The sequence below is a fragment of the Mesocricetus auratus genome, unplaced genomic scaffold, assembly GCF_017639785.1.
Source record: "Mesocricetus auratus isolate SY011 unplaced genomic scaffold, BCM_Maur_2.0 Super-Scaffold_100691, whole genome shotgun sequence".
NCBI lineage: Eukaryota > Metazoa > Chordata > Mammalia > Rodentia > Cricetidae > Mesocricetus > Mesocricetus auratus.
Window position 1 is genome coordinate 5,337,908 of NW_024429267.1, and position 140,869 is coordinate 5,478,776.

The window sequence follows — 140,869 nt, forward strand, 5'->3', positions numbered from 1 at the left end:
TGGACTAGAGCTCAGAGAGATCACAAGACTTTCCTCCTGCTGGGACTAAAGGCATTCCCCATCACATCTAGTTACAGATCCCCCAGATTGAACACCATCTACAAGGGTTTCCATCTATACTACACTACTGTGAGCTGTAACCATGAAAGAGCTTTGAATGAAGCCAGTGTCTCATTCCCGAGTGCTGATGCCAATAGTGCAGACATTCTAAAATGCCAAGCACAGTTGTTTTTTAAATCTTTTGAGACAGGGTTTCTCTGGAACTTGCTCTGTAGACCAGGCTGTCCTTGGATTCATAGATGTCAATCTGCCTCTGGCTCTTGAGTGATAGGATTAAAGGAGTGCACCACCACGCCTGGCAGAGAGCACAGTTTTAGAGGACAAATTGAAACTACCATAATTAGCTTTGTCATGTGAGGAAAACTTCCCCAGAGCTACACAACCCTTGTTCACATTGATGAGAAAATTTAACCTGAGTTATGTACAGCTGACTGTGTTTTGTACTTTCTAGAGCAAAGTCTACACTGCTAATTGGGCAACCACTAGGAATCTCTTACTGGACACTACAATTAATTGTTATACAAGTTCATAAAATGTGTCCCCTAATATTCACCTTTTCACCAAATGCAGTTCTACCCCCTTCCTTCCTTCCTTCCTTCGTTCCTTCCTTCATTCCTTCCTTCCTTCCATCCTCCCTCTCTTCCTCCCTCCCTCCCTCCCTTGAGGCAGGGTATTGTTCCATAGCACTAGCAGGAACTCATGCTTTCCCTGACTCTGCCTGCAAGCGCCAGAATTACAATTGTGCATCCCATCAAACCTTTTGTTTCCAGACAGGGTCTTACTATGTAGTTCTGACTGTCCTAGAACTCATGTAGATCAGTCTTGCCTCTACTTCCTTACCTCTACCCGGGTGCTGAAATTTGTTTTGGGAACTGGGTCTCAGCTCAGGCTGACCTTGAACGCCTGATCCTCCTGTTTCCACCCAAGTACTGAGATTACAGGTGTGGGCTACCATGTCCAATCTGGCTCTTGGCCTTAAAATGATTATTTTATTTTTAATAGGTGTATATGTCTTTGTACATGCAAGTGCAGGTGCCTTTGGAAGCCAGAGGCATTGGACCATCCTGGAGCTAGTTATAGGTGGTTGGAAGCTTCCTGATGTGGGTGCTAGGACCAAGCTGGAATCCTCTGCCTGAGCAATGAGCACTCTTTGTTGTTGTTGGTTTTTTGTTTTGTTTCTCAAGACTGGGTTTCTCTGTGGCTTTGGATGCTGTCCTGGAACTTGCTCTTGTAGACCAGGCTGGTCTCAAACTCACAGAGATCCGCCTGTCCCTGCCTCCCAAGTGCTGGGATTAAAGGCGTGTGCCACCACTGTTCAGTGCAATGAACACTCTTAACTGCCCCTATTCATTGTGGGGGAGGGTAGATATAGTGTGTAGATGAGAGGACAACTTGTTGGAGTTGTTTCTTTCTTTCCACCACGTGGCTCTTAGGGATCAAACAGATCATTAAGCTTGGTGGCAAATGCTATTATCCACCGAGTCATCTTGAAAGCCTATAGTTCTTGTTTTTTTAATTATTAGTTAAAAAATAACTATGTTCTAATGAAAATGAAGTTTGACGTGCTGGTTTTGAAAGCATCAAGGGATTTATTGTGATTTTTGTTTGTTTGTTTGTTTTTTAGCAGAGTTCTGTTTACTTTGAGGCTTTTTGTTTCTTTTATCAGAAGTATTTGATGCTATGGTCTATTTCCTCTGCATTGGAGAAAAGCTTCTGCTAAACATTAGGGAAAATTTCCATCCATTACTTACAATTTCATGTGTGTGCGTGTCCATGAGGGCATAAATAGGTGAGCGACACATGTGATGGTTGTAAGTGCATTGGGAGGCCAGAGGACAGTTTCTGGCACTGTTCCCCTGGAGGCATCTAACTTGTTTTTAACACAGGGTCTCCCCATTGGCCTTGAGCATGTGAGACTGAGAACTATGGGTTTACAAGCACATGCCACCACACCCAGATGCTATACTGGCTTTTTAATGTGGATTCTGAGGAGGGAACTCAAGTCTTCAAGCCTGTGTAATATGATGTTTAATGTTAATTGTCACCTACAAACACTGAGTGATAGATTATGAAGAGCAAAATTTAACACTACCAATAAATCTCTCCCCACACAAGGAGTCTAGACAAATCCTGGTTTATTTTAAGTGGTTCTTCCAGTGAGTCATTCCTTTATAGAAAGTTGATACCTGTGTACTATACGGCTAGGATTCATGTGTTTTCTCATTTGGTTCATGAAAATGTAGTCTAGGGCTAGAGAAGTTGGCAGTTCAGGACCTGCTAGCAAAGAGGGTAAACAAAATTTTATAATAGAAATTACTGACCTGACTGATTAGTCTGGACCTCAACTCAGTCCTTATTTATGGGCTCATTCTTAGAAATTCTTTGGGTTACTGACTCAGCAGATGCCAAGGAAAATACCTTTAGTAATCACAGTGCTATCCAACTGTATATTGTTTTCTTAATTGTAAATGGTGATGAGTGGTGGTTAATATTTTATATTAAAAGGAGGAGGGGAGGTGGTGGTAGGAAGATAGCTTGGCAATTAAGAGCACTGGCTTGTTCTTCCAGAGGACCTGGAAGCCACATACATGGCTGCTCACAACCATCTGTAACTCCAGTTTCAAGGGATTTGACACCATCTTCTGGACTCCTTGGACATTATATGCACATGTTGCACAGACTTACATGCAGGCAAAATACCCATATACATAATTTCCTGGTTTTTTTGTTTTGTGTTGTTCTTTTAGACAGGGTTTCTGTGTCCTGGAACTCACTTTGTAGAACAGACTGGCCATGAACTCACTGAGATCTTCCTGCCTCTGCCTCCCAAATGCTGGGATTAAAGGTATGCTCCACCATTGCCCAGAAATTTTTGCCTTCTTTTTGCTTGTTTTTTGTTTCTTTGTTGGTTGGTCTGTGTAACCCTGGCTGTCCTAGAACTCTCTCTGTAGAGAAGACTGGCCTCAAACTCACAGAGATTCCCCTGCTTCTGCCGTCTAAGTGATGGGATTAAAACATGGTCCACCACCATAATGGGGGGTGGTATTGAGACAGGGTTTCTCTGGTGTGTAGCCCTGACTGTCCTTGAACTTCCTCTGTAGACCAGGCTGGCCTTTAATTCAGAGATTCGCCTGCCTCTCCCTCCAGTGTGTTGGGATTAAAGGCGCATATCACCACCATCTGGCCAGGGTTGGCTCATTTCTGAAAGGAGAGGTTTGTCCTAGAATCACAAATTCCAAATACTGGTTTAAAGCAGAACAACTATTTCCAAATAAAACCCCAATAAAAATGTAACTTCTCTTGTCGGTTTAAGGTGGTGGGGAATGAAGAGAAGGGGCACTTGGTTCATTCACTGCAACCATGGAGGGAGAGCTTCTGAGAGAATCTAAGAACACAGTCCAAAAACAGTGTTCAGTCTCTCTTCAAAACTGTATTAATGGATGCATCTGAGGAAGAAGTGGGTCCTAGTGAGGAAGACTTGAGTTCTCTTCTAGCTCTGCAACTTTAAAATGAGGAATTATCAGGAGTTAGCGCCCTAAGGAAGAACCCTGTGGTATGAGCCACTTGGAATTCCCCTTCTCAGAGCTTTACCTGGGGAACTGTAAATCACTTTTCTGGCTGAAGACTGGGTGAACTGGGTTGGTCCTGGCTTGATTCTGTCTCCTCTAAATTTCTATCTGAAGGTTCCAGCAGGGTGTGGTGAAACTCTGTAACCTGTCATCTAGAGGTGGAGGCATAAGCATCAGATGTTCAAAGTCATTTTAAACTATATTGCAAGGTCTGGACTACCTGGCAATTTGTTGTTTAAGAGTTGAACAGATTCACATACAAAAGAAGTATAATTACTCTGGCATCAGCCCAAAATAAAACCCAAACGAAAAACATACAGACACTTTAATTCCAGCACTGGAGAGGCATAGGCAGGTGGATCTCTGTGAGTTTGGAGCCAGCCTGGTCTACAGAGCAAAAATCCAGGACAGCCAACACTGTTACACAGAGAAATCCTGTCTTGAAAAACTGAAGCAAACAGCTCCCCCTCCCCCGCAAAACCCGAACCCCAGCACCCCGCCCCAAACAAAACCCTATCATCCCTAAGCTTGAAAGAACAAGGAAAAGCTGTCTCTATCCAACAGTTGTTGCTGGGGATGGGAGTGGGATTAGGCGACATTTCCATGCAGGAAATGATGAAATAGAAAACATAAAAGAAACCAGGCTATAAGAGTCCATGAGGGAAGAAACTTGTTGAAGTGTAAGCGTTTGTTGGTTACTGCCACTTTATTAATGTATTTATTATGTGGGATTAGAACTACATTCTTTTTTTGTTTGTTTTTTTTTTCTTTTTTTCCTTTTTGGTTTTTCGAGGCAGGGTTTCTCTGTGGCTTTGGAGGCTGTCCTGGAACTAGATTTTGTAGACCAGGCTGGTCTCGAACTCACAGAAATCCGCCTGCCTCTGCCTCCCCAGTGCTTGGATTAAAGGCGTGAGCCACCAACGCCTGGCTCTGAACTACATTCTTAGTCTTAGGATCACTTAAAAAAAAAGTCTTCACCTTCTTTCGCTTTTACTTTCCCTGCTTCTAAAAAGCATAAGGACAACTCTCTTTGGGTCTAAAACTTTTCAACATCACCGCAATGACGCTCCCTGAGACATTGCGCGACCGTAAAACTTTGGGCTCGCCACTTGCCGTAGCGCGCTCATTGGTGACCAGGTTACCGCCCCCATTCTCTAGCTTCACGTTAGTCTCTACGCATGCGCGTCGTGTGCTACGCCCCCTCCCGGGCCTAGGACGCAGGCGCGCGCACGCTCCCCGGCTGGGGTGGGCGGGGGATGGGGAGAGCAGGAGGGAGGGGAGGAGGGAAGGTGTCTACTCTGTTGAGTATACAGCCGTGGGACTCTCGGATCGTCCGGGCCTGGATGCCTAGTGACGAAAACGCTGCGCCAGCATAGTACCGGCAGAAGGGAGCGGAACCATTCGACACAGCCCTCGAGCGGCACAGTCGGGCCGCTGACCCCCCTAGATCCGCTGGGCGCGAAGCCCCGGCCTAGGCCCCGCGGAGATGTCCAGCTGTGGCGCTTGTACCTGCGGCGCTGCGGCCGTCCGGCTGCTCACCACCTCGCTCACCTCCGCGCAGAGAGGTAACGAAGTAGTCCCGCGCCGGAGCCCGCTCTGGGCTCTCGGGAAGTGGACCGGTGGGGATCCCGGGGAGGAGGGCATGAGGACTGCGAGACGTTGCGAACCTCTGAAGTTGCTTGCGGTCTGATTTTGAAGAAAACTCCCGTATGTGGTCGCCCGTCGGTGCGCTCTCAGGCCGCCCGAGTTTGTGGCTGGAATGGGGCCATCGCTTCAACTCTGGCAGAGGGGCCGAGTGCAGCACTCGGTCGTTAAAAAGTGACACGCTTAGCCCTTACACGGGCCTGTCACTTTTTGCGGAGCTCCGGGTACCGGGTTGTCCGGCTAAGCTGCCTGAACTCAGGCAGCGCAACGCTCGGGTGTCACTGTCATTGTGCGGTCGGCGACGCCAGGACAAAAACACAGTTCACGGGCATCCAGATATGTGGACAACTTCGGGGTCCTAGGAAAACAGCTGGGGAGATGGGAAACGACCACTGGGGATTCTTCAGATACTTAGACATAGCAGCAGTCTCTCGACCGCTTCCCCAGTTTGACAGCCGGGATCTGTCCCCAAGAATGGTTCTTGTTTACTTTGCCTCTGTATTCATGAGGACCTGTGACAGAGTGCATACTTGCCAAGAAATTACCGGAAAGAAACCCGTTTTTCTTTTCCTCAACTCTATGCTTATCATACTGACGCTTGGTCCTGTTAGACTTGTTAATTTTTCCTTGTTTGTTTTTTGGTTTTGTTTTGTTTTTCTTCGAGACAGGGTGTCTCTGTATTGCTTTGGAGCCTGTCCTGGAACTCGATCTGTAGACCAGGCTGGCCTCGAACTCACAAAGATCCGCCTGCTTCTGCCACCAGTGCCTGGTCTAGATATAACGACCCTTGGATCAATGAGCTGTTTTCCCAAGTTTTTGGATTAACTATAAAATCATTTCTTATAAAATGTATAACTGAAAGTTTATGATACACATGAAGTGAGGTAATGTGGGCAGAATTGTATTAGGCGATACGCAAGCATAAGATTTAGTCTTGCATTGCCACAGCTCAACAAGTAGATGTCCCAGTTCCTGAGACCTGATTTGTAAACACTTGAAAAAAAACTAATTTTAACCCATTTATTTAGCATAAATTTGTTGAGGGCTTAAGGTATTACTGTTTGGTGCTAGGGGCAGCAAGTTTTTTTTTTGTTGTTGTTTTTGTTTGCTTGTTTGTTTTCCCAAGACAGGGTTTCTTTCTATTGCTTTGGAGCCTGTCCTGGAACTCCTCTGTAGACCAGACTGGCTTCCATCTCACAGAGATCCCCCTGTCTCTGCCTCCCCAGTGCTGTGATTAAAGGCATGCGTCATCAACACCTGCCTAGGCAGTAATTCTACATGTTTGAATTGGTGAGGGTAATATGTTTTGGGTGTTTTGTACAGGAGGAAGTTCTTGTTATGCCAGAAGGGTATAGTGGTGACCACCTTTAATCCCAGCACTTGGGGTGCAGAGGCATGTGGATCTCTGGAATTCAGTAGACCATGTTGTCCTGTAATTCAGATCCCTGTTCTGCCTCCAAGTGCTAGGATAAAGGCGTGTGACACCACTCCCAGCTGATGTAATGTGGACTGTAAAGATAGCTCGGCAAATAAAGGCGTTTGTTGTGAGTTCAACCCTGGGACCAACAAGGTAGAAAGAGAACAGTTCTGCAAATGGTCATGAGCATACATATGTACATGATACAATTTGTTTTTTCCTTTTTGGCTTTTCGAGACAGGGTTTCTCTGTTTAACATATCTGGCTGTCCTGTAACTCCCTTCGTAGACCAGGCTGGCCTCAAAACTCAGATTCATCTGCCTCTGGAGTGCTGGGGTTAAAGTCGTAGACCACCATCTACACTCTGAAGTAGATACCTTTGCTTCAAGGATTAGATTGAAAGAAGTCAGAAATTGAAGTTAGATTAAATTCTATAATTTTTTAACCCAAAGTCAGGGTCAACACTATCACTAAGAAATTTAATTGGCATCAAGTACTTCTGAATGCAAAGTGATCGCATATATATGTCAAGCACATTTAATTCACATCATAAACCGGGTGGTGGTGTCCTACACCTTTAATTCCCAGCAGGCAGAGTTAGAGGCATGCCAGTCTCAGTTCCAGGTTAGCCTGAAGGGAGTTCCAGGACAGCAAGGACTGTTTCATAGTGAAACCCTGTCAAAATAAAAAGTCTGAATGAAGAGGTCAAACATGTTGACCAGAGTTTTCATGGTTATATAGTGTACCTACCTTAATTTTTAGTTCTACTTCCCTCTTTTTCTTTCTGGTAGTCAAATTATAATAGATTAAATAGTGCAAAGTTAATAATTGATGTAACATTTTTATTTTAGCAGTTTTGCTGGGTAGACCAGGCTGCCCTGAACTCATGATTTCTTCATATTGCCTCTGGAGTCAGGCCTTCACAGGCAAGTCTGGCTTCTCAAAACTTTTTTTTCTGTACTGAGGATTGACTACAGGGCCTTGAGTCTACCAGGCAAGTGCTTTTCTGTTAAACTATATCTCTGGCCTTCAAAGCATTTAAGATTTCTTTTTCTTGGCTATCAAATGTTACAGTAATGATGTTATTTTTCCATATTAAACAGTATTTAGCACTCACAAAACAATAGCTAGTGCATAAAATAAAAATCTATGCCTAAACTAATAAATACAGTAAGCACTTGTTAAATTGAAGATTTTTTGTTTTTGTTTTTGTTTTTTTCAGTTTGTATTAGGTTAAAGGCCAAACTTGTGAGAGGACTCAGCTTCATTTTCTAGTTCAACTCTGCCATTTCTTATTCATTCTTTCCTGCTATTTAAAATAGATAGGATTTCTTTTATCGTTTTTTTTTTTAAGTAGGATCATTTGTAAAGTTTGTAGACTCCTTACAGGAAGTCAAGGATGATCCAGTATTTGGGAGGTGGAGGGAGGATCTGGGATTCAAGGCCAACCTCAGCTGTGGATGAATACACTGTCTGGGTTACATGAAATTTGGTCTCAGAAAACAAAGTTGGGTGTGGTGTGGATTCATGCCTATAACCTCAGCACTTCGGAGAATTGCTGTGGCTTTTAAGCCATAGAGTAGAATAGAATAGCTGTAAAACGAAATTTTTTCCCCTAAAAAGAAAAAAAATTAAATGTCTGTTAAGTGTATATGTTAATTACAATATTTAAAAGCTGATTAGATTGAGGTGGGGGGAGTTCATTCCCACCTCACACCATTTATAACTCAAGTTTTAGGGATCCAAAACCCTCTCTGGCTTCCTCAGGTACCAAGCACACATGTTGCATAGATGTAGATAAAATGCCCATACACATTTTAAAAAAACTGAGTAAAGTACTTTCTTATGTCTTTGTTTTGAGACAAGGTTTTACTATGTAGCTGAGGCTTTCCTGGAACTCACTGTATCTGAGCTGTTGTCAAACTCCTGCATCAGCTGTGAATCATAGGGATGCAATACCTGGTTCCTCACATTTCTTTTTGTTTTGTTTGTTTTTGCCTTAGTGGGAAATGAACCAAGGACCTTACACATACTAGGCAAATGCTCTGCCACCAAGTTATGCTTGATTCTTTAAGAATATTTTGAGAGCTGGGCATTGGTGGCTCGAGCCTTTAATCCCAGCACTAGGGAGGCAGAGGTAGGCGGATCTCTGTGAGTTCGAGGCCAGTCTGGTCTACAGAGTGAGTGCCAGGATAGATTCCAAAGTTACAGAGAAACCATGTCTCTAAAAAACAAACAAACAAACAAACAAAAAAGAATGTTTTTGAGACAGGGCTTTACCCAAGTTCTCTAAGCTAGCCTTGAATACCCTTTAACCCTGGCAGGCCAACTTGCCATCCTCCTTCCTCAGCCCCCAAAGCAGTTGGGACTAATATCTGCACCACTAGGCCTAGCTTCCTCCTATTTCTTTTTCTTTTTCTTTTTTATTTTATGTTCATTGGTGTTTTGTCATAGGTGTTGGATACCCTGGAACTGAAGTTAGTTGTGAGCTGCATGTAGCTGCTGGGGGTTGAACCTGGGTCCTCCTGAAGAGCAGTCAGTGCTCTTAACCACTGGAGCCATCTCTCCAGCCTCCACCTACTTCTTCATAGGCTTAGAATGGACACTCCTATGCTATTTTAAAAGGCAGCTGCAAAAAATAAAATAAAATAAAAACAATAAAAGGCAGCTGCTCTGAAACTCCCAAGCTTTATCTCTATGACAGATGTTCATAGATGGTTTAACTTTTAACTGACTTAGCTTTGCTGCCAAACAGTGTTGCAAAATGTACAATCTGTTTTCCTGGGCTTCAGTGGTTTTTCACCTAAAGTTCATAGGGCCTTCAGAGGTCCATAGATAGGAATCCACTTTTCTAAACCTCATTTCCACTAATTTTTAACTGAAAAATGGCATTTTCTTTAATTGTCAAGGTAGGCAACAGATCATAGTTTTACAATTATCTATGAATTTATCACCAGTCAGAATCATACATTTTCATATTGCAATTTGGGCTGGCCTGGACGTAAAAATCTTGCCTTTGGCCTCTCTCAAAACCACATTTCTTGCAGGGCAGTGGTGTGGTGCATGCCTTTAGTTGCAGCACTCGGGAGGCAAAGACAGGCAAATCTGTGAGTTTGAGGCCAGCCTGGTCTACAGAGTGAGTTCCAGGACAGGTTCCAAAGCTACACAGAGAAACCTTGTTTGAAAAACCAAAAAATAAAAAATAAAAAAAACAAAAACCCCACACATTTCCTTAAAGAATAATTTTATTTATCTGTGTGTGTGTGTGCCTGTGTCTGTGCACATATGTTGTGACACCGTTGTGAAGGTCAGAGGACAATTGTGGGAATAGTTCTTCCCTTTCACCATATGGGTCCCAGGAATGGAACTTTGTTAGGTGTAGTCACAAATGTCTTTACTTGCTGAGCCATCTCACTGATCCCTGCTTTAGCCTCTTGGGGGCTGTAATAGGCCTGTGCCACTAAGCTTTTATTATCATCATTATTAATTTATTTTTGGTTTTTTGAGACAGGTTTTTCTCTGTGTTGTGTAAGTCTTGGTTATCCTGGAACTCTTTGTAGACCAGGCTGGCCTCAAACTCTGCAAGTGTTGGTATTAAGACATGCACCACAACAGCCTGCCCTTAATTTTTTTCTTTTTATCTTCTTTAGCATAGTATAGTGAATTTTCTTTGTTATGTATTTTATAGTACATATTCAGGAAATCTGAAATTTGTCCAAACATTTCACTAGAGTATGTAGGCTTTATGTAGGGGTTTCACAAAAAGAGTTGAGTCCCCTGATTAGTTTTCTCTACTCACTTATATTATCTGTGGTTATATGATTAGTGAAGGGCCACCTTGTTTAGTACAGTTGTTTTTGAAGTGCACTCCCAAGGCAGTAACATTGGTGGCAGCAGTGTCAACCTGGGACCTTGTTAGAAGGTCATTCTTGGGTCTGCCTCCAACCTTCTGCAGAACCAGGGAACAGTCCCTGCAGTGTGTTTTAAAAAACCCACCATGCAATACTGATGCACACTTCAGTTTGAGAACCATCTGTTTCATAACTTGGCATCTTGTTTTATGCTCATAGATTACAACATGTTAAAACAGCACTATAGTATCTTAAATTTAACTATTGATCTCTCCTCTACCACTTTTATTGTTACTTGGTACCTCCTAACAGCATTTTGGTAAATTGCTAGTGATTACCTGCAATGTGTTGGTTTATGCAAGGTTCTTAGTAGACCCTCAGTACTGTAATAGAATAAGATTTTCTTTAACCAAAGGCCATTCACTCTTTGTTTGATCTCAGTTTGTTCCCTGAAACCCAGGAAAAGGCAGGAGAACTGACTGCACAAAGTTGTCCTCTGACCTCCTTACCATGGCCTATGCACCCACACATGCACCTCATATATACACAGTAATAATAAATTAAGGAAAAGGAAGAAAAGTCAGTTGTGGTCATGCACACCTTTAATCCCAACAATCAGAAGGCATAGTCAGGGGAAATCACCATGAGTCAAGTCAAGGTCAGCCTGGTTTACATATTGAGTTACAGTTCAATTAGGGCTGCATATGTCTTTTTTGTTTGTTTGTTTGGTTTTGGTTTTGGTTTTTTTGAGACAGGGTATCTCTGTGGCTTTGGAGGCTGTCCTGGAACTCGTTCTTATAGACCAGGCTGGTCTTGAACTTACAGGGATTCGCTTGCCTCTGCCTCCCAAGTGCTGGTATTAAAGGTGTGTACCACCACCGCCCAGCTAGGAGGCCTTGTCTTAAAAAAAAAAAAAAAAAAGGAAAAGGTAAAAGAAGACAACTCAAGAACAATATAATGTCCATCAAGAGAGGACTACAAATAATACCTTAATCCCAGCACTCAGGAGGCAGAGACAGACAGGTCTCTGTGAATTTGAGGCCAGCCTGGTTTACTTGTGAGTTCCAGTTTAGTTAGGGCTACACAGAGAAAAAAAAAAGAAATAGAATCTTTAGTCCAGACTGGTTTAAAACTCGATATATAGCTGAGTATGACCTTGAATTAATACTCTTGCATTGTTAAGTATTAGGATTACAAGACTGCAGTACCATTCTAACCTTGTTTATATTTTTTTAAGACAGGATTTCATCATATAGCCCAGGCTAGCCTCCAGCTAGGAATTCTCCGTGCCCTGTTTTCCTGAGTGCTAGACTTATAAGCTACAGACATGTGCCACTTTGTGTGGCTTGGGGCATGTATGTATAGGGTATGTGTTGTGGTGTGTGCATGTGTTTCTTTCTTTGGGATAGGGAGTTAAAGCAGCTCAGGCTAACCCTGAATTACTGTGTGTCAGAGACTGGGATTAAAAGTGCACACTGACAGTCTTCACTTGCCTTCACCATTTAAAAATGTGTAATTTAGTAGTATTAAATATTTTTAATTATTGTTGTTTATGTGTACCTGTGATGTGTGCTTGTGGGTTTATATTCCATGGCACATCTGTGGTGGCCAGAGGACATCTTTGTAGAGTCAGTTTTCTTCTTTCATCTTTATGGGCATTCCAGGAATCAAACTCCATTCTTCAAGCTTGCACATCAAGTACCTTTGCCTGCTGAGCCATCTTTACAGTATTCAGCCATTACCACCATCCATGTTGATAACTCATTTTGTAAAACTGAAACTGTCCAACCAAAATTACCATTCCTCCAACCCTAACAACCACCATTCTGATCACTGTCTCAGATTTTCTACTGAGAACCTCATGGGAGTGGAAAAGAATGTAATTTTAGAAAGAATATTGGCCCCGGGTAACCAAATAGGCAAGAGTTGCTATGATACACTTATTCTCATGGGTAGAAATTGTACACAGAAAACACAAATGTAGCGTATAAAAAGGCCTTTTCCAAGCACCAACAAACAAGTAAAGCAAATATTAAATGCCTGTCATTTAAAAAGAGCCACTGGTTATTATGATCTACATAATACTTGCTCACTTTTTGTTTTTGTTTTTGGAGACCTGGTTTCTCTGTGTATCAGTCCTGGCTGTTTTGGCTGGCTTGGAACTCAACAGATCTGCCTGCCTCTGCTTCCCGAGTGTTGGGGTTAAAGGTGTGCACTAATACAACGATCTTGTCCACTTTTAAAGGATTGATCTGAAAACAGTGAATTTTTCTGGAATCATTCAGAGGTGTGGCTTGCTTCTGAAAGGCCTTTGCCTCTGATGGGATTATTCTTTTCTTTCTTCATGTGTAGCTTTGGTGTGACAGCTAGAATTTTTCAGCCCTGTTTTGTTCAGCTTTTATTTACCAGCACTTTAAGATTTACTTTTGGGGGCTGGAGAGATGGCTCAGTGGTTAAGAGCACTGACTGTTCTAGAAGACCTGGGTTCAACTCCCAGCACCCCACATGGCAGCTAACAACTGTCTGTAACTCCAAAGATCTGACACCCTCAAGCAGACATACATTCAGGCAATGCACCAATGCAAATCAAATAAATTACTAAAAAAGATTTATTTTTATTTGTGTGTGTTTTGCTTGCATGTATGTATGTGTCTGGTGTCTGCCTAGGCCAGAAGGTCAGTGGATCTCCTGGAACTGGAGTTACGGTGGCTGTAAGCCTCCATGTGGGTGCTAGGAATCAAACCCAGGTCCTCTGGAAGAGAAGCTAGCACTCTTAACCACCGAGTAGTCTCTTCAGTCCCTATTGGAAATTTAATGAGATATACCAGTATTTGGTATGAAAACTAATAGATTTTTTTTTCTCCCTCCAGGTATTTCTTGTGGGCGCATTCATGTACCAATTTTAGGACGACTGGGGACCTTGGACACTCAGATTCTGCGCAGAGCTCCTCTTAGAACCTTTTCAGAAACACCAGCATACTTTGCTTCAAAAGATGGGGCAAACAAAGATGGCTCTGGAGATGGAACTAAGGTTATTTTTGTCTTTATTGGCAACACATTTCCCACTCTTTTTTTTTGTTTTTGTTTTTTTTTTCAAGACAGGGTTTCTCAGTGGCTTTGGAGGCTGTCCTGTAACTAGCTTTTGTAGACCAGGCTGGTCTTGAACTCACAGAAATCTGCCTGTCTCTGCCTCCGGAGTGCTGGGATTAAAGGTGTGCACCACCATGCCCGGCTCCACATTTCCCATCTTTGAAGAGCTAAATATAATAGTGCTAGATGTTAGCTTAAATGTGTTCTGTAGGAAACATGAATTACATAAAAAGATATGAAATATGATTTAATATTATTTTGTATTTTATTTGTTGTGGTTTTTTGAGGCAGTGTCTATGTGACTTAGGCTGTCCTGTAATTTGCTGTGTAACCCAGGCAGGCCACTTCAGCTTCCTGGATACTCACCCATGCCCAGCTTATTTATTGCTTAATTTGTACTAAACAATAAATTATTATATAATCCTTTGTCCTTAGTAAGCAATAAGTAAAGTTTTAACATCTCAAAGCAGTAAAGTGTCATTAAATTACCACATAGGATTGAGTGAGGACTAGCCGTTTCCTGCTTTCATACACAACTCTAACTTAAGATGGTATAAACTTTACTTTATGGAGAGATGGCTCGGTGGATAAGTAGTTAAAAGGTGGCTGCTTTCCCAGAGGATTGAGCTTCAATTCCTAGCACCCACATGGAAAGCTCACAGCTGTCTAACCCAGGGGATCTGATGTCCTCTTCTGGCCTCCATAGGCACTGCACACATGTTGTGTGCAGACATATGCAGGCAAAATACCCTATATATAAAAATTTAAAATAAAGATAAAAAAAGTCCTCAGTTTGTCCTCTATCTAAAAATCTTCTGTATTTTATGGCCAGCTGTACTGTAACTAGCAAGTGGATGATTTACCGAGCTCGTGTTACTATTTTTCAGTATGTGAATTTAACTATGCCTGAATTATTTATTTGTTTACACACACACACACACAAAATCCTAGCCATTTTCATTTCCATGCACGATCCTGACAATCACTCTGTAGTAGGTAAAATTTTCTCATTTTAAATGAGATTTTCAAAAGTCATTTATAATAGAGCCAGGTGTTGGTGGCACACACCTTTAATACTACTAGCACTTGGGGGTAGAGGCAGGTGGATCTCAGTAGACCAGCTAAAGGCCTACCTGGTCTACTGAGTGAGTTCCAGGACGGCCTCCAAAGCTACAATGAAACCCTATCTCCGAAACCCTCACAAAAAAGTTATTTATAATAGTTAAGGTTTAATCATAGTGATGAATTGGGAGTAGGGAAAATGATGACTATTTTAAATGAGTTGGAAAAGTTATCAGAATGAGCCAGGCTGGTGGTTCATTCCTATAATCTCAGTGCTCAGTAATAATTCTTTATTAATTTCATTCAAGAGAATTACTTTATATAGAGTAACATTTCTTTCCGTGTACTTTCAGCTATTTAATATTTATGTTAATGTAGATTATATTTTTTTAAAATGGTTTTCGGATAACTACATGTGCTTAACTAGAACTGATTTGATTTTTATGTGGTAGATCTTTTGACACCAGTGGCAGTAGATACAAACTAATTATTTCAGTCTAGAAATTATAAGATTAATACAAATTATTGTTTATAGTTAAGCCACCTGTGAAGTAGCATCTGAAAACAATGATTGACTATCTTTCTCTTTTGTGAACATTAGAAATCAGTGAATGAAGGAAGCAGTAAGAAATCAGGCTCTGGGAATTCTGGGAAAGGAGGAAACCAGCTTCGCTGTCCTAAATGTGGTGACTTGTGTACACATGTAGAGACCTTTGTGTGTAAGTATTTGAGTTTTCTTTTCCTGTCCTTTTTATGTAATTCATTGAATGTATAGAAATTAGAAACCAGAATTATTTTTGCCTTGAACTTTAGTGATTCTCTGAATGTTCTAAAACATTAAAAATCCCTAGGATGGGTAGGACTTTAAACTGTAAGAGATAAAATATTTGCTTGTTTTTTTTTTGTTGTTGTTGTTATTGTTTTTTTTTTTGTTTTTGTTTTTTTGTTTTTTGTTTTGGTTTTTACAGACAGGGTTTCTCTGTATTGCTTTGGAGCCTATCCTGGAACTTGCTTGAAGACCAGGCTAGCCTCGAACTGACAGAGATCCGCCTGCCTCTGCCTCCCGAGTGCTGGGATTAAAGGTATGCAACACCAATGCCTGGCAAATATTTGCTTGTTTAATTTGCTTCAAAATGTTCATATTAAATATGCTTTTGTGAGTTTTCATGTGTGTATTTGTTAGGTTTTAGGGAAACCAAAATTTATACTATATTGCTACATTCTTCAAATGGTTAGTAAGTATCTCACCTGGGAAGATCAGTCTTTCATGTGTTAAGGTAATTTCTTCTCTGGAGACTGATGTACCAGAAGAGATAATCCCTCAATATTAGAAAAAGCTTGATTACTAATGATTCAGACACTAAAAGAAGAAATCAATGGTCTTACTTCTGATAGTGCCCTGGACTATAAGAGCAAAGGGCATTACATCAAAATGACTCATTGCCTAAATACTTTAGAGCTAATTACAATTGGGAAGATTACCCTGCACCGCGTTGGCCTTCCTATGTGTCATTGTCAGAGGCTTCTTTCCATGTTTTCTTCTCCCTTCTTCCTTCTTCCTTCATTCCTCTCTTCTTTCCTTCCCTTTCTTCCCGTCTCTTCTTCCCTTCTTTCCCCATGTTTTGAGACAGTTTTGCTGTGTAGACACTTGAACTCTATGGTCTCATCCTCCTAAGTATAGGATTACAGTTATGCCTTACTGTACATTTTAACTCTAATGTCAGCACTTTAGCTGCACTTTCATATTTACCATAGTATTAATTCAGTACCATATGGAAGAACACTACACATGGCATATTTTTATGGTTTTGGGAAGACCTTTTTTTTAAGACAGACTCTACATAGCTCTGATCTGGAACTCTCTTTATACCAGGCAGGCCTCAAATTCAGAGATCACCTGCCTCCGCCTCCTGAATGCTGGGATTAAAGGTGTGGGCCACCTTTTGAAGTAGCTCTATCGTACAATTTGAATATAAAAGATTCTTCATGGGTTTAATTAGTAATCAATCTGAATACAATGTAATTTGGATCACTGTATAAGGTGAAAGTGGTGGAACTGAATGATGAAGTTTTCTAGACAATTTTGACCTGATACAGTAAAATTGTAGCGTCTGGGAATTGCTGTTCCTGGCTTTGTAAGAGTACTGCCATTATGACTCATTGTGTGGATTTAATTTTACATTTTGTCGGTAACCTATAGTGTCTAGTATCTTTCTGTGTGCTTGGCCGTTTGTGGGTGTTCTTTGGCTAGATGAATGAAGGAATATTTGAAGACTGTTCATTTTTAAATGAGGTTGTCTCTATTATTGAAGAGCTCTGTATGTATTCTAGGTATTAGACCCTGTCCTGATGCTTACTTCATCATTTTGTTTAAACATAGTATAGCACCAGTCTGCAAACATTTACAGGAAAAGGCCAAATAGTAGATATTTTAGGGTTTATGGACCATGTGGCCTCTGTTGCAGCTACTGTATGTGCTCTGCATTCATCTCAGTACTTTTCTTGTTTCAGTGACATAGTACTGACAGAAAAACTTAAAAAGAGGAAGGGTTTCTTTTGGCTCATGGTTTCTGAACATATATGACCCACCAGAAACAGAAAAAGCAAATGCCAGCAGTCTACTGACTCCCCCCGCCCCTTAAAATGTCTTGTGTGTGTGTGTGTGTAATCACACACATAGAAGGAAAGTGTGAAGGAGTAAGTTCTTTCCTTCTACTTTTATGTGATTCTCAGGGACCAAACTCAGGTCATCAATCTTGGCAGCATGCACTTTTACCTACCCTCTGGGTCATCTCACTGGCCCGCTTTTCTCCATATTGCTCTGTCCAGGCCTTCAGCCCATGGGAATGTATGGCCCACTTTAAAGGTTTTCTAAGAGTTAAAAAAATTATACCTTATAATTAATGTCACCCTCTGGTATTTTAATAAGTAGAATTGAGTCATTAAACTTGAACATGCTTCACTGAAAACTTGTATTGAAAATCCAGTATTCAAATTAAAGTTTTGTTTTGTTCTGTTGAGTCAGGGTTTCTGTGTGGCCCTGAATGTCCTGTAGACCACCTTCTTCTGCCTCCCAAGTGCTGGTTTTAAAGTCATGCACCACCACTGCCTGGCCTTCAAGTTAAATTTAAACAGCCTTTCAATATCATGCACAGATGAGATGTTGGTGTTTAATCTCTTTCCCTTTGACCTAATTTCTGTAGAGAAATATTTTGGTCTTCTGTTTTCAAGCCAGAATTTCCTGTCACACAGCCTGAACTGGATGAGACACTTCTGCCCTTTAATCCTTGCCCTGTTTACCTTCAGTAACAGCTGTGAACTTGCCTCACTATAAAATAAAGATGTTCACTGTTTTCTCTTTAGTGGGAAATGGTGATTCTGTATTTGAACTTGTGTTAATTTGTGGATTTGATAGCTTGACATTTCTTTAAACATTTACAGGTGATCATTAAATACAAAGTGTGTATGAGTCAGTCCTTAAAAAAAATTAGTATGTACACAGTGTTTGGCCTGCATGTATCCCTGCAGGCCAGAAGAGGGCACCAGATCTCATTACAGATAGTTATGAGCCACATTGTGGTTGCTGGGAATTGAACTCAGAACCTAACCTCTGGAAGAGTAGCTAGTGCTCTTAACTGCTGAACCCAACTCTCCAGCCCCAAATAAAAAAATTGTATGTATATATGTGTCTGCATGAGCTTATATGTTAACACTTGTGTGCAGAAACCCAGGAAACCTGAAGAGATTGTTAGATCCCCTGGAATGGATTTATAGACTGCTGTGAATTGCCAGTTAGTTGCTGGGATTGGACTCAGGTCATTTGTAACAGCAGTAAGCATTCTTAACCACTGATCCACCTCCCTAGTCCCTAAATTACATTTAAAAAATAAGCTAGCCAGGCTTTGGTGGCGCACGCCTTTAATCCCAGCACTTGAGAGGCAGAGGCTGGCGGATCTCTGTGAGTTTGAGGCCAACCTGGTCTACAGAGTGAGTGCTGGGATAGGCTCCAAAGCTACACAGAGAAACCCTGTCTGGAAAAACAAACAAAAGCTCAAAAAGTAGTAGGTTTCTGTAAGGGTTTTTCATACATCTTTAGTTTGGGATAACTACCTCTTCTCCTTTCCCCCAGCATGTATTCTTAATTGGCTTTGTGTTTCAAAATGGAAACACAGGGCTGGAGAGACAACCCATTGTTGAGAAAGCTTGCTACTCTTCCAGGCAATCCAAGTTCAGGTTCCAGCATCTACACTGAATGGCTTACAGCCACCTGTAGCTCTAGCTTCAGAGGACACTCTATTCTGCCTGCACCCCCTCCCAGTCTCTCAGCATGACCTCTGTGTGCACATGTGTGCTCAAGCACAAAGGCGAACACGAGCCCACACAAAAATATAGACTTAAAAAAAAGCTGAATACTGGGATTGATTGATTATGGATTGATGGATCGATTGATATATATATCTTTTTGTAGACCAGGCTGGCCTCAAACTTAGAGATCCACTTGTGTCTGTAGGCCAGTCTGATGTACAGAGCGAGTGCCAGGACAGGCTCCAAAGCTGCACAGAGAAACCCTGTCTCAAAGGAAAAAACAAAAAGTTGTGTGTTTGAGAGCCAAGCTGTGGTGTACCCCTTTAATCCCAGGCAGAGGCTAGCCAGTCTACAAAGTGAGTTCTAGGACAGGCTCCAAAGCATACAGAGAAACCCTGTCTCCAAAAAAAAAATCATTTTATCTCAACTTAAGTATTGAAATTTTTCATGAGAAATATAGGAACTCTTACATTCTTGTCATAGTTCATTCAAATATTTGAGCAAATAGTCTATTCTCAAGCTAATTTTAAAAATTATCTCTAGATAATGGACCAGCTCTCTTAATAAATATTAGATCAGAAAAAGAATCTGTGTTTCCATGTTGAATAAATTAGCTTAATTTCATTTTTTTGTTGTTTGGTTTTTTGTTATTTTTTTGTTTTTTTGAGACAGGGTTTCTGTATTGTTTTGGAGATAGTCATGGGACTGGAGGGGATGTTCAAGACAAGGTTTCTCTGTAACAACCCTAGCTATCCTATAACTTGCTCTGTAGACCAGGCTGGCCTCGAACTCACAGAGATCTGCCTGCCTCTGCCTCCTGAGTGCTGGGATTAAAGGCGTGCGCCACCACCGCCCGGCCGATTTCATTGTTGTAACACATTTTTCTTGTATGTGCTCATGCGCAGATCAGGGCAGGTCCTTTGGCAGTTGGTTGTCTCCCACCATGTGGGCTCCCGGGGTTGGATTCAGGCTTAGAAACACAACACTGAATCTATTAGCTCTCTTGCTTGCCCAGTTTTGTGGTTGGATCCAGGCTTAGAAACACAACACCTGACTCTGTTAGCTCTTTTGCTTGCCCAGTTTTGTGGTTGGATTTTTATTTTGTGTTTGGGTATGGGGTCTTACTTTCTGGCTTAAGCTAGACTGTGACTGTGTGCTCAGTATGACCTTCTCAACCTCCCTTGCAGAGATTACAACCATTTGCTGCCACAGTCAATAGACAAAAAGTCACCTAGCCAAGGCACTGTTCCACCTAGACATATTCTGAGCCCTACAGCAAGTTTTTAAGGTGAACTCTTGAAATTATTCCTAAAAGTTTTCCTCTCTTTACCTCTTTTTCAGCCTCCACCCGTTTTGTCAAGTGTGAAAAATGTCATCACTTTTTCGTTGTGCTGTCAGAAGCTGACTCAAAGAAAAGCATAATTAAAGAACCAGAGTCAGCAGCAGAGGCTGTAAAGTTGGCATTTCAGCAGAAGCCACCTCCACCCCCCAAAAAGGTAGATGCCTATTCTCCCGCCTAGAGGCATTTTATCCTGAAGACATTACATTGCTTCATTCTTCCTGTTTATATTAAATCCTAATACCATCAAAATAAGCTTATAAGGTTTTTATCTTTTTTGGTTGTTTTTGCTTCGTTTTGAGATCCATCTCCTATGTAGCTCAGGTTAACCTTGAACTCCCTGTGTCATTGAAGATGAGCTGCTAATCCTGTATCTTTTACCTTAAAATGCTGGCATTAATTTGCATATGTGCTGCTGTGCCTAGCTCTATGAATTTTTAAATTTAATTTAATGTGTGTGCTCCCGTGGTGTGTGTGTGTGTGTGTGTGTGTGTGTGTGTGTGTGTGTGATCAGATGATAACTTGATAACTTCAGGGCTGTCCTATGTGTGTCACCATGCTTTTGATGGTGTGAATTCCAGTGTGATTTGGTCCTATGAAATATGACAGATTGTACCCTGGTTCCTTTGAATACACAGTGTGTACTTTGTGAGAACCCAGAAGCTTCTTGGCCCTGTGTTTCGCCATCTTTCCATGGTTTGCACAATTAACACTACTTTGCCTGATTGTGTTCTTCTGTGTTTATGGCATTCATGTATGTCTGCCTCTATATGTATTGTGGCAAACTTAATACTTCATACAATTTGTGAGGAATGAGTGAGTTAAAGTAATGGTCACAAAAAATAATGTAAGTTTTATGTATTTACTAGTTTGTAAATTTTGTACATCTGAGTCAAAGTTCTAGAAAATACATAATTTAACTTTTCAGAAGTTGTGTTTGCATATGTGTTCACATGCATCTGTTCATGTGTGTGGTTATTTATAGAGACAAGGTGTTACCATGTCACTCAGTCTGGCCTTGAACTCGATCCTTCTGCCTCTGCCTACCACACAATAGGATTACAGTCATGCAGTACCCTGTGCAGTTTGACAGTTCCTTCTCACTAAAGATTCAGGAAATTCATGTCTGATTCCAGACAGTTGGTAATACGAAGTGTGAACCAGAACTTTATTTTTTATTTAACAAAACTAAGTTGTGTGGCTCAGTGGTAAAACATACAAAGCCACATCCAAGTCTGGTTTGAGTTCCAGCACTGCCCTTCCATACAAAAAGGAAAGAACAAAGCTTTTAAGTTGTTATCCAGGGAAATGAACAACTTTTCAAAATACTTTTATAAAGTTTATGTATAAGTGCATGTGTGTGTGTGTGTGTGTCTGTCTGTCTGTCTGTCTATGCCTGTCTGTCTGTCTGTCTGTCTGTCTTGGGAACATGCATGCTGTGCGCCTGCTGCGGTCAGAAGAGGGGGCCAGGTGCCCTGGAGGTGGTTACAAGCAGTGCTGAGCTGTCAGATGTGGGTGCTGGGAGCTAAACTCCAGTCTTCTGCAAGAGCAGCAAGTACTCTTAACCACTGGGCCATCTCTTCAACCCCAGACACTTCTTTTTTTTTTTTTTTTTTTTTTGTTTTTGTTTTGTTTTGTTTTGTTTTGTTTCTTTGAAACAGGGTTTTTTTGTGACTTTGGAGGCTGTCCTGGAACTACCACCACCTGGCTCAGACACTTCAATTTTTTTTTTTACGAGACAGGGTTTCTCCGTATTGTTTTGGAGGCTGTCGGTCCAGCCCGGCCTCAAACTCACAGAGATCCGCCTGCCTCTGCCTTCCGAGTGCTGGGATTAAAGGCGTGCGCCACCACCGCCAGCTCAGACACTTCATTTTTAATGGGAATCTTTTTTCAAATTTGAACTCTAAGCAAATTTGTTTAGTGTGTTCTTTTGTAATATGTTTGTTTTTATAATGGCTCATAGTGAACTGTTCATACCTAATCATTTTTCAGATTTATAACTACCTCGACAAGTATGTTGTTGGCCAGTCGTTCGCTAAGAAAGTACTTTCAGTTGCTGTGTATAATCATTATAAGAGAATATATAATAATATTCCAGCTAATCTGAGACAGCAAGCAGAGGTTGAGAAGCAAACATCATTAACACCTAGAGGTCAGTGTTTTTGGTAATTGACCAAAATATATATTACTCTGTCTAATCTTTATTTGTAACTCTTTTGTCTAAAAGTCATTTTACTGTAGTGGAACATATTAAATTATCCCTTAGTAGATGATGAAATCATTTTGGATGGTTACCAGTACCATTATTTTTTTTAAGTAGGTAAGAATAAGAAATGCCAAAGTACATTAACTTCTAGTTAAGGTAAGTTTTGTTTCTTAACTTGGAGTTACAAAGTAAAACGTGTTTCTTGAGGTGTTTTTAGAAAGTGTGTGAGAAGCCCAGCTGTGGAGCACCTGCCTGGCACTCACAGGTCTCTGCCTTTGATCACTAGCCCCACAAAAACTGGAAGGCTGCTGGAGGAGAGGTTGAGTGACCTTGGACAGACCATTGCAGTGCTCTGGACAACTCTAGTTTTTCTCTCTTGGGTTCAGGATACAGAATTATATATATATATATATATGATTTAATGAGCTTATTGCAAAATAGTTATGTGGTAACATGAGTTGACCTTATTTTTAGAAAGCAGAAGTCATATCTATGGTGGACTTAGGACCTTCTTTTTCTTATTCTTATTCTTTCTTTTTCTTGTGGCTTTTCAAGACAGTGTTTCTCTGTGTAATAGCCCTAGCTATCCTGGAACTGACTCTCTGTAGACCAGGCTGGCCTCGAACTCTACAGAGATCCACCTGTCTCTGCCTCCCAAGTGCTGGGATTAAAGGCAAGCACCTGATGGACCTTCATTTTTATAAGGTCTAAAGAGCATGATCCAGTCATACAATAATTGTTTTATGGTTCTTTCTAGTCAATGAATTAATACCTAAATTGTACGAGGTGCTGGAAGAGCAAAAGGTTTCACATCCATAGTATGAAGAACTTCAACTCTTATGATACTTAAATTATTACTCTTAAATAAATGTTTTTTGGTTTTTGGTTTTTGGTTTTTGGTTTTTCGAGACAGGGTTTCTCTGTGTAGCTTTGGAACCTGTCCTGGAACTAGCTCTGTAGACCAGGCTGGCCTCGAACTCCACAGAGATCCACCTGCCTCTGCCTCCCAAGTGCTGGGATTAAAGGCGTTGCACCACCAACGCCCGGCTAATAAATGTTAATTTTTAATTCTGCTTATTATTAGTACTTGGGCAACCATCATTAAGCTTGGTTTTTGCTTAGCATAGAAAGGATGTTTCATAGGAATTGTTCATAATGTGAAAAGGTGAAAACAACGGATACATCCTTCAAATGAAATTGGAAGAAGGCAGGAGTAGACATTCATTCTTGACTACCCCAAAATAAGCAAATAATATTTCATGTTGCCCTTTTTATCTCCTTTCTTAGAGTTAGAAATAAGAAGACGGGAGGATGAGTACAGATTTACAAGTAAGTTACCTCCCTCAGGTCTTGCTGTACTCATTATGGGCTTTTTGTTTTTTGTTTTTGTTTTTGTTTTTGCTTTTGTTTTGTTTTGTTTGGTGTGTGTGTGTGTGTGTGTGTGTGTGTGTGTGTGTGTGTGTGTGTGTGTGTGTGTGTTTCAAGACAGGGTTTCTTTGTGTAACAGCCCAATCTGTTCCACAACTAGCTCTGTAGACCAGGCTGTCCTTGAACTCAGAGATCTGCCTGTCTTTGCCTCCCAAGTGCTGGGATTAAAGGTGTGACCTACCACCACCTGGCTACTAGCTATGGTTTCTGAGATTTTCATCTCAGTAGTAGTGATGATCTTTTCCCATTGTATATTACCAAGAAAAAATATTTAAATCTTTCTTGTGTATTATTTAAATGAATCTATTATATATGATATATAAGTTTGGAACAACTTTTCATAATTTGTATATTTTAGATATTTTTAAAGGTTTATTTTTACTTGCATATACACTTACTATATGTTTCTGTATGTAGGTAAGCACAGATGAGAGCAGGTTGTACCAGACTTTTTTTTTCTTCTTTTTTTTCTCAGACTTTTTCTTTTTGAAGACAGGGTGTAACAGCCTTAGCTGTCCTGGAACTTGTTCTGTAAACCTGCCTGGTCTTAAACTCACAGAGATCTACCTGCTTCTGCCTCTCCAGTATTGGGATTAAAGGCATGTGACACCACTGCCCAGGCTTAAATTTAAAAATTTTAAAGAGAAAATAATATAGTAATATAGTCTCTTGTGAATGAGTACATGAGTATATGCAAGTGTGTGCTTGATATGGGATGTAGTTGTGTAGTCTTGAGTTGTAGAGTGAAATTACAGATACTTGCCACGAATTATTTTATATTTTGTGAAAATACTGATATGTAATGAATGATATAATAAAAAAAAGGCATGCAGTTAGTGTGGTAGGAAAGATAGCACAGTGGCTAAGAGCAGTGCTGCTATCCAATGGCAGCTCACAACTATCTGTGACTCTATCTAGTTCCAGTGGATCCAAAGATCTTTTGTCCTCCATGGGTACTAAACAGGCAAGTGGTGCTGAGACATACATACAGGCAAAACACCCAAACACATAAAACTTGAAAAAAAATGTACAGTTAGTGTACTAGAATTAGATTATATTTAAGAATGTAAGATCTAAGCCCAGCCCTCAGGAGACAAAAGGATGTGAATTCAAGACCACTCTTGAGTAACACTGCAAGTCTCAGGCTGGCCTGAGTTTATATTGAGACTCCAGTCTGACATCTGGGGACCTGCATAAAACCGAACCAGGCTCCATGAATGTGGGTATCAGTTGGGCTTTGGCAGTCTATGGGGCTGCTGACAGTAGAACCAGTATTTATTCCTAGTATATAAATGGGCTTTGGGAGCCCATTCCCTATGGAGAGAGATACTCTCTCAGCCTAGATACATGGGCGAGGGCGTAGGTCCTGCCCCAAATGATGTGACAGACTTTGATCCCTCATGGGAGGCCTCACCCTCCCGAGGAGTGGATGGGGACTGGGATGGAGAGATGGTGGGGAGAATGGGAGGACAGGAGGGAGAGGGAACTGGGATTGGTATGTAAAAGTTTGTTTTTAATTTAAATAAATATTAATTAAAAATAGAAAATATAGAGATTCTCAAATCTAAAGACATAACCAATATACAATCAATACTAACAAATTTGGGCTGATATCTAGTGAAAGTAGTATAAATTAAAGTGTATAGTGAATAGAGGATCTCTGTGAGTTTTGAGGCCAGCCTGGTCTACAGAGCAAGTTCCAGGACAGGCTACAAAACAATACAGAGAAACCCTGTCTCGAAAAACAAAAACAAAACAGTAATAGTAGTTAAGAGCCTCAGTTAAAGCAGTTTGTAATTGTATCGATTGACTTGTAAACAAAATTTCAAACATTTAAATATAATTTAATCATTATGTACAGTTTAGTTGTGTCCTGTGTAGAAATTCAGGTTCTGAAGTTTAGAGCATTAGCCCAAAGTCATTTAATACAAAGTTTGCATTTGATGTGCAAAACCCACATCAAGGTGGGAGGGAAGACCCAGCGCTACAGAGTTGTCCTCTGACAATCCACATTACACCCCAGCTTGTGTCCACCACCCCAAGCCTTTTCTCCTTGCTTACAGTAATCATAATAAAATAATTAAAATGTTTTTGAGCCAGGGTCTCCCTATGAAATCATTACTGTCCTGGAACTTGATCTGTAGACCAGACTGGCCTCAAACTCAGGGACATCCACCCAGGTGCTGGGATTAAAGGCCTGAGCCACTAATGCCCAGCATTTCACCCTGATTTTATAGATGAGAAAATTGGAGGACACAAATATAAGCAATTTGCCCATTGATACAAACCTGTTGAGCTCCATGTCTCTGGCCATCACTAACAAACCTCTTTGCTCACAGTTCTCATTGTGGATAACTACTTACATAGTGAGAAATAACAGGAATGGAGGGCTAGTTGAAAGTAGACTCATCTCAAAGTATAATCTAAGGCACATACTCATAAGATAGAATAATAGACATTATCTTTACCAATTAAATTAGTTACTTGCTTGTTTCGTTGTATATGTGGACCAACGTAGCCCGTATGGAGATCTGAGGACTGCTTCCAGAAGAGCCACTCCAAAGCAGCATCTTTCTTGTCTCTGCTGCTGCCCTGTGTATTCCAGGCCAGACTTTACAGGCTTTCTCAATACAGGTGATAGGCTTTCCATGGGTTCCTGGGATCAAATGAAGGTTGTCCTTGTTATTCAGCTAGGACTTTTCCTGGCTGAACTATGTCTACTGCCCCATTGTAATTTATTTATCTCTTGTAATTTTTTGTTTCTCAAGACAGAGTTTCTCTGTGCAACAACCTTAGCTATCCTGGAATTAGCTCTGTATTAACTGGCCTTGAACTTAAAGAGATCTGTTTGCCTATGCCTTCCAAGTACTGGGATTAAAGGCATGCCCCACCACTGCCCAGCCTGTCTTTTAATTTTTAAGAAATTACTTGTCATTTTTCTTCATTGGGCAGAGCTAAATCAAAGTCAAGCTCTCCTTTATCATCATATATTTCCTAATTGGATTTTCCAGAAACTAACACAATTTTACCAATAACAGCTAAACTCAGACTGAAGAGTATGTTTTCTTCTTACCCAATGTAGATGATAATGTTGTAAATTACTAACTCTCAGGACTTTACAACTTGAGTTCTGTTTATATTGCACTAGTAATCTTAATGACTAGAGTAACGTTTTACCTTAGCATGATTATTTTCAAAGCAATGGTTGATAGAACAGGACAAAAATAATTGATGTGATTGCCAAACTATTACTATTCCATTGGCTTGTTTAAAATGGTCACCAGACAGACAGCACTATGATGTTCTTAACTCAAGAGGTGGCTCAGTGGTTTAGAGCGCTTGATGCTTTTGCAGAGGATCTGAATTCAATGCCCAACACTCACATGTTGACTCACACCATCTGTAATCCTAGTTCCAGGGAATCCAGGGACCTCTTTTTGACCTCAAGGACACAGGCATGCAATGGTATATACATATATGCAGGCAAGACATACACATAAAATATAAGATATAAAATTATAAGCAAGTATCAGATAGTCACAGGCACCTTAATGAGAACTGAGGACAATCTGGTTGTTTACTGAGATGGATACTCTCTAAAGACTCAGTCAGTTCTTTCTCCTACTCCAGAGAAAACAATAAACATTCATTTTTGTAAACTAATGCTTCACCAGCAGTATCTTCTTTCCTAGTAAAGTATTTTGTCTGAAGGGCCCAGATCTGGTTGATACCCAGTAAAAATCAGTTATTTAGAAGAGGTTTTTGATACTGAGATTTACCACACTTGGTTTCCTGCTATACTAAAACATTTTAAAAGGAAGGTGAGATTAGAAAAGGCCTGGGTCACAACAGAAGCATGTCCAGAGAAATTAGGCAACTTTCCATGGTTGCATAAATCAGCCAAACTGAGACTAGAACCCAAGTTTTCTTATTCCTTCCTCCTCCTTTGTTCCTCTCTCTCCTTATAACTGGTTGGCCTGGAGCAAACTGTGTAGGTCCCCACTTCACTTGAACTCACAAGAGCTCTGTCAACCTTACTTCCCTAGAAGTGTGCGCTCCCATACTTGGTCTCCTTCACTGCTCTTCTTTTTCTCTGTAGTTCAGCTTTTCATGTGTACAGAAAGGAAGACAGACAGACAGACAGACAGACAGATCTTACTTTTGCATATTATCTTGAAATAAATTATGCTGTATTCTCATAACAACTGACTGTGTTTGAAGTTAACAGGACAGGTAATAATGCTGTTTTATAGATAGGAAGCAGGATCGGTAACTTGTGCAAGATTGTGCAGCTCTTTGGAGGCAAATGAAGGCTGGCAGCTGAAGTACTGTTCTGTTCCTTGTCAATTTGAAACCGTTCCTAGTCAATTAAAATTCTCTTTTAGGTAAAGCAGTGCTGACATATTTGAGTTGTTTCTAATAATGACTTGTGTTTGGATGTAGGATTGTATGGAAGATTTTTCTAGTAAATTCAGGTGTGACCCTAGTAATCCCTTTGATATTTTTCCCCAGAGTTGCTTCAGATTGCTGGAATTAGCCCACATGGCAATGCCTTAGGAGCATCTATGCAGCAGCAGGTTAATCAGCAAATGCCTCAGGAAAAACGAGGAGGAGAGGTATTGGATTCTTCTCATGATGACATAAAACTTGAAAAAAGTAATATTTTGCTGCTTGGACCAACTGGGTCAGGTAAATAACATGTTGGGAAACCTTACTTCTCAGTTTTTAAAAATAAAGAGTGAATCCAGGAGTTGGTGGTGCACGCCTCTAAACCCTGTCTTGAAAAACCTAAATAAATAAATAAGTAAAAATAAAAACAAACAAATGAACAAATAAATAAATGAAATGAAAATAGAGAGTGATATTGTAACCTATACCTTGTAACTATAGTGGATTCTGAGTCAGGCCTGCATATAATTAGAATATTTGGGAGGCTAATGCCAGAGAATTGCCACAAGTGTGAGGCCAGCTTGGTTTGCAGAATGAAAACCTGTTTCAAAAAACAAAACAAAAAATGTAAGATTGCTCTGGCTACATCATTAGTGTTCACTGTTTAGACCTAAAACTGACTGAGATATTGGTGTGGTCCTTTGGGCTGATTACTAACTTTTTAATTGACATATTAATTATATAAATCTCTAACTTGGTAAAAGGAACAATAAAATTAGTGAGATCTGAATATAGTAGAAAACAGATATAGGAATTAATGTTTCAAGTTTCATTATATGCTTAAGCCTATTTTTGTAGTGTAAGACGGTGTATTTTTAGTTACTCTTTTTGTTTGTAGGTAAAACCCTGCTGGCACAAACTTTAGCTAAATGCCTTGATGTCCCTTTTGCTATCTGTGACTGTACAACTCTGACTCAGGCTGGATATGTAGGTGAAGATATTGAATCTGTGATCGCCAAACTTCTCCAAGATGCCAATTATAATGTAGAAAAAGCACAACAAGGTATGTTGTCAAGTGTAACTTGTCAGAGTGTCTTTAGAAAGCAATGTAATATTAAGGAGTAATATAATTCTCATTTGAGTCAAGGGCTAACTAACATTGGAAAGGATCTGATGTTACACATTCTAGCATGTGCTTGTTTGCTTTGTCTTATGGCTGCAAAGATAGCTGGTAGGGTGAAAACAGTCTGTAACTATTCTTTTAGGTACTAATATTCCCATTGCTTTTCTTTTGCTTACTCCTTTCCAGATTTTCAGAGCTTGGGGTGGGGAAAGTTTGGTAAGTGGGACAAAGGCAAGACTGAATAAGTATTCATAACAGTAAAATTATAGTTATTAAGTAGCAATGAAATAATTTTATGGTTGGGGTCACCATAACATGAGGAATTAAAGGGTTACGTACAGCATTAGGAAAATTGAAAACCACTGCTCTAAGACAAGGCTCTAGGTGATAGATCATTGAGATGGCTCAGCAGACAAAAGCACTTGCCAGCAAGCCCCCAAGTTCAATCAATCATCAGAGCCCACATAGCTGAAGAAGAAAACCAACACTTGGAAGCTGTCTTCTGACCACCACACATGCTATGATACATGCATTTCCGTATACATGTAAACATACATACACACACTAAATAAATAAATGCATTTTAGGAGATAGAGGAAGAAAGAGTAAACTGAAGTTTTATTAGTTCTGGCAAATGCCTCCTCATTCCTACATGCTGTGTCTTACCTTCCCCCCTAAAAATTGAATTCATTATTAGACTATAGACTCTTGTCAGAAAGCATTTTGGTTATCATTCTCAAATTATGTGCTATAGAATCAATTCCATAATACCTGAAAAGATGAATGAGGAAGATAGTTTCTTAGTGATGAAGCCTTTACATGTTAAGTGTAAAAACATTGACTAACATTGCTTTGTAGCTATCTGGTTTTATTTTGTTTTTAAGCTGAGACTATCTTGTGCCTTTCTTTTTCATATTATAAGTAGAATCCTCCTTAAATTGTAGGAATTGTCTTTCTGGATGAAGTAGATAAGATTGGCAGTGTGCCAGGCATTCATCAGTTGCGGGATGTAGGTGGAGAAGGCGTTCAGCAAGTAAGCAGTTGAATATTTTGTTCAAGCCCACTAAAAGGAAGGGAATACATCAGCTTCCCAAGTATTGTACGTTTGGTTTCACATTCAATTAGATTCTGTTTTATTTCTCCCACCCTAAAATTCATATGCCACTTTATTTATTTATTTAATGTTGCTTTTTTTAGACAAGGTCTGCGCAGTCCAAACTGCCCTTAAATTTGCAGTGGTATTCTTGCTTCATCCTGCTGGATGCTGGAATTACAGGCATGTGCCACCTAGTTTTACATGCCATTTAAAGTAGATCAGATCCTAAAAAGAGGTTATTAATGATCTTACATAAGAAAGCCCATTTCCTAGGAAATTTAAAATATTTTTAAAAACAGAAAACGTAAGATTAATCTTTTAGTTTATTCTTCAAAGGCCCTTTTAAACATTTCTAAAAGAATGAAGACTATACATGAATAACCCATCCATGTTTCTTAAACCTCCTATTTAATTACAGGATTAGTATAAAGGCAACGATGTAGCTCAGTGTTAAAGGGCTTGCCTTGTATGCTCAAGGCCCTGGGTCAATCCCCAGCACCAAAAGAATTAGAGGGAAGGAGAGATGAGAATGAAAAGAAAAAAAAAGGGAAAGAAAAGAAAGCAGATGTGCTGTCACACATCTGTAATCCCTGGGCTTGTATGGAAGGAGGATCAGGAGTTCAGTGTCATCATTGCCTACACAGTGAGCTTGAGATTAGCTCTATGACACTCTGTCCCAAAGAGAAGATGGCATATAATACAGCATTTCATTTCTTGTAGAATCATAAAGTCACCATCTGTTGTCCATATTAATAAACTTTATCTCTAATGGCAATTAGCTGGGACAAACCAATTTTCTGACAGATACAGAATTATGACTATGCTTATCACATATGCAGGATAATCCACCCTCCCCCATTGTCCAGAGCATCCAAGCTGGATAATCTTTTTTTGAAGGTATCTCAAAATATACTCTCAAAACTGACCATAGGATTAAGTTAGAATTAAAGAATTTATGTGAAAGTTCAATTATGTTTCAATTTTGAATATGTGCACTATTTTACTTCCATTTTACAGAGCCATCATTCTGTCTGTATTAAGAGTTTACCATCAAGCTAGGTATGGTGGCTCATGCCTGTAATTCAGCACTTGGAGAGGCTGAGGCAAGAGGATCACTATTTGAGACCAGTGACATGAGGAGAGGTGGTGGGGGAGGCGATTAGATGGGGAGAGGGAGGCTTTACCATCAAGTTCAACTTCCTTAGATGACTGTTTCCTGAATTGCAATTCATTTATGAAGTACCAAAGTGATAAGTGCATTAGTTTTTATTTTGATTATAGAAACGTGGGAGTTTTTGTTAGTTATGCTCATTGACCATAACCATTTTCCCCATTGAATCCTATTGTATAATAATGTCTTTACATATGGTAATGCTATAATTCATTCATTGTCAGGGTTTATTAAAACTTCTAGAAGGCACAATAGTCAATGTTCCAGAAAAGAATTCTCGAAAACTCCGTGGAGAGACAGTTCAAGTTGATACAACAAATGTCCTGTTTGTGGCATCTGGTGCTTTTAATGGCTTAGACAGAATCATCAGCAGGAGGAAGAATGAAAAAGTAAGTTTTTCCAAGCATTTCCTTTGAAATTCCACATGAGATAACATAAAATTTCACAGGGTGGATACTCAGCTTCAGTTCTCATTTCTACTGGTTACCAGTTTATTGGATTTTTAAAAGAAAGACCTAATGTATATCCCTAGTTGTTTCAACTTTAGAGTATACCCCCAGTTGTTTGACTAAATAGTAGGATCCCCAAATACTTATGAATTAGCTGTGCATGATGGTGCCTGCCCTTAATCCCAGGGCTTGGGAAGCAAAAGCAGGCAGGCGATCATTATGATTCTAAGGCCAGCCTGGTCTTAGTGAGTTCCAGATCAGCCAGGATGACATGTGGGACCCTGACTCGATGTACCTATGAACATTTTAGAAGTCTAACTTGATGAGTTTAATTTTATATTTTGTCTAAGGAGCTTTCATACTGTTTAAGATTAGCTGCAGGAGGAATGAATGGACTAGAGCAGCTGTGGCCCAGCAAACAGCTTGTCTCATTGCCCATAAAGTTTATCATAAATCACTGCTGGCTTTTTCAGATAGAAGGAACTTAGAAGGAACAAAGGGAAGGACTGGGATTTTACTGAGTTTCATTGATGTTTCTTGTAAAATATTCTTAAAAGCCATTGATTTTAATTGGGACTTGGATTTCAGGGTGCACATCCAGTACCAAGTAGTCAGTTGGTTACAGTAAAATGTAATGGTAACATAGTGGGTGTCAAACCCAGAACATCCCTGTATTTCATGCTTTTGTGTTTTATCTAGTAGCCACTGGCACATTACATAACATTTCTAAGTGGATGTATTGTAGATGAACTTTCTGACAGTTGCTTTAAATTTTCCTTAAACTCTTAATGTATTTGTTTTAAATTAATGTAGTAGTACTTGCATAGCCTACACTCTGGTCACAAGTACTGAGCCGTGTAATCAGGCTTCATTCTGCATGGATATAGTTAGGTTCTTATTTTAGCCAATTTATTTAGTTCTAGCTACTTAAATTCTATATAAATTAACAGAGGATCCTCTATTTCTTTCATGTGTGAGAAACATAGTAACAGATAAGCTTGTATTTGGGTTTCTGTAACCAAAGGCAGGGCCCTTGTTCTAATATTAATAATTGCTATTGCTTCAGACTTCCAAAAAGGATTTGATGATATACATATGTAAAATTAAAAGTAATGCTAAAGTTGATTCTTAAACATGTCAAAAGAAGCCGGCTGTTGGTGGCGCACACCTTTAATCCCAGCACTCGGGAGGCAGAGGCAGGTGGATCTCTGAGTTCGAGACCAACCTGGTCTACAGAGCGAGTTCCAGGACAGGTTCCAAAAACAATACAGAGAAACCCTGTCTTGAACAACAAAAACACAAAACAAAACAAACAAACAAAAAACACATGTCAAAAGAAGATTTGCCACATAATTTTAACCTATTGGGAATTAGGTCATTTCATTTAGCTATGAATTTAATGGGAAATGTATTTAAGACCTGAATTCAAATCTTAGCTTCACTACTCAGAGCAGCAAGCATTGGTAAAAGACCTCTGTGACCCTGTTTCATATGTAAAGAATTTTTGCAACATCTGTCCATTGTTTATAACCCCTTATCATTTCTTGAATAGTATCTTGGATTTGGAACACCATCTAATCTGGGAAAGGGCAGAAGGGCTGCAGCAGCTGCGGACCTTGCTAACCGAAGTGGAGAATCCAATACTCATCAAGATATCGAAGAAAAAGATCGGTTACTCCGTCATGTGGAAGCCAGAGATCTCATTGAATTTGGCATGATACCTGAGTTTGTGGGGCGCTTGCCTGTGGTGGTTCCTCTGCATAGCCTAGATGAGAAGACACTTGTGCAAATATTAACCGAGCCACGTAATGCAATTATTCCTCAATATCAGGCCTTATTCAGCATGGATAAGGTAAGGTTTTAATTTTTCCTTTATGATTTTTTTTGATATTAGAAGTCTATTAGGTTAGCTCAGTATATTAAAAGAGAGAGCCCTGCTCATCTGAATACCAGCCTGTTCTTTCTTAGTATAGATGTAAGAAGGCACACTGTGTTACCTTCAGTATTTGAGAGTCTTTTTTGTTTTGTTTTGTTTTTGTTTTTTCTGAATTAAAAATGACTACTGGAGCAAAAAACACAAAGTACAGAGAAAAGTGTCAGCCTAGCTCAGTCTTTCCAAGCCAAATACACAGAATTGTTCTTTCAGCTTTGCTGGTGTGGATGCTTTTGCTGTTCACATACTGTGAATATTTTTATAGACTTTTACCTAAGTATTTTATTAGTTCTTACATCTAAACATGGAAGTCACTCTAGCCAGCACATCCAGTCAGATAAATTTTGAGTTTTATGAATTTAGCATATCTGAATATAAATTTTTTTCTCCATTTCCATGTAAGCACTTTGCCAGTGAGCTGCATATGCAGCCCAAGGAACAAACTTGTGATTCATAATAGTGATACTGCCATTGGTTGACTAAAAAAATGCTGAGTGAGGATGACATTCTAGGGTTTTTTTGTTTGCTTGTTTTGGTGGGCTTTGTTTGTTTGTTTGTTTTTTTGAGACAGGGCTTCTCTTTGTCATGCCATGGCTGTCCTAGAACTTATTTTGTAGAACAGGCTTGCCTTGAACTCACAAAGATCTGCCTGCCTCTGCTTCCCAAGTGCTGGAATTAAAGTCCTGTGTCACTACCACACAGCGAAGATGACATTCTAAAGTATCATGAACAATGACAGACTTGTGTGACTTTGCCTTTCTTAAATACTGGGTAAGAGTGTTGCACTCTTACGTACAGCTGGGGGATAGCTGAAGGGTAGAGGGCAAGGTCATGTGTTCAGTCTCCAGCACTACAGCCAGAAGACCATCTGAGATGAAGTCTGAGTGATAGTGTGATCATCTAGTCTGTAAGGGGTTATGGGCTTGTCAGATAGAGGCCACACCAGCCTAGCCTCTATCTCTTGCTTCTTCCTGAGTCTCAGTCTACTTAACTTTCTGGAACTTATTTATCTGTGAAATAGTCATTGGTTCTATTATTTGTAAAAACCTCAGAATTGCCGGGCGTTGGTGGTGCACGCCTTTAATCCCAGCACTCGGGAGGCAGAGGCAGGTGGATCTCTGTGAGTGCGAGGCCAGCCTGGTCTACAGAGCGAGTTCCAGGACAACCTCCAAAACAATACAGAGAAACCTTCTCTCGAAAAAAACAAAAACAAAAACAAACAAGCAAAAAAACCCCAAAAACCTCTGAATCTGGAAGATTAATAATGGTCACTACAGTTAGTAGATCAAATGCTATTATCTGTATTAGGAAAAGATCACCAGGGGCTTGCCTACATTTTCATTTGTCTTTTTTTCCATCTGTAGTGCGAACTGAATGTTACTGAGGATGCTTTGAAAGCCATAGCTAGATTGGCACTGGAACGGAAAACAGGTGCACGAGGTCTTCGGTCCATAATGGTAAGTTGGAGTTATAAAGTTAACAACAAACCCCTAGATTATTATTGGTCCAAATAATGGTGTTTTGTTTTGCATTTGTCAGCATATATGTGTGCATATTTGTTTACATGCATGCAGATTCATATGCATGAAGGCCAGAGGTTGATGTTAGTTAGGTGTCTTCCTTTTTTGTGGGGTGGGTAGGTGTTGAGTCAGGGTCTCACTATAGCTCTGACTGTCCTGAAACTCACTTTGTAGACCAGGCTGGCCTGAAACCCACAAAGATGTGCCTGCTTCTTCCAAGTGCAGCCCACTGCCATGCCCCTACAGATATCTTCCTTAATCATTTTATTTCCTGGGAATCTCTTGCTGAACCCAGAGGCCCTGGTGTTAAAGGGTATTACTTAGGACAGACATAGGCAGGCAAACTGGAAGAACAGGTGATTTAGTTGACATGACTGGAAAATTTGAAGGATTAGCAATTCCCTTTACCCCTACCTATAGGAAAAACTCTTTTCTAAAGTTTTCTTAAGGTCTACTGTAGCACTTGAGGTCAGTGTTCATTTGAATCAAAATTTTAAATTGAAGAATTTGGTAGAAGTGATTTTAGGATTAATTGACATAAAAGTAAGGATTATGAGTTGACTGCCTCAGTCATATAAAAGCCAGGCATGCCAGGCAGTAGCATATGAGTTTGAAACTACAGATTTTGTATGTGCACATTGCCTAGATAGACAGAACAATAGGCAGTTGACTTATTTATAAAATTACTTGAATGTAATTAGAAACTTTTAATATAACAAATATGAAGGCTTTTACATTGATTAAAATTGAAAATTTTTTATATAATTTTCCTCATAATTTATTACCTTTTCTCTCTTTAGGAAAAGCTGTTACTAGAACCAATGTTCGAAGTTCCTAATTCTGACATTGTGTGTGTGGAAGTTGACAAGGACGTAGTAGAAGGAAAAAAGGAACCAGGATACATTCGGTAAAACATACTCTCAAGCCAGATTAGAGCTAAAAGTTAAGGTCCTTACTGCTTGAGTTTATTGGTCTGTCATTGAAAACCTGTATAGCTTTTTATTTGTAAGGGAAATAATGATAAATTTTCCATAAGAAAAATCAAATATGGTTTATAATTTGTGAATCATTTTGGAAACTGATCTTCAAAATTAGCCTCTACTTTTTAAAAATGTACTTTTTATATGGGTGTTTTGTCTGAATGCACATTTGTACATCAGAAGAGGGCATTAGATCCCATGGGACTTCAGTTATACATGGTTGTGAGCCATCATGTGGGAGCTGGGAATTGGACTCGGGACCTCTGGAAGAGCAGCCAGTGCTCTTGACCACTGTAGCACGAATTCTAGTTGATGTTAGTAATAAAAAACCCAGAGTCAGATATTGAGGTTAAAGCTGAAGGCCAGAAAAGCAAAACGGCCAACCACTTGAGAGTTCTCACCTCCACCAATGGTCAGACCGAAGGAACGGGCGAACCTGTCCTCAGAGTGCACTTCCAGAGTGCACTGCACTGCTCCTCAGACTGCTCTGAGCTCCTGTCTCCTCCCACCTCATATTCCTCTCTGGTGTTGAAATTAAGGCATGGCATTCCAAATGCTGAGATCACTTTTGTGTAAGCTCTATTTCTCTTTAGACTGGACTTGTTTCGTGTAGCTCAGACTGGCCTTGAACTCACAGAGATCCGTCTACCTCTGTCTCCTGAGTGCTGGGATTAAAGGTGTGTGCCACCACCGGCTGGCCTCTATGGCTAACTAGAGTGGATAGCTTTGCACTCCGATCTTCAGGAAAACTTTGTTAGAACATAAACAAAATATCATCACAAACTGCTCAGCCATTCCTCCTGCCCCACCTCTACCTTTTCTGCAACAAGCAGTATACAAGAGAGACATATATCCATCTGTGTATAAAGGGGAATACCGGTAATGCCAGCATTTTATCCATCTACACCATGAATTTGAGGCTAAGCTGAACTACATCATGAGACACTGTGTCAAAACAAAAATCACAAGGCAGAGGCAGGAAGATTTATTGAGTTTGAGGCAAGTCTGGTCTATAGAGTTCCAAGACAGTCAGAGTTACACAGAGAAACCTTGTCATAAAAAAAACAACAAAACAAAACAAGAAAATAGACTCTAGGCATTCAAAATACAATACAGAGGTTAAAAAATATTGATGCTAATTTTCTAATTGATGAATGACTTTTTTCATGGCTTGCCCCATGTGTTTATTTTTTGGACACAAGCTGGCCTTGAAGTCACTAAGTAGCTAGGAATAGCCTTGAATTCCTGAGTGCTAGGATTACTGGCGTGCATGCACCAAGCCCATTCAGCTCTTTTTTAGTGGTGTTCATAAGTTCAAACCCTTGTTTACAAAATTAATTTTCCCTCAGTGTCATACCAGATAACAAATTTGACAGCTGTATCTATCCTAGGAGTCAGCAGGCTTTCTCCCAATTTCTTCAGAGCCATACTTTTTCTATTCTACAGCTGCTCAAAACCGCCCCAGCACAGGAGCAACCTCAGACAACACATAAATGGATGAGCATGTCAGCCTCCCCTTGTTTACAAAGCGGGCAATGAGCAATCTGGTTCCTAAGTTGCAGTGAATTTCTGCAGTAGCTTTTAGGGAAATCAGTGAACTCTTGTGTGACTTTATTCCCATGTTTCACCACTAAGCAGTCCTAATATTAAAAGAAATGCTCTTCTTGTTTTCTATTTTGAAGGGTTATTTAGCTATGAAGATTAGTTTACTAATCTGAGCCTAAAAAATCATATTCACCTCTAATTTTGTTGAAAAAAAAATGGCTTTTCATTTCAGGGCTCCTTCGAAAGAGTCCGCTGAAGAGGAGTATGACTCTGGAGTTGAGGAGGATGGATGGCCTCGCCAAGCGGATGCTGCAAACAGCTAAACTGTCAGAGTCCTGCCTGTACATACAGCTTTCCCTTGTTCTGTTTAGGGTCATAACAGTTTCCAAAGTCTGGCATTAAAGGCATTTGAATCTATCTTGGATATCATACATGGTCAGAAGCCTTTAAGATAAGAATCCGATCATGTATATTATTGTAACATCACATTGATTTATACAAAAAACAGTACATGGACTTTAATGACACAATGTTTAGAGATTAAAATGTACATTATTTTGGTTCTGTTTTTTAAAAACATGCTTTAACAAAATTCTTAGGAATTCTTTTAAGCAATGCAGATATTGCAATAATTGTGGACTTTACAATAATGTTACTCTACAAATGAGAAAATAAATTCTTTAAAGTTGTGTATTGGGTTTCCATTCTTTTTTTTTGTTTTGTTTTGTTTTGTTTTTTGCTTTTTTTGTTTTTTCGAGACAGGGTTTCTGTGTGGCTTTGGAGGCTGTCCTGGAACTAGCTCTTATAGACCAGGCTGGCCTCGAACTCACAGAGATCCGCCTGCCTCTGCCTCCCAAGTGCTGGGATTAAAGGCGTGCGCCACCAATGCCCGGCGGGTTTCCATTCTTTAGTGTTACTTTTTTTTTTTTTTTTTTTTTTTTTTTTTGGTTTTTGGTTTTTACGAGACAGGGTTTCTCTGTATTGTTTTGGAGGCTGTCGGTCCAGCCTGGCCTCGAACTCACAGAGATCCGCCTGCCTCTGCCTCCCGAGTACTGGGATTAAAGGCGTGCGCCACCACCACCTGGCTAGTGTTACCTTTTTCTACCCACATTCCCTGGAAATATTAGAATTTTCATTAAAAAAAAACTGGACCAAGTAGTTTTCAGATATGGAAAAATACCTTGAAAACTCACATTTTGATGACATGTCTTCTGCTAGTGCGTGACATTGATTTCCCAGTTGGTACCATAAAAACAGATCCATTCTTGATGACTGCCTGACTTATTTGCCATCTTTGAATCATTGTAGTGCCATCAGTTTGTAGATGGAATAGTTTGATTTCAATATTCAGAAGACCATAGACAACTAATTCTATGGTATCATGCTGTGTCATGTACATATCATAATAGTGTACACTTTTCCACTTTTCCTAAAGTACTGAATTTGGTTTGCTAGGTATCTGTCAGGATTTTGACTGTACAAAACATAAAGAAACCTTATGTTTATAATTAGTCAGTGTCCTCACTGACACATAAAGTACTACTTTGTATTATAAGGCAAAACAAAGACATAAGGGTGAGGTAGACTCAAATGAAAATTGCATCTGAATCCAAAATTAAGTATCCTTTGTTTCTTCCAAAATGTTGTTTTTTTCTTTTGGTTTCTCGTGGCAGGGTTTCTCTATATAGCTTTGGAGCCTGTCCTGGAACTAGCTCTTGTAGACTAGGCTGGTCTCCAACTCATAGAGATCCCCATGCCTCTGCCTCCCAAGTGCTGGGATTAAAGGCAGGCGCCACCACTGCCAGGCAAAAATGTTACAACATGCAATGTTATAACATGTGTTCAATTCAATCTTTTTTGAAGTTCTTTACATCATAGTATCTGTAAGTATTGTTATTATTTTTTTAGTCTAAATGCCATTGAAGAATTGGGCTTTCTATAATATAAGGGATGTGAAGTTTCTTGGTATGACAGAGAGGGATGGGACTACACATTGAATTTTGCACATATTTAACCCTGGCAGCTGCAGTAAAGGACAGAAACAAATGTCCCTGCTCTCTATGGTAATGATTCTGTGTCTCATTAAGTCTTTTGTACTATAATTTTACTATCATTTTGGTATCATTTAGTATTTTAGTATCATTTCCATTTTTAAGAGTAAAACTTGGGCAGTTTCTAAATATTAAAAACAATCCTCTAACAATGGAGTAGGAGACAAACACAGCCACATAAAATTAATGATTTATCTTGGAATTTAGGTTTTGGGACCTGGATGAAACAGAAGGACTGAATAAAAAAAAGCTACTGTGGTGCCAGGCAGTGGAGGCAAAGGCAAGCAGATCTCTGAGTTCGAGGCCAGGCTGGTATACAGAGTGAGTTCCAGGAACACCAGGGCTATACAGAGAAACCGTCTGAACATCCCCCCCCCCAAAAAAGCTATTATGGTGTATGTCCATGCTTCAGTGGTGCAGTACTCTGTTGGCACTGTCAAGCAGCCAGATTGATCTTTTGTTTTTGAGGCAGGGCTTCTCTACATAGCCCTGAACTGTGTACCCCAAAAGCAGGCCTCTTCCTTACTTAAAAGAGTTAAGGTTAACTTTTTTGGAAACTGGGACTCTAAACATAGCTACAGCCTGTCGTGTAATTCACTCTATAGAGCAGGCTGGCTTTGAACTCAAGAGCTCTGCTTACCTCTGCCTCCTTCCTGACCACTGGGATTAAAAACACGTGATTCTATGCCTAGCTATTGGTGTCATTTTTTTTAATTGGTGTCAATTTTTAAGAGCACAGATATCATATGGCCCTAGTACATGTTCCTAGTTGTAGATCCTACCAACCATGCTTACTAATATTTATGTTAAATGTTACTGAAAATACCTAAATGTCCTGTTTGGAGCCTGAACTGGGTATACAGACCAAGTTTTTCAAGGACCTTAGAGCTATTGTAGGTGAAAGACCTCGGCATCAAAGCGCCAGGCACTGAACCGAACCCTCTGCCCAAGAACCGGGGCCAGACCACTGGCTGCAAATGCAAAAGCTGATTTATTGAGTACACAGGCGCCTGCGGATGCTACTGCAACTCGGGTGCAGAGCACACCGGGCTTGCAGGGAGCACAATATTTATAGAGTTTTAATGGTTACATAAGTAACAGGCATTTCATTGGCTCATCTTGGGGCCAGGGGTAGTTCCCACGGACTAAGTTTCCTGCTATTACTTTATGAAAGACCCCGGCACGCTTCAGCAATTATTATCTGGGTCCCATGACTACTATGGTGATCATAGACACAACTGGGGGCAAGGGTAGTTGCCAAGGACTAGGTGTCCTGGTATTGCCACATAAAAGACCCTGGCACGCTTCAGCAATTATTATCCGGGTCCCATGACTTCTCTGGTGACCACAGATCCTGTTTGACATCCTGCCAGCTGGGCGAGGCACCTGGTCTGGGTTTCTTTCATTAGGCAACGGCCTGGCCTTGCTTTTCTTTTCCTAGGGGGTCCTGGGTAGGGGTCTTTCATAGGGAACACACGCAAACCTCAGTGCATAAGGTACACACCATATATGGTAACCCAAGTGGGTCTGGAGAACAATTAGGACTTTACCAGAAAAGAATAGGTGGTAGCCAGGCCATGGTAGTGCACATCTTTAATCCCAACACTTGGGAGGCAGAGGCAGGTGGATTTCTATGAGTTGAAGGCTAGCCTGGTCTACAGAACTAGTTCCAGGACATCCTCCAAACACACCCCCTCCCCCCTGCCAAACACACACAAAGAGTGAGTTGTATCTAATTTTAAAAAGGAGTGTACCTCACAAATGAAAAAATAAGGATACATTATTAAATCCCAAAGCCTGACTGAAGGTGTATACTATATTTGATGACATTACAACAGAAGGCATAAAAAGTGGAATACATCAGTGCCAACACAGTCTAGTCCACCAGGTAAAGTGCAAGACGTCATAGTAAAAGTGCCCTCCCCTAAATGACCAGCAGACATTGAGAACAGCCCACGATGCATCTATACAGCTTTCTCCATGTGGCTCCCCATTGTGTTGTAGATGGCACAGTGAACTATTGTATCACACTGAGCAGGAAGAGACTCTGCTAGGAACACCCATAGGATTTACTTTATGTTGAAATATATATATATATATCAATGTAGTAGTAGTCATGCTTTCCTTGGAATGCCAGGCTATGTGAAGGATTTTCTTGTTGAAATCTAGGCTGTCAACACTTATTTCATCTTTCACTTGCCGATTGCACAGACTTTACATGCCTTCAAAGCTATATGATGCTTCTAGGATTTTATCATGCTTTGTGTTTCTGTCATTCTGAAGAAATTATTGTACCACCCAGTCATGCCAACACTGTAAGATTCATTCCACTGACATTCAGATCTGTCCCATGTGCAGTTTTTTTTACAGTGAGCAATGGAGTATGTCTCTACAGGCCTGTTTTTCTATTCAAGTCCCAAATTCTGGCTGCTTTTCTAGTCATTTAGCAACCCCTATGATTTTAGAAAAGAAAAGTCTGTTGAGTCCTTCTAGTCTTTCAGTTTTTAGAATGTATGTCACAGAGTGCAGATGCCTGTATGTCACATAATCTAATACCGTCCTGCTGCTGTACACAGATGTGTTGGGATAGAATTGTGCTGCTCTTATCACCTTAGCTTTTCCACATTGCCTGACTTAATAGCCGCAATATTAAAACTCTTGTCTGTAATTTCCAGATGCCAGATATTCCACAAATCATCTGCAGGTAGGTTTCATAATCACTATTTTTGGAAATTTGATTTGATGTGATAGGTGTGAGACTGGCCTCTACCATTAGATCAGTCTCCTAAAGACTGGTAGCTGTGGTGTAGTGACTATAGTAGGCTCTCTATGCCTTCCATCTTCCTCTTTCAAATTATAGTCTTCTGGTATTTTGTCCTTTTTACTGATTTCCCATAATTTATTGTTTCATCATTATTAGATAAGAACACAAGTATTTTTCTGGGGCAATCATTTTATTTTGTTGATCCTGTATTTATAAGCTTTTCAAGAAGTCGATTCTGGCTTGTAGCTCTCTGGAAGGTGCTGTAAACATTGTATCTTATGCTATGTTTGGATTTTGTTTGTTTACATCATTTTTTATTGTTCCTTTTCACCTGCAAAAATCACCACTGAATATCATTTCCTCCTTCTGCCATGTCTTGCTACAAATGGTGACCCTGTTAGGATCCTTGGGGTCTCTGAGACTAGGGCTCAGCCCCTGACCTGGGGATGTCAGGTCCAGGGTGGGGATTGTGGCAGTTGGTACTTGATGGGGGAGGATCTGGGGACCATGAAGGAAAGGAAGTAGGCTGGGTCATCCCCACTTGGGCTCCTTGTCCCCGGGTGGTGACAAGAACAGGTGACTCCACTTTCAACAAAAACAAAACAAAATCCCTGTCACTACAGCTAAGATGCCCATTTAACATTCTCACTCCATCAGCTGAAGGCACTGGAACTCATACCCCATCATCTGTGACTACTTACTTCACCAGTCAGTCCCTGTTACCAAAACTGAATCACTCCACAAATAATTTGGGTCTGGTAATTCTTTTGTTTGTTTGTTTGTTTTCTTTCGAGACAGGGTTTCTTTGTATTGTTTTGGAGGCTGTCCTTCATCTTAGGAAACTTAAGGCATAGCTAGAAAGACATAGGTAAGTTTGCTAAAGGAAAGAATACTTAGGTGTTACCACAATGACTCACAGGGTAAGAGACAGTGTCAGAGATAAGAACAACAGGTCTAAAGACTTCCAGGAATGAAAGGGTGTTGGGCATTGTTTTTTGTTTGTTTGGTTTGGTTTTTCCAGACAGGGTTTCTTTGTATTACTTTGGAGGTTGTCCTGGAACTCGCTCTGTAGACCAGGCTGGCCTCGAACTTACAGAGATCCGCCTGCCTCTGCCTCCCGAGTGCTGGGATTAAAGGCGTGAGCAACCAATGCCCGGGCTCCAGCTAGTGTTCTTAACCACTGCATCATCTCTCCAGCCCACAAATTTCTTTCTTTGGCTCTAAGAAGCTGCTGATATGTTTTGTACAGAGAAATGTCGTTTAATTTAAAGGTCACTGTGGCTGCGATGGATTGGAGAGGTAGAGCAGCAGTGAAGAACTTGGAAGGTGAGCGTTTTTTTTTTTTTTTGCAAACTAATACAAAAAGATATTCGTATTCGTATTCATGAGGAAATTTGATGTTTTAAAAGGCAGCAGCTTTGATCACCAACATTTGAAATGAAGAAATCATTCAGAAAAATGATTAAATAAAATGTATATCCATATTATGGGACCCTATCAGGAATAGTGCTAACAAAACGTGGTTAGATAAGCAAATCTCCATGTTTGGAACGGGAGGAATGGCTCAGCAGTTAAGAGCGATTGCAGAGTTCAATTTCCAGCACCTATGCCAAATGATTCACAACTGCCTGGAACTCCAGCTCCAATAGGGCCCCAAGCCCTCTTCTGTTTGCGTCTGAGTTCAAGGCCAGCCAAGTCTATAGAGTGAGTTCCAGGACAGTCAGGGTTTCACAGAGAAACTTTGTCTCGAAGCAACAACCAAAACACCAAAACCAAACCAAACAAACAAACGAAACCCCGATATGACACCCTGAACACTAAACCTATCCATCTCCCAAAAAACGCCAAGCTTCCCTTAGTGTTTCTGTGTTCAGACCCCAAAAGACACACTACAAATTACTAGCACAGGCCGTCTCCATCCAAACTGTGTTCCTCTCTTATGATTAACTCCTTGTCTTCCAGCCTCGGGCTGTGTCTCTGTAGTCCCTCACCTAGAAGGTTCACAAATGACAGCACTTGCGAACCAAAACACTGCAGTACGACGCACTTCCGGGAGGAGAGTGAAGCTGGGGGAGTCGCGTTGTGGAACGTCACTTCCTCCCGGAACTAGCATATTGAAGCACACAGGTTACTGTCACAGCTCCCAGCTGCTGCGCTACAGACATGGCCCTGCCACCCTTCTTCGCCCAGGGCCGCCAAGGACCGCCGCCCCCGCAGCCACCGCCTTCCGCTCCGTTCGGCTGTCCGCCCCCGCCGCTGCCCTCCCCGGCTTTCCCACCGCCTCTTCCCCAGCGGCCCGGCCCCTTCCCGGGGGCATCCGCCCCCTTCCTCCAGCCTCCGCTGGCACTGCAGCCCCGCGCCCCGGCCGAGGCCTCCCGCGGCGGCGGTGGCAGTAGTGGCTCCTTCTTTCCGGTGCCGCCGCCGCCGCTGCCGCCGCCGCCGCCGCAGTGCCGGCCCTTCCCGGGGCCCGACGCCGGCGAGCGTCCGCGGCCACCGCCTCCAGGCCCTGGGCCTCCCTGGAGCCCGCGCTGGGCTGAGGCGCCGCCGCCGCCCGACGTGCTCGGGGACGCGGCCCTGCAGCGCCTGCGCGACCGGCAATGGCTGGAGGCGGTGTTCGGGAACCCTCGGCGGCCAGGCGGCCCTGGTCCCCCACGCACACCCGTCGGGCCTAGCTTGGGCGAGGTGCGCGCGCGATTGCGCGCCGCTTTGCGCCTGGTGCGGCGGCTACGCAGCCTGGGGCAGTCCCTGCGCGAGGCCGAGACCGACGGAGCGGCCTGGGCCTCGCTACACGCTCAGGCTGTGCCCCTGCGAGCAGAGCTAGCCGAGCGGCTGCAGCCGCTGGCCCAGGCCGCCTATGTGGGCGAGGCGCGACGGAGGCTGAAGAGGGTTCGGCGCCGCCGGTTGCGGCTTCGTGAGAGGGCCCGGGAACGCGAGGCTGAGCGGGAGGCGGAGGCCGCGCAGGCCACGGAGAGGGAGCAGGAGATCGACCGCTGGAGGGTGAAGTGTGTGCAGGAAGTGGAGGAAAAGAAGCGGGTGAGAACTACTGTTCAGGAGCGGTGGTGACTGACACCTGGATCTGCGTGCTGGTTAGCTTGGATACTTAACCGTGAAAGCTAGCCTTTCCCACGTCTTTGCTCAGTATTCCGTTTTGATGATGTATGGTACACAAAACTCTAGAACGTACACTATGAAGTCCTGTAAACACCTGACAAGTTCACACTGGTGCATTTCTGGGAAGACACCTGTCCCCTGCTTCAAAGTTAGATCTGCTTACTGATGTTCAGTACTAACCGGTCTTCGTATTATGATTTATACTGTCCTAAGCATCCAAATTTAGAGGACTTGAGCCACACCTCGAGATCTTTATAATCTAATCAGCTGATGAGATTAGTAGTAGTTTTCCCCAAAATTCATTTGTTTATGACTTCGAAACTATGAGTCCCTGTGTATTGGGGTGGTGTGAGTCTGTCTTGTCTAGGTGTTTCCAGGTACTGGACCTCTTATTCAAATGATTGAAATAAGGGCTCACGAAGAATTGCAAAATTAGCAAGAAAACTTTATTTAAAAAACAAAGCAAATACTAAGTACAGTCTAGAAAGGAATACATTATCAAGATTGGCAGCCATAGGGTCCACACAAAAGAAAATCCTCGAAGTCTGGTTGTTTTTGGCACTTCCTTTTGTGGGATTAAAGAGGAAGAGCTTGGTTGTTACTAATGTGTTTAATAAGGATGATTCTCTGTTTTGATTGAGAGGTTAGGCCCCGTCATCTTTTCTGCTGTGCTTGTTCTTTCCCATGATGCATTTGATTTTAATCATAAGCACTTCCCATTGTGCGTAGGCATAAGATGGTAAGTAGGTTATTCTGTTTAAAAGTTTACTTGGACACATATTTACCTTTTACCTTACTGTGCATGCACCAAAAACCTGTTCAAGCTAGTAGGATGTAGTGGGAGTATGTTTGAATAGAAACTGTCCAAGTTCAATGGTCATTATGGGGAGAAGAAAGCCGTTCGATTGTTTTAGTGAGGAGTTTATGTAAAGGTGGAGGTCTGGGGCTGCTGGGTGCGTTGACTGGAGAGGGCAAAGGAGCTTGGCTGCCAAGTGGCTTCCTGTAAGAGGGGAGTGTGCATAACCCAAATACAGTGGTGTCCCAGGATGCCACACTGTTCTCTGTGCTTGCCCTCGTCACCCCAGTTCAGCACTTACAACTCTCAGAAATTTATTACGCTGATTTTACAGGTTGAGACCTAAAGCAGTTAACTTGACAACAGTCACACAGTTTATACCAGTGTTGTTTCAGACTTAAGCCTGGGTTGTCTGCTTACAAAGCTTGTTTATCCCATGATAAACAAGGGGAGAGGATTTGCCAAGTGTTGGTTGAAGGCATCCTCTTTACCTTTGAATGCTGTTGTTATTATTTTATATTTATTCATTTTGTTTTATGTGAGTGTTTTGTCTGCATGTTTATGTGTCTAGTGCCCATGGTGGTCAGAAGAGGACGTTGGATCCCCTGGAACTGGAGTTACAGATGATTGTGAACCACTATATGAGTGCTAGGAATTGTACCCTGCTCCTCTGTAAGAGTAACAAGTGCTCTTAACTGCTGAGCCATCTCTCCAGCCCCACTGCTGCTTTTTTTATAATATTTTTTGAAAATTAATTACATCATTTCCCTTTTTCTATTTCTTCCCTCCAACCTCTCCATGTACCTCCTTTGTTCTCTTTTGAATTCATGACTTTTTTCTTTACTTATTGTTACATATATACATAAATACAACCTGATGAGTCCCATATGTATATATATATGATTTCAGGGCTGACCACTTGGTATTGGATAATGAATTGAGCTGTTAGTCTCTGGAGAAGACCATTTCTCTTGCTCTGAGCATTCCCAAGTGGCTTAGAGTTGAGGATTTTGGAGTTTTCTCCCTTCCCTGCTAGCACATCTATTGGTGTCATTGTTCAGGTCTTGTTGGGGCAGTGCTAAGGGTCCTTTTGCTCCTCTACTCTCCACAATCTGCTAACACTTTTGTCTTAGTTAGGTTTCTATTGCTGTGATGAAACACATTACCAGAAGCATCTTGGGATGGAAAGTGTTTATGTCACCTACACTTCCGTATCCCAGCTCATCATTAAAGGCAGTCACAGAAGGAACTCAAACCGGGCAGGAACCTTGAGGCAGGAGCTGATGAAGAAGCCTTGGAGAAGTGCTGCTCACTGGCTTGCTCTCCAGGTCTTGATCAGCCTGCCTTCTTATATATCCCAGGACCGTGATGCACCAGGGTACACCACCCACAATTGGACACTCACATTAAGTTGACATAAAGCTAGCTAGTACTACCTCCCTTTTCCTTGTGCCTACCACTTCCCTAGAGATCAATATAGATTGCTGAAAAGTCTATTGATAGCAAGATGTGGCATTGCACCCTCAGGAATGTCAGCACTAGGCAGGCAATACGTTGATGAAATTAGAGTCACTTCAGCTTACATTTTACTAAAGGCCCATTATGTATCAGGCCTGGTGTGTGATAACAGGGATGGAGAGGAACAAAGCATAGCTCTTCTCTGTGATTGCTTAGAACCATGTAGGGGATCATGTCAGTACAGCATGGCATAGGTTTTTCAATTGAAAATAGTATAAGGAGCCCAGGGGAAAATAACTAGTTCATTGGAGGAAGGCTTCCTGGATAATGTAATGACATCTGATCTCTGAGCTGAGCCTTAAGGCAGTGCTGAAGCCAAGTGAAGCTCCGGGTCCAGATAGTCCCAGTTTTCCAAGCAGAGGAGTGAAGTGGCGTGGTCATTGCTGTAATGGTGGAATTGCAGACACTTCTTTGACGGATGGGAAAGAGAATTAGGCAAGCAGATGCAGATATGGAAGACTGGCTTCCAGTGTGTGAAAGATGATTGTGTGGAAGTAATCGTTGGGATCTTTGGGAGCAGAGAAGGACAGACTTACAGTGTTACTCCTAGGCTTTTCCAGTTCCATTTCTTGTCCTCCTTGGGAGCCTGATTATTCAGGTCTGTTAACCTGCATTCTTACTAGAACTTGAGTGTGAAAGGTAAATTAGATGTGGGCACTTCTGGACCACACCTAAAACATGGAGAAACAGGAACTCCATGCAGGTATTGAAGCGGCTGAGAGGAGAGGTTCCCCTTTAAGGTTATATGGGGCTGGGCGTGGTGGCTCGCATCTGTGACTTCAGTACCTAGGAGGCTGAGGCAGGTGGAATGCCTCAGTTTGTAGCCAATCTGGGCTACAGAGTAAGACAATCTTTTAGAAACAAAACAAAACCAGAAAGGGGGAGAAGGCTGTATGATCAGCTGGGAGAGGTAGATAGCATCAGTGGGAGGCTGAGGTGAGAAGATAGGGAGTTGAGTCAAGGCCAGCCTGGGGCCCATAGGGGGCAGTCTCAGCAAACAAAGCAGCCACATGGTTGTATAACCAGTAAGCCGGGTGGTGGTGGCTCATGCCTTTAATCCCAGCACTAGAAAGGCAGAGGCAGGAGGATTGCTGTGAGTCCAAGACCAGTCTGGTCTACAAGAGCTAGTTCCAGGAAGTCTCCAAAGCCACAAGAAACCCTGTCTCAAAACCTCCCACACCAAAAATAATAATGATGATGATGATAACTAAAAAAGAAGCCCTTGACTGAACCACTGTAGCGTGCCAGGCCTGGGTAATACAAACACAGACCCAGCAGCCTGTTGTGGTGATCTGATCCTCTGAAGTTTGCCTGTAGGAAGGTCTAATACAAGTTCTTGTGGCATTTTTCCCTTCAGGAACAGGAACTCAAAGCGGCTGCTGATGGGGTCTTATCTGAAGTAAGGAAAAAGCAGTCAGACACTAAAAGGATGGTGGACATTCTGCGTGCTCTAGAGAAATTGCGGAAACTGAGGAAAGAAGCTGCAGCAAGGAAAGGTAAGTATGGCTTTGCATTTTTACTTTCTTTTTTGTTGTTGTTGTTGTTGTTTTGTTTTTTGAGACGGGTATCTGTATTGTTTGGGAGCCTGTCCTGGAACTCATTCTGTAGACCAGGCTGGCCTCGAACTCACAGAGATCCGCCTGCCACTGCCTCTTGAGTGCTGGGATTAAAGGCGTGTGCCACCACCACCCAGCTTGCAAATATCTTTGGAGGAAGAACATTTGGTACTTACTTATTTTTGCTCTCTAAAGTAACCGGTCTTGACAGAAATAGCTCAGAAATTTGGGGCTGGTTTTTTTGTTTTGTTTTTTATTTATTTTTAGTAATGTGTATGTGTGGCTATCTGTGTATACAATATACAGAAGAGCGTGTCCATACCATACCCTGGAATTGGAGTCACAGATGGTGACTTTGAAATTCTGAAGCAGAAAGCTTCACAAACTGTTTAGCCCCTTGTGGTGGTTTAAGAATGGCCACCATAGACTCCAATATTCGAGTGCTTGGTCCCCAGTTAGTGGAAATGCCTGGGAAGGGTTAGGAGGTGTGTCCTTAGAGAAGGAAATGTGTCCTAGGGGTTTTGAAACCTTTTAGGTTTCTGAAGTTCATACCATTCCCAGTTAACTCTCTGCCTCGTGGTTGTGGATCAGGGCAAACACTCCCAGCACCATGCCTGCCTGCCTGCTGCCAATCTCCCCACATTGATTGTCATAGAACCTAACCCTCTGAAAGTATAAGCAACCCCAAATTCAATGCTTTCTTTTATAAGTTGTCTTGGTCTTGATCTTATCACAGCAGTAGAACAGTGACTCACTTGCAAAGAGAGGTAGGGGTGGAGAGCACTACACTTCTCTATAGGTCTGTTCTGTTGTAGCTGGACCTTTGCCGTGTGCCACACCTTTACCCCTAACTTGCCTCTCCAGAACAAGCTGGAAACATGCTTGCTCCTGCAAACGCATTTTAAACCTGAACTAGTGCTTTTGGAAAGATTTAAATGACTGGATAGGGCCTAGAGTATGGATGTCCTGAGCTTTCCTCGTGTTACCTTTGGTCGTAGATCTCCACAGATTGCCCTTGCCCTCTGAAGGGAACCCGAGCACTTGAGCCAGGCAACCAAAGCCTCTTCAGAGAAGTTTATTCCAACTGGGTTGGTTTTCTGGTAGTATTTAGTCCTGCCTTCCATTTACTTGCCTCAGCTGCCCTTGCTGGTCTGTTTGTCTGGAAGCCTTGAGTCCCATCCCTTTGCCATTTTAAGATCTCACTGCACTTCAAAGCCAAATGCAGATGCACCATCCTACATCTTTCAGTGAGTGTAGTGAAGGAGTTACTTACAGGAGCATGGAGGACTCAAAGGCAGCTGTATCACTGAAAAGCCCAACCCAGGATGAGTGACTCAGGAAAGCTGCAGCCCTAGAGCTCTCTGCCTAGGAATACAGAGGCAAAAGAACCTCCATTTGCTTCTTTTTGCACAGGGGTCTGTCCTCCTGCCTCAGCAGATGAGACTTTTGAGCATCATCTTCAGCGTCTGAGAAAACTCATTAAAAAGCGCTCTGAACTGTATGAAGCTGAAGAGAGAGCCCTCCGAGTTATGCTGGAAGGAGAACAGGAGGAAGAGAGGAAAAGAGAATTAGAAAAGAAACAGAGAAAAGAGAAAGAGAAACTTTTACTTCAGAAACGAGAAATTGAGTCCAAGTTATTTGGAGATCCAGGTAAGTTTATCCTTTCCAGTGGAGATGGAGGAAATATCTAAGTTGACAGTTCTTTTTATAGTGAGAAACCCAATTTAAGCAGAAAGGAAGTCCTGACGATAAGTTGAGATTCTCAACTATATGGTGGAAGTCAGGGTTATGGAGGAGATGAAGTTATCCTGTTGTCATAATCAGTGGCTCAGTAACCTGCCTTGAGAGTGCACTCTTTACAGCAAGCAAGGTGACATGTTGTGCCTTTCTCTTTCAGATGAGTTCCCACTTGCTCACCTCCTGCAGCCATTCCGCCAGTATTACCTCCAGGCTGAGCACTCCCTGCCTGCACTCATTCAGATAAGGTCAGAAGGGCAGCCTCTTCTCTCCCTTTGCTTGGTAGCAGTAAGCTCTTGATGAGATGATTCCACCACTGAGGTCTCTTGTCGCATTTTTTTTTAAAGTTCTTTTGGGGTGTATAGTGCTGCCAAATTTGAAGGGCCACTAGCATCTTTTTTTTCTCTTTGTAAAGTTGTAGACCAGGCTGCCTGGCTTTGAACTCACAGAGATACACCTGTTTCTGCCTCCTGAGTGCCTGGCGCCACTAGTATCTTAAAAGTCCTCTTGGGCTGGACCGACAGCTCCAAAACAATACAGAGAAACCCTGTCTCGTCAAACCAAAAAAAAAAAAAAGTCCACATTAATTCTTGGAAGGCAGTGTCTCCAATTGAACAGATAAAGAAACTCAGCTGTGACTGCTCTGTAGGCCAGGGTATCCGTGAACACAGAGATCTACTTGCCACCACCTCCTCAGTACTGGAATTAAAGACAGCATCACCATAGCTGGCCTTGTTTTCTTAATTCTCTTTTGCTGCCAAGTCAACCCAGGAAGAGAAACCTTTTTTTCCTGAATAGTTGCCTGTAGAGGCTAAGGCCTGAGTGCCTGATGCTAATGCCTGAGTGCCTGCAGGTTAAAGCCCAATGCTCTCGGCTGAACCAGCTACTCAGGAGCTGGGTGATTCTCAGCTGTCTGGGTTATGATGCCCTCTTCTATAAAATGGAGATGGTAGACTAGCGTGTGCTCTTTGAGCTTTAGCAAAGCCTCTTGCCTACATGCAGTCTTTTGGGTAGTCTGGAGGTAAAACAAAGTAAAAGAGTAGATGTTCCGGACTGTATAAACTTGTTGCCTGGCATCATTTTGTTGTTTTCCAGGCTAAAACATCTTAGGACCTTGGGGGGTCTCAAAGAAAAGAACTGAGGTTCCTTCCAACACTCTAGTAATTTCTAAATCTTGGGAAGGAATTTTCTGGCATATCACATTTATTTTTCAGGATGAGTTTTAACTTTTGCCTTTAAACATATTCTTGATGATTGGGGTGTTCACTCAAGTTACTGTGAACATTGAGTCACAGAATACTGAACCTGAAGGAGACAGCTGAGCCTCTTGTCTTGATTTTTTTTTTAATTTTATGCGATTGGATATTTTGCTTGAGTGTGTGTCTTTGTACCTTATGTGTGCCTGTTGCCTATGGAAGCCAGAAGAAGGCATCAGATTTTCTGGAACTGGAGTGACAGACAGTTGTGAGCCACCATGTGGAACCTGGAAGTCAAACCTAGATCCTCTGTAAGAGCAGCCAGTGTTCTTAACTGCAGAGCCAACCTTAGTCTTACTTTTCTTATTAGCTGATTACCACCTTGTCTCATGTGTATGTTTGAAGACACCTAGCATAATTTATTCTGTTGATTATAAGCATTGCATCAGGGCTAGTGATACTATAATCTGTGTCCAACAAAGCTTGTCTAGAGCACATTATCTTCTCCACAAGGTGCCTCACAACTCTCTCACATTTAGCAATAGCACTTCACCAGGTATTTTAAACAGTAAAGTCACCAGTAAGGAGCACAAAACTGAACAACATGGCACAGAGTAGACCACAAAAAGGATGCTAACTTATACTGTAAGAACTGCAAGGAAGAAAGCAGGATGGTGGCGGTTATTTTTTCTCTGTCTCTGAATTTGTGTCCATGAAAATGCCACATGGGATGATTGAAATTTGCCAATATAGCCAAGTGTGGTGGCACTTGGGGAGTAGAAACAGGAGGATTAGGAGTTCAAGGTTAGCCTCCGCCCTGTGTGTGTGTGTGTGTGTGTGAGAGAGAGAGAGAGAGAGAGAGAGAGAGAGAGAGAGAGAGAGAGAGAGAGAGAGAGATTGAGATTACAAATACAGAATCTACAAATATTACACAGTTATAACTTAAGTTTTTCCTTAAATGTGTACATTAATGTGACCCTTGGCATACTTCCCAGAAAACCAGTTCTGTAGCAGGTTAGTACATCTGTCATTTGAAAACAGTATCCTAGGTATGAAATATAATGAGTGTCTTGCATGGGAAAACCAGAAATAAACATTGTTCTGTAATGTTCTTATTAAGGCATGATTGGGATCAGTACCTGGTGCCATCTGATCATCCTAAAGGCAACTCCGTTCCCCAAGGATGGGTCCTTCCCCCGATCCCCAGCAACGACATCTGGGCAACGGCCGTTAAGCTGCATTAAGACCCTCCAGGAGTGTGGTCCAGCAGGCCAGCACCGCAGCTCTAGCTCTAGATATTAGTGATGCTGTCATCTCACGCTGTAGTCTTCTGCACAACTTAAACTTCATGCGGCATTGCTCTAGCTGGAAGTCCTGCTTCTTTCTGTTCTCTGCCCTGGCCAGAGGTACCTTTTGAAGCAGGAGGTTGATAAGGTTCTTCTGGAGAGGGCCTAGATGAACTGAGGTTATTAGTATGGGCAGTGGCCTTCATTCACTAAATCTGCCTCTGTTTTGAGAGGCTTGGTCTAGTGTGGCCTGCTCATTGGTTCTAGGCTTGTTTTGAACTGGTGGGTAAATACAGTCAGCACATTTGGTTACTCCTTGAAGGTGTTCACTGAGTAGAGTTAGCAGGCACTACTCCTTATCTTCCTATACCAACTGCCTTCCAGCTCCCAGAAATACAGGTCAAAGTTTGACCTACAGTTCTGTTAATTCCCAGTTTGGTGCAGTTGGGAGGCTGCTACTGAGAACGATGGCAGTGGCATTAGACTGGGCTGCCAGGAATGCTGACAGCTTAGAACTTTTGTTCTCTGGAGAGCTTAGAAAATCCGACGAGTGCCAGACCAGGTTGGCTGGTGCTCTGACAGACAGTGCCTGTGTTCCTCATGAAAGTACTCGTCCAGAGTTCCAAGGAATCTAACTGTGTGGGTCTCCAGCAATAGAAATGTGTTTCCCTATGGGACCATATTCTCAGTCACATGGTAGGGGCTGGGGTAGCTCTGGGATTCTTTTCCTCTTTTCTTTAGCTCAAGCTTCTAAAAATATCCATGTAGTAAAAGTTGGGAAAAGAGCAAATACAAATGGTAAATTTTATTTTTTATATTCATTAATAATTGCTATTGTGCTTGGACATGATCAGTCATATGACATGTTATGGTTTTTGTTTTGCTTTATTCTGGGTTTTGTTATTTAATTTCCTAAAAGCTAAATAAATACCATTTTCACTTTTTAATTTGAGCCTTTGCCCCTGATTTATTCTCTCTCAAATCATTTAACACATTTCATCTTGACATTGCTAAAGCATTTCACTCCAAAGTTTAAATTTAATAAACAGGTATTTGTTGCAGAAAAATGATTTTAAACACAGCCTTTGGCTGTAAAATTTGACTGTGGCTAGCAAGAAGGATCACCGTCAACTTTGGGAATGATGCGGAATTGGGAGCCCTTAGGTGTGATATACTAACGCCTTTGTCCCTTTGTGTAGTTTAATATGCATTGCTAGGTTGTGCATTCTACTGCAGACCTAGGGAATAGAGCTGCTTTATATTAGACTGCTAGGGGACGGGCTATTTTTCCCGATGTGTCTGAGTTCATGAGTTCTAAGGTCTGATACAGTCAGCCTTCCCTACCACACAGGCCTGTACACTTTTTATTTGAACACTTCCTGCCCTGAGATGAGCTGCGGGAAACAGCGGTGGAAGATGGGTTGTATGAGTTGTGCTGAGATGGCCTTGTCACTGGATGCCAGCTTTGATGAGCAGGGACTTGGGAGATTCAGCAACTGAACCAGAAAAGGAGACGTGGAACTCTGGTTGGAAAGAAGCTGCTTCTGATCTACATTCGGTGCTGGCAAGGCTCTTATAAAGGGAGCATTATTTTTGTTCAGTTTCTGTTTCCTGGTGTATCGCCTGCCTGTGAGTTGTAGCAGCAGCCACTGTTTCTTTCCAGGCTTAGAAAGAGCAGGTGAGTGCTGTACATGACTACACCCCCAACCCTTGGTCATTTCTTAGCCTTTTCATTCAACAGAATTTGAATCTATAATTCTGTTGAGCCTCCAGCCCTTTACCAATTGTTTTTTTTTATTTTTCACATATTACCTAAATTCTCCATATATTAAACATCAATGTTCAATCAAATGGAGAAATAAAATTCAAAGATAAATCAACAATTAGTTAACTTTATGATTAATCATATTCTTAGAGATATGTTTTGTTATTTTATGTGTGGGCATTAGGCCTGCATGTATGTCTTCATACTACATGCATGCGTGGTGCCACAGGCCAGAAGAGAGAGTCTGATCCCTTGGGATTGGAGTTATAGATGGTTCTGAGCCACCGTATGAGTGCTGGAAATCAAACCCTGGTCCTCTGGAAGATCAGCCAGTGCTTTTTAACCATTAGGCCATTGCTCCAATCCCAGATTAATTATATTCTGTATGAAAAAAAGAATATGCTCATGCCATAACCAGGACTTGTGAGAGGCAAACACAAGCTTTTAAGGAATTATATATAAACATAGGGAAGAGTAACAAGCCATGAGAGATTCATTGTATGTTAAATACTATACTTAGTTGGAGTACCTGAGTTCCTGCTGTCTGAGAATTTGCTGCAACAAGCCAACCAGTTTAATCACTCTAAAATCCTTTATGTTTCTATGTCCATGTGACTTTTTAAAACGCTTAGCTGGGATTACACCATCTGTTATACTGTTCATGTCTTCATATTCTGTCCACAGAGAAGCTCTCCTGGGAATTACAAGGTAAGTACAAAATGTGTCTTATTTCCAGTTTGCTTTTTTAATGATATGTTAGAAAATGCTCCTTTCTGCTGATACATGTCTCTGCTTTCCCTTGTAAGTTAACTTGAGTGACCTCTGAACTTTTGTATACATCCACACAGTAGTTCCTGATTGCCACACCCAGCTGCTACTGCTGAAGATTTTGTTTCCAAAGAGGATTCTGTTTGTCTTTGGTATAAACTTGTTTACTCATAATCTCTGAAGCAAAAACTGAGGCGTTTGAGACAGGTGGTTTTAGACTTATATAACTGCACATCTGCAGGTAGTTTCTGCTTTATTAATTCATGTGAGGTTAAGGAAGCTAGGGATTAAGCTGTGTCCTTTGGAAGATGACTTTTTGTTTTCCATCACTATAGTTTAGGTGCTAAGAGAGTAAAAAGGAGGGAACAGGATTCCTGCCTTCCTGGTGTTGAGAGAAGTAACTTTGTGAAAGCTTTCTCCATCTTACTCCGTCTAGAGTGCCCTTCACTGATTCCATAGCTGCACTGATAGAGTTCTTCATTGCCACTGTGATAGTGCTACCTGGGGAACTGCTAACCCATGTGTATTTTTATTGCCTAGATATTTCATACAAAATGCCCATGGTTGATGCTAAGAAATATCCTCTAACCCCCCAGAGAACAGAGGTTAAAAAGAAAATGGCCATTAATAACAACAATCAAAAACTGTACTTTGAGTACTCTGGAGGTTATATGAGATCACAGAGTAGGAATTGAATTCAGATACACTTATAACACATTTAAGTGAGATTACATAAACTGTGTACACTATGGGTCAGAGTCAAAGGAGGGGTATCAGGAACTGGGAATGTACTTCATTTGGCACAGTGCTGGCCTAGCATGCATGATGCCCTGGCTTCAGTCCCCTGCACCCAATAAAGCCAGATTCCACATTTAGGAGATGAAGGTGGGAAGATCAGAAACTGAAGACTATCCTTAACTGTTTAGAAATTAAAGGACATTTCTGGAGGACTCAACTGCCTCAAACAATGATTAAGAGATTACTAAAAGCTTCTGGTGGAGAAAGCTGCTCTGAGCAGATGATCTTCAGCTCTGGAAAAGAAAAAAAAAAAGGCTTTTAGTTGGTGAGAAGAGACAGAAAAACAGGCAGAACCAGGAGTAGCTGTGCAGAGATGCTGCGGGGGCCAACGGACCATGGCATATGAAGGCTACTCTGGCTGGAGTTATATGTGTCTAGTGCTAGGTGTGGTGGTGCATGCCTTCAATCCTAGCACTTTAGAGGCAGAGGCAGGCAGCTTTCTGTAAGTTCGAAGCTAGTCCGATCTACAAAGCAAGTTTTAGGACAGCTAGGGCTACACAGAGAAGGCCTGTCTCATAACACACACACACACACACACACACACACACACACACACACACACACACACACACACACGGATCAGTCTACCTGTTACAAGCCTTCAGATTTTGAATTTTTATTTAGAAAGAACCTGAGAACTATGGAAAGAGGAAGAATGGTGGCTTAATTTTGTAGTCTGCAATGATCACACGTCTGTGTGTGGAGCAATAATAGCACAGGAGAAGATAAACAGAGGTGAGCTGTTCAGTGAGGTAACACCAGCTTGGATTCTCATGTTAGCCATGGAGGTGACACAGACTCTTAAGAAACTTGGCAGAGGATCTGAGAGAAGGTGGTGAAGTGTCTGAGTGTGTGTTAGCACCTGGGCCACGTTATCTTGCCTTCAGACAGACCTCTGGCAAGGAGAATGTGTTTGAGGTAAGAAAGATAAAATTCACTTTGTGTGTGTTAAATCAGAGGAACTCTAAGCTCCTTAGGAGGTACCTTGGAAGCAGGTGTTTGAGTTTGATCCCAGAAGAGTCACGGAGAAGGTGGGAATTACTGGCAGACAATTGAAGCTCTAAGCAAGGATGAAGTCATGTAGAGTACAGTGGGGAGTCATTCCTTACTAGTCTCCCACCTAGGTCTGTCACTTGAGCAAAATCCAGTCTCCAGCCCCATGATTTGCCCAGTGGGCACACTTTCACTGGGAATTTGAGAAGTTCAAAAGTATACAGTTTGTTGAAGCCTTGTTTTCCTTGTATACCCCTCCCCCATCCCAGCCCCTATGACTTTCTCTGCCACCTCTGATTGGAGTCAGAACTTAACTCAAAATTCAAAGTCCTCAGGGCTGGAGAGATGGCTCAGTGATTAAGAGAACTGGCTGCACTTCCAGAGGACCCAGGTTTGAGTCCCAGCACCTACATGGCAGTTCACAACTGTCTAGCTCCGGTTCCAGGAGATTCACCCAAAACTCTCCTCGAGCCCTATAGAAACAAAATAAATAAATAAACATTTAAAAAATTCTAAATCCTCCCCAGCAGGACCCAAATCTATCCTGGATTTTGCTGCAAACTGCACATACCATTGACTCACTTGTGACCCCCTCACCTCACCCTGCAGATTCCTGTGTCCGCTGTCTGTCTCACGCTGCTCCTTCTCTGGCTGCCTGCTCTTTAACCTTTTTCTGCTCACAATCCATTTCCTACCCTTTGATGCCCAAGTGTTTCCTAAAGCTTTCCCAAGCCTCGCAAGGACTAGGCTGCCCCTTCCACAGACGCACGCTGATGCAGCCTCTTAAAATGTTCTAACTAGCTCTGGTTTCCACTGCGGCATTTGCTGTTCTTCAGAAAGAGACCATCAGAGTTTGCAAACTAGTAGTCAGCTCAGGACTGTGAAGAAAACAATTAGGGATGCAGATGCTAAGTGGGAGATGGGGAGGGGGGTTGTTATCTCAAGTGGGCACGGACTTACACTGGAGCCTCAATCGTATCTGGGCTTTTCTTTCTCTGTAATTCAAAATTCAGTGGCAGCTGAGCTGAAAGATAAATCTGAGGATGGTAAAACCTGCTGATCTCTCCTGAGCCTCACAGGTCCCCAGTAAAAATGAGCCGACAAGGTAGTCTTACTCCAAGGCTTGCCTGATCTTGTCCATAGGGGGCATAAGGAACCACCCACTGACATGCAGCGACATAGATTCGGGCAGGAATTGATGAGTCCTGAAGGCAGGAAGACACTGATGAGAACAGACAGGTTGGGGAGGAGATGTGAGGGAATTAAGGGCTTTGGCCACCTGCCCTCACTTGACCTGTCTGCTCCCAGATTACCCACCCAGCATCTCTACATAGCTGTTCTGTTGGGAACAGAATGACCGCACAGTGACCCCAAGCATCAGGGCTTTGTGGCATCCTGTGTGGGGCCGGAGGCATATCCTGGTCCAGGCTCCTCACTGTTACTAAACTTCCAGGCTGTGATCAGGAATTTAGTTTATGTTATAAGTAGTTGTGAGTTTGAATTCATGTGAAAAAGCTATTGTTTTTTTCAAGGCAGTGAACTCAATATTAAACCCTGTGTAAAAGACAAGTGATATGAAGATGCGTTTTTAATTCTAGAATTTTAGCCTTGGTAGATACTATGGGCCAGTCCTGATTGAGGTCCTTACCAACAGTGCATGAGTTACAGATGTTCACATCTTCAACAGCATGTCATGGCCAGGCTTTTTAATTTGAGCCATTCTTGACTGGGTATGTGTTGGATCACTGTTTTACATTATACACCCAAATAGCTAAAGAGGTTAAATAATACACCCTGTATCCATTGGCCATTTGGATATCCTCCTAATGAGAATTTAAAACTTCCTATTGTTTATAGAAGTTCATTGTATAGGCTGAATATGAGTCCCTTGTCAGGTGATATTTTGCAAATATTGTCTCCCATGCTGTGGTTGTCTTTAAACTCTGATGACTAGGACGTCTGACTTTAATCCAGTTTATCAGTAATTTCTTCATGGCTAGCCTTTTCTTTGTGTGTATCTATATACATGTGATACTGGGGATTAGCCGAGGGCTTCCTGCCTGCTATGTAAGCACTCTACCACTGAGCTCTATAGCCCCAGCCCTCTTTTTACTTTTATGTTAAGATAGAGTCTCAGAGTTGGAGAGATGGCTCAGAGGTTAAGAGCACTGACTATTCTTCCAGAGGTCCTGAGTTCAGTTCCCAGCACCCACATGGTGGCTCACAAACATCTGTAATGTGTTCTAGCACCCTCTTCTGTCATGAAATTCAGACATACATGTAGGTAGAACACTATACACAATAAATAAATAAATCTTAAAAAACAAAACACAAAATGGATGAAGGAAATGTACACTTACACTCAGCAGTAAGAACAATGACATCTTCAAAGTTGCAGCAAATGGATAGAACTAGAAAAAAAATCCTGAATGAGGTAACCCAGACCTAGAAAGACAAATATACTATGTACTCACTCATAAGTGGATACCAGACATAAAGCAAAAGATAACCAGCCTACAATCCACAACCCCAGAGAAGCTAGAATCCTCTTCCAGAAAGAGATGGAAGCAGATGCAGAGATCCACAACTAACCATTGGGCGGAGCTCCTGGAGTACAAAGTCAGGGAGGAGTGACATGACAAAGGGAGTCAAGATCATGATGGGGAAACACACAGAATCAGCTGACCTGAGTTAGTGAGAGATCACTGATTCCTGTCTGGCAACTGGGGAACCTACATAGGGCTAAACTAGGCTCCCTGAATAAGGTGATAATGGTATGGCTTGGGCAGTATATGAGGCTACTGGCAGTGAGACCAAGATCTAGCTCTAATGCACAAACTGTGGAGCCCATTCTATACGGAAAGACAACTTGCTCAGTCTATGCACAGGGGACAGGGGTGGAGAGCGTGGTCCTGCCTCACTGAGGTGATGGGACAGACATAGTTGACTTCCTAGGAGAGGCCTTACCCTCTCTGAGGAGCAGATGGGAGGTAGGGTAGTTGGGAGGTGGGAGGAGGGGGAGGAGAGGAAGGAAGGGGACCTGGGATTGGAATGTTAAAAAAAAAAAGAGACTAAGTCTCACTAGATTGCTCAGGCTAGACTTAAATTTACTTCGTAGCCCAGGTAGGCATTGAACTTGTGACCCTCCTGCCTAAGTCTTCTAAGGAGCTGGGATTACAGACCTGTGCGCCAGGACTGGCTCTGCAATATTAGTCTTTGTAAACAACTCTAAGACACTTCACATCTTCCCGGAGAGGACAGACCTCTTGGGCTCCTCCACTGCCAGTCTAAACCAGTCACCCAGTTCTCCATGACAGTGCCATGGCTACATTTATCAAGTCAGCTTTGTCAGAAACCATACCCTGCAGTCCTTACCTCCATCATGGGCTACTCGCAACACCAGAAGGCCAAAAGGACTCCTACCTGGGTGCTGGGGTCCAGAATAAGAGACGTATCCTGACTCTGAGGTATCCCATGGAACAAGGCATTGCTACCAACTGGGACAACATGGAGGTAATTAGCACCATACCTTCTACCATGAGGTACCTATGGCCCCTGAGGAGTACTCCATGCTGCTCTCTGAGGCTTCCCTGAACTCTAAGAGCAACCATAAAAAAATGACCCAGATTGTGTTCAAAACCTTTGACACCCAAGCAATTCCATGGCGCTGCAGGAAGTGCTGTCCCTGTACACCCCTGGTGGAACCACCAGCATCATGATGAACTCTGATGACAGAGTCACCTACACAGCGCCCATCTATGCTCTTGCCCACACCATCCTGCATCTGAACCTGGCTGGTTGGGACCTGATAGGTTACCTCCTGAAAATCTTGACTGAGCCTGGCTACAGTTTCCCTGTTATAGCCAAGGGGGAAATTGTAATGGCATCAAGGAGAAGCTATGCTATGTTATTCTAGACTTGGAGCAAGAGATGGACACTGCTGCATCCTCCGCCCTGGAGAAGAGCTACTAGCTGCCCTACCACCGGGCCATCACTATTGGCAAAGGGCAGTTCCATTGCCTGGAGGCATTCTTCCAGCCTTTCTTCCTCTGTGTGACATCTACAAAGCTACTGTCATTTCCATCATGAAGTGTAATGTCAACATCTGTAAAGACCTCCATGCCCACCAGTGCTGTTGTGACTTAAGGTTTTTTGTTTTGTTTTGTGTGGGCTTTGTTTTTGTTTTGTTTGGGAGTTTGATTTTGTTGCTCTGGGGATCGAGTCCAGAGCTTCACGAAGAACAGGCAAACACTCTTACACTGGGCTCTATCCCTAGCTCCATGTTTCTTAAAAAATAATAGAAAAGGGGTTGGGGATGTAGCTCAGAGGTAGAGTGCTTGCCTAGCAGATGCAAAGCTCTGGGCTTGGGTCTCCCTCCTTTTCCGAAAATAACAACAACAACAACAATAATAATAAATAATATAGCAGCTCAGCCAGAGCTCAGTGGTAAGAACACTTCCTACTTTGAAGAGGACCAGAGTTCAGTCCCTAGCACTCACATCAGGTAGCTTATGGTCAAACCACTTGTAACTCCAGCTCCAGGGCATCCTGAATCTATGGAGATGTGCAGTCATATAATTTTCCGCTTTATTTTGTTATTCTTTATTTATTTATTGTGTATATGAGATATATACCATAGCGTGTGTGGAGGTCAGAGGACAACTTGCAGGAGAATGGCACAGGTTTGAATTACCAAACCAGGAAAACAATTGAAAAAAAACCCTATAATATTTTAAGTAAGTTTATAGTTTAGTATTGGGTTCTATTCATAGCTATCTTGGGGTACATGCAGCCTGTGGGCACAGCTGGAACATGCCTGGTAATGCATGACTTCGACATGAAAATAGTCTATTTGGATACTCTGGGTTTTACTTATTTCTTCCCTGTACAGCACTGGCCCCTTTTCCTTTTCCTTCCAGCTGTGGGGCCTCCACGCAGGAGAGTGTGGCCTGAGCCTGGTTCTGAGGACTCCACACCCTCTCCCTGCCACCACACCACGTGCTCAGTTCTTCTGAGACAGCTTCGCCATCTCTGGCAGAATGAATGCCCTTGATGGTGTCCCCTTCAAGGTGCCCAAGGGCTTTGTGATGGACACAGAGCCCCATCCTGCTCCAGAGCTCAGTGTCCGGGACTGTAGAGAGCTTCTGCTGGGCTCGATGGTAAGTGAGTCTCTGATGGTCTAGCTCTGTCCTCAGATCTGACCTCTAAGGAGTCTGGGAGTCTGAAAATAAGCCAGAAGGTTCCGTGGAGAAGTCTGGTGTCTGGGTGATGAAGTTACTTCCTAGGTGAGCTGAGAGCCTGCTTGCTTGTGTGAGCTGCTTGTGTCACTTGTTTGTCATGCCAGTGTGCTCCACTTCATCCTCTGTCCCACGTCAGCTGTTAGAATCACTCTTGGGGATCAGACTCCATTTCCAGAATCCTCTGGTGAAAAAGCACAAGCAGCTAGCCAGGCACGCCTTTAATTCCAGCCCCTGGGAGGCAGAGACAGGCAGAGCTCTGTGAGTTCAGAGCCAGCCTGGTCTATAGAGCTAATTCCAGGACAGCCGGGGCTTCATAGAGAAACTATGTCTCAAAGAAAAAAAAATGAAAGAAAGAAAAAGAAAAGTGCACTCACTCTGTGGGCACATTAGGGGGATAGTACACAGACCAGCACATTGCCTGGGGCCTGAAAGGACCTCAAGCCTCTCCCTCCTGTCCTGCAGTGGTTGCCACCCATAGCCTCAGGATATAAATAATTAACTGTCTTTCTTTTTTTAGTTTTTTGAGGCAGGGTTTCTCTGTATTGCTTGGAGGTTGTCCTGGAACTCACTCTGTAGACCAGGCTGGCCTAGAACTCACAGAGATCTGCCTGCCTCTGCCTTCTGAGTGCTGGAATTAAAAGCACGAGCCACCAACACCCAGCTTAACTTTCTACAGAATCAAGTTTACTTGAAGACTTTAGGGGAAAGATATGTTGCATTTATATGTATATTAAAACATGGGCTACAGCTGTAGGTAGCTTGGGGAAGGAGCTGCCTATACCTTTGCATAGATATATCATAAGGTAGACACAGATCCATATAACTTGAAAATTAAATTGCTGAGAACTTTGAAGCTGGTCTGGGGCTCCCATGTGTGGTAGCACAAGCCATATAATTCAAGCACCTGAAAGGCTAAGGCAGGAAGACCCTGAGTTCCAAGGCTACACAGTGAGCAGTGTCAAATCCCAGTCAGCTCTTACTCACTCTGCGCATGAGAAGCCTGAGGTGCAGACATCAAAGACGACTTATTCAGTAACTGCCCGAGCAAGCCTGATACCTAGTCCTCGTCTTCAGATCATTTCACATCAGCTAAAAGTAGGACCTAACACATGAGAGAGAAGGTAAAAAAAAAAAGTCAAGGTTTGTAGGGGGAAATAATTTAAAAACCACAGGAGGGAGAGGGGAAGTAGGGGATTCAGAGCAGAGAGCACAGAGCACAGTGTAGGAAGGAGAGGGGGCATGGAGGACCTGGGGGAATGTGGAGAGGTTCCAGTGGCCTCTGGAGCACACAGCATGGCGCCGGTCCTGCTCTTTGTACACAGATCTGACTGTCCCTGCACCCTGCACTGTGGCCTTTTTCTGACACAGGCCTGTGTCACTGAGGTGAGGAACTTGACTGCCTGTCTTGCATAGAAGACAACTAGGCAGAAGTCCTTATGTGTGCATATACCAAAGTAACCAACCATTTTTTCTTTTCTTTTTTTTTACTCAAACGTGTATTTCTTGTTTTCATTTCAATGTATTATAAGATATTCTTTTTTGTTTTTCAAGACAAGGTTTCCCTGTGTATCTTTGGCTATCCCAGAATTCACTCAGTAGACCAGACTGGCCTTGAACTCACAGAGATCTGTCTGCCTCTGCTCCCACTGCTAGGACTAATGGTGTGTGCTACCATTGCCCAGCTCTGGTCTGCTTTTAAGTGACCTGACATGCAGTGGAGGAAATTCTGTAGTCAGAAAGACAGAAACACAGCTCAGCCACTCATCACCAACCTGCTCTCAACAAGGAACAACAGTGAAGATTAGGCTGTTGCTTGTTCTGAGCTTGGGAACAATCTTGGGTATCAGAAAAGGGGGTGAGCACAGGTGTTACTGCTGTCTGAGGAAGTTTCTCTGATGAACCCACTTCTTAGGAGACAGCTCTGTGGCCGGTGTCCAGGCCCAGGTGAAAGCTGCTTTGCCAAGAACACACTCATTTTGAAACAAGATTTCCTGTAGTCCAGGATGGTCTTAAATTCACTATATAGTTTAGAGGGACCTGAGCTTCCTGTTTTCCTGCCTCGGCCTCTCAAGTGCTGAGCTCATGGGTGTGCCGGGATTGGAACCCCGAGATTTGTGGGTGCTAGGCAAGCTCTCTGCCCACTGAACTAAGGCCCCAGTGTTATGATAAAGCATGTGGGGGACCTTGGAGGTTTCCATGTTGAGTGAGGTTGACCTAGAAGGGGGAAAAACATGTCAGTCAGACAGAGCTTAGTGAGACGTTTTATTAGAAAGGGGAGGGAAGGAAAGAGAAAAGAGGTAAACACACACACACACAGAGACACAGAGACAGAGAGAGAGAGAGAGAGAGAGAGAGAGAGAGAGAGAGAGAGAGAGAGAGAGAGAGAGAGAGAGAGAGAGAGAGAGAGATATGACAGAAGAGGAGAGGGAGATAGGAAAAGTCCTGCCAGCCCCAAGGAAACAGCGGGAAAGAGAAGAGAGGAAGGAGAGCAGGTCCTTTGTACCTGGGCTGACCAGGGTACTGCCTGAGTGCATTCTGCCAGGTGACAGAGGCAGGCCAGCATAATGCCTGAATCCTTACACCCAGATCACAAAAGCTGTTTCTACTGGAGTGTCTTGAGGTAGCTGTTGTTCAGTGACACACTGATGGCGAAGGGTTTTAAATGTTGGAGTTTTACCGCGGTTACTCTATTAACACATTATTGACTTGTCCTTCATGTCAGGGTTTGCCATTGAACTGTTATGATGTTTGTGGGCCCCAGAAACACCTGGAAAGGAAGATGGGAGTGGGCTATGAGGATACCCAGAGTTTAGAGCCAGGAGCTTTCCTGGCAAATTTGACTGAACAGGGTCCCCAAGGCAGCACTGAGGGCTCTGTCTCCACAGCCCTGGCTTGCTGCAGTGGCACAGTTGAGCCCCACATCACCCGTCTCTCTGCAGTATGACTTCAGCCTGGAAAGGAAGGCTCTCTTCTGCGTGGAAGCACTCATCAGAGGCCCTTCTCCCCACCAGTGCAATGGCCTGGGGATTGCATCGGCTCCTCCAGCCTGGTTCTTACTGGCCAGTCCAAAATACAGTCTGGAGCCTGCATCTGCTGAAGTCCGAGGCCCAGTTGCTGAACTACAAGAACCTCCCGAGGAGGAAGAAGGGGAGGAAGAAGAGGAAACAGAGAAGAAGAGAGACGAGGAAGATGCCTCCTCCGCCGGCGAGGAGGAGATGGAGTCCAGCAGCCCTCAGCCCAGCTCCCCTGCAGGTCATCGCCGCTGCTCCCTGGACGTGCTGAGAAACATGAGGTCTGAGCTGTCTGGTGCCCGGCGACGGTTCTCAGAGAGCAGACTAGCCACGTGTCCTCGAGCCCTTCTGCATCGCTTCCGAGGCCACCGCACTTTGAGTCTGAGTACCACCCTGGCACCAGCCCTTGGTCCAGCACCGCAGCCCCCCAGCGTCCCTGAGCTGCCCCCACGACCCTCCACTGCCGGGGCCATACCTCCACTGCGGAGCCACAAACCCACCGTCGCTGTAAGAACTTTGTGTTCTCCTCCAAAGCCACAGGTTCTAAGCTAAGGCCTTCCAAGTTGAGGGTCCCCAGCCTAGGTTCCTTCCTCCCTGCACTACTCTCTACCCATCGGCTCCCACCTGGCCCTGTGGTCCTGTCTTTCCTGTGGCCTAGTACATTCTGCTTGGAGGCTTTCCCCTCTCTCGAGTTCCCACATAGGCATATGTCCCACCAATCAGTTTCTAGTCCCATCCTTCTCTTGCAGTAGAATATGAATTCTTTTAGGGGTGGGATGGGGTAATACTCATTTCGTTTCCCGACCACCTAGCAAAGGACCCTACCTACAGGGGGAGCTCAATGAAAACCTGCCTCAGACTCAGCTCTGGAGCTTCACACGGAGCGGGCTGCTGAAGTTGGTAGTTCAAGCAAAAAATATTCAGGGAAGAGTTGCTTCCCACCAGATACCCACAGGGCAAGACAGTTGGTCAAGAGGATGTCGGGAGAGGCCCGGACTGGGGTGTAGGGTCAGCTGGCCAGACCAGGGTGGAGGGAGTGCACAGAGAGATCCGAGGGCAGAAGTGAGCCTGGAGTCCAGAGAAACTTAGCTCCGGGCAGCCCACGTGTGCCAAATATAGTATTTATATCTTTTTCTTAAGAAATGAGTAAATTGCAGAGTCCACAAGTCCTAGGTCCAGGGAAGGTTGAGGTAGACCCAGATTGGTAGCAGAATATGGTGCTTGGACACAGTGTTCTGGCTCCAAGTCAGACACTAGGATACTACAGAATAAGGCCAAGAAGAAATTGAATCCAAAAGACAGAGTCAGCAGTCTGGCTGGGTTGCTGGACCACTCTATGCCACCCTCTCTACTTATAAAGTGGATGGGTCAGCATTGCAGGAGGGGCTTCCAGGGCTGGACAGACTCTAGATGTTGAAGTCAGAAAGATTCAAGACCAATTTAAGTAGCAGAGCATGGTGACACACGATTGTGATCTCAACAGCGCAGGAGACAACAGGATTGCCAGCGTGAGACTAACCGTGGCTTACATGGCTACTTTAAGGCTACTCTGTGCTACATAGTCATAAAACAAGCCTAAAAAACAAGTCTAAAAAAATCAACTTGAGCAACAACCCTAGTTGAGGGACTGCTGGGGCAGGAATATGAGGTATAGGGAAACTGAGGTAGACAGTAACTAAGACTCTTCTTCAAAGACAAGAGTAATGCTATGGCTTGAATCTGGGTGGTCCTCTATTTAGGGTAAAAGGAGGAGTCATAACAGAGAACCCTGAGATAGTGGTGACAGCCGGGCAACTCATATGTCCCCCATATGCACCAAGACCCAGGAGCAAGGCAGCAGCTGGAGTTCCCTCGGGGGTGGGGAAAGGTCTGATGGTGTACCACCAATGCCTTGCTAGTTTGATTTCTAGCTGGGAAGTCCTTCCTCATGATGCCAGCCAAACTCTAGGAGGGCGTGGCTGGGAAGATGTTCCCTTACACTAAATTGTAGGGTACAACATCCTCAGGGCAGGGTTCATATCTCAAATGTGTACTGTGTATCAGGTCACTGACTTCTCTGTCCCTGGATTTCAATCTGTGATTCAAAATAATAGGATGATATGTTCTCTCTCTGTGAGACAGAATCTCATGTAGCCAGGTTGACCCCAAACTTGCTATGTAATGGTAGCTAAGGACAACCTTGAATTTTTTATCCTCTTGCATCTGGAATTACAGGCACATACCATCATGCTCTGTATGTGAGACACTAAGGACTGAGCCCAGAACCTTGTACATTCCCGACAGGCATGCTACCAACTGACCTATACCGTGTCTGTCTGTCTTTTGTTATTTCTTCCTGACTTGACCTTGTACTATGATGCCCAGGCTCACCTTGTATTCCTGGAGTCAAGCAATCCTCCTGCCTCAGCTCCCAAATAGCTATGATTACAGGCATTTACCACTACACTTGGGCTACCTATCACATTTCATTTGCAGTGTTGTAAGTGCTAAGTGAAACACTAACCTTTGCTGACAGCTTCTGCATGCCAGGCCCTTTGCTAATTAATCACTTTGCTCATGCTCTGACTTATGCCTCCTAACAGCTTGATGACATAGTTCTAAGATGGCCTCTGTTGACATCTTGGCAAAGTGAATAGAAAATGAGTTGAGCACTGCCAGACCTACATCTCTCCACAATGTGTATAAAGTGGGACACAAAGCCACCTCTTAAGGTGTCCAGCCCAGGTGACTGTGACCTCCTTTGGTTACTGACATGTCATCTTGTCTATGTTTCAGTCTCTCAGCCCATACACCTGCTTGCCACCTCTGAGTGGGACACCCCAGCCCCTCGGTTCCTATAGATTACATCCTGATTCAGCAACTGACCTGCTATCTGCCCTGACCAAAGAGGAGCAAGACCTCATCGGACCAGTGGTTGCTTTGGGCTATCCCCTGGGAAGGGCCATTGTGGCTCTGCAGAAGACAGGAAGGCAGAGCCTGAGCCAGGTGAGTGGGCCCAGGGCTGAGGGGCTGCCACGCTGGGGTTAGATGAGGTCATCTGACTTTTTATCTTTAACTTGAAGAGGTTTTGTCCCCCTGTCCTGTCTCCTCTCTTGAAGTGCTGGGGATCAATGGGCCTTGTACATAGTAGGCAACATCTCTACCATTAGTCTAGAGCCCCAGCCCTTGCTTCCATCTCTTTAAAGGAAGAACCTCAACTTGGCACAAATTACCAAGTTTGAGATTGAATTTTTAGGCCTTACTGCTGTCCCCTCCACAGGACTCCAGCAGGAATCCCTGTGGCCATGTGGGGTATCTCCATATTTAAACCCCTATCCTGTCCATGCCCCAAATACAGGAAGCCAGGGCTTTAGGCAATCAGGAGCCTTTCTAGAACTGTTCAATATGGCAGTCTCTACTGAGAGATATCTGTATGTGTGTATTTGCTCATGTATGTGTATGAAAATATGTGTGAAGGCCATAGGTCAGCCTCATGTGTCTTCCACAGATCCTGTCACATCTGTTTAGACAATCTCTTACTTCTAAGTGCTATTTGCTGTTTCAGCTAGGGTGGGTGCCTCAGTCCAGTGACTGATGATACTTGCCAACTAGGCCACATTTCTTCAGAAAACTAGCCCAGTTGGTTCTAGTTGGTTCCAAGAGGATAAGAGCAAATGCTTCCAGGTCACCTGAGCCCAGCCTTCACTCCCACCACTTCTGTTGGTCAAAGCATGTCCTAGACAAGCCCCATCTAAAGGGTGGAGACATAGACTCTACTCTTGATTGGAGTGACTACTCCAAAGAAATCCTATCCATTGTCAACCTACCAAAAGGAGTTTCCAGTGCTCGTGAAAGGTTTCATGGGAGTTCCACACACTGAGGCTAGAAGCGCTCGGACTCTGAGATAAGAAGAGCTGCCATGACAGGGACAAGGTCTTTGGGAGATGCTACCTAAACAGTCCAGCTGTGGCAGGTATGAGAAGCAGGCTCCTGGGACTTAAAATAAGAAAGGAAATTGGGGGCCAGTTGAGGGTGTGTTGAAGCCTAGATCAAAATATTGGTAAATGACCCAAGAAACAAAAGGGACATATGGAAGGAGTGTGAGCAGGAAGGGGAGTGTACTGAAGCCACGCCTTCACCCACACCCCTCCCCATGTGCTGTCCCTGCTTTGCACCATCTCCCAAACATCAAGACTCTCTGTGATTGGAAAGCTGGCTCTGTGCCATTGGTACTTCCTCATCTCCTTCAGGATCACCCCCCCCAAAGACATCTTATTAAGTCCCTTTGGCCTAGATAAATGACAGATGACTCAGGAGAGAGGACATTGGATTACGGAGTTAAGGCAATATGTAAATATTTTTTTAAAGTTTTTTCTGGTTAATTTTTTTTAGTTAAAATCATCTGAAGAGGGCTGGAGAGATGGCTCAGAGGTTAAGAGCACTGGCTGCTCTTCCAGAGGTTCTGAGTTCAATTCCCAGCAACCACATGGTGGCTCACAACCATCTGAAATGAGATCTGGTACCCTCTTCTGGCCTGCAGACATACATGGAGGCAGGATGTTGTATTCATAATAAGTAAATAAATCTTAAAAATAAAATCATCTGGAGAGCCTGGTATGGTGGCACATGCCTTTAATCCCAGTAAGGCAGGTAGATCTCTGAGTTTGAGCTTAGCAAGGTCTACAGAGTGAATTCCAGGATAGTCAGGACTACACAGAGAAACCCTGGCTCAAAAAACAAATAAACAACAGCAAAAATCACCTGGCAAGCTGCAAGCTTGTCCCAAAGTCCAGGCTCTGTCCCAAACCAGTTATATGAGACCCTCTGCGGTGAGACCCCATTAGAAGCTTTCAAAGCTCCCAGAACAGTTGCAACAAGCACTGAGGCTGAGAGCATTGCTGTACAGGAGCATCCACCGTCTGCCCTGTCCACTCTCCCTTTCTCTGGAGGACAGTTTCTCCCAAGTCCCTGTCCACTGTCATGTCAGCTCAGAGCCCACCCTCCCTCCCCCCACAGCCCACTTCAACTGATCAGTGTGACTAAGAGGCCTTGAAAGGTCAGATAATATGGACCCTCGTTCTGGGACTCTGGCAACCATCATCTCTGCCAGGGCCTCCATGTCCTTATCTGTGGAAAGGGTTGGAGTGAAAGACTTTCTAAATGTGCTCAGAGTTAGGTCTACGTGTCCTGTAGTTCCTCCCTGGGAAGCACTGGACTCTGGGCTCCTGCAGCCGTAGGCCTCCAGCTTCAGGCAGCCTGCTCTTAGCTGCTTCTTGCTGAAGCTTCTGGGCTGGGACAAACAGACCAGAGCTCCAAGAGTTTGGAAACCACAGGGCTAGACTGTGTGATCTGTGCTCTCAGCGGCTCTGAAGGTCAGCAGAAATTTGACCTAATCCTTCCCAGCTACACACGTGGTGCTCACGGCCTAGAGCTTTTATCTGGCACCTGTCCCCTATAAACCCTGCTTTGATTTGCCCAGCACTGGCATAGTCCCCCAAGTCTGGTTTATCTCTTCTGCTAAGCTGTGAGTTCCTTGAAGGCGGTTCTTAAATGGTTTTATGAACATGACGTGTTTATTGTGCTACTTTGCTTCCCCTGCTAGAGTTGGGGATGCAGTGGTGACAGACTAACCTTCCACTGTGTGCCAAACACGAGTGGACACAAATATAAAGTGCACTGCACTGGGTGGGTGGGGCCTAAGAGCCCCAAGGATGGCCCAATAAAGACGGACTCTGCAGAGAGGCCTCCTGGGAGGAGAATGAGGCTGGTCTTGGATGGGGGAGCTGCATGGAGGCCTAGAGAAAAGGAGGAAGCTGAGGCTGTGGGCAGGATGGGGTATTGTGAAAAGGCAGCACATTTGTTCTGGAGACAGGGTTTCATGTGACTGGTCTGGCCTCAAACTCACTATGTAGCTGAATGAGATCTTTAACTTACAAGTGTGTGCATGTTCATGAGTGTGTGGGTGCGTGTGGTATATGTGAGCAGGGGCAGACACTCGTGAATGCATGAGCGAGCAGATAAAATATCCTGGTTTGCCACTCTCCGCCTTATTCCCTTGAGACAAGATCTCTCATTGAACCACAGCTAGGCTGGCAGGCAACAAGTCCCAGGCATTCTGCTTCTGCGTCCCACGGTGCTGAGGTGACAAAGCATCTGGTATGTGGTAGTGTCCGAATTTTGTATGGATGCTGGGCACTTGAACTCAGGTCCTCACATTTATGAAGCAGGTGCTCTTACCCCCTGAGCTATCTCCTTAGCCTTGACCTTGAGGTTCTGATCCTCCTGTCTTCACCTCCCAGGGCACCATCGTGCCCAGTTTTTTGGTTCTGGGGATGGAACCTCATACATGCTAGGCAAGCACTCTACCAACTTAGCTACCTTAAGGCATCACTTATTTTGGTTTTGGTTGCTGTTAGTTTTTTGAAACAGGTCTTTCTTTTTTAAGATTTATTTATTTATTATGTATACAGTGTTCTGCCCAGGTGGTTGTGAGACACCATGTGGTTTCTGGGAACTGAACTCAGGACCTCTGGAAGAACAGCCAGTACCCTTAACCTCTGAGCCATCTCTCCAGCTGGAGACAGGTCTTCTGTGTTACTGGTTAGCCTCGAGGTCACTGTGTAGCCAGGCCAGCCTTGATCTAATGATCTAATGGTCCTAATGAAGGCAAAACAAGTCTCTGATGACATAATGCGTGTGTGTGTGTGTGTGTGTGTGTGTGTGTGTGTGTGTGTGTGTGATTAGAACAAGTTTTCAGCCCCTGGAGAACTTCCTCCTGCCACTTTCCCTCCCCCAGCTCTGGTGTAGACCGCTTCCTGGTGGGCGCTCTACTCATCCTAGGTGACAGGTGTGTCTGGGGAGGGGTGCATAGAGATGGGTGGCTGAGGAGGTTCCTTTTACATTTGGGTGTTCCTCTGAGAAGGATGGGTTGTCATGGGAGTACATGTGGTGGCTATGGTGGGGTTGACTTACTTGTTTAGAGCTTGTCCTGTACCCCACTTAGGCTCTATGAACATTTCAGCAGCCCTTTTCTTGGATTCTATCCCTCAACCTGGGGCATTTATTGAGGACCTGTTGTCACTCATCTGCTGGTTCTCACAGGAAGCCTCTTCTATTGGCTCCCGTTTCCTGTGATGGGCCGTCCAGCTGCATGGTCTTGGGGAGGTCCTGGGGTGACTCCCTAGCATGTCCCTGCCCCTCCTTTTACCATCCTTCCCCATCTGCCCTCTTTGGCCCAGTTTCTCGGCTACCTCAGTGCCTGTGAGAGGCTGCTGCGGCAGGGCTACGATGAGGCCCTGGTGGACGAGGCCATGGAGATGTTCCAGTTCTCCGAGCACCAGGTCAGCTGGGCCCAGGGAGGGGAAGCATGAGGTGCAGGGGTGCAATGACCGCAGAGCCGCCTGTGGGCTGATCAGGAGAGAACTGGACTGCTCATATTGGGGAGGGAGTTCTGACCTAGCCAGTGGAGTACAGCCAAAGGTGGGAGACAGAGAATGAAGAGGCTGAGAGGGCAACTGGAGGTGGTGGTGCGGGGGCTTTTCTATAGGTGACCGAGTCAACACACCACATATTATTGAGTGCCTTACAGTTTTGAGATTGGAGCCCACTGGAGATGCTTGAACTCAGGGAGTTTGTGCCCTTACAGCATCCACAGAGCTGCAGGCCCTATGGAAAGAAACAAATGCCCATGATAGTACCCGCCTCAGTAACGGGGCAGCAATTCACAGGAGCAGAGAAGAAAACACAGGGGGAGTCTTCAGCAAAGGCAGAGCAGAGTAAAACCCAGCAGTACCAGCACACAGGCAGCACCCCTGGTTCAGCCTCTGTGGCCTCCCAGACCTGCTGTGCAGTCCTCACAGCACTAAAGCCAATCACAGGGAATCAGAGTGAGCCAGATCATGGAGCCTCAGCAAGACTGGGGGCCTTTGTTCCTTGGTAGAGGAAGAAAGTGTGGAGCTTGTGTCCCCAGAGGAAGAGGAAAATGACAGGCATAGCCCAGGGACAGGCTTCCCTGGTGAAGGGTTTGAAGTACAGTGGGCACTAGGGAGGGGGATGCCCAGGACTGAGGCAGCCTTGCAGTAATGGAGTACCGTGTCTCCCTCCTCTTCAGGCAGGGGAGTTCCTGCGTCTCTGGCAGCAGTTCAGTGACATGGGCTTCCAGCAAGACCGGATCAAGGAGGTGCTGTTAGTCCATGGCAATCGGCGTGAACAAGCCCTGGAGGAGCTGGTCACCTGTGCCCAATGACAAGCCAGGACACTCTGTGATGCATGGATGACCAGTGAAGTGCCAGACCCACCACTCATCCTAACTGCATTATTAAAACCTAATAAGACAAACCAGGTGGTGGTGGTGGTGGTGGCCCACATCTTTAATCCCAGCCTTCTAGAGTCGGAGACCCACAGATCTCTGTGAGTTCAAGGCCAGCCTGCTCTACAAAGCTAGCTTCAGGACAGCCAAGGCTGTTACACTCTGTGTTAGTTAGGGTTTCTATTGTGATAAAGAGACACCATGACCACCTCAACTCTTATAAAGGAAGACATTTAATTGGGTGTGTGCAGTTCAGAGGTCTAGTCCATTATCATCATACCAGGACATGACGGCGTGCAGGCAGACATGGTGCTAGAGAAGGAGCTGAGAGTGGAGAAAGGGCTGCATCTTGATCCACAGGAAGTGATCTGAGACACTGAGTGTGACTTGAGCGCATATGAGACGAACTTCCTCAACAAAGCTATACCTACTCCAACAAAGCCACACCTCCTAATAATGGCCCTCCCTATGAGCTTATGGGGCAATTACATTCAAACTACCACACACACTGAAACCCTGACTGGGGGATCAGGGAACAAAACAAAACAAAAACTAATAAGACTAAAGCCAGGTGTGGTGTCACAAGTCTTTAATTCCAGCATTTGGGAGGCAGAGGCAGGCAGATCTTTGTGAGTTCCAGGCCATCCTGATCTACAGAGTGAGTTCCAGGGATACACAGAGAGGCCCTGTCTCAAAAAAACAACCAACCAACCAAACCTAACAAGACTAACAAAGCAGGGCACGCTCACCCTGAAGCACACAGAATGCCAAGGTGGAAGTAGCTGCTGCTTTCTAGAAGCAGCAAGTGGAGAGAAACTGTTTCTCAGATAAGCCACCTTTAGTCCCAGCACTCAGGAGGCAGAGGCAGGTGGATCTCTGTGAGTGTAAGGCCAGCCTGGTCTACAGAGCTATTTCCAGGACAGACTGAGCTACATAACTAGACCCTATCTCAAACTTAAAACAAAGGAATCTGACCAGGTCTACATTTTCCAGACCTGGCTCCTCTTCATGAGAATCCTTAGGGAATCCCTGGGTCCAGCACCTTATATCTGACTCAGAAAACACAGATGGGTAGCCTGTAGGAATTTGGGGGTTTGTTGTTGGTTGGTTGGTTAGAATTGTATTGTTTTGTTTTACCAGGCTGATCTTGAACTTTTGAGCTTGTGTGATCCTTCTATGACCTCAGTCTCCCAGGTAGCTGTCCAACCATGTTTGATATCTGAGGCTCTCTGAAGGTCTTTGCAATGCAGCAGGTCCATGACCCACGTGCATGACCCTCTAGATAATCTGGGTCGGATACCAGCCTGTTATCTTTGGGGATTGGGACAACAGCTTTCTCTAGTCACCAGAAGCTTATATTTAAGAGGTCTCAAGCGATTGAGAGGACCAGTTGCTGGAGTGGCCTGCGATTCAGGCAAGAGGTCACAGGCCATACCACTGATGCCCCTGCCTCTCACAGCAGCCCACTGAAGGTCTCTGATGGTTACCAGGACTCAGACCTTTCATTCTCTTTGTTCTGTAAACAGAGCTGGAGCAGAGGCCTGTGGAAAACCCAGGGAAAGTGCCCATGTCTCTCAGCACTTCACTCCCTTGCTCAGTGTTTATTGGGGACTTCTGCAGCTGAGACAGCAGGCTCAGGACTGTTACCTGTGGGGGAATATTATTTTAAGTTGTGTGACTTTTGCTTATGTTGTATTTGTTTAACCATGTGAAGCTGTGATACTGTGCCCATCAAAAACACCTGGTGCTCCTAATACATAGCTGAACAGCCAATAGTGAGGCAGGAGAAAGGATGGATGGGGCTGACAGGCAGAGACGATAAATAGAAGGAGACAATCAGAAGAAGGGCATCAATGAGAGAACAGGGGGAGGGGACATCAGAGGCCAGCCACCCAGCCACCTAGCCACCCAGCCTCCCAGGTACCCAGCAATTCATGGAGTAAGAGTAAGATTTACAGAAGTAAGGAAACAGGAAAAGTCCAGAGGCAAAAGGTATACAGGTTAATTTAAGATAAGAAAAGCTGGCTAGAAACAAGCCAAGCTAAGGTCAGACATTCATAAGTAATAATAAGATTCCGTGTGATTCATTTGTGATGGCAGGGCCCCAAAAGAGAAAAAAATCTTATGCCAGTTATCCAGGTCTCCTGAAGGTCACCGAGTTCCTTTGTGCTTTCTGCTAAGTCTCAGTGCCAGTAAGCTTGAAATCACATTGAAACTACTCCCTGGGGTGGTGGTGGCACACACCTTGAATCCCCGCACTCAGGAGGCAGAGGCAGGCAGATCTCTGTGAGTCTGAGACCAGCCTGGTCTACAGAGCAAGTTACAGGACAGCCTCCAAAGCTACAAAGAAACCCTGTCTCCAAAAAACAAAAACAAAACAAAATAAAAATGCTCCCTGGCCTTTTAACTTGCTTTGAGTAAGCTGAAGGCACTGCACAAGGAAGTATTTGAAAAAATCAGCTAGAGAGCATAAAGTTGGTCATGAGTCTGTTGCTAAAAATCAACCTGACTTGGAAAAGAGTAAAATAAAGTCTGAATTCATGTTCCTCTTAAGTTAATCTGGCGCAGAATGCCACTTTTAGAGAGTCCATTGAACTAGCGGTGACCAGCTGGCAGGCCCACCAACCGCTCACTGCTCCATCCTTTCCTTCTGCCGCCAGATCTTCCGTCTTCACCCCTGGGAAACTACAAACGAGACAGCAGGAAAATTGTTACTTTACAGTAAATATTGTTTGGTGTTTTTTATATTTCATTCATTTTATATAATGACTTTGTACGTTTGATTAGGGATGCTGACAGGAGCATGGGCAATTTACTAGTAGTTACACTAAAGAAAATGTCTCTCCCTCGCAGTTACTAACTGCCTATAGGATCTATAGTATGGATCCTCAGGGAGGGGTGGTGTCTCACAAGTCACACCCCCTTAACTATTTTTTTTTTAGAAGATGGGAAAATAGAGTTTGAAGCATGGACTCTGAAATCAGATGGGACTGTAAGCTTAGCCTTGCTGCTAACAAGCTGTGTGATCTTTTGAAAGTTGCTCATCTTCTCTGCTTCAGTCTCTCATTCATAAAACATTGAAACTTTTCAGCGATGTTGAGTGGGATAGGGCATAGGATGCTTGTGGCACTGGCTCCACCAGCCCATTCACGTATATTTTCTCCCTGTCATTTAGCAAACACCAGCTGTGACGATTTGCTTAAGTGCTGCTGCCAGGTTCACATTTAAGACAGCCCCTGGCGGATGGCGCTGGGGTCAGGGAATGGTGGAAGGAAGTTACACCGTGTCCTGCAGAGGACCTGGCCCTTTCTCTCGTCTCCACTTCTCAGTCACTGTTACGTGATCAGCTTTGCTCTGTCGAGGACTCCCGCCACAATGTTGTGCCTCACCACAGGCCCCCAAACTACGGAACAGAGCGACCATCGGCTGAAACCTCTGATTCAGAAATGTCCTTGGTTTTCTCATCCGTTTCCCCAGCTAACATGACCTCATTCTGTAACCAAACTCAGAACCTGAGCAAATCTGCCCCCACCCCAGGGACCCAGCCTCTCTGACCAGCAGAGCTGAAGAGAGTAGCCCAAAAGAAGGATTGTGGAAGGGCCACCTGGGAAAATGGTGGCTCTAGACTAATACTAAGGCTCCTGAGATACCAGCAGATGACAAACCCAGGCTACCTGAATGGGGTCTGGACAAGATGACCCCTACAGGGGAGGCCAAAGGATGGGAGAGTCCAAGCCCCAGGCAAAGCCAAGCCCGCCAAGAGGCAAATCCAGCTGTGCCTCTCGCCATCCCACTGTCCTCTTAGGCGTTGTCCCCTCTCCTGGTCCCCACTAAGTCCTGAGAGATGCATGCTAGTGGGGCGAAAAGGAAGCCCCTGATCTGACAGGACAGTTGTCTCAGCAGCTATTTCAGACCGAGCTTTCAACCTCATTATGCCCCCAGGAAACTGCACAAAATATCCTCTGTCTAGCTCACCCTTGGCTACTTCCTCTGATGCACTCTGGTGATTACCCTGGGCCCGCAGGGCTAATCTAGGATGATCTGCCTTCTCACAGTGCCTAGGCTCATCAATCTGCAAAGACCTTTTTACATAGAAATGACAGTTCACAGGTTCCAGGAATTAGAATAGAGCCTTTTGGGGAATTGTTCTTCAGCCTGCCTCATGGGGGCAGTGCTTCCCCCACATGACATGTGATTAAAGTAACCATCTGGGCTTGCATTGTACATGGGACGTTCCTGTTTTAGAATGGGATGATGTCGAGGCAGGTTGTCCGTGAGGCCCTGAGTTCCTAGTTCCACTGGCTGAAGTGCAGGTAGGTCAGTCCCTCCTAAGGCTGGCCCTCGCTGGCACAGCTCCATCTGGAGGAGCCTTGCTGCTCTGGCTTCAGTGGGAGTCGGCCTCCTGCAGCTTTCACGGGAGGAGTGCTGGCCAAGGTGCTGCCATAACCTCCTCTCAGCCTTGACCTTTCCATGCAGGGGACAGTGGAGAGAGACACACCCTCTAGATCTTAGTTGGAGTGGAGAACTCAGGAGGCCTAAGTCTCTCCCAAGATCTTCCCCATCTGTCAGCCCTCTCCCTCCATACTCCCTAAGCTGAAGTCCGTGCTGTGGCCCCCGGCCTGTCTGCTTGCTGTTAGAGAAGTCTTTGCTGGTCTCCACAGAGGGCACATGGCCCTCTGCTATCGTGGGTCTTAGGCACAGTGAAAGCTGGCCACAGGAAGGGGCATATGCCAGCTGTTCAACCGTGACCGTGATACCTACTTATGAGGAAGATCTGGGCTTCGAGGTCTCAGGGAAGTCTTTTCTAGTGAAGGCTAGGGAGGACCCCGGGCTTCACCCTCAGTGCAGGCACCTCTGGGGCCTCACCTCTCCTTTGCCCGTATGTATGATGTCACAGGAGCACAAGCAAGCAGGGATCTCCAAGAGAATCTCTCAGTCTCTGCCCCATGTTTCTCCCACTCCCTCTCCCCTCGTCCTCTCTCCCTCTACACCTTCCTCCCTCCCACTTTAGGAAATGAAACCCTGCTATACGCACTACCCAGCGGAAGTTTGGGGTACATGTGCTTTCACTCAGGGGTCAAGGGTGGTTTGCACAAGGCAGAAACTGGTGGCTCTGCTCTCTTCACTAACAGGTCCCACTCCAAATGCGCTGTGTTGCTTCTCCTCAACTCTGCATTGGTGCCTGTGAGGGGGTTCTGCCTTGTGTTTCAGGAGCTGCTACCCAGGCCATGAGCCAAAGCTGCCACCAAAAAACAACTGATTTGGTTCTGGGGATATGGCTAGGGTGTGGGTCAATTGGTTGAATTCTTGCCTAGCATGCAAAAAGCCTTGGATACAAACTCCAGCACCACATAAAACAGGAGTAGAGTTTCATCCTGAGAATTACAGCACTTAGGAAGTAAAGGCAGAGAGTCAGAAATTCAGGGTCATTCATTCTCAGTTACATCCAGGGTTTGAGGCCAGCCTAGGTTAGATGAGGCCGTAGGATTTTTGTTTTGTTTACTTGCTTTTATCATTTATTTCTTTTAATACATTCATCAATTCTCTCTCTCTCTATATATATATATATGTATGTATGTATGTATGTATGTATATATACCAATCATCTGGGAACAGGAGGAAATGGTCTCAATCCTTCAGTGAGCTGCTAGAGTTGAGCTGGTTTGTGAGGCAGGCATGACACAGGCCACTGTCTAGGCTAATGATGGCAGCAATAAAAGGGTCCAGCAGGGGTCCCTGGGGCTTATTGGACTAGCTTCCCCTACAGAACTGGGTCCTGGTCAAGAAAGCCTGCTGGTTCCCTACCCTGCACAGTTGAGGCACCCACCCCAGCCTCCAGGGCTCCTGCCACTGCTGGTGGCCCTCCCTCCTGCCCACTCTCCTCCTGAACCTGCCCTTATAAGGCCACCCACTCAGGAGATGCAAGTTCTGTGTCCTCTGGGCAACTGCCCACACAACGCCGTCATCTGCTTTTCTCTGCTCAAGAGACTTTTAACCTACGATTTGATTTATTTTGTCATTAAGAAAATGTTTCCAGGTTTAACAGAGACATTAACTGGGTTCCAGATGAAAGTACAAAGTTAGAAGCCAGGGTGCCAGGGTGCCAGGGTGCTGGGGTGCTGGGGTGCTGGGGAGCTGGTACCCAGGACAGGCCCCAGGGGATGACTTAGCCAGTTTCCACATTCCCTCAGTAGCCAGGCAGTTCCAAGAACTTAAGCAAGCTCTGTGCTTAGGTAATTCTCAAGTACTTGGGGGGGGGCAGCCCCTCCCCCTGCTGTGAGACATCTCAGTGCATTGTCAAGGTGCCCTGGCCTCTCTTGACATGGACACATGTCACTGCTTGAGGCCAGCTTACTCTGGCATGTACCATTGGATCCTTGAGAGCTCCCCTTCTGCTCCTGGCGTGGGGAAGGTAGATCTGTTCCTGCTGCAGAGCCTGTGCCACTGAGTGCCTGCCCCTCCCCGTCCCAGGGAGCTCTGGGGAACCCAAGGCCTTCCAGTCTGGTTCTGTGTTCCTTCTGCTGCACACAGCCACGCTTCCTGCTGGATGTGGTGAGAAAACACACACAGTCTGAGTACATCCTGCCTCCCGGAGACCTAGAGACAGGCCTGACTGCGAGACTGAGAAACGGGGAGCTGGATGAGACTATGGGCCACCAGGAGCCCTGGTTCCCAGTGGAGGCATTGTCAATACTTAGGAACTGACCCCTACGGTCCTGTGACCATGAAGCAGCTCCCTCCTCCATCCTACTACAAGGCCTCAGGGAAGTCTCTGTCCTTCACCCTGGCACAGCTCATGGTTAGAATGGAAACTCTAGTATCTTCTGGATGGAGAAAGAACATGACAAACAGGAAGGCAGGGAAGGAGGGGTGGTAGGAGGAAGGGAGGGGACACACACGAGAAAGCCACCCCTGCAAGAAATGACCCACACTGAAGGCAACTGACTTCCCTTAAAGACAAGGTAAAGTTCTGGGGACTCAGGATGCTACTCTCAAGCAATTTAGGGGACAAGACAGCCAGCCATGCTTGGTCCTTGGTGGCCATCCCCCAGAGCCTGGAGGACCCAGGTGTACAGGACTGGGATAAAGAAGAGATCCTTGTGGCTTCCGGGAGGGTCCCAGTGTTCAACTTCAAAAGGCCCTATGAGACCAGAGCTGGCTGACAGCCCCAGTGCCCACTCCTTTTGGAAGCTTCTCAGCAACATCAGGGTCTTCCCTGAGCAGTCAGAAGCATACCACGTAGCTCTGCGGCACAGTGGGCTAAGCTCTGTGGAGAGAGGTGGGCGCTGCTGGTCTAGGAAGCTTCTACCTTTGTCCCTTTGCTGTATCAACTCTACTGTGCAGGGGCAAGTGACCAAGGAGACAGCCTGAGGACAGTTCAGAGTTGTTGTTTACACACACACACACACACACACACACACAGAGTTGTTTTTGAGTAGGGGTGGGGAGGTGAGGAGGTTGATGCTAAGGGAAACATTTTGAGCTCCATAGGGGTCCAGGGCTCTCAGGGACAGGTAATAGGGACAGTATATTCCTGGTGTCAGCATCTTCAGTTAGACCTGTAGCAGGGAAAGCCATCTGCACAACCCAGCCTGCAGGAGCTCTGTCCCAGGTCCCTGTAATGGAGAGGACCTGGATGTGTGTTTTGAAGACAATGTCCTGGCAGGAGAATGGTGACAGTTGCTTCCCAGGCCCGGAGCCCCTCCTCGTGGCTCCACTCTTGCTACAGTCAATGACTGACTGACTCCCTTCCCCACTGGCAGCCAGACCAGCTGCTACTTCCGAGACAATGCAAGTCCTTCCCTGAGGTGGAGAGGCTCCTGGTTCAGCCACTGTCTGAAGTTCTTCCTGTGCTCCTGCCAGCCCTTTGAGTTTAGGCACAGTTGTGGCCACTACCAGATGCCCACCAGATGTTCAGAAGCTAAACAGGTGTTCAAGAGCACACAGTCAGAAAGTCTTGAAAATGAATTCGAACCAGAAGAGTCTGAGCCAGCTTCTGGCACATTCCTACCATTCTGTTCGCTCTCCCCGTGGCCCTGCACGCAGCTCCTTCCCTGACCCCATCGCAAATATGCACACAAAATGCCTAGCGTGGGTGGCCCTCCCTACTCCACAACAAGGGCCTCCAGAGATCTTGCTGTGTGGCTACTTCAGACCTCGCCAAGAGGAGAGAGCCAGGCCCAACCTAGAGTCTGGAGCTACGGAGTCTACTGGATCCCTTACCTAGGAGGCATGGCCAGGAGGTCTTACATCTGCTTGTTCCTATTCCCCTAAGAGGAGTTCAAAAGGTCAGGTTTTTCCTCCTCAAAGTGGTTTGGTGAGGCAAGACTCCAACTTCGGTCATGGAGACACTACCCCTACCCGGAAGGCATTTCTGTGGTTCCCATCATTGTGTGATCAGTCCAAGCTTTGAGATGGACACTTGCCAATATGCTTTGCTGTGCCCAAGTTTAACTGCTGGGCGCTGGTGCCCAGATTGCTGAGGGCCAGAGGGGACAGGCACACAGCCAGCAGGCCCTTGCCCGGAAAGATGACACACTCAAACTGGGTCATTAGAGGAAACCCGAGGACAAAGGCTATTTACAAAGGGTGAAGGGCCGCTCCAGGGGCAGTATGGGGCAGTGGCAGGGCACTCTCTCCAACCCTACACCTGCAGGCCTGAAAGGAATACTTGAGAATAGCCACCCTTGGAAATAGCCACCCAACAGGAGCTGTCACTCAAAGCAATTGGCGGGGGTGGTGAGGAGAGAGTCAGTACAAAACTGCTGGAGGAGCTGGGGACCAAGTCCATGACTCAAGCACCCTTTCTGGCTCCCTCTGCTGAAGTACTCGAGCCTCCTGGTCTCAGGAGCCCAGTGATGTGACCCAAACATTTCTGTTTGTCACTTTCACTGCCTTAAAAACAAGCTGCAGCTCCCATTTCCTACAAACTAGAAGTTGAGTTCTCCAGCCTGCATGCTCAGGCTCCACCCTCCTCTCTAGCCTCACAGCTCAGGTGCATGGCATCATCTGCAGGATGACTGTAAGCCTTCAGTGTCAACCACATCTCCATCTCTCTTTTATACAGAAACCAGGTTTAGAGCTGAGGTCGAGGTACATGCCTGTAGTCTCAGCACTTGGGAGGCTGAAGCTGGAGGATTCCCCTGAGTCTGGAAGTCCAAGGTCAGCCAGCCAGAACAACGTAAGGTCTCATCTCAATAAGTAAGGAGTTGGGGGACACACACCTGCAATCTCAATACTGGTAGGAGTGGAGGATGAGAAATTCAGAAATTCAAGGTCAGCCTTGGCTACCTAGCAAGTCCCAGGCCAGCCTGGGTTACATGAGACCCTGTTTCAAAAATAAATAAACCTAGTCAGAAGGACATACCTACACACCACACACACTCATAAATAAAAATAAATCTTAAAAACAAAATCAAGGGGCTGGAGAGATGGCTCAGAGGTTAAGAGAACTGACTGTTCTTCCAGGGGTCCTGAGTTCAATTCCCAGCAACCACATGGTGGCTTACAACCATCTACAATTCAATCTACAATTCATTCTGGTGCCCTCTTCTGGCATGTAGGCAGAACAGTGTATATGCAATAAATAAATAAATCTTTTAAAAAAAATCAAGCTGGAGAGAAGGCTCATTAGTTAAGAACACTGGCTGCTCTTCTAGAGGTTCTGGGTTCAGTTCTCAGCACCCACAGGCAGGACACAATCATCTGTAGCTCCAGTTCCAGGGGATCTGATACCCTCTTCTGGTCTCTCTGGGCACTAGGCACACACATGATGCACAAACACACAAGCAGGCAAAACACTTAGACAAATAGAATTAAAATGCTTTGAAAAAAAAAAGAGCCATGCACGGCAAAACACACATCTTTAATCCCAGCACTCTGGAGGCAGATGCATGGAGATGTAATTGAGTTCAAGGTCAGGCGGGTCCATATAGTGAGGTCTAGGTCAGTTAGGACTGCACAGTGAGACCCAGTCTTAAACAAGCAAATAAAAAATAAACAACAGAACAGGCCAGGCAGTGGTGACGCATGTCTCTAATCCCAGAACTTGAGAGGCAGAGGCAAGCAGAGCTCTGAGTTTGAGACCAAACTGGTCTACAGAGTAAGTTCCAGGGCAGCCAGGGCTACACAGAAACCCTGTCCCAAAAATCTAACCAAACAAACAAACAACAAAACGGTCAGAGCCAACATTTGACACTAAAACCAGCTGACTGGTGGGCAAGCAAGGCTGTCCCTCTGCAGACTGAGCCCCATGAAACCCCTATCACAGTGTCTCATTTCTGCAGTCTGTGTGTGTCAGAGGTCAACCATGGGTATAATTATCTACTTTGTTTTTTGAGACAAGGTCTCTCACAGGGCCCTGGAGCTTACCAGTTATGTAGGCCAGCTGACCAGGGAGCCCCCAGAGACTTGGTTACCTCTCCTTCCTCAGCAGTTGAATTACAAGCCCAGCTTTTGTTGTGGTTGTTTTGGTAGCCCAGGTTGCCTCAAACCCACTTTGTAGCTGAGGCTGGTTTTGAACTCCTGATCCTCTTGCCACAGCCTTCCAAGTGCTGGGATTACGAGGACTTGAACTCAGGTTCTTGTGCCTACTGGGCAAACACTAATGACTGAATTCTCCCCAGCTCCCCTGTTACCTTTCTTAGCTGCTAGAGAGAAGGCTCCCTGTTTCCATGCTTCCTGACATTCGAGGCTGCAGAGGACACTGCTGTATGAGACCTCTCCTCTGGGTCCTGTGTCCATGATCCCCACACCCAGGGAGCTTGTCCCCTGACAGCTGGGTCTCACACCAGCACAGCTAATTTGCTGCTGCTCCTGAGGAGTGACAGTAACTTGAAGAAAACAATTAGTATGAAAAAGAGGAGCAGCTGCTCGGGGCCAGAGGAAAATAAACAGACTGGTGCTGTGTGTACTCCATGGCCAAGAGGAGCAATCCTTCACGGGGTGATTAGCTTTTCCAACCACAGCCTCTTCCCATCTCTGGAAGGAAGACACGGTGGCTGCTGCTATTCCCAGATCCGACTCTTCCCAGGGTGTACAGGTCATCCTTTCCCCATGACAGCGTCTTCACCCCCACCCCAACCCTCACTGCCCAAACAGGAACTTTCCCTACCCCTCCGAAGTCTGAGGCTCGCTATGTACCTCCCCCAGGGTTGGTTTTTTTCTTAATCTATTGACTCATCCATTCGTCCTTTCTGTCAGCAGGCATCCATTAAACACTACTCATTCATCTAACAGGTGGTACACATCCTTGCTGTGTTGTAGACACTGTTCCTGGTGCAGTGATACATCAGTGAGCAACACAAACAAAAGTCTCTGCCCTCGATCTGAGTGGGAAGCTGCTTGCCTAGCACGCTGGAAGCCCTGGGCTCAATCCCTAGCACCATGAGTTAGGAGATCCCTGCTCTCATGGGGTTCACATTTTAGCAGGGAGAAAAAGACAAGAAACAGGCGAAAATATAGCAGAGAGGATGATGCTAAATGCTGTAGAGGAAGACAGAGCTGGGGAGAGTTCAGCAGTTAAGCGGTCCTCTTGTAGAGAACCACAATTGTGTGTGTGTGTGTGTGTGTGTGTGTGTGTGTGTGTGTGGTGTGTGGTGTGTGTGTGTGTGTGTGTCAGTGCTCTATTGCTGTGAAGAGACACCATGACCATGGCAACTTTTATAAAAGAAAGCATTTAAAGGGGACTTGCTTACAGTTTCAGAGGTTTAATCCATTATTATCATGATGGCAGGAGCACGGTGGCGAATAGGCAGACATGTTATTGGAGAAGTAGCTGAGAGTTATACATCTGGATCCACAGGCAGGAGGAGAGTGAACCACTGGGCTTGGCTTAGGCTTTGGCTTTTGAAACCTCAAAGCTAACCACAATCAACACACCCCCTCCAATGAGGCCACATCCACTCCAACAAGGCTACTCTTCCTAATCTTTCTCAAGTAGTGCCACTCCCTGATGACTAAACATTCAAATGTATGAGCCTAAGGGGGCCATTCTTATTCAGACCACCATAGTGTGACTGTGTGCACAAGTATGTTTATGTGTGCTTACATGTGCTTGCATGCATGTGCTCATGCTTGTGCCATTTGTCCATAAGATAGTTGTTATTCCTCAGATGCCATCCGCCTACCTTTTTTTTTTCTTCCTGAGAAAGGGTCTCTCATTGGCCAGGAAGCTCCTGGGATTTCAGCATCTCTGCCTCCCCAGTGCTGGGATTGCATGCCTATGCCTCCACACCCAGCCTTTTAAGGTGAATGCTGCAGATCAGATCAGATCCCAGTGCTTTCAAGGCAACATTGTACCAGCTGAGCTATCTCTGCAGTTCCTTCATAACCTCTCTTTGTGCTAGCTGGCTTTTTATTTACTTATTATTTTTAATTTTTAAACATAGGCTCTTGAGTTTAAATTCAGATCCTCCCAATTGCAAAGCAAGCACTTTACCCTGGGCTATCTCCTTTTTTTTTATTTTGTTTTTGTTTTTGTTTTTCGAGACAGGGTTTCTCTGTGGCTTTGGAGGCTGTCCTGGAACTACTAGCTCTTGTAGACTAAGGCTGGTCTCTAACTCACAGAGATCCACCTGCCTCTGCCTCCCGAGTACTGGGATTAAAGGTGTGTGCCACCAGCGCCTGGCTATCTTCTTATTTTTACTTAAATATTTTTTAAATTTTCAGACAGTGTCTTGTAACGTGTTGTCTTCCCTGCCAGCCGCTTGGACCCTGCTGAGCTGTCTAAACCCCCAAATAACATACAGGACACTATATTAGTTATGAGCTGTTGACCACTTGCTATTGTTTCTCATTGGCTAGCTCTGAATTATTGACCCATAATCGCCAATACATATTTTTATAAGGACTTATCTTTTCGAGAACACAGACTTGCATCCCCTCTTCCTGGGAATCACATGGCAACGGCTCAGTTGACTATATCCTCCTAGACTCCTAGTCCCACCTATCTTGCTTCCCTATTGGCCAACCGTGCTTTATTGACATATACACATAACTTCCCCCATCAGTGTCTCTCTATGTCGTCCTGGTTGTCTGGGAAATTGCTATGTAAATAATTTTGGCCTCAAACTCAGAGATCCACCTGCCTCTGCCTCCCTAGTGTTGGGATTAAAGGCATGTGCCACCACACCTGGCTCTTGCTTAAAATTTTCAAATGCTTAAATGCTGAAATAAGTCAACTTTGGGGAAACTGTATGAACATCATATGTTCATTACTATATATAAAAGTCATCTCTAAAGGAAGATGCTGCTTTGGGTGAGAATAGTAAGAGTGCAGAGACCCAGTATAGCAGGCCTGTCAGAGCCAAACCTAGAGTTCATTGAGTTGAGAAAGAGGCCATGAGCTGACAGACCTTAATGATATAAGAGGCAGCGCTCTGGCTGCTAGGAAAAATGTTCATCACCTTGAATTAGAGCCAAAGGAGGACTGTGGGTCTTTACAGCATCAGTCTGGAGCAGGGCTAAACAGTGGACTGACTTAATTATGAAGGGCTATGTACTTCTATTTCAGTGACTTACTATTTATTGCATGGCCCCGGATATCATTAAGTCCTGTGCTGGCCTGTGGGTGTGCACAAGTCTGTGCATGTGCATATGTGAAGATACAAAGATCCTTTTCCAGGACAAGACTATTAAAATGATGGTTTTATTGCCCCTCAGACATGAACCAGCATCATCTCTGGCCTAGCGAACTTACTCCCACACATCTTTGCCAATTCAATATACAAATCTCTGTCTCTCAGATGATCTTTCCAACCAGCTTCACATTCTAGTTCCCCCATTAGTTGAATAAGTCATTGACTGATGACGAAAGTGTGTGTGTGTGTGTGTGTGTGTGTGTGTGTGTGTGTGTGTGTGTACACTTTTGACAGAACCACCGGTGAGGGACTGTGGAAGAAATGATTTGCCTAGAATTCATAGGATACAAATGTCAGGATTTATTGTTGTGATCCATCAGACTAGACTTTCACAAAGGCTGGAAAATTTCACACTCCCGAAGGCAGCTCATTTCAGGTTTAGGACACAGGTTAGGAGAAGAGGTAGCAAGTGACAGTCTGACACCAGCGCTATGCTCAGGAAGTACCATGCTACTGCTGCGTTCTCTTCTTCTGAAGCCAGGGTTTTGCATGCCTTGGGTCCTGGAGGATGGAGGCAATACAGGACCACTGAAGGAAGTCTGTGGGGCACATGGCCATGCTGGAGGACTGAAGCAGGCATTTGTAGCAGAAGCTGGGCCTGGGTATTGCCTTTTTAGTTTTGTTTTGTTTTTTGCTTTTCGAGACAGGGCTTCTCCATGTAGCTTTTGCCGTCCTGGAACTTGCTTTGTAGACCAGACTAGCCTAGATCTCAGAGAACCTCTCCAGCCTCTGCCTCCTAAATTTTAGGATTAAAGGCATGCGCCGCCGCCACCACCCAGCTCTGGGTATGGCTTCTAAGACAGGAGTTGTTTAACAACATGTAGCAGCAGCAGACCCCTAACTAGTGATTCTTGTAAGACATCATTTTATTCTGCCCGGCTCAGTTAACTGCATGGGGCCTCTACCCTTATCATCTGCATACAGGTATGGCTGCACAAACAGAATGTCACAGAGATCAGTGAGTGACGCAGGCAGCCAGGTCAGGAAAACAGGATCTGGATCAGCCAGTCCTGCTGAAAGGAGGTGGGAACAGAGCCGACAATGCGAGAGGAAGAGGGCAGACATTTACAGGCCTGGGGAATGGCCACAGCAGAGATTAGGAGAGAGATGGAGGAATGCACTGAGATCAGCAGGACCAGGCTCCCTACACCTTCAGGAACCTGGTCAGGAGGGACCAATCTACTGTCCCACACTGATAACAAAAAAGAGAGGTAAACGAATCACACCTGAGTGCTTCCTTTCTATTCGAGTCCCCAAAACTACTGTAGGGAACACTTGCTCCCTCTCACAGTCTTTCTCCAAGCTCAACTGAGTTTTGTCTGCTGTCAGTCCAGCCTCACTCACTGCCTAAATACCTCCATCTTCAGCTCTTCTCCTTTAAAGGCTGGAGCTTACCTGTCTGGTCCAGTCTTGCCCCTCTTCCCTCTTGGAGGACTCAGACTCTGTGGTCTAACTCGGCTCCTCTAGACTGTCTCCTGTCTCCTCTATGCCATTTGTATATGTGCCTACTTCTTGGACTCACATTCTTTCTTCATCTTCCCTTTTTCATGCTGACTGCTTTAGCATTCTTTTTATTGCATTATGTGCTGCTTTTAATTTTTTAAAATTAACATGCTATTTTCAGGTTGAGGGTGGAGGCAAATTATGTATAGACCCCCCCTTTTTTGTCATTCTGACACTTCTATTACGACCGAGTTTCCTAGGCTTTCTGTACCTCAGCTGACAACGACAGTTCGCATTAGGCCCAGCATTGTGCTGACACTTGCATTTTGGTTAACATCACTTAACCCACTTCTAGCCATAGCTCAGTCGTTGGCTATTGGACTACAAGCCTGGATTGTCCAAATAGTCCTCTTTCCCTGAGATTGTGACCCACCAGTTCTCAGCAGAGCCCAAGTGATCTGAGGACCTCGGCAGCTGTGTTGCTGGGAACTTCTTGGATATCCACACTACCAGGAAGTAGAAACCCGAGAGTCCCAATAGAGGAAAAGGAGTTCCCAAGAGCTCCTCAGTCCCGGCTCACATAGTCAGGGCTCATGAAGACTCTCGAGTCTTCGGAAGTCATTCCGAGGTCACAACTCTGGCAACGCGGTGGCCACAGGCCCAGTAGTGCCAGGAGGCAGGCGCAGGAGAAAGGTCTGTAAAGAGCCAGGTCGTGGAAAGCCAGTCTTCTCCCTGAGCAGCCGCCAGGTGCCATCTTCAATGGCATAGACCAACGTGGATACACGGTTGACAGTATAGACAGTGTCCCCGCGCACCACGGATGTGAACAGTGCTCCCTTGCTGTTGACAAACTGGCCAGGTAGCGATGTCCACTGACCCGTGACCAGGTTGAGGCAATCAATGGCACAGTGCAGGAAATCATCAGAAGGCCCGTTACGCACCACATAGAGACTGTCACGATGGGCCACCATAAAGTGGCCGTAGCTCTGTGAACGACACAGTTCAGCTACCGGCAGCCATTTGTCCATCTGAACCATGTACTCGACGACGGCAGTGATATCTGCCGGCCTCCACAGGCACACGAAGAGGCGACCACGCGCATGGGCACAGGGAACCCCTGTAGCTGGCTGTGGCAAGTCGGCCACAAAGCTCCAGCAGCCTGTGGCGGGATCGTAGCACTCCACAGAGCTCATGGGTGTCCTCTGGAATTCGCCACCAATGGCATAGAGGCGGCCTTCAAAACCGGCCAGCGCCATATCATAGCGTGGCTGGTGCGGGCTGGGGAACTCGCACCAGGTACCACCTTCTGGGTCGTAACAGAAGCCCAGCTCCACTACCTCCTTGCTGGCGCCACACACACCACCCACAATGTAGAGCTTGTTGCCCAGAGTGGCCACGCCTGCCAGCAGCGTGCTGGCCTCCAAAGGGAGAGCGGCCAGAGTGCGCCACGCGTCCTCCTCTTCATCCAGGAAGCACATGGTGCGTGATGCATCCTCCAGGAAGCCAGGTGTGGGCGTGTGTGTGCTCACGGCCACGTAGGTGCTGGGTCGCAGCGCCGCCACGTAGGCTCGGGCCTCGGGCAGTTCCAATTCAGCAACCAGCTCATGCGCGCCATCGCGGATGAAGAGCGCAGCGCTGTGGAGCACATCGCGCAGGCCGAAGGCAGCGGCCGCGTCGCACAGCAGCGAGCAGTTGTCCGACGTGACGCTGTGCTCCAGGAAGCGCGCGAGCGCGGGCGCCTGCAGGAACGCAGCGCACTCCACCGCCTGCAGCAGCTCGTCGTCGGCCTCCAGCGCCGGCCTCTCCCCACGCAGCACCCGCAGCGCTGTTCCGAAGCCCGCGGCGCTCAGTGCACCCAGGCGCACCTCGGCCGCGCGCGCCTCCCGCATGCCAGAGCGGAAAAGCCCACGGAAGAAGCCGCAGTGCTCCACCAGCAGCGACTGCTCGGCCTGGAAGAGTTGGCCATCCACCCACACCTGCACCGGGACCTCGGGACCTGGGGGCATGATGAGCCAGATGGGTGGAGGCTGCTGCCGCTGGGGGGGGGCTGGATTTGCCTGGGGCTACTGACTCTGGGGTTACCCCGAAGCGGGGAAGAAAAAAAACCTTCCCTGGGGGATATAAATACCTTCCTGACTAAAGATAGGACGGCTCATGTGATGTGGCCCGCAGGCTTGGATGCCCGCCTGGCCCAGAGGGCATCTGGACACCTGTGTGGTCATTCACTTCTGTTAAGAGACTAGTGACAAGGGCCAGTGAAATGGTCCAGCAGGTAAAAGTTCTTTGCCACAGGCCTGATTGACCTGTGTTCAACCTGGAACCTATATAAAGCTGGGAGGGTAAAGCCCACTCCACAAAGTTGTCCTTTGTCCTCTGTATTCACGCTGTGGCATGCATCCCACCTCCACAGAGACTCAGTTACCTTTTTTTTTTTTTTTAAAGAAATAGTGACAACACTAAACCATATACTGAATACCCACCGCATGCTGGGCCCTGCCAGGCCTACTTGTAAAAACATCCTATTTAGCTGTGTTCCTGTATACAAAGCTCTATTTCCTCATCATTAAAATGGGGTCAATAGAGGGGCTGGAGAGAGACGGCTCAGTAGTTAAGAGCAGTGCTCTTCCAGAGGACCTGGGTTCAATTTCCAGCACCCACACGACAGCTCACAACTGTCTGTAACTCCAGTTCTCAGGGACCCAACACCCTCACACAGACATACATGCAGGCAAAACACCAGTGCATATAAAATTAAAAAATTTTTTTGTTTTTTTTGAGACAGGGTTTCTCTGTATTGTTTTGGAGGCTGTCCTAGAACTCACTCTGTAGACCAGGCTGGCCTCGCACTCACAGAGATCCACCTGCCTTTGCCTCCCGAGTGCTGGGATTAAAGGCGTGCACCACCAACGCCCGGCTAAAATAAATAATTTTTAAATAGGGTCATTAGGAACACCTACTTACAGTATTGGGACAAATTCTGTAAGGTGTTCTGAATGAGGTCCAGCAACTTTATGTGACTTATTCAGTGGGGACCAGAGTTTGTCAGCTCATAAGGGTGGGGCAGGCAGCTTGAAGAAAGAGACCAAAGTGGAGCACTAGGCCAGGGTTCTAAAGTGTGCCTCTGCCCAAGCTTGCACTTAGCCCACTTATTGCCCCTTCATGATTTTGCCTCCATGAATGTAAGTTCATCGCATGCATGCCCTGCCCTTGGATGCCAGCAGAGGACCTCAGACCACTTGGAACTGAAAACCGGGATTACAGACAGTTGAGCGAACCCTTGTGGATGTGTGTGCTGGGAATCTAACCCCATCCTCTGGGAGAGGAGCAAAGGCTTGCTCTTTTTTTTTTTTTAAATAATTACCTGAATTTTTAAAATAAATTTTATTTACATTAAAAACAATCTTATTTTACATACCAATCCCAGTTCCCTCTCCCTCCCATTTTCCCATGCCCCACACCAAGCCCCATTCTACCCTCAACCACTCTCCATGGAGGGTGAGGTCTCCCATGAAGAATCATCAAAGTCTAGGACCTAGACCTTCCCTCATGTTTCTAGGCTGAGAGAGAATCCCTCTATAGGGAATGGGCTCCCAAAACCCGTTCGTGCACTAGGGATAAATACTGGTTCCACTGCCAGAGGCCCCATAAACTGCCCAGGGCCCCCAACTGACCCCACATTCAGGGGGTCAGGTTTAATATTATGCTGCTTCCCCAGCTTTATAAACTGGGGTCAGTGAGCTCCCCAGTTGCTCAGGTTAGCTATTTTGGTAGGTCTACCCAGCATGGTCGAGGCTTGCTCTTAATGCTAGCCATCTCTGCATTTCTGAGTCTCTTTTCGAGCCCATTTCCTTTCACGTAAAGGAGCATCCAATGAGCCCCTATAGGCAGAAGCCGCCCCTCACTTGGAAGTGGGAAGCTGGTGTTTGGTATTCACTTGCCTGACCCCTCTATGACTGTTGTCACCTTGAATGAAGAAAAGTATAGGTTCTGGGAAGATGGTATACCTGTGGATGAGAAAGTCTTCTTCCTATAATAACTTAAATTTAAGCTACACTTAAAGCTGCATCCTAATAAACACTTTGACTCCCAATCCTTGCAACACTCATGGGCGCTTACTAAATAGCCCTACTCCCAGTGTGGCTGCTGAATACACAATATCTGCTTACTTTTTACAGCAACACTATGAGCTGAATTTCTTCACTAGACAGGGTCCGAAATATCTTAGGCTGGCTTCAGACTGTACAAGAAGGATGACCCTGAATTTCTGACCCTCTAACTTCCATCTCCCATGTGCTTGGAATACAGGCATGTGCCACCATGCACAGTTTATGTAGTGCTGGGGGTTGAGCCCAGACCTCTGTGCAGGCTAAGCTTACTGAGTTGTACCCCAGCCCTGAACTAGATGCTACTAATGGCCCCATGTGATAGATAAGGGGACTAAAGTACCAGAGGTTTAGCCTATGACCAGCAGGTGGCAGATTTAGGGCCAGAATGCAGCCAGTTTGATCCTAGTGTTATATCCTTAACCACGCTGCTCTATTGCTTCCTGTGCTGAAAGTGGGGGGCAGTGGAAGGAACTTCAAGCTCACTGATTCCCATGAGGACCTGGTGCAAAGTGAGAAAGAGCCCTGCCCAGGGTCTTGCAGCTTGGGATGGACATCCCCAGGCCTCCTGCAGCCCAGTCTGTGGCACTTTTCCAACTCTGCACAGCTTTCCTAGTTGACCATCTAATTCTAGGTCCCAACATGTCAGATGGAAAGGAGTTTGATGATTGCCTTCTCCTACCACTCTGCTTTGTGGGCAAGGAAGCTGAGGCCCAGACTTTGATAGGGTGGTAAATGCCCCTTGGGAGATGTTCGACTTTGGCCCTCCTTTGGGAGGACATCCCTTACCAAAAAGGAAGGAGGAGGAGGGCAGGAGACCTACTCTCCCCTTTTAGGACACAGACATAGAACATGCAGATGAGCCTCCCTTAAGACACTCCCTAGTTCACCCCATCAAATCAGGCCTGGAGTGTGGGGACCACTTGTGTGAGCCTGGGAAGCCAGAAGCCTCGAAGACACTGCCAGAAATATTTCAGATGCTCTTCCCCAGGGACTCAGCAGGAAAAGGGGAAGGAGGCGGGGTGGGCAGAAGTCCCATGAGCACTATCTTAGGCCCTCTGCCCAGTATCTCTCCTGCCCTGAGACCAGACATTGCCTGGAAGGGCCTAAAATGTTTCCAGCAGTAGGCATGACAACCCCTTCTTGGAGACAAGTGGACACTGTAGTGTTAGATCTTTGCCTGTATCCTGGTTAGGCCTTAGTGACAGGGAGAGATTGTCTGGGAGGCTTCCAGATGAGGGGGGCTTTTCCTCAATTATGAATGACAGTGTTGGAATTTACAGAACTCTGTCTACCAGCCCTATAACCTGCTCCCCACCTAGCCTGGCTGCATCTCTCCACTTGCATAGCCTGGGAGTCAGGGTAGAGAAGGCAGGCTGTCCGGATCCCAGGGCTGCTGCAGAGTTGCCCTCAGCTAGGCTGTTCCAGACACCTGGCAGATGCCAAACAGCCAGACAGAATCATCACAGGCCTCTACTAAGAGCAGGAGGCAAAAATCACAGAACTCATCCAGACTGAGTGGAGTTTATCCTCCAATCCATTTTATCCCAAGTTGAGACCTCTTGAGTGGGTGGGGGCTCGTGCACACACCCTGTTTCCACCGTCCACAGCCTGAAGATGGGGAGGGGTCCACTTAAGGTGGAGATCATGGTTCTGAATCTGAGCTGAGGCTCAGCCCTTTGGTCCCACCCTTGGGGCCCCAGCTGGTGCAGTGTGCAGCTGGGAGTTTCCTCCTCCCAGATCCTGAGCAGCCCTCTGGGAGACGTAGAGGACAAGGAACTGTCTTGGCTGTGGGCAGCCCACAGAGTTCCCAGGCCCTGTCTGACCCCTGCCCAACCTCTAACAAACCCCCTCTCCACTTTGCACTCCCCACGCTGAGGGAGGTGGGGGTGGGGAAGAAAGGCCAGCATCCGGCTCTGAGCCTTGGAGGAGCTCAGACCCAAGCCTTATTCATATCTGCAGCCACACAGTCAGCACCCAGGAGGGTCTCTCTCTTTTAATTTAATTAAAAAAACCTCTTAAAAGATTTACTTATTTAATTTTTAGGTATGTGTGTCTTGCCTGAATGTACGTGTGTGCACCACATGAGTGTCCGGTGCCTGCAGAGGTCAAAAGAAGGTGTCAGATCCCCTGGGCTGGTGTTAGAATGTTTGTGAGCCACCAAGTGGGTGATAGGAACCGAGAAACTGGGGCTCCCGAAAGAACCACAGGGGTTCTTAATTGCTGAGCCACCTCTCCAGCACCGTCTATTCAGTGGAATCCTGAGCCCCAACCTCTGGACTCCTCAGTCAGCTGAGGGAAATCCAGTTTCTGTTCCAGAAGAGCTTTGCCTGATGAAGGAGACATAACCTTTGTCCTTGGAGAAAACAGCCCCTGCCAACCTCCTGCCTGGATGGTGGAGCCTTTTAGACAGGGTTTCTCTGTATTGTTTTGGAGGCTGTCCTGGAACTCACTCTGTAGATCAGGCTGGCCTCGAACTCACAGAGATCCACATACCTCTGCCTCCCAAGTGCTAGGATTAAAAGCATGAGCCACCTCTTTTGAGTCGTGAAGACAGTACATAGGGCAGGGAGTACCTGCAGCTCCTGGAATTGGGAGAAGGATGAATACTACGTTAGAAGCCAGGAATCTTACCTGGGATTTGATGCTGTGTGACCATCAGTTTGCCAAAGTTACCGAATCTCTCCGGGCCTCAATTCCACACCTGCAGAGTAGGGTTTGCAACTGACTTCTAAGGTTCTGCTCAGTTTTGATACTGTAATACATCTTTGAGCAACCATAGAAAGCATGTTGTATTGTGACCCTGGAGAAGCAATGACATCATAGAGTTCCCAAAAGCTTATGCAATTGCTCATGGGTATCTTGGCATCAGGAAAGACAAGTCCTACATTGCTTGTCTGTCCAAAGTAGGAACCTGCTTTGTACATCTATTGAGCACTGACTGCATGCCCATTATTGGGCCTATAACACAACCTCCACATTTTGGGTATCTGAAGTCCTCTATAACAGCTTTGATTAAGGAGACTAGACAAGGAGATGAACTACTTGACCAAACATAATAACCTCTCTCTTGAGTGAAGTATCCAGATGTCTGCTCCTTGACCTCTTGGTAGGTGGTCAAGGAGTATGTGCTATTCGTGAAGAGTGGAGGGAATTTTTATGGGCTATTGGCCAAGTTCTAGGTGGAATACTACCATGTTATCTCATCTAACCTTTACTATTTTCCCAATTTTAAAGATGAGGAACTGATACCAGGAAGGTTAAAGTAGTTTATGGTAGGGTCTGGCAGCACATGGCAAACTCTCAAGGCCTTTCCAGGCCAGGTCAGCATGTCAGAATGCTGGACAAGCAGCTAGCAGAAGAAGGGGCCAGAAGCCAGGCAAAAGAACTGGTTGAAAGAGACCCTGTTTCCTTCCTAAAGCTGGGACTTTAAACTTTAAACAGGGCCTCTTGGTGAGTCCCAGTTTTAAAGATGAGGAAACTGAGCTGAGACAATGGCTCAGTGAGCGCAGACGCTTGCTGCCAGGTCTGATAACCTGAGTTTGATTCCCAGAACCCACATGAGGGAAGGAGAGAACTGAGTCTCTCAAGTAATCTTCTGACCCCTACACATATACTCAATAGATAAAACAAATCAACAAATACATGTAAAGAAATTATTTTAAAAGGTGAAAAAAACTGATGCCAGGTTTTATTGATTTGTTTGGTGTGTGTGTGTGTGTGTGTGTGTGTGTGTGTGTGTGTGTGTGTGTGTGTGTTAGAGGCCAGAGAACAACTTACAGAATTCAGCCATCCCCTTTCACCACATCAGTCCGTGGGTCCCAGGGATTGAAGTCAGATCAAGCTTGTGGCCAGTGCCTTTGCCCACTGAACCATCTTGCTGGCCTCATTTTCTCTCATTCTTTCCTTTTCTTTTTGAGACAGGGTCTGATGTAGCCTAGGGTCCTCTTGTTCTCCTGAGCTTGTAGTGGAAAATGATCCTCTTGCCTCCAACTTTGAGCAGCTGGGATTATAGGCATGTACCGCCCATCACTGGAGTTTATTTGGTGCTGGGGACCGAACCCAGGTCTTTGTGAACGGAGTCCTAGCCCAAGAAAAACTTTCAGCAGCTCCCCGCTCCTCACACAAAACGGGAAGTGGCAAAGCTGTCATCTGCAGGACCTGTGCAGGCCACACCTTGCCTTCTCCAGCACTTCTGCAGTGAGACAAGCTTTCTCCCCATGGACGCCATCTGGAATGTCTGCACAGGACTGTAGCCAGCCAGGGATGTGGCTGGAACCAGGCTCCCACTTTTCCAACCCCCACAGCTCAGAGGAAAACCTTATCCGTTAGCTGTTCAAGAAAGTCTGGTCTGAGGGTGTAATCTAAACAAATCCCTGTGGTAGTGTGTAATCTTTATAACAGCCAAGTCACTGTGATTCCCCTCCATAGTTAGGCCACATCAAAATTCACATCCTGTGTGTGTGTGGGGGGGGGTTCTTCCCAGTTAGGATGGATACTGCCACCTTGCCTACACCCTGGACCCTCTGGCTGCTGGCCAGGTTTCCATGTTTTTCTTTTTGTCTAATGGGTGTAGCAGGGCCACAGACCTTAGTAGGCACCCAGACCTTAGCACAACTTATGCCATGATGGAAGTGCCATCCAGACTCTAACACTCATTATAGGCAGCACCACCTGCCAAAACAAAAACAAAAACAAAGACCTAATCCATCAGAGTCCATAGTATTGGGAATGTCTCTAAATGTACTAACCTTACTTTTTGTTGTTTTAAGTTTTAGTGGCATTTATCAGTCTTATACAATAGTGGGTTTTGTTGTGACATTTTCACACATGCATATAGTGCATTTGATCCCCCATGTCCCCTGTCATGCCCCTACCACTCACTTCTTCCCTTCCTCTTCCCCATTAGCCTCCTTCTATTTCCATGCCTTTTTGATTAGCTTTTGGTGATCCAATGAGTTCAGTTAGGTTTACTTACAGGAGCATGGGTGAAGCGTTTCATTTTGTTTTTTAAGATGGTCCTCACATGTAACTCAAGTTATACTAGAATTCAGCTCAGGCTGGCCTCCAATTCACCGCAACCCTTCCTTAGCTTCCTAAATGCTGGGCTACGAAGTCTTAGCTAGCAGCACAAACCCTTTGTCCCAGGAGCCTGATTTTTGCAGTGATGCTACTTAGAGTCCCCAGTGAAAATACAGAAGTGGAGTGCTGAGGTTGAGCCGGCTGTGGTCTAAAGCACCAGCTGAGAGGCAGGGAGCATCATCCTAGTTTACAGAGCTCAGCTGCTGTTAAAAGGTGTTTGGAGCGTGAAGGCCACGCCCCCATCCACGCCCCTCCTCCAGCAGGCGGACACCGACAGGCGGGCCGGAGGGTGACTGAGGGCGCTCAGCTCACAGCCCATCGGCCCCCGAGACCAGCGTGGCCATCTGCAGCGTCGCCATGTCTTCGGTGTTCGGCAAGCCCCGAACGGGCAGCGGGCCACACAGCGTGCCCCTCGAGGTCAACCTGGCCATCCTGGGGCGCCGCGGGGCAGGCAAGTCTGGTGAGTGGTGCGGAGCGCGGAGGATGGGGGCAGCTTCATCCAGTGGCTCCCAGAGACTTGCTTCCCCGGGTGGTTGGGTGAGTTCCTATGACTGCTTTTTGCCTCAGTTTCTTTGATTCTGCCCCCACCCCCACCCCCTCATCTTGCTGTTTTGTTTTCGGCTTCCCTATCTCTTTTATCTGCCTTCAGCTGCCTGCCTGGCTCTTTCTCTGCCTCCTGCTGCCCTCAACAAAACTGTCTCTCTTTGTATTTCTCTTAGGTCTTCCGCTCATCTCCATCCCTGGGACCAACAGGCAAATCTTGTCACCTGATACTAAAGAGACCTGTTGGCACTGGTCTGCAGCCCTGGATCCCCTTTGAACTTGGTGGCATCCTTGCTACTCCTTGATCTGGGCTGTCCACCCCCTCCTCACTACTTCCTCCAAGAGACTTGGTAGAAGTCAGTAGATTAGAATTTCTCAGGGGGCCACTCCCCCACTGCCAACCCGTGGGGCTGCGAAACAGACTATTTTCTTATCAAACGTTATTTGTTTCAAGCCAGGCCCCTCTTGACTTTGTGGAAATGGGAGACTATGGCCTCAGGTGCCAGGGACTTGTCCTTGAGGAACCTGGATCTTGGGCTGCCTACCACTGAGATAATTTCTGTCAAACCCGAACCTTCACCACTTCCAAGAGCCGTCAGAGATCTCTGAAAGCAGTGTTTGCCCTGCCACCTGACACTTTACGATCCAGACAGCTGAGGGTGGGTGGGCAGGAGAGGCTGCCCCGGCTGCCCTCTTGCAGCCAGCTGTGAATAGCCACCATGGCCCCTTAGCTGTGGCTCTCCTTCTCTTTGGCTACCTGAGATCCCCAGGGAAAGTGTTCTGAGTTTGAAGCCAGCACCCCTGGCTCAGAGGGGAACCAGAACATGGTTTTCCATTGAAAATCAGCCTGCCCCAGTGACTCAGTCACTATTACAGGTCAGCTAATGACTAAATGGATGAAGGAATCATTTTTTCATCTTTGATGCAGAGTCTCATGTAGCTCAAGCAGGCCTGGAATCCATTATGAAGCCAAGAATGACCTTGTATTCCTGATTCTCCTGCCTCCACCTCCCAAGTGCGGAATTGCAAATGTACACCACCATTCCTGGTTTATGGAATGCTGGGGATGTAACCCAGGGCTTCGTGCCTGTTAGGCAAGCACTCTACCAACTGGGCTACAGCACCAGAAAGTTTAAAATATGGATTCATGGCTATTCGTTTGCAAATTGGCAGTGTTAGGATTCCTTCAAAAGAATTTTGGGTTTATTTTTAATCCTATCAAGAGTCCAGCATGATATATTTGGCTGGCCCTTGCCTTTATGTGGCAAGCTCTGAATGGAATCAATCCTGTTAGTGCACTCTTCTAGGGAGAAAGAAGTACTTTTTCAAGGCTTACATGCTCAAGAGTTACCTCAGAAGGGTGTGGAAATCCCATGGAGAGCAAGAGCCCAAGGTGCAGAGGACTCAGACTAGAGTGTGTTTAACTTGGGACATAAGCTGTCCTGGACCTTGCCTGGAAAACTCATGTCCTTGGCGGTTCAGACCTTCCTAATAATAGTCAATCAATTCTTCACTTACTGTCTTTGGCCTGTCGCCAAAGCTGGAGTAAATGTCCCATGCTAAAGAATCAGTGTGACCTGTCCATGGTGGGAGATATGTCCGTTCAGTTGTGTGTGGGGGGGGGGGGAGGGTATCACCAGACCTCAGGATAACTAACTAGATGTAGGGTCTTGACCCTGGATTTGATTGTCACAGACACTCCTTAGACATGCCTCTCACTATCTTTCTTGCTCACAATAATTTCTAGAAAATAATCCCAGTGTGCATGCAATTAGTGAGGCTTGGCACCCCATTTCTATGCCTTCTGAGCCAGTTCCTCTGCTCTGCAGGCTAAGGCCCTTGGAGAGCCAAGCTTGGTGTCAGTCAGAGACCACAGAGGTCAGTTGGGCCTCCTTAAAGTTCGAGAGACAGTAGCTTGGGGGCTAGCCTTAGACCCAACGGGAGTCTGAGCCTACCTCTTTCTTCTTTTTGCAGCCCTGACTGTGAAGTTTCTCACCAAGAGGTTTATCAGCGAATATGACCCCAATTTGGGTAAGAAGCCACTCCTCTGTGGGCTTCCTGCTATGTGGGCCACACCTGGACGTTCCCCTGGGACCTCCCCATGGGTGGGCCCTGGCTAGCACTGTGCATTTTAAGGTAGAAGGGAGGGATCACTGGGATGATTCCAGGCACACCAGACAGTGGGGGCTGGTCCAGCTGAAAGACCTGAGACTGTTTGCCCTAAAATACGCAATGCAACGAGACTTTAGAAGAATGTTTTTTCTTAAATAGCAGAATGTCCACATCCAAATAGACACAGTTCTTAAAAATGTTCCCTCAGTGTTCTCTCGAGGGCATCCAGACAAGCTATTTAAGGGATTCTTCTGTATTGGTGCAGGACATTCTTTGAACCAGGGAACATTTGTTTTAGATTTTTAAATTGATTTTATTTGATATATATGAGTGTTCTTCCCATGTGTATATCTGTGCCCCGTGTGTGTTCCTGATGCCCATGGAGGTCAGGAGCAGGCATTGGATCCTCTGGAACTGGAGTGACAGATGATTGTGAACCACCATGTGGGTTCTGGGAATGGAACCTGGTCCTCTGCAAGAGCAACAACTGTTTTCAACCACTGAACCATTTTCTTACCCACCCCTAAAATTAATTATATAAAGCTAACTTTAAATGTTGGCTCTGACGTCTATTGACAGGGTAACTTGGAGACAGTCACTTAATGTCTTTGAGCTACCATTTCCTTGTCTGCCAAAGGAGCATAGGCGTAACCACACCAGAGAACTGCTGTGAGGGTTAGAGAGCTGACATATATTAGGCGAGTGCTTGACCCCAATAGACTCTCAGCGCGTATTCACTTTTTTCTTCCTCTTTAAGTATCTTCCTGAGCATGCTGCTGAGAGTCCCCCACATTCGTGAGATCGGTGTTGTGAAACTTGTGTTTAACAAACAGAAGGATCATCCCCTAAAATAAGCTCTTACACGGGACCCTGATACCCAAGACAAACAAAATTAGAATCTGCAAAGCATCAAGAGCCATCACTTCTGGCTCTTGTTTATAATATTTTTATTTATAAACTGTTCATTGAGAACAATGAGGTGTCTGAATGAACTTAGCTTTTTTAAAATGATGTTGAGTTATTTCCCCGTTCATAAAATAAAGTGTTGGTGGGACCAAAAGGGGAGGGCATGCCTCAGGAACATGTGGCTAAAACAGCTCTATATAAGAAAGAAACTGAGGCAGAGGGGACTCAGTGACTTGCCTAACATCACAGAGCCCCTCAGTTAAAGGAAGCTCTACCCACTCCCTGTGAACTGCAGTCTATGACACAGAAGCAGAGGTGTGTATGCTGCCCCCTCAGTTAAAGGAAGGTCTACCACTCCCTGTGAGCTGCAGTCTATGGACACAGAAGCAGAGGTGTGCATGCCACCGGGACTGGGTTGTCTGTGTTGGAGCTGTGTCTTGTGGGCTCTGCATAGAAGGACTCTGACTGTGCTCTGCCCTGGGTGGGCCAGGGGCTCCAGGGAATGGTCTTGCCTGGATCCTCCAGGGAACAAGGTCAGCTTCCTACCTCACTTGTCCCCATCCTGTTCCTGCAAAGACGTGGATGCTCATTGTGTCTGAGGTGCCGCCTGGATGTACAACCGGACAGAACTTCTTTGGTACCTTTTATAAAATCACTATTTTAAAGACATCAAAGTCAAGGTAGGCTCTCCACCACTATGCCTGGGTGAGAAGCTGCCTTTCTGGCTCCTGGGGCTAGTCACCCGATGATCTGAGGCTTCATCCAACTTGCATATCCGTGCTAGAATTCCAACAGAATAGGATGCTTCAGGTCAGACATAGCTGAAGGACCAGCAGACCCATCATTAGCCAGGGATCAAGGGGGTCACAGTGGCAGGGGCAGCCCAGAAGGCCCAAGTTCAATTTCATTTCCTCCCCATTATTGGATATTAAATGAACATTGTGTATCATGCATGCTAGGCAGCACTCTACCATTGAGTCATATCCCTAGACCCCCCCATGCTGACACACACACACACACGTTTTTACACACACACTTTTTTCTCCCAGTTTTTTGTTTTGTTAAGATTTATTTACTTATTATGTATATAATGGTCTGTCTGCAAGTATCCCTGCATGCCATAAGAGAGCACCAGATCTCATTACAGATGGCTGTGAGCCACCATGCGGTTGCTGGGGATTGAACTCAGGACCTTTGGAAGAGCAGGCAATGTTCTTACCACTGAGCCATCTCTCCAGCCCTTTTCTCCCAGTTTTAAGATGGGGGTCTCACTACATTGCACAGGCTTGTTCTGTAGCCCAGGCAGGGACTGACCGTGCAATCCTCCTGCTTCAGCCTCCCAAAGCAACCTTGTCATCTTTCTACCGTGGAGCCAATGTAAGATCATGAGGCTACCAGGAAGACTAAGGGTAGACAACACTTGTCACCAGGTGAGGCAGGACTTTGCCTTTTGGAGGGAGTGCCTAAAAGGCAACTTTGGCCAAAAAATAATAACTATGAACACAATGTAGGTATCCAGTGACAGCTCTTCTTGGGCCAAATATAGTTAAACATTTGGGGCATATTTTCCATTAGGTTTTTTTTCCCTCTTTGGATAAGAGCAGCTATTTATCCAAGTCCCCAAAGCAGGCTGGGGACGAAGAGCTGTCTGTGACTCATGTTGGATGTCAGTGGACCTGGCATGTTTCCAGGCCTGCTTGGCTGCCAGCAGCCCTCCGGGAGAAGTGTGTGACTACATTCAGCCAGGGCGAGGGGTGCTGTTCTCACAGTGGCCACTGCCAGGAAGGCAGGGAACACCTCAGATCTGCCTAGAGGGGTCACCCAGGGAAAGGTGGGGACCAAGTGCCTTCATATACAGGTGCCAGGGAAGGCAGGGAGTGAGAGAAGCCACTGTCAGCATGCCAGTGACGATTCTGTATGCCAGACCACATTCTGATTTCTTGGGTTTAAAGTCATAAGAACTAAAAAAAGAAAGAAAGAAAGAAAAAAATCCAAACTGGTGAAATCCAAATAAGGTCAGTAATTTAGTTCATAGTACAGAACCAACATCAATATCCTGGTTTGGCAATTGTGCTATGATTATATAAGACATTAACGCAGAGGGAACCAGGGTGAAGAGCACATAGGAACCGTGCTAGTTTGTAACTTCTGTTTGAGTTTAACATTATTTCTCTATAAAATAAGTGGGTGTGAGGGCTACAGATATAACTCTGTCAGTAAAGGGACTGCCATATTAGGGTGAGGACCTGAGTTTGGAGCCCTAGCACCCATGTTAAAAGCTATGTGTTGTGGTGTGCATCTGTAATTCCACCACTGGGGTAGCAGAGACAGGTGGGTCTCCAGAGCAGAATGGTCATCCATCTGGTCACTTCAGGTTCCGTGAAAGGCCATGACTCAAAAAGTAAGGTGGAGGGGTGGGGCTAGAGAGATGGCTCAGTGGTTAGCACCTGTTGCTGCTCTTTCAGAGGACCCAAGTCCTGTTTCTAGCACCCATATCAGATGTTCATAGCTGTCTATAACTCTAGTTTTAGGTAAGTCAATTCTCTTCTGGCCTCTGTGAGTACCAGCACACATCGTGTGCATACACACACACACACACACACACACACACACACACACACACACGCACGCGCGCACACACACACAAAGATAAGTGTAAAACCTCTTTAAAAATAATAAAGTGAACAGAGAATGAAGAAGACACAAGACGTTGAACTCTGATCTCCGCACATACATGCACACACGAACGTGTACACACACATACACCACATACTCACCCAAATAAAAACAAACGGAGAAAAAATTCCCTGGGAGCGGGGACCTGTCCCGCTAGCCTTGGAGGTCCTTCACATTCCTCCTTGCCGCTTTTAGATATTTCTTATGGGCCAGGCCCCAAGCCTGGAGGACTAAGCAGTCCTCTCACAGCCCTGGAAGATATAGGTCTGTTAAATGTGCTAGCTCAGAGGCAAGCCTAACAGAGTGAAGGCTTGGAAACTATTATCTCTGGACGAGTGGTGGTGGTGCACACCTTTAATCTCAACACTAGGGAAGCAGGAGCAGGCAGATCTCTGAGTTGGAGGTCAGCCTGGTCTACAGAGAGAGTTCCAGGACAGTCAGGGATACACAGAGAAACCCTGTCTCAAAAAAAAAAGAAAGAAAAGAAAAGAAAAAAGAAAAAACAGAAAGAGAAGGAAGGAAGGAAGGAACAATGTTAGCTCATGCTATCATAGTGTTCCCATTTAGACTGAGGAAGTACTCCCTGAGAGCTGAAGTCTAAATCAGGCAGTTGAAATATGAAGTAAGTAGCTCTGGGGGAGGGGTGCAGTGTGTGTGTGTGTGCTGTGTACGTGCAGGGGTGTGTGCAAGTTTATATGCACACAGAGGCCAGAAGAGGCATCAAGTATCTTGCTGTCACTTTCTACTTTATTCTTTGGAGACAGGGTCTCCACAAGCCCAGGAACAAGCTGGCAGTCAGCAATTCCCAGCAATCCTCCTGTCTCAGCCTCGCAGTGTGGGGTTACAGGCATGCACACACCTATGACTGACTTTTGTGGGTGCTGAGGACTTGAACTCAGGTCTTCATGCCTGTATAGTGATCACTTATAGCTTGGATCCTACATCACTTTGTCTATTTGACAAGGAGGACTTATAAAACACTGGAACTTGTGTATGAAGTCTGACTACCCCCCCCCCTGCCCCGTCACGTCATAAGCTTCTCCTTTCCATTCTCTCCTCTCCTACTGAGGGAAGAAGTCTTCTTTGGGGACTCCCTGTAGGCCAGGTACTATGGCGAAAGGGACAGAGAGTGGAGAAAATGGGGGTTCTTGGAGGAAGTACCAAGCCTCTGCTGCTGAGCCTACGGGCCACACACTCCATGCCACAGGGTTTGTGCATAGAATCAGAAACAGTCTGTCCCCCAGGGCACGGTCTATAGTGGCCTCTGATGCTTCATGCCTGACAAATGAAGAGGAATAGTGGCTTGGTAGCAGTTCCCAAGGACCAGTCAAGACTACACTGGAGTCCAGCACAGGAGGAAGCTGGGACATCAACCTTGTCCCTTACTTGAGTGTCTGTCATGTCTCTCATCTGTGTTGCAGAGGACACCTACAGTTCTGAGGAGACTGTGGACCACCAACCTGTCCACCTGAGGGTCATGGACACTGCAGACCTGGTAACAGTATTATCCTACCCCACCCCCCCCCCCCGTTCCCTCAGGCAGCGAATCAGTGCAGCCTCCCACATCCTGACCTCACGAGAGAATCTGGATCTCTTTAGGCTCCAGTTTGCTGTGTGGCCCTGGACGGGGCTCTGACTTTTCTGGGCCTCGATCTTTCATTTGCCATATGAGAAGGGTGACTGCTGACATCAACCCAGATATCCTATGCTGCGAGGCTAAGCACACACAGGTGCATGCCTGTTTACACAAACACTCCTACGGAGAGCCTGCCAGCCCGTCTCCCCACCATATCTTTTCAAACCCTCCCCTCCCCCCCGCCATGGCTGGAGTCAGTTCTCAGAGGCCAAAGTGGGGCAGTATGGACCTGACCCAAAACCAGCAGTACCCAGGGACAACAGGTCCCTGGAGGGCCATGCCAGAATCTTTGACTCAGTGCCCAAGGGGCCAAGGTCTTCAAGTCTCTGGCTGGGTGGTGGGAGGGAAGTTCATGAGACAATGTCTCTTTTCACACCAAGCCAGATCGACACTGAAGTGCCCCTTTGCAAGGAGATCTGCTGGAGAACAATATACAAAGACTCGGGAGGTGGAAAGGGCAGCCCAGGTGAAGGCCTCCCCCCCACCCCACCCCCGCCCCAAGTTCTTCTGTCTCTGAGATGGATTCCTCTCCTTTACTCTAGGACACCCCCAGAAATTGTGAGCGCTATCTGAACTGGGCCCATGCCTTCCTGGTGGTGTATAGTGTTGACAGTCGCCAGAGTTTCGAGGGCAGCAGCAGCTACCTGGAGTTGCTGGCCTTGCATGCCAAGGAGACACAGCGTGGCTACCCTGCGCTACTGCTGGGCAACAAGCTGGACATGGCTCAGTACAGGTGAGTAAGGTGTCTTAGCGCTTGTCTCTAAAGCTTGCTTGCTTATGGACGCAGAATGACACACCAGGGGATCACGGCTACCAAGAATGGCAGTGCCCTCAACTGCAGATAAAGGGACTGTGCTGGGAGAGTTACCCAGGAGTTTATCTAGGCAGCCAGTGACAGCAAGGGAGACATGTGGGTCACTGAGGATGTGGGCTGAACCCCAAAAGGCAAAGAGAAGGCACCCCTTCCTTTCAGGAGTCTCAGTGGTCTCTTACATCAGCCTTGCCTGAAGCTATGTGACATTCTGGTCCCCTCCCAGCAGCTGACTAGCCATTCGGTGCCCAACTCTAGTTGCAAGGAGAGGGTCTAAAGTGCTCCTTGGATCAGGTGTCTGCTGTGGTCCAACCAGCCCTTGCCTTGTCCAGACATAGCACCCCAGGCTTGTTGTCACCCTAGGCTGCCGAGGGTAGTCCTCTCTTAGAAGGGCTTGGACTTGAACCAGAGGTCACAGACTGGGCCAGAGAGCAGATCACCACAAAACACTGCAGCCATATTTTGCTTGGCTGGCATAATGTTTTAACTGACTTGGAACTGGAATGCTGTGAGGTGGGGCCGGCTCCCTTCAGCTGACCACAGGCCCTGCCTCTCCCTGAGGTTTCTGCCTCCTCCCTCGCCACACACCAAGTCATCTGCCTGGCTCTGAGGCCCTTGACAGCCAGCCTACACTTGAGCAATTAAAGGGAAGCTCTCGCTGGACGTGGTTCCACGTGGTCAGTGCACCTGCGACGTGTGGGCTTTCTGCCGGCCGCTACTCTTCTCCTCTGCTCCCAACTCGTTCTTGCTCTCCCAGACCCCAGAGGCCCAGAGACAGATGCTGAGATTTGTTCAGACAGGTCACACAGGCAAAGGGAGAAGAGAGTTGTGGTCTCCTGAAAGGTAACTGTGATGGTATAGGGCCTTCTTCGTGGGCGATCCGGCCTTCAGCCCAAGAAAAGTTGCATCTTGGGGAATACGAGACATTGCTCGGTGGGTAAATCGCTGAAGGTGGCCCTTGAAATATCTTGGAATCTGGAAGACAGATCGGAAGACCGGACTGTGAATAGGAAGGGGTAGGATGGAGTGACTGTACAATATTGTTTTGACCCCAATGTTTACCAGAGAGATTGTTGAAAAATGGTTTGCAAGCGAGTGACTAGGAATCCAGGGTTTGAATGAAACAGCCCTGGTTCCCTGGGTATAAGTCGTGCCCAGGCGCCGGGTGTTGGTGGTGCACGCCTTTAATCCCAGCACTCGGGAGGCAGAGGCAGGAGGATCTCTGTGAGTTTGAGACCAGCCTGGTCTACAAGAGCTAGTTCCAGGACAGCCTCCAAAGTACACAGAGAAACCCTGTCTCAGAAAAAAAAAAAGACATGCCCAGTTACCCCACTTCCTTTCGGTCTAGCGTAACACTGATAGGGTAGGACTCAGTGGTATAGTACACTAGGTCTCCTGCCCCCTTTCTCCTGCCAAATCAGCCTTGGCCCAGAAACTTTCCCCCTCTACTTCTTACCCTGGTATCTCCGGCCATCTTGGGCTGTGCCATGGTCCTCAGGGATGTGGTTGGGGCAGCTCATCCATGTGTGGTGGTGAGCAGGATTCAGCCAGTGCAGTCTTGGCCTCAAGACCCAAGGAGTTCCTGTCTGGACGTATGAGCTTCTGAAGAGCCAGGCTTCATTTTTTTCTCCACCTCCATTCCCATGGGTCAGATGTTTCTAGGGACCTTCCGCTTGCAAACGTGTATCCTGTCGTCACAGGAGGCGGACAGAACCAAGCAGAAACACATGCACCCCTGCCCTGTTCCTGCATCTCCTAACATTGCTGCCTCTCTGCTGGCTCTCAGCTAGACAAACAGACAAGACACCTATGAGCCCCAAGAGTCTGCCAGTCACCAGCTTCCTGAGTAATCTGAGGGGTGGGGCCCCTTCAGTGCAAACTGCTCTTTTCTAATGCTAGTCCCTCGAGCTGGGCCAAGGGTGGCCATTTCTTCCTTTTGCCACAGGCAAGATCTAGCATGGGAGAATTTGGCTCATCTTTTTTCATGCTCATTCCAAAATACCAGCAACATCAGCTATTGAGTTCTGAGTCTGTGCCAAGCGTAATGCTAAGTGCACCATTGACATTGTGTTTTGTGGTCCTGACAGCCCCGAGAGGAGCAGCCATTATCCTGTTGTGTTGATGAGAAAACAGATTCAGAGGGCGAAGATGGGCCTAGATCACTGGGTGGGGAGATGGGTGTGGGACTCTCTCACTCGGAATGTCATTCTTCTGACTGCTTCACGCTGCTTCCTTGCCAGGCAGGTCACGAAGGCTGAGGGCGCGGCTTTGGCAGGCAGGTTCGGGTGCCTGTTTTTTGAGGTCTCTGCCTGCCTGGACTTTGAGCATGTGCAGCACGTCTTCCATGAGGCAGTGCGGGAGGTGCGACGAGAGCTGGAGAAGAGCCCCATGGCCCGGCCCCTCTTCATCTCTGAGGAGAAAGCCCTGTCTCACCAGACCCCGCTCGCGGCCCGACACGGACTGGCCAGCTGTACTTTCAATACTCTGTCCACTGCCAGCCTGAAGGAGATGCCCACTGTGGCCCAGGCTAAGCTGGTCACTGTGAAGTCATCCCGCGCCCAGAGCAAGCGCAAGGCACCCACCTTGACCCTACTGAAGGGCTTCAAGATCTTCTGAGGACCCATCTACAAGAACATTGGGCTTGGCTGATGCTCGGGGTGCAGGGCAGGAGCTGGTTTGCCCTCTGATGCACCAAGGGCCCTTGTGCTCGGTAGATAGTAGACTCCACCTCCAAGCAGTCTCTACATGCTCACTGTGTGAGCCAGGAGAGCAGGCAGCAATGCTGCTGAGTCCTCCAGGCCTTGGGCTCCAGGGTAACTTCTGCGTCCGCCACCCTGGAGAGAAGCTGCCCCTGTTGCAAACCAGAGACCTGGGAACAGTTGCAAGCAGAAAGGAACTGCGGTGCATATCCTGTGTGGTGAATCTTGCCTGCTCCAGCCACTGCCAGGCCAGCTGCAGCCCCTGTTCAAAGAAGCTTTGTTTATGTGAAGGCTTTTAAGTCTATAGGATGGCTGACCCTGAGGTCCTACTGCCACCTGGTGGTAGAAAGAGGTAGGGCAGCTGTCCACCAAAGCTGGCGTCTCCCATGTCTTCTGTCTTCTCAAAACCCCAGGCTACAAACCTTACAGTTTATCCAAGAAAAATTCAGTTAAGATAATCCTATGGGAAAGTCTAGATAGGGCAATGAAATCTGGATTGGAGCATTTCACCACTTGCCTCTCGGTGAAGGGTACAGAGAGAGGCTGTAGGTTGTCCAGGCTAGGAAGCCTCCAGCTTTTTTTAAATCAGCATTTGGGGGGCTCTTGTGACCACCTTATTAGTAGACCCCCCCAGGATCACTCTTCTTGAGGTTAATGATTAAGGCTGCAGAAAGTCATTCTACCCAGTGATGATCCTCAGGGAGTCCGCAGCTGGCGGGAGCAGACACCCTCGGGTGGGCACCATTGGCCTGGTTTGGTTGGACCTCGGACCCTCAGCAATTGGTATGAGTGTTCAAAGCCCACTTTGGGAAGATAGATCCCAAAGTGTTTGGGATTAATAAGTTGGATTTTTGCATAAGCTTAGTGTTTTACCAAGTCTCAGATCTGAGAAGACTGTCATAGGCAGGGCTACAGCTGTTTTTCACCACAAACTCTAGCTGAGCTGGTTCAGGAGAGGCATTAGAAGGGCTGAGCTGGGCCGGGCAGTGGTGATGCACACCTTTAATCCCAGCACTCAGGAGGCAGAGGCAGGCGAATCTCTGTGAGTTCGATACCAGCCTAGTCTACAAGAGCTAGTTCCAGGACAGCCTCCAAAGCCACAGAGAAACCCTGTCTCGAAAGGGGGGGGGCTAAGATGGGCATCCTAACCTAGGAAGCCTGCTCCTTCCATTCCCAGCCAACAGAAATATCTCTAACCCAGTCTTCAGCTCTACTCTACAGCTGGAGACCCTGAGGTAAGGGGAGGCTGTGAACCACTCAAGAGCATGTGCTGGCCCTGCATCCTGGCCCCGAGTGCTGGCTCTGCGTCCCGATCAACAGGCCAGCTCTGAGCCTTGCATTTTTTTTTTTTTTTGCGACAGGGTATCTCTATTATGTAGCTCTGGCTGTCCAGGAACTCACTATGCAAACCAGGCTTGAGTTGGAGTCACAGAGACCCACCTGCCTCCGCCTTCTGAGGCTTCCACCACCCACGACTGAACTTTGTACATTTGATCCAAGCCACTTGAGTGTGCTTCGTAGACCACCATCGTTTGAACCAACCATACAATCCCAGCTGCCCTCCTAGAGAAGCATTTTAATAAAAGACTTTTTTAACAATGAATTTTCATCTGGTTATAGTTTGTTTATTGTGTCTGGTAAAAATAAGTTAGGCTGCTTGCAGGGCACTGTCTAGCCTGAGGGGTTTGAGGCCACGGAGCTGAGTTCAGATCACGGTCCTGTGTCTGGCTGGGGTAACGGGTTTTCTCAGCCCTCCCTAGCTCTCGGTCTCCTGTGGGTCTGGCAGAAAGACACTTCGGGCGTCTCTCTCATTCAGCTCAGGTTCCCCCGGGGGCAAGTCTGGCTTCTCTGAGATCAGCATCAGTGTCTCTCTCAGGTTGCTCAGGCTGCTGTTTTCTTTCATTCTGGAGTCATCTAGGTGCAGGGCTTCTGGTGTCTCTTTGTCTTGTGTCTGCTTCTTCCGATTTCTAGGAGGAGACGAAAGAGTGCTGATCAGGGCTCCTGAGTGGTTGGGCCAGGCCCCCACGGTTGGAGAGCTTGGCGGGAGAGCTCTGCGCAGAAGCGGCAATGGCTGGGTAGCTTCCACTGTTATATCTGTCGTCTCTCTGCAAGGCGACCCGGGAGCTAAGCTTCGACTGCCAGCCTTTCCCCCTTAGAGATGAGGAAGTGTGGCATTTGAAGACAAAGAAGCCCGGATATCTATCTGTACTGCACACCTAAGTCTGCCCATGCTGAGCCCTGTGACTTTTCTCCAAACCGCGCTATCCTGGCCTCAGGGCTGTCATCATATTTAGCACAGGTCCTCACACGCCATGCTCTATCCCTAAGACGCTGCCAGAAATCCCTACTAACCTTCTATCTCTCGCTCTGCTAGTTTCTCCAAACAGGTTTGCCCACACCATTAGCCATGCACGGTAAGATCCAACCCTGCCCATGGCTCTCACTGCCTACTTCCTCAACTTGATAGTTTTTCCCCTAATTCTTGAAAATCTCTCTGTTCTCCAAGCTGGTTTACTCAAGGAACTCTTGGGCTTCCCGAAGGCCATGGTGGAAGGATACCAGAGAATCTGCCTGGCCCACGGGGAGCAGGCCTATGTCTGCTGCTCCAGGAGACAGTCATCTTGTCTCTCAGTTGAGTTTGCTGAGAGGGATGCTTCCAGATAGGGTAAGAGGGGCCCGGACCACTTAAAGGGCAATACCCTCTGAGTCATTCCAACTTGCTGGCCAGGGCTAGGGGATCGTAATGGGGGCAGGAAGCTGCTGAATTATTTGTTTAATAGCTTTGGTCCCTGACAGCTACCACTAAGAAATGGAGAGTCAGTTTCCCTAAGTGACTCCTTAGATTGCCATCTAGGAAGGAAGTCCCACTCCAGACCACCTCCTCACCTGTTTGCCAGGATGCTCCTTCTCAGGAGGAACAAGCTTACCACCGCCACCAGGACTGCCAGAACCAGGATGGAATAATTCCAAGGAGCCGCTGAGGAGGGGCACACAGACAGACACATCCTCAGGCCAGGTGCCACTCAGACCCACTCACAACTGGGGCTCGGGCTCAAGCCCATCCTGGGCACTCAATTGCCCCCTGCTATGGAGACTCCCATCAAGACTCCTTGCTCTGGGGGACCGCCCCGACTGACCAGTGGGTGGATGGATGGGGTGGAGACGGGGTCTCTGCTCTGGACCATCCCTGATGCTCTGGGGGGAGACAGCACTGTGTCTGGATACTAGCTGAGTAAAGGGGGTATGAGTGGCAAGGAAGAGGAAGTGGGTCACCCTGAACTAGGCAGAAAGGAGCGAGGGAGAGGAAGTGGTAAGCAGGCTCGCTGGATGCAGTGACTGCCAGCCTCGGGCAGCAGGTAAAGAGGCAGGCTGGGCCGTGGGTGCTCAGCCAAACCGTCTCCAAGAGAGGCCGGCTCCGGCTCACATCTCTTACTTCCCCCTGCCAGAACGGGTCCTCCACTAAATGACCCGATGGTGAATTCCTTCCCCTCTTGCAAGGGTTTTCCCCAGGGCAAGCCTTCATCAGAGTGAGACTTCCCTTGATTATGTTATCTACCTTGCCTCCCAATCCTCCTCCCGCCCCCCACATCCACCTCCCAACACACACACACACACACACACACACACACACACACACTATATTGAGGATTGAATTTAGGGATTCCTCGGATGCTAGGCAGTCACTTCACCATTGAGACATGGTTTCACTAAGTTCAATTCTGTGTGGCTCAAGCAGGCCTTGAACTTGTGATCATCAGGGCTGAGCCTCTTGAGTAGCTAGGTTTGCAGTCTTGGGCTACTGGGTCCAGCTTGCTTCTTTTTTACTATGCACTGGGAACATGTCATACTTTTAGTTGCTGGACACTGTGTGGGTAGAGACTTGTGTTTGTTCACTGCTGTAACCCCGGCGCTAGGGGCCATGCCTAGCACACAGTACTGTTTAATAAATAGTAGAGGTGATTGATAGCTGAGTAAGTGAACCAAACCCTGAAAAAAGGGGAGTGAGCGGGCTCAGCTCAACCCCTCTGTGGTGAGATGTCAAGCCTTGCTCCCTTTTGAAGAAAATGTGCCACTTGGGGATAGAAGAGAGTGCCAAATTGGTCCACCAACCCTAGGCCCCCATCGCTTACCATCTTCTACACGAAAAACCCAAATCATTTCTTCCAGAAGTTCCTGGGGCACCTCAGGGCTGACTGCAGCTCCCTCCACGCTGTGGTCCATGTCCTGCTCCTGGTTGAGATGTTTCTGGGCTGTGAACAGACAAGTCTTGAGGCCCCAGCTGCCCACCAGGCCTCTCAGGTTCTGGCCTCTGAGCAGACAACTCTGGCAACACATCTTCCCCCCTTGTCCAAACCAGCAGCCCTGTAGCCCACAGTTTTAGGACTGATCGAGCCTGAACTGAAGCTGACTACAGCAGTGAACGCAGGGCCACTTCAGGAGATGAGTCCGGAGGACCGATAGGTCATCGTTAGCCCCCTCGTTAGCCAGTCTCCGGGTGTGGCCTAGCATCTTTGTGACAGTCAGGGAAATATCCTGGAATTTGCATGCAGACCCCTAGCTTCCACTACCCAGGCAGCTTAGAATGTGGTTCTAGGCTCTTCTGGAACCCGTCTACCCAATGTGTACAGCCATGCATTTAGCGTCTTGACTTGTGACTTTCAGTGTTCTATTACTATAAAACTTTGGGAGGCAGATACAGGAGGATCTCTGTGAGTTCAAGCCCAGGCTGTTCTCTACAGCAAGGTCCAGGCCTTCCAGGGCTCCATGCTGAGATGACCCCATCCCCCATGCCCCTCCCAAAGCAACAACTGCTACCACCTGGAATGTGGAATTTAGGGCAACTGAGGTCTGTGTTCCTGGGCCATGGTCCTTATATTTGGCTCCTGGATAAACCATTTCTTATCCCCTTTGAGATGAGACTTGGGTGTGGGGAGGCATTGTCCCTGATAGCTAGATGGTAGACAGATACATGGATAAAATAAGAATGTGATGCCAGGAGCTGGTGGGACCCGAAGTCAGCAACCACAGAGGAGGGAGTGACTCAAATCTTTATTAAAATCCATAGTGTGCAGGGAAGGGGCAAAGATGCATAGGCCAGTGTGAGGCTGGGCCACCAGCAGGCTGGAGGAACTCTTACAGAGGACACTCTGTTTCTGCCAGCTCTGCCAACTCTACCCTACCTCTAACCTAATTATTCCACCCAACCCACCTCGTGCTCCCGCAGTAGCCAATCACAGGTGCCTGATGAAGCCTGGCCATCCTGGTCTCCCTCTGGGACTGACCCATCTGCTACCTGCTGGGCAAGCAGCTGGAAGAAGTGTCTCCCAGCTGTGAGAGGCGCTGAGGAGCACTAGGCTGGCTTAGTAAGCGCTACCCATGACTGCTACTCAAGAGAGCTGTTTCTTCTTTTTCTTTTGGGGGATAAGTGGCATGTCGTGGGGTGGGGTGGGGTGGAGATAATGACCAAAACTGATTTCTGTGAACCACGCTGTCTCAGAAGTCCCTTTGGTTTGAGCCCGTTTCTGTTCCTGGGAAACAAGGCGGGTGAAGCTGTAAATGACCAAGCCTTAGGTCCCTCAAAACAGGCACGCGTGTTCATGTAATACTACTTCCCCCAAGATTTTCTGTGCCCATATTTGAAGAAACAGTGAGGTTAGTTTTGACAGCGTATTTCAGCGGAGACAGTACACTTAAAGTATTATTTCAGTGTGATTGGTGTTAAGAATTGTTCAGGTGGCCGGGCGTTGGTGGCACACACCTTTAATCCCAGCACTCAGGAGGCAGAGGCAGGCAGATCTCTGTGAGTTCGAGGCCAGCCTGGTCTACAGAGCGAGTTCCAGGACAGCTTCCAAAGCAGTACAGAGAAACCCTGTCTCGAACAACCAAAAAAAAAAAAAAAGAAGAAGAAGAAGAAGAAAAGAAAAAGAAAAGCAATTGTTCGGGTGTTTTTATGTTTTTTGATACCAGGCCTTTGAAATAGGGTGTAAACTTTATGCTTGTAGCATGGTTATCTTGAGGCCCACCAGTCACATTTTGAGTGCTCAGTAACATGGCTGGTGGCTACTGTATTGAGCAGCTTTGACCTTGACCTGCAGCAGGTCCTCCTGACTTCTCTGCAGGTTCTTGTCATCTACAAAAACTTAGTAATCAAAATTTTAAAACCTCCTGTTTTAACTAAGTTACAGGTTAGTGTGAGACCCCATTTGTACCATCTCAACTGCATGTGGCCTGTGGGCTGCAGACTGAACACTCGTAGCAGATTGACCTAATCAAGAACACAAACCACTTGTGAGAATACTAACTCTGGGAGGTAAACTGGATCAGCTGGTAAAGGTGTTTGCCACGAAGACTGACAGCTAACCTGAGCTCAAGTCCCAGGCCCTACATGGTTGAAGAGGAGAACCAACTCTCATAAGTCGTTCTTTGGTCTCTACATGTGTGCCATGGCACGGATGCACTCCCCACACACCCCAAATAAATGTAATAAAAACTTTAAAAACTGTCCTCAAGGGGGACATGCCACACCACTTATAAAAACTGAAAACACACACAAAACGACACATATTTTAAGGGACATGTTAAACACATTGGGATAGCTGCCTCTGAGAAAGGAGGAAGGGGGAATGGAAATCAAAGACAATTAAAAATAAATAATTGAAGACGTAAAACATAAAAAATCTGTCATGAAAACATGGGCACTTATGAGAGCCACCAAAGGCAACAGAGACCACATGGTCTCTAGGGCAGAGGTTCTACAGCGCTGCCTGAGACAGCCTTTGTATGTGCAGCCTGGGACTTTCTCAAACAACGGAATGGCAGACAGCCAAAGGGAAACAAAAGGACCAGACAGACACCAGGGTTTTCTATGGCACTAAGTCCTCTTGAAAAACCACCGACAGACTGGAAGGAAATATTTTGACGTGAATGTAAGAGCTAAGCTTTCTCGGATGTGAATACTCACTCCTGTGCCTAAGCTGTGGGGAGAAGGAAAGGTCCCTTGGGGGCTGGACGGATGGCTCAGGGTACCGTTCTTGTAAAACATTGCTTCTCAGCCCGTGGATCTTGACCCCTTTGGGGGTTGCATATCAGATATTTACCACTCAGAACAGAGGCAAAATTACAGTTATAAACTAGCAATGACATAATCTTATGGTTGGAGGTCACCACAACATGAGGAACTGTATTACAAAGTGTCGAAATGGCTTTTCCAGGTTTGCAGCCATCTGAGAAAAATTGTAGAGCTATCCAGCACATTCCATTTTTAAAAAGAGGGGGGAGGAGGTAGAGAGATGGCTCAGCAGGGCAGTTAAGAGCTGCTGCTCTTACAGAGGATCTGGGCTGGATTTCCAGTACTACATGGCAGCTCACAACTATCTGTCCAGGAGATTCAGTACTGGCTTCTGAGGACACTGTACATTCTGTTGCACAGACATACATGTACGCAGAACACTCATACACATAAAATAATTTCTTAAAAAGTAAAAATCATATTCCCAGAAACAGTAAAGTTGAGTTGTTCTTATGGTACCTGGCACACACTATCACTTTTTAATATCATTATTAAATTAATCTCCATACTTCCTTTGGCTCTCACTTAGTTTTCCCAATGCCCTTGTCCTGCTCATGATCCTGTCCAGGACATCACATTATAGTGAGGTGCCATGGTCCCTTTGGCCCTTCTATCAATCCCCTCGTTTTAATCAGGGCCATTGCTGGGATTCCTGTCACAGAGCTTGGGCCACCCATCCCCACAGCAGGCTGAGAGCACTCACCCTGGGTCTGGGGCTCCGGGGACCTTCGGCAGGGTGGTATGGCCCTGGTTTCTGTGCTTTCCTCTTCTTCCTCTCAGGATCCTGGGCAGTCTTTGCACGAAACTCTCCTCAGGAGGGCCCAGCTGTAGCTAGGCCGTCCACCTCCAGAGCACACAGCAGCAGGGGCCCATTTGGTAGCTCTGCCCTTAGCACACACCCAGGCCTGGTGCCTTTGCTGCCACTCCAGGGTGAATGACCTCTTGAATGCATGACCTCCGGTGTCAAACTGACTCCACTGACTCACAATCTGAAAGCACCAGGAACCCAGTATGACCTGTTATTACACAGTGGCCACTCAGTCCTCTGACTCTTAATTATCATCAATCGTTAACTACGGAAGGAGTCAAGGTTCCTTCCTTTTACAGCCTGTGCTTTCTCATAGTGAGAAGGTCATTATATGAACCTAAAGGAACCATAAAGTCAGGAATCTACAGAGGAAGAAGCAGGCCCAGGAGTGAGGTGTCCCCCATCAGGCCAGACCTAGTCAATTCTAACAGTTGCCAGTGTATACATGCAGAAACAGGCTGACTCCTCGGTGAGTGTCCAGTCCAGAATCCCCTCTGACTTAAGCAGTGGAAAGCGTATGGATGGCAGATTGGTCTGGAGGAAGAGACTCAGTAGATCTTTGAGCTGCATTGAACGCCACACCCTGTGTGTTATAACGCATCCATTCAGTAACTGTTGATTACCTGCAGTGGGGATAGACTGTGGACAAGGCAAATATGAAGCTGCTGGCCCAGGGCAGAAACTCCAGGGAGATGAACAGGCAGCAAAGGATAAGCACAGCCGGGATGATTTGAGTGCTGTCTCTAGAACCCACCTGGTAGAAGGAGACAACCAGCTCCTAAAAGTTCCCCTCTGACTCACCATGCAAACTTTGTGTCACCTACGCTCCCACACTCACGAATACCATAGGAATCACAAACACACACAAAAATTAAGGCCAGATAAAAGGACGGGCTGGTGAGATGGCTTGGTGGGTAAAGGTGCCTGCTGCCAAGACTGAAGACCTGCGCTTGATCTCTAAGACCTACATGGTAGAGGGTGAGAACCGACTCCTACAAGCTGCCCTCTCATCAGCGCACAAGTGCTATGACATGCGTGTACACACACACTGCATGTATATACACACACAGACATGCATGTATACACACACACTAAATAAATATAGAGATTAAAATATAAGAACAAAGAGATAGGGTGTGGGGACCCACAGTTATATCACCATATTAAAGAATGAATGATGAGCTAAGCTAACCGTGCAAATCCCTGAGAAAGTATGTTCCAGGACAGAGAGGAAACCAGGAGCTTAAGGAGCCTGAGAAACAAGAAAGTAACTGCTATGGTAAAAGCTTTGCCCCAGACCCTGGCATCCATAGACCCAAAGAGTCTGGAATGTTATGGTGGAGGTTCCACCCAAGCCCCTCCCCCACCTCCCTCCAAACCCTGCTGCATCTCAGAAAGCCCGCCAAATGATGACCTGTCCCCAGAGATGCATAAGACCACTCCCACAGGGTATTTAAACTGTCCCCCGGAAAATAGACTCATGGTTTTCCAGTCTCTCTCTGTCTCCTCTCTGGGGCCATCCAGGAGCATTGTATCCATTAAACATGGACTTTTTCTAACTTGGTTTGATTTGGTCTGATTTGGATTGCTGCATTGATGGAGAGACTTTTCAGTAGCCAGAGGGGAGGGAGCCTGTGATTAGGAGAAATCGTGAAAAGTCAAGTCAGAGGACCATATGGGACATTTCAGGCAGAGAAGTGATGTGAGCATTCGTCTAAGACAGTTTGTCCTGCTGAGAGGACAGTGGGTTACAGGATGCAGAAGAGGGTTGGGTGACCGCTGGTGGCTTCTGCCTCCAGGCTGGTAGCAGAGGAGCTGGTGGAAAGTCTTTCAGAAAGGAAGGCCTGTGATCAGAGCTCTCAGAAAGAGGAACTCAACACTGAACAAGGAACTTAACAGCTCATATTGGAGGAAAGGCAGGGTGGGGCTGATACCAGGGATGGCTGGAAGCAAGGCTCAAAGATACTTAGCCGTTTCCTTCTCTGCTTCTCTCAGGATAGGCTCATTGTCTCAGGCTTGCCATGACCAGGGAGCCAGGCCAGGCTGTAGGAGACCCAGGACCACACTCTTAGGGAAAGGGGTCCTGCTGCTTAGTTGGTGTGAACATCCCTAGGTCTGTGAATTCTATGTGTTTTGGTCCAATTGTTCCAGCTGAGGCAAGAGAGGTCAGGCTCCTCAGATGGCCAGCTCAAACCCATCAAGTCTCTAGGAGCGGGAAGCTGGGTGCTAGCCACATCTAAAGTGACCGACTGGCCCTCTTCCCTCTCTGACTTGCAGAGTGCCACAAGGTTCTGGTGGGTGTGCCCCTTGAAGCAGAGCCTGACTACCTGGCAACAGATCTGCCTCTCCGGCTGGATTCCTTTTCTTTCTCTTCTAACTCTAGTTGTTATGGGATAATCATTTTGTACACTGTGAAAAATGCGTTGCTCTCATTGTTAATACAAAGCCGATTGGCCGATATAGCTAGGCAGGATTCTCAGGACAGAGAGAATTCTGGGAAGAAGAAGAAGGCCGGGGAGTCTCAAGTCAGACTCAAAGAAGCAACCTGGAAAGTTCATTGATGAAGTAAACAAGCCTCAGGGCAGCACACAGACTAATAGAAATGGGCTAATTTAAGTTGTAAGAGCTGGCTAGAGCTAAGCTATTGGTCGAGCATTTAAAATTAATAATAATTCTCTGAGTGGTTATTTGGGAGCGGCTTCTGGAACACAGAGAAACTCTGCCTATATTTAGTTCTCCCTGCTGTGCTCTTTCCAATAACTATCATCCCATGCTGCTCTGGGACAGGAATCATTTATTCATTCTTGTTGCAGGCCAGTCTGTGATTTCTCACAGAATTTTTTTATAGACCATGGGATATTTGTTTGTTTTGTTTTTTGAGGGGGCAGAGTAGTTGTTGTTTGTTTGTTTAAAGACAAGGTCTTGTGTAGTTCAGGCTGGTCTCAAACTCACAATACATCTGAGGCTGGCTCTCCTGATCCCCGTTGCCTCCACCTCCCCACTACCAAGATTACAGATGGGACTGCCAGGAGGGAGAGATCTCACATACCCACTGCACTGACCACACCCGTTTGGGCGTGGCCACAGGCAAGTGGGGGAAGGCAGAGATACAGGGCAAGGAAGGAGGGGTCACTTTCTCTCTTGGGGCTCTGGTCGAGGTCGGAGACCAGCAGAGCGCTGACCTCAGTTCTCGGCTTCTCGAGTAAGTGATTTCTCCCTAATAAAATAACATAGGACATCCCTATCCTGTGTATGGTAATCTTCCTCATCAACTGCCACGCCCAGTTTGGGAGTTGTTGGGGATTGAACCCAGGTCTCTGCGTGCCAGGGAAGCACTGTTCGAATGGAGCTACCTCCCCAACCATGAGTCGTGTTTTTGTGAGAAAATGTCCATTTAACGCTAACTTTGAAACAGTAGTTTCTCCAAGACCTCAGTAGCAGCTTGCTCTTCTCAGCAGAGCAAACTAAAGTGGAATATGGAAGAGGTGCTCCGAGATGACCACAAACAGGAGTGCAGATGCAAGCACAAGGCTGTTCACCAAAGCCGGTGGAACGGGCACTCCCGTAATCCCAGTGCTCTGGAGGCTGAGGCGGGAAGATTGCCATGCGTTCGAGGCCAGCCTCGGCTGCACAGCCAGTCAGGGCCAACTCAGGAAGATCCTATCTCAAGACGGTAAAACAAATGTTTAAAAGGGGGTATAGCTCAGGGGTAGAGCGTGTGTCTAGTGTGCTTGAGATCCTGGTTCGATCCCTAGCACTGGGGGAAAAAAATCCACAAACTACTGCTGTTATGGCAACACCCACCTGTAAGCCCGGTACTTGGGCAAAAGACAAGAGGCTCATCACAAATTTTAGGCCAGGCTGGCCTACATAGAAAATGTCAGGACAGCTGGGACTACCTAGTGAGACCTTGTCTAAAGAACAACAAACAGGGCATGGTGGCACATGCCTTTAGTCCTAGCACTTGGGAGGTAGACACAGAAGGATCTCTGTGAGTTCAAGTCCAACCTGATCTATATAGCCAGTTCCTAGACAGCCAGGGATACACAGGGAGAACCTGTCTTCAAACAAACAAACAAACAAACAAACCCAAACGTGTACACTGAGCCATACTTCTGTGAGGGACTAACTTCCGTGTTAAAGCCAGAGTGGGGAAAAGAAAACACTGGAATTTGTGAGGTTTTGGAAAGGGGATGGAGGATGACTGAGTCTCTAGTCACTGGTTAGAGGTCCTGACTTGATCTCTACACATGAAGGGCAGTGTGTCCCAAGGAGAGCTATCTTTGTGCAGAAGTAAAATGATCTTGGAGCATGATGCTTTTCCAGAAGATGCATATTTTACTGGAGACATTTCAGACTGTCTTCAGTGTGAGAAGTTTGGGGTGTAAGTGGTATGAAATAAAGCAACAAAGTAAAATCTTTCAAGAACAAAAGATCTGCTCTTACTGTTCATTTTATCTGATGTGCTGAGGAAGTTCTATGTCATTGACCTCAATTTGTCATCCTCATTTCTTTCTATTACTCCTTGATGCTGGTTATAGTGTAACCAAATATCTTCTTCAGCCCCTGGGTGAATCAGAGTTCAAAAGTGAAATAATTTCAAAGTCTAATAGCCTTCTGTGTAGCCTATGCTGTCCTGGAAGTTTAATCATTACAAGATCCAGCACACTTTGACTAGTTTAATTTTAAGATTAAGTGCACAACGCCATACTTGAACACCAAATATCTGTCAGATATGCACTGTGAGTTAAGTTGTGTGCATTCTTTGAGGGGCCCCGTGTAGTACGCAGTTGGCCTCAGCATTCATGAACACATGATGCCAGGCATAGTGGTGTGTGCCTGTAATGCAAGTATTCAAGAAATGGAGTCAGGAGAAGCCAGAGTTTACACTCCTCAAAGGTTATCAGAAAAATGTGTAAGCATTTGGATCAGGCATAATAATTTCTTTGCAGAGGAAGTTGCCAACTTAAAGTATACAACTTTAGTTTGGGGAGATTGCTCAGCTGGTAAAGTACTTGTCACAGAACCCGTGTAAAAATACCAGGTCTGGAAAAAGCCAGGCATGGCAGCACATGGCTTTAATACCAGGGCTAGGGATGTGAAGACAGGCAGCTCTCTGGGGCTGCTGGCCACCTCAGGCTACTTGTCCAGAAAACAAGGTGGACACCGTGCAACCATGGCCTCTGGCCTTCACACAAAGTAGTGTCTGTTACCTGGTTGATCAATTTTTTTAACATAAAAAAATAAAAACTAAAACAAAAAATCAGGAAAAACATAGGGGGACAAAGCACATGCCTGCAGGAGTCCTTGCATCCATATTGATGTTATTCTTTTAGCTCAACTTTAATTTTAGGAAGAGTTCCCAAATAGATACAAAGTGCCTGGGCCTGGGGGTAGCTCTTTCATGTGGTTTGTCAGTCTGTATTGTAAATGATCCTTTGCTCAACTTGGAAGCACACAGTGACTTCTGAAATGGGCAGACCTACTTCTTGGGAGAGATCAACCTTCTTCTATGCATTTTGTGAAGTCCCGAGGTTATGTGCAAATGGCACTTCTGTTAGTATTCAGGCATCTGTACTGGCCATCCTTGGGGTTCTGAAAGGACACACCCTCAGCTGCAGCCACTAAGGGCACCACCTGTGCACATTCACTACATTCCCTTTTTAAAGGGCCCTGCCTATCTATCTCCCATCCTCTGTCTCTCTCCTTCTCTGTCTTTTTCTCTGTCTCTGTCTCTGTCTCTCTCTCTCTCTCCCTATTTCTCTCTTTCCTCTCTCCCACTGCTCTTGTCCTCGGCGGCCAGTCTCCCCCCTCCTCTTTCCTGTTTCCCCTTTTTATGATCCCTTTCCTTAATGAAAAAAAAAACCTCTGCTCGAACCCTGTTGCACGGCATCTTTCTCTCATGCACCTCTTTCCTTAAATCACAACAGCTTCAGCCAGCAGGTCACATTTCTGGAATCATCTGCCACTAGACAAGAACTCAGGGAATCCCAAAACCAAAGTGCTCAGGTTCAGTCTGCCAGGTGGACACGAGTTCCACTGAGAGCCTTGAGGTTTTGTTTTCCTTGAAGTATTGATAGTTAAGATCCCTAGTGCACTGCCAATGGTGGACGAAAGGGGGTAGCCTGTTTGGAAAACATCTACCAGAGTGGCCAAGTGTTTTACTTTACATTTTACCTCTTAGAACTTTCAAGTTAGAAGGCCTCTCTCTCTCTCTCTCTCTCTCTCTCTCTCTCTCTCTCTCTCTCTCTCTCTCTCTCTCTCTCTCTCTCTCTGTTTTTGTTATTTTGAGACTGGGTTTCTCTGTGTAGCTTTGGAACCTATCCTAGCACTTGCTCTGAAAACCAGGCTGGCCTCGGACTCACAGGATCTGCCTGCCTCCACCTCCGGAGTGCTGGGATTAAAGGTGGGCGCCACCACCACCCGGCAAGGCTTTTCTTTTTAAAATCCCATTTATTCATGTGTGTGCACACCTACGTCACAGCACACATGTGGGAAGCCAGAGGCCAACCTGTGGGAGTCAGTTCTCCATGCTGTGGGTCCTGGAGATTGAACTCAGGCTTGGCAGCAAGCACCTCTACCTGCTGAATCGTTTCACTGACCCCAAACTGATGACAGTTCTTTTTTTCTGCCTGGTCCCTCAGCCATTTAGTCCCAAATAAACACACAGAGGCTTATAGTAAGTATAAACTCTTAGGCCCATAGCTCAGGCTTCTTATTGGCTAGCTCTCTTATTAACCCATTTCTATTAAACTATGTATTGCCATGAGACTGTGGCTTACCCATAATGCTTTGCTATGTTACTCCTTCAGCAGCTACATGGCATCTCCCTTGACTCACACTCCCCCCACCCCCTCTCTGTTCCTCTTCTCGGCATTCCTAGTCTGGTAGCCCTGCCTATTCTTCCTTCCTGGCTACTTTGGTTTATTCACCAACCAGTAAGAGAAACATTCACAGCATTCAGAAGGACATCCCCTATCATTACAAGATGATGCTATCTAACAGTATTTTGGGCCACACTCAGCTATCTTGGGACACTAGTGGTTCATGGGCCACAGGTTGGACATACTTGATAGCAGTTCCACTTTTGGAAATCCACCCAAAAGAACTGAAAGTATTTCCACACTAAAACTTTACAAGAATGTTCCTGGCAGTATTAGTCATATGTCTGTTATTGCTGTAATAATTACTAACGAGACCTATAAAATAAGCCTAAGGGATTTTTAAAATTCTAGTTGATTATAATCGTCAGAATATAATCTGAGTCCTACATTTGATAAAATTAGACATTTGACCTTCTTTCCACTTATTTATTTATTATTTATTTATTTATTGCAGTAGGATCTTTCTCTGTAGCTTAAGTTAACCCCAAACAAACTTGTATGTAGCTCAGGCTGGGCTTTAACTCTCCTTAATCCTCCTGCCTCAGCTTTCTAAGTGCTGGGATTACAGACATGAGCCACCATACTCAACTTAACCATTTTTCTGTTTATCCAAGTAGCATACAGAATCTGTAAGTCATAAAACGATAGAATCGCCTGGCATGAGAATGCAGTACTGGCTGACTTGTGCCAACTTGACACAGACACGCACTGAATTAAAGATGTGCTACTGGTTCTCAACTCTGGTTCCTTAGTGTTTTATTTGAGCACACTTTTTATTTTTTGCTTCACTTTCTTTTCCCAAGGAATTGTTTTTGTTTGGTTTCAAGACAGGGTTTTACTAAGTACCCCTACCTGTCTTTGTAGCAATCCTCCTGCCTCAGTCTCCTTAATGCTGGCATTGCAGGTGTGAACCACCATACCTGGCTTTCCCAAGTGGCTTTTACTTATCATAAATTTATCTAAATCTTTGGAATTCTATAGACCAGTCAAAATATGAGCTTCTGGAACCTGCATCCTCCTTAACTCTCTGTGGAAGTGAGCAGAAGTGCTTTTATTGAAAGAACAGCTCTTTCATGTGTTAGTAATATACAGTTGTTAACATGGTAAGGCATCCTTTCCTCAGAGTAGGTGTTGGGGAACAACACCTACTTCCAAATTTTTGTTTTATAAAATTTTTGTTCTGCCACCAACGGGGTTGGTGGCGCACACCTTTAATCCCAGCACTCGGCAGGCAGAGGCAGGTAGATCTCTGTGAGTTGGAAGCCCCCCTGGTCTACAAAGCGAGTGCCTGGATAGGCTCCAAAGCTATATAGAGAAACCCTGTCTCGAAAAAACCAAAACAAAGCAATATTGTTTTGTAAAATGTGATGATGCTTAGCATTTGTGACCCAGAGCAGCCAGACAGATTAGGGTCACATCTGTTGAGGGTTCACAAGCAGTATGGACACAGGAGAACCACAGTCAGCGCTGAGAGCCAGTGAATTGTCCATTCTCCTCAACAAGGGGAAAGGTTGGTGAGCAATGCCCCCTTGTGTACTTGTGGTGCAACAACAATCTAGAGGGGTTGGTAGTAGTACATGAAGTGCCTCCCAAAAGGTTCAGTGGGCAGCACAGGCTCAGTGTGTGCCCCTGATCCTGGACTGGTGCCTGCGCATAGGTATTTCCTCTGGTCCTGGGGCATTGCTTCTCCTAATGGAGGCAAAAGATCTTGTTCCTGCTTCCTGTCCCAGGACTCTGACTGCTCTTCTTTTTGATGCAGCACCAAATGGTTGGTTATATATGCGCATGCATGCACACATGCAAGCAGGAGTGTACACATCTATCCTGTGGCAGGTCTCCTTGTCCCACAGAAATAAGACACAGCAGCAGTGTAAGAGGGTGGGAACAGGGAAAAATGCTGTGGGGGAAACAGGGCCATTCCCACACTCCAGTTTTCTACCCTGAGATAAACAGCCCTGTGTTTACATCAGGCCAATCATGTCTCTGTGTCAGAGGCATTCCTGGTGTCTTGTCATCCAGACAGACCTGGACCATTTCACCGATTCAGTATGGCACATGCATCAAAGAAGACGTCTCCTGAAGAAGTGTCTGATAACTACAGCACTGACCGGAAGTCCACTGTCTGACTCGTAGTTACACTTTATGCATAATGCTGAGTGATTTTTCTGGGGAAGACAAACGTCTATTTACCTGAGAGAAGGCACCAACCCCAGACCAAAGAAATCCCTCCATCTAAGTCTAGTACGGCAAACCAGTGAGTTTAATTAGGTGACTTACAGGAGCATGGGCAACTTTCAGGCAGTTATGCCATTAATGAAGACTCTTTCCCACCAGTCACTGTTCTCCACTTTGTATCCTCAGATGGGAGTGGAGGTCCCCTTGATTACACAAGGGAATGTTTTATTATTGTTATTAATATTATATTACTACTACTACTACTACTTTTGTGAAGGTCTCCAGTGGATAGTCATAGCTGCTCTGATTTCACAGTCAGAAACGCTCCCAGAAATGTCCAGAGGCCACGCATGTACAATGCTGTATTACACAAACCTCCCTTCACAGCTAGAGTCCTCATATCTGTGCTTAAGGTAAGTCCAGTGGACAATTAATCAGCACTAGGAAGTGCCAAGCCCCTATGCTTCTAACTCACTATGAAGAATTTCATAAAAATTTGTATTTTTGAGCCAAGCAGGGGTGACATACATCTTTAATCTCAGCACTTGAGAGACAGAAGCAGGTGGATCTCTGAGTTCAAGTCAGCCTAGTCTACAGAGTGAGTTCCAGGACATCCAGAGCCACTCATAGAAATACTGACTAAAAAACAAAACAAAACAGAGCCAACCAACCAAACAACAACAAAACACCCAAAAACAAAATAAAACATTTCATTTTTTGTTTTTGGGGAAAACTTTCAGCCTTTATGTTTATTACAAGAAAACCATGCTCAGCCTTTTTTTTTTTTTTTTAAGTTTACTACAGGAGGATCACAAGGTCTTGGCAAGCCTGGATGACATAGCAAGACCCGCCTCAAACAAGCCAGTAAACAGGAGATAGAAAGATGTCAAGAAAAGATTAGTGCTAGCCCTTGACCAAACAGCTAGTGTGTGAGTGGTTGGAGGCAGTGTTAGAGGGACAGCCACTTGGGAGAACTTGGGCTACTGAAAATTAAGCGCATCATCAGTTAGGCTTGCACTTGGGTCTGTGCCCCACGTGGTTGCAATGCCCCAAGAGGCCAGAAGAGGATGCTCTGGGACTGGAGTTACAGGCGGTTGTGAGCTGCTGTGTAGGTGCAAAGATTGGAACATGAGCCCTTTGTAAGAACACCCAGTGACCTTAGCTGCTGACCCGTTTCTCCAGCCCCATACTTGAAAGGGTTTATTTTTTAGTGGAGTGCGTGTTTGTACATGTGTATGCAGTACCAGAAGAGGACAGAAGAGGGCAGTTGCTCTCCTAGAACTGGAGATGTGCTTGCTGGGAAACAAGTCCTCCTCAAAGGCAGTAAGCCCCTTAGCCACTGAGCCACCTCTCCAGCCTCAGCAAGCCACACTTCAGTACCCTGAATGTTAAAATCTCTCCCTCTTTCCCTAAGTTAAGATTCTGGAACTAACTTGGCTAGGGGAATATAGGACTTGGAAACTCATCTCAGTTTCCTCATAGGGTCGGATGAGCAGACTAGCAGGATCGTAATCTTTGCCTCTCTTTTCTGTTTAGCCCAAGGTGAATTTGCTACTCTGTAAGCATACATTGAACAACTTTCCTCGATTATGCCAAACGAAGTCCCTCGCAGTTTCCAGGGGGCACGTGGAAAAAACATTGAACTACAAGATAGGAGTTCGAAACCTCAGGGAGAGTCTTGGCTTGGCACTGAAAAAAATGGATACCACTTAGAGAGGGAGAGGAAGATTTTTGTTCAAGTCAAATGGCTAAGAGCGTGACTTTGGAGCTATAGGGACAAGACCCCACTGTTCAGTTGGAAGGCCCCCTTGGCTTCACTCACCACCATTCCAAACCCCGCCCTTCTCAGAAAGCCCACCAAGCAGTGGCTCCTCCCCCAGAGCTGCTCAAGACCGGGTACACAGGGTATTTAGGCTCCGGTCCTAAACCTGCCATGTGATTTCTCCTTCTCCCTCCCTTGCTTCGCTTCTGGGGGCCTTGAGAGTCACCTGGGGGCGATTTCTTCATAAACCTGAACTGATTTGGCTTGATCTGGCTTATTGTGTTGGCAGAAAAACCTACTACCCCGTTTCAAAAACACCCACCCCACTCCAACACTGCCGTCTTCCAGCTCTGTGGACCTTACAGGCAAGTCCCTAACTTCACTGGGTGTCAAAGTCTGATTTACAAAGGCTGGCATAATAGCCCCCTTGGATGGTTCACATCAGGATTCACTGAAATAACGGACATAAAATATGTAAACTAGAGCATAACTATTAGTTGTAGTGGCTGAGAAAATGATAGTATGTTTGTTGTGTTATCGTCTGACGACATATGTAATTTGTTCTCAAATGAGGGCTTTCTGGTCATGGTGGTGGTGCAGAGTGGCGGGGTACGGGGACTGAAGAGGTGGCTCCATGGTTAAGAGCACTCGTTCCTTGTCCCGGATCCCACATGGTTGCTCAAAACCATCTAATTCAACAAGCACAGTGTAGTGCACATACATGCATGCAGGCAAAAACATTCACACTTTTTAAAGCACTTGCTGCTGTTGCAAAAGTTTAGTTCCCATAACACACACACACACACACACACACACACACACGAGTTCAGTTTCCAGCACCCACATGGGACACAGATACACGCACATACATAGCTAAAAATAAGATTGTAAAATTTTTAAAAGATTTAAAAGTTTCTTTTAAAGATTTATTTTATGTTTGTCTTGCGCGCGCGCGCCCGCGCGTGCGTGGGCGTGTGTGCGTATATGTGTGCGCGCGCGCGCAGTGTTCTTTAAGGGACTTGGATACTCTTCAAATGCCTTCCTCCAGTGCGGCAGGCCCCGCCCCGTCCTCTGCGTGTGACCGGTCCTTCGGCCACAGGCTCCGCCCCTGGGTGCGCATGCGCGTGGCGGGCGGGTGGGCCGAGGTGATGCTCTTGGTTCGGCGCTGCTGGGGTCCGCGGCTGACGGGGAGGCGGCCTTGCTGTTCGTGTCGGTCACCGGCCCCGCTCGGCGGATCCTCCGGCGGGAAGGACAGCCAAGGCTCCCGAGTCCGCGAGAAGCCGCCCTGGAGGGTGCTGTTCCTTGGCACCGACCACTTTGCGAGGGAGACGCTGCGGGCTCTGCACGCCGCCAGGTACCCGGCTGGGGCGGGGTCGGGGCCCCGAGGGTCGCGGGGTCCCGGAAGGCGTGCGGTGGGGTCCAGGCCTGCGGAGCTCCTGCAGCACCCGCGAGCAGGCCCTCCTCCTCCTGCGCGTGGGATCCCAGCCTCGGAGAGGCCCGGCCGGTGCCTAAGGCCGTGAGCAGGGCTGGGTAGCCAAAATGGGCTGTGACTCCAAAGTTCGTCCCTTCCCGCTCTTGCTGAGCTCCGCTGGCCTCCAGTCCCTTGCCCTTCTACACGCCCGTGTTTTTTAGGCCTCCAAACGAACCGTTTTCAAATGAATGCACTTCTAAGCTAGAACAGTTCCGTATACGTATAGTATTTATGAGAGTTAAAAAACCGTGTCTACTAGGGAGAACGTTATTTGTAATTCAGCCTTTTCTGAAAGTCTGGTATGTCCACCGCCCCCTCCCCCCCCCCAGCTTAAGGTAATTTGGTTATTTATCATTCCCTTGTTTCCTGGCGGCTCCCCTCCCACGGTTCTGTCAGCTTCATCTCTGCCTCCTTACAAATACTTATTTTTCTTTTAAATAAGGTTTATTCTTAAATTTTATTTGTGTGTGTGTGTGTGTGTGTCTCTGAGCATGTAATTGCTGGTGCCTGTGGAGGCTGGAAGAGGGTGACCCTGGAGTGACAGGCAGTTGTGAACTACACACTGTGGTTGCTGTAAGTCGAGAACTGACTCCTGCAAGTTATTTATCCTCTTACTTCCAAATACACGCAGTAGCACATGCTGGCACTTAACACATATAACATGTACATAATAATAATAATAATAATAATAATAATAAAGTTTCTTTTTAATGGGTGTTGGGTACCCTGTAACTGGAGTTAGAGACAGTCATGTGTGTGCTTGGAATTGAACCCAGGTCCTCTGGAAGAGCATTCAGTGCTCTTGACCACTGAGCCCTCTCTTCAGACCCATAAATTTTTTTTTAATTAAACAAAAAGCCCTACTTGTTGGTTGCACTCATTTTTAGTTATTTTAGCCCTAAATGTGTCGTGAGTTTAATTATAGAAATCTTCTCCGAGTGAAGTCATTTAGCTTCGAGCTGCTCAACACTTGCTTTTTTCCTCTAATCTCTCTTATTCAGAGACGACAAAGAGGAGAAGTTAATTGAAAGACTGGAGGTTGTCACAGTGCCTTCACCATCCCCCAAAGGACTGCCTGTGAAACAGTATGCTGAACAGTCCCAGCTCCCAGTGTACGAGTGGCCTGATGTGGGATCCGGAGAATACGACGTTGGAGTAGTGGCTTCCTTTGGCCGACTTTTGAGTGAGGCTCTTATTCTTAAATTTCCCTAGTAAGTTTTATTTGTAAGGGAATACAGTGTAGAGATCACATCTTTATGAATGGATCTAGTACCTAAAATGCCATAATTTAAACTGCTTTTTTTTCCCTCTTACTGCTTTTTCCACTTTTCTCTCATTACTTTTTCACTCTATGTAGCTCTGGGTGTCCTGGAACTCACTCTGTAGACCAGTCTGGCCTCAAACCCACAGAGATCTGCCTGCTTCTGCCTCCCAAGCCCTGAGATTAAAAGTGTGAGACACTAGGCCCAGGTTAAACTGCGTTTTCTCTACTGTCTTCTTTTAAAATAAGGATTTATTTTTTGGCACAAAATGTCAAATGTGTTAAACTTGTTACTCTTTGGCTTTCATCTGCCCTCATTTAAGTTTCATGTATATGCTAACGTCCCCACCCAACTCTCCCTGAACCCCAGGTCCACCTTGTCCACAGCTCAGCTTTTGTGTCTCCTAGGCTTCTCTCACTGAAGAGGCCCAACACCTCTGTAGATCTTTATCTTAAGAAATATCCACCCCAGCCTTGTGGTTGTTTGGGCCCCAAACCCTGGAGTCATTCTTCAGTTACCTTGTGTCCCACATGCCGTCCATTCTGAAGTCTCATGGCTGTGCCTTCAAAACCTAGAAAATTCTGACAGGTCTCATCAACTGCATTGCTTCCCTCTTGCCCGTGTTACCGCCGTCACCTCTTAGCTGGTCTCTGCTTTTGTCTGTGGCCCTGTCGGTGCTTTGCCAACCTAGCCAGCCCAGCAGCCACCATGGTCCCTATAAAGGGTCTGTCAGACCCTGTCAGCATGCTGAAGCTCCTCTGTCAGCTTGCAGTCTCACCCATACTGAACGTCAAAGCCCCGTGTCAGCCCACTAGAACCTCCATTGATCCTCTGTGGCTGCTGTGGCTTCTCGGGATTCCTTCTACACCAGCTAGACTTGCCATGCCATGCCCAGAACCTGGTGAGCATTTTCTTTCTTTAAGACCTCTGACCCGGCACACACCTTTACTCCCAGTGCTCTGGAGGCAGAAGCAATTGAGCCTGGTCTACAGCGTGAGTTCTTGGACAGCCAGGGCTACTCAGAGAACCCCTGTCTCAGAAAAACAAAAACACTGTACATACCAGGCACGTATACACACCTGAACTTGGCACACATTTTCTTCCCTCAAGATCTCCGTTTATGCCATGCATGTGAACACTCCTTTAATCTCAGTACTCAGGAGTCAGAAGTTGAGAAGAATAAAAAAGTTACATAAAATCGATGTACTGTTCTCCTTATCTGGAAAGCTCTTCATGTTTATGGTGGAGTTTCAGTCACGATGCTGCTCCATAAGATCGTATGGCTCAGTGATGTGATAACTGTCAGAACCTGTGTAAATTACACCCTCAGCTGAATGTTTGAATAGGGATAGTTCCTGATGACAGCCCTGGCTGTCCTGGAACTCACTCTGTAGACCAGGCTGCCCTCAAGCTCACAGAGATCTATCTGCCTCTGCCTCCCGAGTGCTGGGATTAAAGGTGTGCACCACCACTGCCTGGCAGTTTTTTAATTAAAAAAAATTGCATGGATATATGTATTTTATAATGTATGAGTTCTCTGTCTGCATGTACATCTTTATTCCAGAAGAGGCCACCAGACCCCACTATAGATGGCTGTGAGCCACCATGTGGTTGCTGGGAACTGAACTCAGGACCTCTGGAAGAGCAGTCAATACTCCTAACCCCTGAGCCATCTCACCAGCCCTTTATATCATGTGTATGAGTGTTTTGCTTGCATAATATGTATGTGTACCATGGATGTGCCTGGTGTCCAGGGAGGTCAGAAGAGGGTGTCAGATTCTCTGGAACTAGAGTTATAGATGATAGTGAACCACCTTATGGAGTGCTGGGAACCAGAATTCTGGTCTTCTCAATAGGTGTTCTTTTTTTTAATTTATTTTTTACATTCCAATCCCAGTTCCCCCTCCCTCCTCTCCTCCCCCTCCCCCCACTAACCCTTCCCATCTGCTCCATGGAGAGGGTAAGGCCTCCCCTAGGAAGTCTACTAAGTCTGTCCCATCATCTAGTTGATGCAGGACCAAGGCACCTCTCCACCCCCATCCACCTGTGTCTAGGCTGAGCAAGGTGTCTCTCCATATAGAATGGGCTCCACCGAGTCAGTTTGTGCATTAGAGTTAGATCTTGGACCCACTGCCAGTGGCCTCATACATTGTCCCAGCTGCACCATTGACACCTATATTAAGGTGTTCTTAATCACTCAGCTATCTCTCCAGCCTTTACTTATTTTTAAGTAAAGTGAGAGTGAATTTACCTCTGACTTTGTTTTAGGTGATACACACCTCAAGGTCCTGTGCTTTTAACCCTACAGGTTATATAAATTAGGTAATACAGACTGTTAGGTGTTTTGGGGGTGATGATTGTTTTGAAACAGGGTCTCAACCTGTGGCACAGACTGGCCTGGAACTCACAGCAGTTCTGCTGCCTCAGCTTTCCAAGTGTTAGGATTAGTACATGCCACCACACCAGGCTCTTGAAAAGCTTAATGATAAAAGTGCATGTTAGTTTGGTAGCAATAACTAATTCTCATACTGATTTCTGCCTTTTCTAACTTAGTGGCGTATTGAATGTACATCCCAGTTGCCTCCCGAGGTGGCGTGGTCCCGCCCCAATAGTTCATACAGTGCTTCATGGAGACACAATCACTGGCGTAACAATTATGCAAGTTAGACCCAAAAGGTATAGCTTATTAACTTAAATTTTGTTGTCAGTCTGTCTGGGGCCTTGGTGGTTGGGAGAATGGTTGGAGTGTGCTAACTTGGTTAATTCTGCAGTGTTGTCCTTTGCTTTTATAGATACTCTGAGCATTTCTCATTTTTAACACAAGCCATATCTTTGAGATTTATACAGAGTCTCTTTAAAGTCCTTGTAAATTGGTCATTGGAATTATTAACACCTGGGTTTGTTGTTGTTGTTGTTTTCTATGTTTGTTTCGTACTTGTTCAGATAGTCATTGTATATCCCTGGCTGGCCTAGAACTCATTATGTAGACTAGACTGACCTCAGACTCAGAGAGATCCACTTGCATGTTAGTCAGTGTCTCATCTATTCCAGGGTGACCTCAAACTGGAAGGGCTGGCAATTATAGCCTGCTATAAGCTGTTTTTGTGCTGTGTAGACAAATACAGTGATCTTAACAAATAATAATGTTGGCTGCTTTGGGTTTTTTGTTTTGCTTTGTTTTTCTTGCTAGGTTTGATATAGGTCCAATTCTCAAGCAGGAAACTATCCCTGTGCCTTCCAAGAGCACATCAAAGGAATTGGAAGCAGTGTTGTCAAGACTCGGTGCCAACATGGTACAGTTCCCCCACCCCACCCATCTTTTCCTTCATTCAGAAGACTTCTTAAGCAATATGAGGGAAAAATGATCGTATGATCTGTATTTTTTTTTCCGGTTTTTTGAGACAGGGTTTCTCTGTGGTTTTGGAGTCTGTTCTGGAACTAGCTCTTATAGACCAGGCTGGCCTCTAACTCAGAGATCCGCCTGCCTCTGCCTCCCGAGCTCTAGGATTAAAGGTGTGTGCCACCACCACCCTGCATGATCTGTGATTTTTAAGCTTACTGGTGGTGGGGAGGGAACATGGCAGTGGGGTGGCTCAGCAGGTAAAGGTGCATGCCACCACGCCCGATGACCTGAGCTCAATCTCCAGGGCCTACATGATGGAGAGAGAACTCAGTCCAAGTCCCCTGGTTCACATGATTTGTGCACACACTGTAAACAAATAAAATGACAAGAGAGATCAGGACTGAGGCTGGGCCCAAACATGGTTATATTCACCTGTAAGCTCACACTCAGGAGGCTGAGGCAGGAGAATCAAGAGCTCCAGGTCAGCCTGGGTTGTGAGTCTTAAAACAACCAGCAGAGTGGTTCCTGTCCCTGGCTTCCTAGAAGTGAACTCAGTATTTGTGACCATTGAGGGTTGCAGAGTGAAGGCTTAATAAAAGCTTTTTAAGTAAAACAGTCGATCTCCAGTGGTCCTCCATTTCATGTGAGGTATTTAGTGTATTCTTCTTAGGTGCCCTCTCTCCACCTCCACCCTCTTACACATCCCTTGCCTGCTTCTCTCACTCATGTAGCAACCACACCTAGGAACCTGTATGCTTCCCAGCGGATGCTTAGTACTTCCTATTCTGGGCATTCTTCAGAAGTGACATTTTATGGTGGCTGCCATTTATCAAGACTGTTCTAGGTACTCTGGTTTTTCTTTTGCACCCTCCCAACAAGCCTCTGAGGTAATTGTTGCTGTCACTCATTTCGCAAACACAACATTCAGAGGTACAGGCGAATCAAAGGACTTTTCCAAAATGAGAACTCCAGTAGATGATGGAGGTAGGATTGGAACATGCTCCTGTGAAGCCCCAGGCCTTGTGTGGCATGAGAGTGTTAGCAGCTCCACACAGACTGCCTGATAGTGAGAGCAATCCAACACTGTGTGGAAGCAGTTAAGTGCCTGCGTTCCACAGAGTAGCCACACATCGGCACACATCCTTACAGTGATGTCAGTTTGCCACCAACTCTTTTGTTGGGACAAGTTACTTGATGGCACTGAACTGTGATGTTTCTGCCTTGTTCTGTTGAATATACTCTGCACTCTCCTTTTTTATATTTGTAGCTTATTTCAGTTTTGAAAAGCTTGCCTGAAAGTCTGAACAAAGGAAGGCCACAACCAGCTGAGGGAGTGACGTATGGTGAGTGAAAAACCAAAGACATCCTGACCTCTTGTAAAGATTTTATTTGCCAGGGTGGCAGCTGAAGGCTCTGGCTTCATCGCTGTCTTGTATGGACTTTCCCAGATAATGGTTGGGAAGCTGTCCCCTTTAGCCTATAGTTTCATCCTCAACATTTCCCTTCAGCATTTCCCCACATCTTTCTGTGTGTATATTTAGTGCATGAATTGTAAATTCTGATTGCTTATTTGCAAGCTAGTTCCAGGACAGCCTCCAAAGCCACAGAGAAACCTTGTTTTCTGGAGAATGGTTTTCAGGAGTTGGTGCTCCTGCCCTGGAGGCTTCAGGGATTAAACTCTGTGAAGCAAGCACCTTTACTCGCTAAGCCATCTTGCCTGCCCTCTCTGGAATTTGAGTCATAGTTAAAAGGGTAGTTTCCACTCAGGTTGTAACGTAGTTCGCTCATATTTTAGAACTTGTTAGGTCTGCTTACTTCTACTTCGTATTATAGCAAGTTGTAGACATAAGTTAAACATCCTCTTCTGCTTGTAATTCAGCTTCACTCTGTCAGTTGGTGAACATGGAACCCTGTTCATTCTTGGTCTTGTCTGTTCTCTCAGCCCCTAAGGTTTCTGCTGATACCAGCTGTGTCAAGTGGGAGGAGCAAACCTCAGAGCAAGTACTCAGACTTCACCTCGCCATTGGGGACATAGTGAGTTGAAAAGTTGGGTTGTGTTTTTACAATATTGTTTCCTTTCTCGGTATTTTTATTTAGGAATGAGCCTTATCAACTAAACCTAGGAAATTTTCTTAAACTTTAAATTTTAAATTTTGATAGAGGTCTTGGTATTCATGAAGTGCTTTCAGAGGTACATTCTGCAGTATTTTCTAACCAGGTTTGATTATCCCCTGTCATTGAGAAGGAAAATATATAAAAACAAAAAAAGTAACTTTGATGTGACTAGTCAGTAACAATGAGTCTTAAGTCTTCTGTCTAGTATTATCTTTCTGCTTCTGGTCAGTATTAATTTTTTGAGGGGGATTGATTTTGGGGTTTTTGTTATTTGTTGTTTTGGAGTTTGTATTTTTTGAGAGGGTGTCTCTGTATAACAGCCAGCTCTAAAAGATTTGTTTTTAATTATGTGTATATGTGTGTTCAGGGTGTGTGTGTGTGTGTGTGTGTGTGTGTGTGTGTGTGATTGCCTTACCTATGGAAGCCAGAAAAGGGGTCAGATCTTTTTAGAGCTGGAGTTACAGGTGATTGTGAGCCACCAGTGTGGGTACTAGGAACTGAGCTTGGATATTCTACAGGAGTAGCACTTGCATTTTTCTCTAACAAATTATTTTATTGCTTCTTTGGGAATTTCACGTCATACACCCCAATCCCACTCATTTCCCAGTTCTTCCATGTCCTTCCTCAACCTTGTAGCCTCCCCCACAAAAGAAAAAAATAAAAACAATAATAATAATAAAAGAAGAAAACACTTTACTCTTGCTGTCTTCTCCATTACATGGTCATTTGTCATAGTGGCCTTGGGAGCTGTGGCGTATCAAGCAGTATCCTCTTTGCCTAAGCAGCTTTACTTACAAATGGTCATTACAATGAGTTGTTGGTCTGGTTCAAGGTCTGTGGCTTATGCTACACCATCAATATTGTACCCTCACCAAAACTCCTCTCAGATATCCTGACTCATGGAGGAGCTGCGCTTGCTCTTAACCATTAAGTCATCTTCAGCCCCAGATTTGTTTGTTTGGAGATCTGGTCTCACTCTGTGATCCAAACTGGCTTGGAACTCATGTGTAGCCCACATTGTCCTCACATTCAGGAATTCTCCTGCATTAACCTTCTAAGTCCTGGGGTTACAGATATAAGCAGTACTTTCCTTCCTCCCTCCTTCCCTCCCTCCCTCCCTCCCTCCCTCCCTCCTTCCCTCCCTCCCTCCCTCCCTCCCTCCCTCCCTTCCTCCCTCCCTTCCTCCCTCCCTCCCTTCCTCCCTCCCTTCCTCTCTTCCTCCCTCCTTCCATCCAACCCTTCCTTCCTTCCTCCCTCCCTTCCTCTCTTCCTCCCTCCATCCCTTCCTTCCTTCCTCCCTCCCTCCCTTCCTTCCTCTCTTCCTCCCTCCCTCCCTCCATCCTTTCCTTCCTTCCTCTCTTCCTCCCTCTCTCCATCCCTTCCTTCCTTCCCCTTCCTTCCCCTTGCCCCCATTTTATTTGAGACTGTTTCATTGTGTAACCTAGACTGAACTCTAGATCCCTGTTTCCAAACATACACATAATGTTTTAAAATGCAGCATCAACATGCAGTCTGAAAATAATGAACTCAGAGAAACTGAGAGAAATCATTTCCAGCTACATTGATTTTTTTTTACTATAATTACAATCAACTCGTGTTGTGTTTGTTTATATTACAAATGTGTTAAAATAGCAAAGACGGCATTTCACATTAAGGGGAAGTGGATTAACCAGTAAGTAGTATACTTCTGGAGCAATTGGATAGCCCTTGTCAGTGAAGGCCCCCCCCTCAAGATTTATTTCATTTCCTTATGTGTGTACTTGTGTATCTGAGTATATGAGCATGTGTGTGTGCAGGTGCACTTGCTCATGTATGACAGGGACCAGGAGAGGCCATGTGATGCTTCAGAGCTGGAGTCACAGTGGCTTCCTAGATTTCAGCTTGTTGTGTGGGTATACAAATGAACGCTTGTTTTGGGGTGTGAACTCCCACCCTCATGATTACAAGCTCTCCTAACCACTGAGCCATCTCTCTAGTCTCAGATGGAGGGAGGCCCAGTGACTCTACCTTTATTTTGTTTTATTTCATTTCAGGCATATGCATCTTGCCTGAATGTGTGTATGCCTTTGTACCATGTGTGCCCTAGTGCTCCTGGAGGCTAGAAGAGGGCTTTGGATCCCCTGGAATTGAAGTTATAGACAGTTATGAGCCACCATGTGGGTTCTGGGAATTGAACCCAGGTCCTCTAGAAGAGCAGCCAGTGCTCTTAAGTGCTGAGCCTTCATTCCATTCTACATTTTTATATCAAACTGCTAAACCCAGGGTGGTAGAACACATCTTTAATCCCAGCCCTCGGGAGGCAGAGGCACGTGGATCTCTGTGAGTTTGAGGCCAGTTTGGTCTACAGAGAGAGTTCCAGGACAGCCAGAACTGTTATACAGAAAAATCCTCTTATGAAAAACCAAACAAAAAAAAGTAAGTTTTTAAAGGTATCTCTACAAAGCTGTCTATTTATTGTGTATACACATGTGTGTATGCTATGGCATGCATGTGTTGGTCAGAGCACAACTTTCAGAAATTGATTCTCTCCTTCTGTCTTGTGTCACCATTAGATAGAACTCAGGCCATCTGGCTTACTAGCAAATTGTTGGGAGCTGTCATTCTGTAAATACGTGTCAGATTGGTTTGAATAAAGCACTGTTGGCCAATAGGGAAACAAGATAGGTGGGATTAGGAGTCTAGGAGGATTCTGGGAATTGTAGTGAGGCGAGCTCTCACCATGTGATCTCCCGGGAGCAATGGATGCTCAGGAGTGCGTCCTCAAAAAGATAAGTTCTTATAAAATATATATTAGTAATTATTGGTTAATAATCAAATCAGAGCTAGCCAATAAGAAACCAAGCAAATGGCTAACAGCTTCATAATTATTATAGTGTCCTGTGTGTTACGGGGGCTCAGACAGCTTGACAAAGCCCAGGCAGCTGGTGGGAAGACTACACATTACAGCAAATGTCTTCACCTACTGAGTCAGCCAGCCAGCCAGCCAGCCACACAAGGCTGTGTTTACTGCCAGTTTAGAACCTTGCAGCAAGAAACTGCTGTCGATATAGCTAGAAATTGGAGGGGACTGGATAGATGGCTCAGAGGTTAAGAGCACTGGCTGCTCCTTCAGAGGTCCTGAGTTCAATTCCAAGCAACCACATGGAGGCTCACAACCATCTGTAATGAGATCTGGTGCCCTCTTCTGGCCTGCAGACATACATGCAGGCAGGACACTGTACATAATAAATACATCTAAAAAAAAAAAAAAAAGAACTTGTAAATGCACGCCCTTT

The 140,869-nt window shown here is 45.7% G+C and overlaps 7 protein-coding genes, 1 long non-coding RNA gene and 2 pseudogenes across 11 annotated transcripts in view; 6 read left to right on the top strand and 4 right to left on the bottom strand.

Moving 5' to 3' along the window:
• The first annotated feature begins 4,890 nt into the window (after positions 1–4,890).
• On the top strand, positions 4,891–38,866 carry Clpx (caseinolytic mitochondrial matrix peptidase chaperone subunit X). Of its 2 annotated transcripts, XM_005075541.4 has the most exons (14): positions 4,892–5,194; positions 13,412–13,572; positions 15,295–15,412; positions 20,340–20,494; positions 22,330–22,489; positions 23,831–23,872; positions 28,484–28,660; positions 29,259–29,423; positions 30,428–30,516; positions 31,975–32,139; positions 33,752–34,051; positions 35,497–35,589; positions 36,453–36,559; positions 38,410–38,866. In XM_005075541.4, the coding sequence occupies exons 1-14, from the start codon at positions 5,116–5,118 to the stop codon at positions 38,498–38,500; spliced, it is 1,902 nt and encodes a 633-aa protein (XP_005075598.1). In that variant the 5' UTR covers positions 4,892–5,115; the 3' UTR covers positions 38,501–38,866. The 2 variants fall into 2 exon arrangements, with proteins under 2 accessions (XP_005075599.1, XP_005075598.1); XM_005075542.4 differs by lacking the exon at positions 23,831–23,872 and having other exon boundaries at positions 4,891–5,194.
• A 3,859-nt stretch (positions 38,867–42,725) lies between these two features.
• Positions 42,726–43,676, bottom strand: LOC110341898 (annotated as a pseudogene).
• A 1,411-nt stretch (positions 43,677–45,087) lies between these two features.
• Positions 45,088–55,139, top strand: Pdcd7 (programmed cell death 7). Its single transcript, XM_021230377.2, has 5 exons — positions 45,088–46,025; positions 49,775–49,913; positions 51,387–51,623; positions 51,871–51,958; positions 54,027–55,139. Exons 1-5 carry the CDS (start codon positions 45,156–45,158, stop codon positions 54,148–54,150), a joined length of 1,458 nt encoding a protein of 485 aa, XP_021086036.1. The 5' UTR covers positions 45,088–45,155; the 3' UTR covers positions 54,151–55,139.
• A 92-nt stretch (positions 55,140–55,231) lies between these two features.
• On the top strand, positions 55,232–75,083 carry Ubap1l (ubiquitin associated protein 1 like). 3 transcript variants are annotated; one of them, XM_040739761.1, is made up of 6 exons: positions 55,232–56,665; positions 63,436–63,675; positions 66,696–67,274; positions 69,543–69,752; positions 73,985–74,086; positions 74,857–75,083. In XM_040739761.1, the coding sequence occupies exons 2-6, from the start codon at positions 63,556–63,558 to the stop codon at positions 74,989–74,991; spliced, it is 1,146 nt and encodes a 381-aa protein (XP_040595695.1). In that variant the 5' UTR covers positions 55,232–56,665; positions 63,436–63,555; the 3' UTR covers positions 74,992–75,083. The 3 variants fall into 3 exon arrangements, with proteins under 3 accessions (XP_040595695.1, XP_040595697.1, XP_021086035.1); XM_040739763.1 differs by having other exon boundaries at positions 66,768–67,274; XM_021230376.2 differs by lacking the exon at positions 55,232–56,665 and having other exon boundaries at positions 62,504–63,675.
• LOC101843325 lies at positions 61,562–62,491 on the top strand (annotated as a pseudogene).
• Positions 75,084–75,307: 224 nt separating the features above from the next.
• On the bottom strand, positions 75,308–98,598 carry LOC121137505. Its single transcript, XR_005874762.1, has 3 exons — positions 98,021–98,598; positions 96,875–96,944; positions 75,308–77,739 (listed from the first exon to the last, which is right to left on the bottom strand). It is a non-coding gene; the product is annotated as an uncharacterized LOC121137505 (long non-coding RNA).
• On the bottom strand, positions 88,980–92,283 carry Kbtbd13 (kelch repeat and BTB domain containing 13). Its single transcript, XM_005075538.3, has one exon. The coding sequence runs from the start codon at positions 92,141–92,143 to the stop codon at positions 90,767–90,769; it is 1,377 nt and encodes a 458-aa protein (XP_005075595.1). The 5' UTR covers positions 92,144–92,283; the 3' UTR covers positions 88,980–90,766.
• Positions 98,599–99,598: 1,000 nt separating the features above from the next.
• On the top strand, positions 99,599–112,308 carry Rasl12 (RAS like family 12). The gene is made up of 5 exons (XM_005075537.4): positions 99,599–99,782; positions 101,840–101,896; positions 106,981–107,054; positions 107,738–107,928; positions 110,247–112,308. The coding sequence occupies exons 1-5, from the start codon at positions 99,680–99,682 to the stop codon at positions 110,620–110,622; spliced, it is 801 nt and encodes a 266-aa protein (XP_005075594.1). The 5' UTR covers positions 99,599–99,679; the 3' UTR covers positions 110,623–112,308.
• Slc51b (solute carrier family 51 subunit beta) lies at positions 112,309–118,733 on the bottom strand. Its single transcript, XM_005075536.4, has 4 exons — positions 118,478–118,733; positions 114,836–114,955; positions 113,592–113,682; positions 112,309–112,672 (listed from the first exon to the last, which is right to left on the bottom strand). The coding sequence occupies exons 2-4, from the start codon at positions 114,924–114,926 to the stop codon at positions 112,462–112,464; spliced, it is 393 nt and encodes a 130-aa protein (XP_005075593.1). The 5' UTR covers positions 114,927–114,955; positions 118,478–118,733; the 3' UTR covers positions 112,309–112,461.
• An 11,782-nt stretch (positions 118,734–130,515) lies between these two features.
• The window catches only part of Mtfmt (mitochondrial methionyl-tRNA formyltransferase), a 13,175-nt gene continuing 2,821 nt past the window's right edge, over positions 130,516–140,869 (top strand). The window contains 6 exon segments of the mRNA XM_005075535.4: positions 130,516–130,757; positions 131,876–132,085; positions 134,690–134,812; positions 135,327–135,429; positions 136,747–136,822; positions 137,422–137,513. Of these exon segments, the coding sequence (XP_005075592.3) occupies positions 130,522–130,757; positions 131,876–132,085; positions 134,690–134,812; positions 135,327–135,429; positions 136,747–136,822; positions 137,422–137,513 (840 nt within the window). The 5' untranslated portion in view covers positions 130,516–130,521.

Coding starts and splice junctions, on each gene's coding strand:
- Clpx (XM_005075541.4), top strand. CDS start 5,116: ATGTCCAGCTGTGGCGCTTGTACCTGCGGCGCTGCGGCCGTCCGGCTG. Junction 13,573..15,294: donor GCTCTGGAGATGGAACTAAG/GTTATTTTTGTC, acceptor TGTGAACATTAG/AAATCAGTGAATGAAGGAAG. Junction 22,490..23,830: donor AACATCATTAACACCTAGAG/GTCAGTGTTTTT, acceptor CTCCTTTCTTAG/AGTTAGAAATAAGAAGACGG.
- Slc51b (XM_005075536.4), bottom strand. CDS start 114,926: ATGGACCACAGCGTGGAGGGAGCTGCAGTCAGCCCTGAGGTGCCCCAG. Junction 113,683..114,835: donor GGTTTTTCGTGTAGAAGATG/GTAAGCGATGGG, acceptor GCCCCTCCTCAG/CGGCTCCTTGGAATTATTCC. Junction 112,673..113,591: donor AGGAGCATCCTGGCAAACAG/GTGAGGAGGTGG, acceptor GTCTCCTCCTAG/AAATCGGAAGAAGCAGACAC.
- Pdcd7 (XM_021230377.2), top strand. CDS start 45,156: ATGGCCCTGCCACCCTTCTTCGCCCAGGGCCGCCAAGGACCGCCGCCC. Junction 49,914..51,386: donor AGAAGCTGCAGCAAGGAAAG/GTAAGTATGGCT, acceptor CTTTTTGCACAG/GGGTCTGTCCTCCTGCCTCA. Junction 51,624..51,870: donor CAAGTTATTTGGAGATCCAG/GTAAGTTTATCC, acceptor TTTCTCTTTCAG/ATGAGTTCCCACTTGCTCAC.
- Rasl12 (XM_005075537.4), top strand. CDS start 99,680: ATGTCTTCGGTGTTCGGCAAGCCCCGAACGGGCAGCGGGCCACACAGC. Junction 101,897..106,980: donor CGAATATGACCCCAATTTGG/GTAAGAAGCCAC, acceptor TCTGTGTTGCAG/AGGACACCTACAGTTCTGAG. Junction 107,055..107,737: donor TCATGGACACTGCAGACCTG/GTAACAGTATTA, acceptor CCTTTACTCTAG/GACACCCCCAGAAATTGTGA.
- Ubap1l (XM_040739761.1), top strand. CDS start 63,556: ATGAATGCCCTTGATGGTGTCCCCTTCAAGGTGCCCAAGGGCTTTGTG. Junction 69,753..73,984: donor GAAGGCAGAGCCTGAGCCAG/GTGAGTGGGCCC, acceptor TCTTTGGCCCAG/TTTCTCGGCTACCTCAGTGC. Junction 74,087..74,856: donor TCCAGTTCTCCGAGCACCAG/GTCAGCTGGGCC, acceptor CCTCCTCTTCAG/GCAGGGGAGTTCCTGCGTCT.
- Kbtbd13 (XM_005075538.3), bottom strand. CDS start 92,143: ATGCCCCCAGGTCCCGAGGTCCCGGTGCAGGTGTGGGTGGATGGCCAA.